Source organism: Diplotaxodon limnothrissa, linkage group LG7 (assembly GCF_057381915.1).
Source record: "Diplotaxodon limnothrissa isolate DT_005_m linkage group LG7, D_limnothrissa_male_GT1.1, whole genome shotgun sequence".
In the NCBI taxonomy this organism is placed as follows: domain Eukaryota; kingdom Metazoa; phylum Chordata; class Actinopteri; order Cichliformes; family Cichlidae; genus Diplotaxodon; species Diplotaxodon limnothrissa.
Window position 1 is genome coordinate 6,304,557 of NC_140602.1, and position 144,179 is coordinate 6,448,735.

Consider the following 144,179-nt stretch of genomic DNA (forward strand, 5'->3'; position numbering starts at 1 on the left):
AGCAAATCCGCACGTGGATACTTTGTAATTACGACTTTTAATTAATTTAATTGAGAAAATGCATTCCTATTTCTTCTGAATATTCATAGAAGAAAGTTATTAAGACTGTCGGTCACACACTTTTAGAAAGACTGACAAATAACTCAATGTGTCATTGTATGAATGGGTCAATCTTCAGGTATCTCCAAGCATATCCCAAGAATCTGTGATAAGCCTAGAGCTACAATGTGTGTGCTATCTATTGATAAGCTGGTACAGGATTGTTAAGCCTCTGGCAGACCTCCCCATAACCTTTCTTTCTTTTTTTTTTTTCATGACTGTCCATGCAGTTGATACCGGCGGCTCTGTCGTCTTCATTTGCTGAGGCTTATTGCTGTTATTGTGTCGCCATTCATGTTGTAGGGAGGTAATTGAGCCCCTTATTTCTTGCTAGATGCCTTTGGAGAATGAGACCTACCAGCCACAGCTGAAGCAGGGTAATTTAGTGTCACTGAAGCAATGTATTAAAAGGCAGATGATTGTGTTCAAGTGTTCACTATATTGCAGAGAGAGTGATGGATGTGTGATATCATCAGGGTAATAAACCATCTGCCTATCACTTGTAGACCATATTTGTCTCACTGCTTTGTAGGGGATTTACAATTAGCTGGAAAGCCTCACTACAATTTACTTGACTATTCAGGGAGTGCATAGTGAAAAAAAAAAAAAACACAAACTAATTTTGAAGTTTAGGTTTATTAAAATGGTCTAAAGTGGAAACATAAATAAGTCATGACAACAATAAAATAAACAAATGTAAAAGTAGCTTTGAAAAGATTTTAGCTTAAAACAGCTGAATCCGTTTAGACTGAAGAATCGTTGGCCATTCATGCTCCGAGATAACACTAACCTGTGGGGGAGTGATCGTATCCAGCCCAAGGGGCAGGATAGGATCAGTAATAAGTTCTCCTGTGCACATGGATTTCAGATCACGCTTCAGTCATCTGTTGATATTGGATCAAATAAATCAACCTGAAAACGGATTTCTGCATCGCCACTTCCTACAGATGATGCAGCTTTGCTGGCTTCATTTGGCTCAGACATCTGCTGTGCTCTGGGGCTGTTTGTAAGTCGGGCGTATTGAAGTGTTTGAGATGATGCAGTTACCGATTTCCAAGTCTTCAAGCCTTTCGGTAAACACTGGATCGACTCCTTTGGGTTTTAAGAGAAGTACCTCCATGAGTGCTGTTAAGATGGAATCTTGTTTCTCCCAAGTTCCTAGTATTAATACTCAATATTTTTTCAATGCAGTTACAAATTGTGTGTGTGTGTGTGTGTGTGTGTGTGTGTGTGTGTGTTTTTTTTTGTTTTTTTTTTTAATGGTCTATTAGTGTTTTCTTCTGATAATTGATTCATTTTTTTGCTATCACACAGTTACAAGCTATACACACTGTTAATGGCAATATTGTGTGTGTGGTGTTAAGTGGGGGTTCCTCAGATTGTTTCAAGTAATTCTAAATGCACTACTGAGCTGTTGGTAATGAAACCGGCACGAGTCCCTGCTGCTAGCACCACAACCACTGTTCAGTCATATTCTCAGCCTTTTTTTTTTTTTTTTTTAATCCTTTTCTTCTGCAAGAGAGCAGCTGAAGCCAGTATCTTATTAAATTGGGGGGGGGCATAGTAAACTGAGATGACTGAGAAAGCCCAAATTTTCCCTTTTCATGATTATAGTGGTCTAATGATGGCCCAACAGAATATAAAATGTTAATCTAACATTTACACATACAGCTGTTTTGTTTTTATTAAAGCTGGTATATGTGTGACGGGTGGTTTTGGTTAATGTTTCATGATGACAACAAGTGTCATTTGGTCATGATGGTGTCCTGTCAGAAAGTGTATGCTAATGCACTACATGTAATAAAACATTACTAAAGTGGAAAGGAAGTTATAGAGTGTGTCAACTGTTCTTTTAATATCCTATTGTTAACAGGAAAAAAAAATAGTTTCCAATTTATTTCATGTTGAGTTTAGACTGTGGAAAAAGTTTTTTCACTCAAGCGTCAGGTCAGCTATACTTTGAGTTTCTTTCCCTTTCTATCCTTGTCTCTTTATCTTAGGTCCTCTATCACCCCTCCACCCAAAAACGCCATCCTTCTTTTTTATTCTCTTCTCCTCTCTCTCAGTGTATAGGGAGTGGTGTTTGGGCAGTCATGTGACTTTTTGTCTGAACACAATTGCCGGTGTTTGCCATTGGCCATTTTTCTTTGAAAGAGCGTTGGTTTCCCGGGTAACGGGGAATGGCGGCACCACTTCGCTTTTCTCTCCAGCTGCCCCCTCCCGTCTGCGTTGTTCTGACCTGGTCTCTCTCTCTCTTTCTCTCTGTCGCCGTCTCTTCGTCAGGCTGTGGATCAGGTAGCCTGTGAGCACGACACACACATACAGTGAGAGGGTTGTCTCGCTCTTCCTCCTCTCCTTCTTCTCCTTTTTCATCAGGCTGGCAGTTGCAGAGTCGATTAGACTGCAGGAGGTGAGTGAAACAAATGACCTTATTTGTTTAGATTTAGGTGCTTTTTTTTTTTTTTTGTTGCGTTGCACTGTTTCTTTTCTAGCTGAGCACATGGTTGAACTTGTTTAAAATACTAAGTACTAAACTATCCACCTACTAAGTAAATAGAGCATCCAGTACAAATTAGTCAGTGATTAAACAATCATTACTAATTGGAACAGTAATCTTAAAGTTAAAAAATAAATTGGCCTTATTTTAGAGATACTCTAACTCTAATGTCCATGTTAGAAATAGAGTGGGAGCACTATTTGATGCTTGTTAAAAAATATTTTTTTAACTCTAACCGTTTGATCTACTGGGATTCCTGCTAACTTGTATGTGTCTAGCACAAAGTTTTATCCATGTTTTATTTTGAAATTTAAAGATATGGCATCACGCACTCATTTTACACATTCCAAAAAGGAAGGAAATCAAAGTCCATCAAGAGGCAAGTTCACTTCTTAAGCATCTTGCTGATGTCTCTGGGTAGTAGAGCTGGGCGATATAAGATTTTTTCATATCACGATATGTTTTTTTCATTTCAGGCGATAACGATATCTATCACGATATAAGCCAAATAACTATATTTGTAAGATTTAAATGTGCCGTTGCTCACAAGTAAAATGTGAAATAATCAGCAGCTTGTTTTTATTTAAATATTTATTTCCCATAATAAGTTCAACAGGGTAGATGTACTTAAGGAACATGAGACTTTTTCAGATAAATAAAGGCAAATATTGCAAACTACACAAAAGGCAGCTGCTAAAGCGTTTAAGTTTCAAAATAGAACAAACAAAACAGACTAAATTGTCAATTCCACTTAGAAACAAAATATTAATTCTAAAAATAAATCTTAGTTTGTTTTACAGAAGAACAGACAAAACTGACTAACTTTTGTCAATATCAAATAAACTGAGAACTAAAAGGAAATTCTCAATCTCTCCTTGTTGTATAGCTGAGCTTTTCAAACAGTTTTAACAGTTACTTTAGTCTGACAAAAGCCGAATGACGAATTGGCGCTTCCAGTCAGAGACTGAGGCTACGTCCACACGTACACGGGTATTTTTGAAAACGGAGATTTTCCGTTTTCGTTTTAAAAAATAATCCCGTCCACACATAAAGGCAGAAATGAAGGAAAACGCTGCTATGAACATGCCAAAGCAGCAGATGGAGCTAGATTCCTAACCGTGCAGAAATGTTGGCCAATCAGAAGTCTAGAGTCCTCGGTGGGAAAAAGTAAACAAAGCTGGGGCATAGAAGCAGAACCGAGTCGTATGTGTGGAGGGACAGTAACTGTGTGTATATGTAAGCATTTAAACACTGCAGAGAGTAGAATTAACAGTATTGTAGAAATTCATTTCACCGAAACAATAACGTGGCGCACAGTGTGACGTCAAAAAATGCGCACACCTTTGACGCTGCGTTTTCTCCGTTTTTCTAGTCCACACGTAAATGCAAAATCTGAGTTTTTACAAATCTCCGTTTTCAGTGACCAAAAACGGCGTTTACGTGTGGACGAAAGGTGCAAACGCATAGAAAATCTGTGTTTTCAAAAATACCCGGGTACGTGTGGACATAGCGCATGCACCAGTTTATTGTATTTCCAGACTTGCTTTCGGCACAATTTACAGTGCACGCTACTCTGTTTTTTGTCAGACTTGAAATAGCCGAAATACCTTCACACTACGGAACTTCTATGGCTCTTCCATCCGGCATTGGAACCATCATCTGTTTTCCCTTCGGTCACGCTCGGTTGATTTTTCTAGTCGGCACACTCATTTCCTCCATTACCTGGGCGGTACGTGGCTGGCTGCTTCCCAAACAAACACACGTGCAGCTTGGCACTTGTGCTGTAAGTAACAAGTCACGTGACGTGACGCTGCGGCTGTGATTGGTTCGGCTCTGCGCTGCTTAATTTGGATTGGCTTTCTTTTTTTTGTTTTTTTGTTTTAAGAGGACAAGAGCGGCGAGGTCTATCGCGATAGTTTAATTTTTCTATCGAGAAAAAGTTATATCGCGATACATATCGTTATCGTTCTATCGCCCAGCTCTACTGGGTAGTTATGTGAGGAGTAACTTTTTAAATCCCCGTCCAACTGAATGAAAGAAGTGATGCTTGTTTTTGGAACAGAATGATAATTCATTAATGGTCTAATTCAGAGCGCTGATACGATTACATTTCTGCCCATCCAGTGAGAGTACTGAAGAAATACTCTATTGATTCATGTTATTCATGGAAGTCAAACACACAAAAATAGAGAAGTGTGCTTGCTACAGTGAAGTTGAAACTGTTCTTCCTCTCTGCTACTTGCATCCATCACTGCAAAAACATGATTGGCTAACATAGTTCCTGTTTGGACTGTTGATTTGATCTTTCGAGATATGGATGGGGAAAAACACGGTCTTTGACAGAGGTCTATAACTTTGTGCTTAGGATTTTGTAATCAAGCCGGCTGTCTATTAAGTTGTCTCTGAGGGAAAACTGGCTGGTTCACATATGGGCTGATAGTAACTAGTGCAAACAGGTAATTTAATTAAGTATCAGTATTAACCATAAGAGCCCAAAGCTATTTTGTGGGTAATTTCTAATAAATACCTTTTAAATAAATCTCTTGGGGAAAAGCTAGCTAGTCATACATGCTGTACTTTAATTATTTTTTGGAGCCTTCTGACTTTAGTAGATGGTGCAGTAGTGGAGAGTAGAAAAGGCCTTGCAGCGTATGGTTGCCTGCTCACCCTGTGAGCTAAACTGGCGCCCACGTTTTCATAAATCTTTAAGGTGTCTGGGTTATTCATTATATTGTTTTTATTTTTCATACAACGTGTCTGCTTCATGTTTGGGACATCGCAGAGGTTTTCTATATATTTAGAATTTGATTACTAAAAACTATTTTGCACAGAGAAAAAAAAAATTGTATAATCTGCTCTTAGAAATAAATACACGGGTAAAGCTGTTATTTGGAAAAACGTTTAATCTTTAATCTTCAAAATATGATTTCTGTGCCAGGTTAGATGAACATCATCATAGAGAGCAGCTCTGTCTTGTTATATATATTTCCCCACTCATCCGTGCTGGCAGTCTTTATCCTTCAAGCTTGGGTCCTCTACAAGAGGTCTGGGAGCTAGAGGTTCCAACGACTGCACTCTGCTGGAGTAGGATCTCGGATGTCGTTCCTGGGATCTGCTGGAGCCGCTCACACAGTTTGGGGTTACTGCCTTGAATTCTTCATGTAAACCCTTCCGCTGGAATTACCTGTATAGTAGCGTCCCAACAGCTCCTTTGTCTACTTCTGCCTTCTTGTTCTCCAGCCTTACACAGCTGTAGGTTTTTGTGTGTGTGTGTGTGTGTGTGTGTGTTTGTGTATTTTGTATGTATTTAACTTGTATTTTACTACTTTGCATTTTCACTGTAAACCTGCATAGGTTTTTATCTTTTCATCTTCTGTCTTATGCACATTTAAGGCTACGTCCGCACGTACATGGGTATTTTTGAAAATGGAGATTTTCCGTTTTTGTTTAAAAAAAATAATCCCGTCCTCACGTAAGCGCAAAAATAAAGGAAAATGCTGCTAGGAATATGCCAAAGCAACAGGTGGCGATATATTCCTAACCGTGTAGAAATGTTGGCCAATCAGAAGTCTAGAAGCCTCGGTGGGAAATAGTAAACAAAGATAGGACATAGAAGCAGAACCGAGTCCTACGTGTGGAGGGACAGTAACTGTGTGTGTATGTGTAAGCATTTAAACACTGCAGAGAGTACAATTAACAGTATTGTAGAAATTCATTTCACCGAAACAATAACGTGGCGCACAGTGTGACGTCAAAAATGGCACACACCTTTGACGCTGCGTTTTCTCAGTTTTCCTCGTCCACATGTACATGCAAAAACTGAGTTTTCAAAAATATCCACCCTGGCAGGCGTTTTTAAAAATCTCCGTTTTCAGTAACGCCGTTTATGTGTGGATGAAAGGTGCAAATGCATAGAAAAAGCTCAGTTTTCAAAAATACCCGGGTACGTGTGGACGTAGCCTAAGTACAATGAATTTTGCTATATAAGTAAGTACAACTGCCATAGTGCTTTCAGGCTCAAAGCATGGTAGTAGGTCCTTGGTTATGATGAAGCAGAGAACTAAAACAGTCATGGCTGGCATGGGTTTTTAAATGTCTCACAGGATATACTGTGCCCTAAACTGTGTGGAGATTATATGAACATTATTGGCCTAACTTATTTCTATGTTGTAATGAGAGCTGAACAATAACCTCGGTTATTCTTGAATTTCCATGAAAGATTCAACAGCTGTCTGTGATCTGTGCTCCACTCATCGTGGCACGGACACAATAAGGCCTGTGTTTGGGAATGAGGCCAATTTGAGAGGATTTTAAACATTGGTTGCTGTCCTGAAGTGGTTCCCCTTGAGCTTCATTTCTTAGGCTCTACCAACCAGGTGGTTGCTTCTGTGTTTGGTTACTGTGGTAACACTGCAAAGTGGCTCCCTGCCCCTGCCTCAGGTGTACTTTATCTTATGACCCGAAGGACACTTTGCACATACAAATACACATACACTTGCACTCCCATATACAAACACACACTAGGACCTTGATTGCTGACACGGGGAAATATGAAAGACGACTTTGTCCATTCTAGAAGTGACGGTGTAGTGGGAACAATGTTGTTATATATGTTGGTTTCTTAGGTTTATCAGTGTTAATTCTAAGAAAAGGAGCCTTTGCAGATATATTTTCTTCACTCCTGACTTTAAAATCTCTTAAAACTAATGAAGATTTGAGTCTCATCTGCGTTCATGTTTTGTATAAAGCCATTTATCTGTGCTTTTTTTTTTCTTTTTTTCTTTCTTTTTTTGCCAGCTTACATTGGGGCCAAATTTAGGGCTTAAAGCATTTCAAGCCTGTTGTTACTGACTGAGGTTTAACTCTGCACAGTCAGTTCATGAAGATTTTAATTTAATGTTTTTTTTTTTTTTTTTTAAGTATATCCGTTTCTTGTCTGCATTAATCGTTTGTAGACTCAGTAAGCGGGAAACAGGGCTGGAGTGGGTGTCATTGATCCGCAGTCTGGTATTGCATTGCTGATGCAACCAAGAGGAAACTGGTGCCGAGGCCTTGTTGTTGCCTCTGACTGGCTGCCATGATGTCACCACTGCTGACCCGACAATCCTGACATTCCTGCTGATAGAGGTTTTATGCAGACGTGGAGGGCAATATGTGAGAGAGATGCACAGACTTGCACACATACGGCCTTTGTCTAAGCACTGATTAGTAATCTGGCATATACACCAACACACACGTCATTAATTCAGTCTCACGCATATGCCCACTCCAGCACACTCAAATGCTCTACAAGCCGAATAAAGACGGTGATGGCGAGTCTCATCAGCTTCGTTAAAATTCAACAGATCTTTAAGTGTCTCTGCTTGAATTTTCGGTGAATGCTTATTTTATTTTTATTTTACTACAAAAGACTTTCTATAGTACAGCTACAGCTTTCCTTTGATTCAGCCAAGCCACAGAAGGAAAGAGATGACAGGCCTGCTGCGGTGAAAGCTTTTAAACGCTGCTGTTCCCGCAGGTGCTTGGATAGTCCTTTCACAGCAAAGGCCAGTATTGTAAACAATGTTAAGAATAAGTGGTTAGAAAATGGAGTGTGACATCTGAGACCATATGGAGGACAAATGGAAAAGGATTTGGACTCAACAAACAGTTGTAAGAAATAATGTAAATCAACAAACTGAAGACTGGAGACAAAGGTGTAGACGAACAGGCTGGGTGTCTGTGAGTGTTCAGTGTGGCTTCTGCCTCACACTGTGTGAGGTTTACAAAGCTTTTGTTCACATTTGACCCGACCCCTAACCTGCACCCATCTGATAACTCCCCTCTCTGTAACCTGGATTTCCTGTCCATCCACTTCTTCACTTTGTTGGGCTTGCTCGACACACTTGGCGTGATAAAGCTACCTCTGGCTCTACCTCTTTGTTATTGAGTGAAACATACTAACAAAGGACATAATTTGCATGCATGATAAATCACAACATATGTTAATGCTTTACTCAGCATATTGAAAAATGTTGAAAAAAAAAATCACAGTAACTTTGTATTATGAGTGAAGTTTTGTGATAATTTTGTATCACAATCTAGTGATTACTACCTGTAGAAGACAACACCTTAATCTTGCACTAATTTCTCTTTCTTTGTATTCTCGCTCTGTAATCGCACATTAGCTAGGATTGTAATTCATGGGTTTGGTCCTCCCTTTTTCTAAAGAAGTCTTTGGGTTAGTCAGGCCCTGAGGCTGAGACAAACAGGCCCTCACAGGATTGTCTTGATCATTACAAGTATTTTTCAACCTCCTAGGACCTGGCGTCCACATATGTGGACATCACATTTTGGGTTATTTAGACTAAAATACTCAATTTTGCTCTACAAGGGCCTGATATCCACTTACGAGGACATTATACTGCTACTGTTCTATCAAAATTTTAAACGAATATCCTCATATGTGGCTCTTATTTTTCTTAAAAACAAAAATAAGGTTAAAAAAAAAAATCTGGTAATTCTTTGTTTTTACATTCATTGGGCCCCAATATGCCCAAATATCAAAGAGAAATTAAAAATGCATGTCTTGGAAGCGTTTGGGTCTTAGGAGGTTAATAATGCCTTTATTGAACTTTTAAAGGGCGTAACAAATAAACAGCAAAAAGAACAATAAAATGTTTCTATATTATTCATATCCTTGCAGCTAAATAAAAAGAAATAATAATTCACTGTCACAAAACCAAGTAGCTCGGAATGTTAAAATATGACACAAAAATGAGCTCCCTTAAACCGAAAAAAGAAAAATGTGAAACAATAGTAACAAATAGCAACAAGAATATGTCTGGTGTGTTTTTATTATAGTGATTTAATGTGGCAAGAGTCACATGTTCTCATGAGGCAACTAAAGTGTGTTAATCTGAGGTGTTTATTCACAATTCCCTTTCAGCACAAGCTGATATCAAGTCACCTGCTGAGGTTGCAGTTTCCATATCTTCACCCCATGCTTTTGCATATAATATGATGCATTCGTATTCATAAACGGACTATAAAATTCAGATGAAGCCCTTTATAATCACTTTATAATGACTTGTTGATTTTTGTCTTTTTTCCCCTCCTATCACTTCCTTTTCTTGTATGGGAGAGAGAAAGGAAAAATTGGAAACAGCTGCTACATCTGGTACAAACAGTCTATCCAACTTTGTGTGTCACAGCTCTCTCTCCCTGTAGCATTGAGGCTGGTTGTAGTATCCATTTACTGATAGGAACAGCATGGGGCAACACAGTGTGACACTAATGGCACAGCTTTTTCTCCAGAGACAGTGTCTTACCAGAAAGCGTGATTTTTAAGCAGTCGAGATATTTTGAAGTACTAGTTTGCTGCTTCCAACACGAAGACACTGAAGATAAACACACTGCAGCGTGTGATCGCTGTCCAAAAATGTATTTCATCTCTCAAAATAGCTTTTCATTCAGCTGCTCAAAATGCAACGTGATGCAATGTGTGACGCAGCAATGTTTTTGAATGGTGGTAACTTTGTCCTGAGCCAGTCTAGACTGGTTCTGAATAAAGAAGCAGAAAAAGAGATGATGGAGAAAGTGCCAGAGTGTAGCCAAAGTCCTGACAACTTGGAAGCTGTGAAAGCCAACTGAGAATCTCTTTTGCTTCATTGAAGCGGTCTTAAAAAGAGTGATCAGAGAGCGAGGTGGCTTTCTGTATATTTTTCTGTCTTTTCTATCCTGTTTAGAAGAATTCAAAGTTTGTTTACCTGGAGTGTATCAGCTGATCCAGTTGACCGTGTCTTGCTGTCATTTTCCTTTTGTGCTCACTTGTCATCCCTTTGTGTTCAGATTCACCTTGGCGGCAGATTGTCGAATCACCCGTTGTTATTTGTCAGGCGATAATGCAGTGACATGTATTTGCTTTCAAACCACAAATCATCTTGTGATCCAAGTTTCTAGGAAGAAAACAAAAGTCTTTGTCTGTTCTTGATGTGGGATGTGCTATATTTACATCTCAACAGGGCAATTACCTTCACTGGCAAAACCATGTTGTCTGTCATAATGATACACAAGACATAGCTGCAATATGGGAGCACCAACATTGGCCTGACCATAATGAGACAGCAACCCTATACTTAGCCATGTTTGGGAAAAACAGAGCATTACTACCTTGTGTTGCTTGAGAATGAAAACTGATGTCAACAAAAGTTCAGGATTTATTTTTATTTTTTTTAAAGCTTGTTTGGCGTTCTGAAAATAGAAGTGTATCATTCCATTCGTTGTCCAGGTTTTAGTCTTAGCCAACCCGTTGACTACTTGTTGGAGAGTGCTTTTAGTGAAGGGTTGAATTAACTGAGGGAAGAAAATGGTGGTGGTTTCAACAGGGGAGATGGAAATGGATGAGCCTTAGGAGCAACTTCATGCTATTCATTGTTGTTGAATAATAGCCAACAAAGACAGTGTCAGCATGCATTCCCCTCTCTTTGCTCCCAAGTTGAACTGCTGCCAGACACAGCCAGTCTATTTTTCACTCTCAGAGCCATCTTCTTGCCTCTCCTGAGTCGAGTTATGGATGGGTCATCTTTAGACAGACTTACAACCACTTGGTCGTTGAAGTATTGCCTTAGTTTATAGCTGGTGTTTCGAAACCGCTGTGTGACATTTTTACTTTTTTTTTTTTTTTTGAATGCAGATAAATGATAAAGAACTACTTGAAAGACTTGCCTCGAAAAGTGCAGGTTTTAAAGCTGTTTTGGCCTCATCTTTGTTTTCTTTAGCGTCTTTGCTGAATGCAGAGGCGGAGCTGGAAATTGAGAAGGGGAGGGGGTTGCAGGAATGTTTGAGTCACAGGAAAAAAGGGATGATATGTAGAGCTTGACAAGGGGGTGTGGGGTGGGGCACAGCAGTGGGAGGTACCCTGAGGAATGCCTGGAAGGTGTCAGCAAAGTCTGGGAGGCTTTGGACTGATTATCCTTTACATCACAATGCCCTCTGTCTTAAATTAAGTGGATGTGGGTCTGTGGACGGACGAGCAGATGATCCATTTACAAGTAATAGCCCATCAGGACCCAACAAGTGTGGTTACTTTTTTAACTGTGGCCTTTTGGACCTAAGCACCACCTCAGGAGGTTGTTCCCCTATTTTATTCAAGAGGGGTTTAAATTTTGTCAGACATCATAGCTCTTAGATGTGTCAAAAGCTTTGCTGTATAGACAGAACAGTGAAACACTTTACACTGATGGGAACTGACCCTCCGTGAGCCTCTGAGTCAGCCTGGCTAAAAGCTACAGAATTCTTCGCAGGGATCTTTTGTTTTTTGCATGATTTAATTCATCAAATTAATGCAATTAATCCCCAACATCTATTTTTGGAACATCTGCTTTATACAATGTGCACGCTGGTTATTAGGCACCGTGACTGCGTGTCCTCATTAGTTTGGTTGGAATACAGTTTGTTGTCAGATGGAGGCAAAGTAAAGAAAAGGATGACAAAGGTTTTGTTGATCGTCTGCTGCTGCATCTTTGCATCAGAGTTCCAAAACTACAAAGGATTAAAGTAGAGGGGAAGTAAAAAAATTGCTCTGATATTTTGTGACACTAAAGGAAAATTGTGAAATTGGCCTTTTTATTCCCTTGGACTTGGTTAGTTTTTACTTAATTAATGCCACAAAACACATTGATTATAAATTAACTAAAAAGAGGTGTAACTAAATAAGAACTGATGTATTAATTGAGAATGCTAAATGTCACTTATATGTCAGTATTGGTGTATATATATTTGCACCACTTTATAGTTTAAAGAACTTCTGGTAACAGCAGGTGTTCCTGTAAGATATGCTGCTGAGTATTTGGTCTCAGTCTTATTAATACAAGCAAATTTTTGGGATTCTCATCAGAAATATTTGCGTATGTTTTCTGTTCATGTAAAAGAGTGTATCAACTGCTACATTAAAAAAAAAAAAAATTATCTGGTTAACATGCAAATCTGTAATCTTGAGATTACATGTTGCCTCTAGGTGAAAAGTTGGAGGAAAATATATGACATGCCACCTGGAGCTGTAAAATGTCCATGGGTACAAATTGGTGGCGCGATCGATTGGTATCAGAAAAGCCTCAGGGCGATATGTAGATTCATTGAAATTCTTCTTTTTATGCATTTTGAAAATGTATTATTATGAAAAGTCAAAGGAAAAGATATAACATGTGCTTTTGAGCTCAACCTGTGTCTCAAATTTATAATGAGGTTGTCAGTAGTTCACATAAGAAAACTACCACTGTGGTTAAATGGTATGCAGGTGTATGTGTTAGACATGAACTTATTACTTCCGCGGCTGCACTTTGTTTTTCATGTGCGAGGCACAGTGGAGGGGTGCCAGACAGAGAGCGGGGATTGCTTCATACTGAAAAGAGCCATAAAAGTTTTATTTTATTTTTTTCAAAACCCATGAACGTGTTCATTTTAAGCCGTGACAGTCTGAAGGGTGTTGTTTTATGTTGCTATAAAAACTGGTAACAATCAGTTTTTAATGTGTGCTTTATTTAGCATCATATAGGCTGTTATAGTCTCGGTGCTAATATATTAGCTGTTTTGCTTCATTATCTGGGCCTCAGTTAGTCCTCCTTTTAAACTCGAGATGTTTGCTTGCTTTTACATAACGTCTAAGTGGCCATTTTCTAGTTTCTTCTGTAGGGAAGATAGTGAGGGAGAAATAAGACACTAAAAAAATAGTTTACGGTTAAGATTGAGGGAGACGTACGGATAAAGATGAGGATAATGTCAAGAGAGTGGGGTATGGCTCATGCTGGGGGCTCCCACACATTCTGCCTAGCCCATTGGTCATGCATGTCTCAGCTCTGTGTGTGTTTGTGAGAGAAGGTTATGGAGGTAGGAGCACAACTCAAGATTGTTACATTATTTTAAAATGTTAAATAGTTTCTATCCTACTTTTGTAAAGTAATGAGTTTCTCTTATAATGTGACTGTGTTGCTTTCTGGACAGTAGTCATTAGATTTAAGTTGCTTCTTTCTCTCATTTTCCCACAGGGCGTTGCCTGACTCAAACACATGCACGCACACACACAAACACACACACACACACGTTGTCCAGTTCCACCTGGTCTGTCGGACTATGACCTCATTCCAGGAAAAGGAAGAGAAAATCACCTGACAGACTCATTTGTGTAATCAGCTGTAACCAGAGGCCACTGCGTGTATGTCTAATGCCTCGAGCTACTGATTGTGCTAACAGCAGGGAGTTTATACTGCTCTTAATTTTTAAATTTTCCTCTAAGTAGTCCTTTGTGTCATTCAGAAATACAGATTGCGAACAGAAGAACTGCAAAAATTGATGCTGATAGAGTACGGCAACACACAAAACACTCTTTCAACTACCTGAAAAAGGGGGGAGGTGATCTGATCTGTCAGCACAGCAAGAAAGGGTGGGGAGAAAAAGAGTGAGAGAGAGAATGGACTGGCGGGGAGGGTGTGTTTCTGTGTGGGTGAGAGAGACGGCGAGGAGGAGGAGTGTAGAATGACAGAGGGAGAGAGAACTCTGGCACCTCTCAGATCTCGGCTGTGGCGAGGGCTCCTGGTTGAAGCACATTCCTCAAGCAGCCAGCGACGAAAAGGCAGCGGGACAGTGCGGAGGAGAAGTCGCGACATCCTTTAAATCTCTTCGTGACCACATAGGACTGCCTCTCACCTCCTCTCGGCTCACGCACTGCTCACACAGACACTTGCTAAGCTGCGTAACGCACCAGCCGCTCAACCAGCTCTGCTGCCCTGTCAGAAGTAAAGGATTTCCCCGATTGAGGCACAGGGACAGAAAGAATAAAAAAAAACTGATTGAGGAAAAGAAATTTAAATCACTGAAGAGGCGGAAAGGCTTCTCTTTTACTCGGTAAGTGTACGGGCTTCTTTTGGTGATTGTTTGAACGTGTCCTTGACTGCTTGAATCACGGTGTCAGGAAGTTTCTCTGAATACAGCCGGCTTTGCCGTATGTTCCAGCATGCACGTAAAAACCTGTTATTATTACTACTATAAATACTGTTAGTTTTTATTATAAATGGCGAGTTTCTGTTTGTATTGTTGTTTGAATGGCATAATAATGAAGAGACTCTTGTGTTATGTCTGTAGAGTGATGAACTGTGTCTTTACATGTACCTGTTGACACTAGACCCGTCACCCAAGTATTCTTGCCTGAGACAAAAGGACCCAAACCTGTTTGGAGGAAACCTCATTGACTGTGCACTTGTGCAATTATGCCCCTTCCCCCCCTTTTTTCTTTAAAAAAAAAAAAATAAATAACTTTTTGTGTCAGTCACAAAGCCAGCCTGCCTGTGCAAATAGAGGCTGTCCACAAGTGTAATGTATCACAGGCTGCTCTTTTTACTACCCCAGGATTAAAGATTAATTTATGAAAGTCACGGGCAGAGTTCAGCTCACTTACTGCACGTTCCGTGCTATACATCTCAAACACTGTGCAAATCTAATGCACCAAATCCAGTGGAAGTGAGCCTATATAAACGTTGACTCATCATTATGCATGGCTAGCATCTTAGTTACAGATTCTCAGCATGGTTTGTGTTAGACAGTGAAGCTCATTAGCAGGCTGTATTTGTTGTCCAATCAGGGCTGCTGGTTTTAAATCCCTCTCTCCAGGAGGGAATTTTTTTTTTTCCAGGTTGTGGGAGTCAAACAGTTACACCTCGTGTGTTATCTCTGTTAGTATGTTTCACAAAGTTGACTTGTTTCCAGAAAGATAGTGTCAGAATAATAGATGGTTAAGGGAAGGGAGCCATATGGACTTTGACCCAAGCGCTTGGTTCTAATTATTTAGTTTTAGGTTATGTAATCGTTAGCAGTTGTTATACTACAGTGTGTAACCCTTATTCAAATGATCAGTCCCACCTGATGTTTGCTCAGAGTTATCAAGGACAGTAAATTTATTATCCTAAGTAAATGTAGTGGACCATATTTGCTTGAGATCTTTGAAGGGAACAGAAGTATGACGATTTAATGTACTAGAAAACAGAGTGGCTATTATAGTCATAAGAAAAAGCCACATGTGAAACGTGAAAGGCACTTTTAATTAAACATATTGTGGTTAAAATAAGATCCCTTTATGTTGCTCAAGTGTTTCCAGCTGTCAGTAGAAAGTGACTAAAGCCTGCTTGAATAATGCCATGTGCCACTTAGCATATCCATGATGTAATCGCATCATATTTGCCTCGGCCTAGTGTCTGCCCTTTCACAGCTGCTATAAAAACATTTTCTTTTTTTCCACCTAAATTTCCAGGAAAAGTTCGTCTCACATACATGATTTTATTTTATTTTCCTGTTAAGTAATAGTGACTGAAATGCAGCCCATTAAGACTGCGTTATTATGTTATTATATTAAATCAGATTAGATTACTGCAGTCACTTCAAAGCCATTTCCAAGCAGCTGCTCTTCATGGCTAAAATTGTGCTTCTATATATGCGATATCACTTAAAAATAACGCATACAAATAGTTTGAAAGTAGAGCTGCATTATGACTTTGGTTGTGTGTACAGGAAAATGTAAGATGTCCCATTAAAAAAGAGGAAGTTGGTGGACATGCACAGCTCATTTGTCTGGTGCAAAAAAATCAAGCGATTATAAAGGAAACGATCAATGTTGGTTCAAAACATCATTCGAATTGTTGCCAGGTGCATTTATTTATGTCATTTTTTAATGTCACTACAGGAGGTACAAAGTCGCTAAGTTCCCAACAATAAAAAGAAGTTGTGAGCAAGTGGAGCAGGGCTTTGGTTGCAGATACAAAAGAAAGTTTTGGCACCAAACTGTGGCTTCTGTTTACGTAAAACTATGAATAAATAACTCTATTGTACTATGAACATATGTGAAGGCATATCTGCTGAAGGTTTGAAACTATATTAAGTCGTAGCACTTGCCTCGATGTTTTCAACTTCAACGGCTATATTTCTGCAGCAATTTTTTATTAATATGCAACAATAGCCAAAGGGAAGAGTATCCAGTTTATCATCACCAAGGTAAAGCCGGCTGAGCGGCAGGTTTAAGAAAATATTAATGCTAATGTTTAAAACTTTCACTGCTGCATGGCCCGGTGGTAGGAACTCTGTTATGAACTATATAAATGGTATTATCTCATCCTTTGAAATATTTTCAAATGAGATAATGTGATTTAAAAGGCGGTATACTCCCTATTCCTAGGAATGCATCATAAAACGTTCAACTTTTATTCTCAGCCTTATTTTCTCTCTGCTACCCTTCAAGTCTCCATCAAGTGCTTAGATATTTCTTATTTTCTGTCACATGAATGAGCCTTTTTAGCATTGAGACAGTAGAGTGTCCTGTGAGAGTGGTTGTGCCTTGTTCTCTGCAGTGTTATTTTTAATGCTCTTTTCCTGCTTGAATACACAGATGGACTCCTCTTCTAGAATAGTCCGTCTGTCTCTCTCCGTCTCTGTCAGTGTGTCTGTCTGTCACTCAGCTCACATGGCAAGGAAGGCAAGCCTGCCCATGCACAGCAAGATATCTCTTGGGATTCTTGATGGGAACTTTCGAAGTCATCCTTCATGCTGTGAAGCGTCTGAATTTCTCACAGTCCTTATCAGTAGCATTTCCGTACTCCTGCCGATGCACTCAGGTGCAGATGTAATTGGAAACTCTACGGCCACATGTTGGTGAAATAATATTTTTGCATGTATGAGGCTGTGATTATTTTCAGGCGGGTGGTTTGAGCCACTTTTTCGTCTTTTCCGATAAAACTGTCTTTCTTTCTCGTGTGTTGCTGTGCTTACCTCACTTGCTCTCTCCTGTACTTTTCCGTGCGTCCTTCCCCCTGCCTGTGCAATGTGACGGAAGGTAATGCTGTGCCTTGCTCATGTCGGATCCATTAGGGATGAAAGCACACTGCAGTGATAAAAGATTGATCCAGTACTACTTGCATCACATCCCTCACATCTTGCTCCCTTATCCTCCCTCACACCCCTCTTTCCAATCCAAAGTCAACCCAGTTTTCAATTTATCAAATCATTTGTACTCCTCTAAATAAATCATCCTCACCGAGTTTACTATGGCAGACGTTTTCCCACAGGATTTCATAAAGGAGAACACAGTCTTGTAGGATGCTGTAGAGTCTTACAAGTTCTCACTTATGAAATTTTCTCGATGGTGTGTTTATTTAAAAAAAGAAAAAATTGGGACGGCTCTGTTTCAGTGTCTCCTTTCTTTAGTGTTCTTGCTGTATCGGGTAGGATAGTATGTACTTTGCTAGAAGAACCAGTGAGAGACTGGCATCCAGCCCAACACACACACACACACACACACACACACACACACACACACACACACAGGCCTTTTCTTCGCCTGTTTTATCTGAAGAGGCAAAGACAAACACAGCAGACCTGTAGTTTCAGCAGAGAGGTTATAATTACTGAGAGGAAGGGAGGATTTAAAAAAGGAATTTCACTGTGGCTCTGTTTTGAGATTTTTTAGAAACCTCTCTTTTCAAGAGCACCTGGCTTTTTACTTTTTATGTGTGAGTTGTAAAGCTGTACAGAAATTTGTGGACTGATTATAAACAAGTGTTGAAGTCTTTTGATCCTTGAAGTTGGAGAGGCATTTCCCTGAGGCAGTGAGGCTTTTTTGTTTTTTATGCCAACTTTTCTGAATTGTGCTTACTTTTGTCCTCAGTTATCCCTTTCAGGGGAAGCTGTTGAAATAATTCGAGGTCACCGAGTGACACAAATAGCCACAATCTCCCTTCATTCATCTAACATGTTCAGGTCAGAGGTTACCTAAAGCCATCTACTCTCAGAACCATGCAGACTTGGTCCACCTTAGGATATGTTCCCAAGTAAGCCCAGCTGGCTATAAAGTTCATCTGAGTCACTGTTTTCATGTCTTATCAGGATAAACTTCTTGTGACATTGTCAAACCAATAGCGTCTTATTTCCTGTCGCTATTTGACACCAGTGGCAGGTTACTGTTGCTGAGGTAATGAACAATCTGTGTCTGTTTGTAGGCTTGAGACGCATGGACAGACACTCAATGTGTAGTCATTATACTGCGGTAAACATCTTATTCCCGCTAGGATGGTCATGTGACCGTTTGTGTTTGTGTGAATCTGTGAATATGTGTGAGAGTGAGCGAGCAAGCAGCAAGTTGCTCCCTTGCTGAACCAGCCATGCTATACCGATTCTCTGCACACAGAGCTCTCTGGGCAGTAAATAACACGGTGCCTCAGCCGGGGGACCTGGAAAGGTCCACGAGGGGGGTCAAGACTCCAACAAGAAAGCGAAAAAAATATCTGCCTCTGGGAGCAGAGATAGTAAATCATCATATAGGACAGGAGAGAGGCAGGTGGATCTGACAGATTTGCCCATCATGCTGAGAGGCTTGACGGTAGACCTGTCATTGAATGTTGATATGGTAGATCAAGCATAAAACATGCAAAACAAACCACCATTGCTCATGGGTAGATGTAGGTAAAACAAAAATTCTCTGGAAACTTTTGGTCTGAGAGATTCGCTTATACATCCTCTTATAAATACACCAAACATGACAACATTACAGCCTATACATAATATTGCTACTTCATTTTGATTGAAGTACAAAAACAGGTTCTAAGTAAACAAAGTTACAAGAGTCTAATGATCCTGTAAGCCAGAGGTAGGCAACTCTAGGCCTCGAGGGCCGGTGTCCTGCAGGTTTTAGATATCTCCCTGTGTCAACACACCTGAATCAAGTGGTTAGTTCATTCCCAGGCCTCTGGAGAACTTCAAGAAATGTTGGGGAGGTAATTTAGCCATTTTAATCAGCTGTGTTGGATCAAGAACACATCTAAAACCTGCAGGACACCAACACTTGAGCCCTGGAGTTGCCTACTCTTGCTGTAAGCAGTATCAGTACGTTTCATGCAACCCTATGGAGTTGAGTCTTCATCACCTGTACAGTTTACTTTACTGCGCTTCCTTTAACCCTGTGACAGAGACACCAAAACTGGTCCTTTATTTCATCCAGAGCGATAAGCAGATATAGGAAAGATACAGACATATTTTCAGCATCAGATTACCGTCATACCTGGGCCCTGCTCCAAGACTTAACTTTACTGAGTTTCCTGGATATCTTATCTGGGTAAAACCCTCAAAAGTGGAGCATGTCATAAGTGTTATTTATAAGATATATATTTTTTGTAAGTTTTATTTTGATATATCTCACATTTGGTATTTCCATCTTTATGCTTGCTACTTTTAATATTCCTTCATTAAGAAACACCTCGTCATTGTTCCATCTTGTCCTTGTTATTCCAAAAGGGTAGCTAACATATCTCTCACAAGTATACTCAGCCACAGGATCCTTGTCAGTTTGTGTATATACTTGTGTATCCATACCAAAGATCACCGTGGTGATCATGTGGAAGATCTTAGTCCCAAAGGTGCTCCAAGGATGCTGGAAATCGGCACCCTGCTCTCCTACTTTTTTCTGATGCACACATCCGTCTGCTGCACTGCTCGGGCATCGTCGTTACTCCTCTCAAAGTAATGATGGGGAGAGAAAGTCATGCGTGACACCACCTTCCCATCAAACTATAAATCATCTGAACCTTATGATCTGCTTGCAACACAGGTATTTCATCATTCACTTTCTGTGCAGTTGAGTATAAAACTCAAAATTATACTATTAAGAGCACTGCGTATAAGAAACAGGTCTGAAAGCTCGTATCAATTTCAATTGTATTGTTTGATCTTCTCTGTACTTACTCAGAGTTTGACTTATCCTGTAAAAATAAGCATATATTTTTAAAGTAAGGTATCTAAAAATGTAGCGTGTTTTTTATTTATTTATTTTATTTAAATAGTTAAATATATATATCTTGAATGTACTCCCTAAGTTACTCTGGATCTTTTTTTATCTTTTAATGTTTATTTGCTCCACTCTCTGACTGATGTTTTGTTTGACTCATGTAACATTTAGACCACACACATGTGACATCGCAGTTCTGTGACGCATTGTAAATACCAAAGTGTTTACCTGTTTAACCCCTTAGGAGCCTTTATCTTAGCGTACACAAATAGCGTCTTTGTGGAATGAATCTCCTTTCCTGCAGATCTTATCTTTGTAGCAAGACTTAACAAGGTCCTGCTGCAATATTCTACCTTTAGTTTTACTTACACACAGCCACACACACGCACACGCACACTCTTGGTTGCTCTCACTCTATGGCTGTGCTGTATTCCTAGCTAAAGGCCAGGCATGTTGAAACTCCCTAGGTAAATACTGTAAAGGTGTGAGGATGAATGTTTTGCATAGCTGAAGGTCCTTAGCGATGGAATAACATGTTAATTTGTACAGCTGGTGGCTGCTTCTCAAACTTTCTGGCTGTCTTTCAATGATTGTCACGGTCGGGACCCAGCTTTCAGTTTCAAAGTCGAGTCTAATCAAAACCAGCAGTGAATGGACTGCATTAGCTATAGTAGTCACATGTGAACTGCCCATGTAATGTTCACGGCCTGTAAAAAGAGACAAGTGGAATTCCTCACTTTGATCTGTGAAAACATGCTTCACACAGAGAGATGTATGTGCTGGAGTTGTGTGTTTTTTGTTGTAATAGTTCATCCCTGTGCAAGAATGAGCACCTGCTGTATCCTTAAGTAATAACTGCCTCACCTAACAGGCAAACAGACCTGTGATGGACGGGTGTGTTGATAATGATGATCTGATGCTTTGAGATTTCTTTTGTGCTATTTTTGTTGCTGCAACACAGATATAGATATATAGATATAGATATATAGAGATATAGATATATAGATAGTAGAGGTGGGAATCACCATACATCCCACGATACGATATTATCACAATACTTAACGCACGATATGATATTATTGCGTTTTTTTGTTTTTGTTTTTTTTGTTTTTTTTTAAATATCTGCGATATTCAGATTCTGTAAATAAAGGTAAACTTTATCAATATTCATTTTATCTAATATTAAAGTCTCGCACTCAGTCTTTCTCTCATTTCAGTCAGTTTTATTGTTGACAAACGGAACGGTTTGTATTACATACTAGTCCAACTTAACTGAATGCAACCATCTGGTACAATTATAGCTATTCTGAACTATGCAATTTATGAAAACTATGCAGCCCCTTCAGCAACTGAAGAATTTGAAAGTAAATTAAAACAAAATATAATTTTACATTAAATAAAAAAGTTTTAAACTTAATTAAAATAAAACATGTCTTAAATTAAAATAAGTAAACTGTCATGTTTATTGCTGCCAAAAAAAGTTAAACACATTTGGACAGTGAAGGAATGTCAAGATTCTTGCTCAGAAAAAGGAGCTGATCAACATGCTCTGAAGTCAGAGCACAAAAACTTTTTTTGTAACAAAATATCGTTTTCTGCTGTCCCTGTATCGATACATTATTAGCAAACAAAATATCACGATACTACACGGTATCGATTTTTCCCCCACCCCTAATAGATAGATAGATATATAATTTTTTTTTTTTCTTCAAACTTGAGCAACTAATGGTAACTCCCTTCAGCTTATATAAGGACTGACGAGTGTATGTTGCATCATGGATTGCATGGACTTAGTAGAGTGTGATGAACAAAACACCACCTCTCTCAGTTCGGAGGCTCTAAAGTCAAAGGAGTTACTAATTCCATGTACTTTAAATACAGTTAATCATATCAAATGATAAAAAGTAATTAGACAGGGCTCAATACTTAATTATAAAGATTGCATGTTGTCAACCCTAATCATTGTTTTGCTCTTTTGCATTCGAGGCCTTATTCTGATTTTGCTTTAAGATCTAGGAAAAAAAAAAAAACGAGAAAACAAAAAAACAAGAGTAAATAATTGATATGAGCAGACATGGAAGCGACCTTTAAATTACTAATGAGTTTAGCGTCAAACTTGTGACACTGGAGGATAGCTTTCCTCCTCAATGGCACATGCATGGGCACATGGGCACATAAATAACATGTGCTGGAAAATTCAAGACTACAAATTTTCCACTTATGTACTGTGTAAATTGCATTTGTTAAATTAGTGGGTTCAAGCATAATCATTTTTGAGTCAGGCTCCCTGGTGTCTATACTTATTCTCATGTAACGTATTATTTAGTCTATCTGCTAACTGAATATCTTCTTCTGCGTGTCTGTTCGTAGGCTATATATGACCATGTACTTATTGCGCATCCTATATAAGTGGGTCTGCCACTACTATGTGTTTTATATGAGTTTGGCTGGGAACAGAGTGATATCCTCCTTCCCTGGCAAGCACTGCTGAGTCAGGTTGGGAGTATATAATTACATATGGGTACCCATCAGCAGTCAGAAAGTCTTCTTCTATGGCTCACCCAACAATATAAACTCCTGTGCTTGCAGGGCTCAGCTTGCAGGCAACCAAACCAGTCATCCTGAGCTGAGCTCTCAGTGGAGGCCAGCTTTGCTTGACCTCTCATTGGCTATGTGAAAAGGACTTTATTATCATTCTCACCATTAGCTGCTGGCTCTATGGGCAGATCCATGAGTCAGCGCAAACAAATATGTCCCCTGTAATGTATTCACCTCCGCTCGGCTTCCAGGCTTGAAGCAAATAAGTGAATGGCGACTGCCAAATCAGGTATGAGTAAGTATTCATCACAGTGCGGTGAATAATGCAGTATTGTTGTATTGCGGCCAGGCCTGTGTAAACTATTGTGGCCACGTGCTTATAGGTGTCTAGTTTATTGGCTTACAGTGAAATCCAAAATTGTGCCACGAGTTCTTTAAATTTCCAGAGTAGAATAATAAAAGCAAAACCTACTTTCTTGGGCCATCGGTCCATTTTGTTTTCATCGCTTTTCAAATTCATAATCGCGTTAGGATTGGAGCCTCTCCAGGCTGGTGTTGGGCGAGAATTTGTAATTTCAAGAACTGAATTTGAACAAATGTTCTTTGTATGACATCTACATATGCTCTTCCTCCCTTGTGGTTAAGGGCAGGTTACGATTTGTCACTGTGAGTGCTGCTGGTGATTCACGGTGAGTGCTGTTTTTACACAGTGTGACTGCAGGGGTATTGACTGCCAAGGGTGATGGCAAGACTCTGAACGGCCATTTCAAGGTGTCCTTCAAGTGGAAGTAATTGAGTTTAAGCTGTAAACTCTCACTGATCATCAGTTGCATGCTTAACGCAAGGACAGCTTGTATTTTATTTTAGATATATGTATGATGCAGTGAGTTGCACCATCTGATTTAGAGTTAACATTTAAAAAAGAGCAAAGCAAATGACATAACTAATCTATATCAAGATCAACTTTTTAAATGTGTATAATCACCCTCATGAAGCTCATTTTTAGCAGCTTTTTATAACTACTCTGATTCTATTAATACTATATTGTTTCCTATATTTGCCCTTGCAAAGGTTCTGCCTGTGTTAATGAACCACTGATCCACTTTCACTGAGATTTCACACTTGGATTAGGTAATCATTATAATGGAGAAGGCTAAAAGGCTGGAGTGACAGATCCCTGTATGGAAGTATGACAACCAAAGCTTATTAATGCTGTTTCTGATTCTTTTGCGCTCAGTCATTAGCATGTCAATGGAGTAGAAACACAGGCAGACAGGGGGCATTTTCAAAAGGGCTTGTCAGTAACAAGCACTTGGACTTTTTTCTGAGAAATATTTACCAAAATAATGTACTGTGAAAAACTGCATTATTCATCACGTGTGTTGAAGCTTCACTGAAGCTTTGCTAGTAGAAACCCAGGCAATTGTTCAGTCTCTAATCAGCAAACATCGTGTCTGGAGCCTGGCCCTGGACTGTGAGGAAGAAGTGTCACCATCAGTGTCACACATAATTTTACACATAAGGCTACCCTAATGCTCGCATTAAATTAAATGTGACTTTGCAAGAGGAAACCAATGTTTATTCTCAAAAGTAGAAGAAATGTTTCCATGTGTCACTTACTGACCCTTTTTAGAGTTGCTTTCCTAGCACCTAAACAAACTTATTGACCACTAGTGAGGTGTGTATACATGGAAACTTTAGTGTTAATTTGTGCAGTAGAAGCCCTCACCCCTTGTAAATGTACAGCACTTTCCTCACAATACTCAGTGTGCCTCTGTCTGCTGCTGGCACTTGGTCCCTGCTGATAATAACTTATGCAAAGGAGTTGCTGGTGTCCGTTGGAGAATTTAGAAAGCGTTTCTTACATGTTTTCATCATGTAAGGTTTGGAAGGAGCTCTGTTAAAGATACAATCGCTGCTGATAAATACATGAGGCTAGGCTAGGCTTGTTAGCGTTATTAATTTAAAGCAACTCCCTGAATACCTTCTAATTGTGCCTGAAGGCTGAGTTGATCTGGGATTGCACAGATGTTTTATCCAGTACAGTACAGTTCAATCCCAGAGGCAACTTTTAGTTAAAAATGTGCAGGTGGAAGAAGAGAGATTTAAATGTATGGGTACTGGGACTACTAATGATTTTTTTTTGTCTTTAAATTCAGTTGCTTTTTCCGTCATAGTTCTCCTGTTCAGATATGACCTATCATTGGCCTTATCAGTGAATACATGAACAGTTTAATGTGTAAATTAAGAACATTTCCATTTTTTAGTTTGTGTCCGTTGCAACTCTTTTGCAGCCAGTGTGCAAGACAATTGAGATTTCAACATGTAAAACCAGTTCTATTTGCTGAGGCTAAAGAACACTTTTCTGCCACTGTGAACAATTTTTAGTGCTGTTCTCAACTGATTGTGTCATAGAACTTTTTGTTCTCATCTTTCTGTGGAACATAACCTGTGCTGACGTAGTAGATACTGAAAAATGAAATAGGAGGAGGTGTGACAAAGAATGCGAAACAAGGAAGCCAGGCAGAATGAAATAAAATATCTGTATTCCATTTTATTGGTGGTAACAGTGCTTATCTGTGGTAACACTCCAGAATGGCAGTAAAAGCTGGTGTGTCAGACGACTCAGCGATGCCAGAGGCCACAAAAGAGACAGCATTGTCTGCTGAGTGTAGAACCAGAGCAACAATAGTCTCTCTGCAGTTTAGATGAGACCAGGCTGTTCTGTGCCAGCGTGTTGCTGTCTCTTTGAGTGTTTGTCTTTGCCAACCTGGAACAGAGTGGCACTGAGGGCCTAGCTTCTCCCAGTACTCTTAATTGTCCTTTAACAACAATATTTATCCTATTATATACATGTAAAAAAGCGTGGGACAGGGTCTTATTTCCCCTGCGTATACTGATAGGGATAAATGTTTGCATGCATTTGTTGCTACGATCCATTGACAAATGCGATGTAAACTCTGCCCTTTACTCCTGCCATTGTTCCTCAGACTCGTGTTGCTGCCCTTACTCAGAGCTGGAGCAGATTCTTATAAAGATAAGCCTACACGGTCTGTCTTCTTTTTGTGAACTCCCAAACATATACAGGCATGCATTCCCAACCTTTGACCACTGCATGTGCATGACACAGGGTTGTGTACTGCCCCTGCACACACACTCACATTCATATTACACACCCACACGTAGCCTTGAGCATTTAGGAGCTCTAGTACATTATTAACCCTGCTTGGAATTTTTCTGCAAAGCTTTTGTTTCCGCAGGTTTCCTAATATTGTGTATGACTAACAGAAATGACTTGTTCAGACCTTTAGAAAGGAAATTGAAGGTTAAGGTGTGTCTGCCCTGCTGCATCAAACCAAGTGCATTGTGCTTGAGTGTCAGCTTTTATGTCTTTACATGTCTTGTGTGTTTATATGTATGTAGGAAAAAAGGGGATTTGGAGATTGGGTGTCTTTCAAAACACTTGATTCCTGTCTGAGCAGCCTCAAATGTTTGAACTTTAGGGGGGGGGGTTTGGGTCCTTGTGACGTAAATGTCGTCATCGGACCACGACCAAGGTGGTCGATTGACAGCGTGGACTCGTTTGTGGAGAATTTACATTACAATGCACCAACTACGCATGCGTCCAGGCAGCAAATTTCAAGCGGACTTCAAAGAAGTATAACAGGAGTGGCTAACTCGGTCTTCTGGTCTCCCGCTGTCCGTATATGCAACCAAGTATAATCTAGGCTTTAAGTTCCCATCAGTTCACAGCTTGAGACAGATCAAGCCTTGTGTATTTGCAGTGCTGTGATAAAAGCCACTTTTTCTTTTAGTCAAATTTACAAAGCAGATGGGAGACCTGTATTGAAGAGACACAAACAGAGGCATAGACAGGGTGATGAAAGACACAAAGCAGGTTTGCTAGATGGATGAGTGATAATAAGGGTGGCACATTTTCTCTACCACTCTCTTTTTTTTTTAAACTGTCAGCATTTTTTCTTACATATTCGTTGGCTTTCTCATTTATGCACTGTCACTGTCTTTTTTTATCTTTCATTATATAAAAATGACTTATGTGTATTCCTTGTGAAATTCACCAGATGAGCTCCTCAAGTGGCTCTTTTGTGAGTGTGTTCTTATCTGAGCTTGGAGTCAGAGATTATTGATTACTGTTTATTTCTCTTCAGGGGATTTGTGACTGGTCAGAGTTTCAGTGAAAATTGCAACCTGTTTTTTGTCATGGGTAAAGTTGGGTATGTGGTGGTGTATTATTATTATTTTTTCCATTAGAATTGGGTAGGGTGGGTCAATGTGAGTTTAAGGTGTACGGTTGGAATTTAATTCCCATGTGGGGACAAAACTGATTCGTAACACTAAAAACATTTACTTTTCTGTTGCTGCAGCAACTACACAACAGGAGAGTCACTTCCTACATTTAGAATGAGTCACTCACGCGGATTCATTAACCTTGATAGTTTGCCAAGTGAAGCGTTGGAGAATGTTGAGTACATTTAAGCTTAATTATTTATGTTTTCGTTGTCTTTTATTCCTGCTGATTTACAAGCTTTTGTTGTCCTTTCTGCCTTATTAGGTGTAATAGTGAAGTAATAAAGCTCACAAAGTAAAATAAATGAAGGATGACTCTGAGTGATTGCCTTCACACCACCATCTGCTCAGCTGTGAATGCTACTCTGCTGCATGTGCTGCCAGACAGTCCTGAGATTATTGGAAACAGTGGATTTGCTGCCTGAATAACTATTGCCAACTGGACTCTGTTCTACAAGACACACATAAGATGTGTGTCAGGCAATATATAAGGCAGCTGATATCTGTAATAGGCTAAAATCAGGCTCTAGCATGTTTAGAGGCTCATAACATGTGCACAGCAAACTGCAGCTGGTGTTTGTCCATAGCATTTGCATATTTATGTGTTATATTGTCAGTGTATTCCCACTCTTTATCTTTGGTGATTTTAGTCCATGTTTTTAATGGTACCTTTGGTTCTCCTCCTCCTGTTTTTCCACGAGAACTGACACAGGACTCCAGAGCTGTTCTGAGAAAATGAGCTGGGTCAGGCGGATGTCTGGTTGTCAGTGTTGCTCTGCCTTTGACAAAAAGAATAGACAGCAACCTGAGACTAACAGGCCCGTTTGTTTCCTGTTAGTTTATCACATTTCACTAGCCAGGAGGTACAAGAGCTAAATATCACGGGAGAGTGACATTCTGTGCTGGGAGATGTTTCTGTGTTTGTATTCTCATTTAATCTGATTGTTATGGTGCATAAAAATCTTGGATGTCTAATGTAGGAAGTTTTAGATGAGGTGCTGCGAAGAAGTTGCAGAATAAGCCTTAATGTCAAGAGCTCAACCTCTCCTTTAGCTCCGTTTCTGTTTCTCTCAGGGTTGTTTCCGATCCATGATGGTGCCTTCCTATAAATTAAAGTTTGGTTTCCAGCCTTTAGTTTTCATTCCCATGCTTGAAAATGAATGTTTCTTCAAGTTCATATGTATGTGTTCATAAAAAGCCTCAGAGCTAAAATAAACGATTGTCTACACATTCTGTCAACCTGTTAAGCTTGATTGTGCATTACAACATAGCACACCGTGTGCCCACTCAAAGAAGAGCGTTGACATCTTTGCTTGCGTTGACATTTCTGGCGTTGGAGTTTGATAAGCACTCCCTTTTTCATATCAGGTTTCATTCCAGATGAAATCATCATACACGTTTCATCCAAATAATTTTTACCTCGTGTGATCATCCATCACTATCTCCCGCTTTATTTCCTATGATCTCATTGTATGTGATCAATCTCTAAGCTATGTGTTTTGGTGCCACATTCTGGGATGCTGTTGCCACATCCATCGGGTCTGTGATGCTGTTTAGATGCCAAACAAATGGTAAATGGTCTGTATTTGTATTTGCCGGGGAGCAGAGTTCTTGTTTGGTATCTAAACAGCGCAGAAGTAATGGTAGTGTGGACCAGGCAGGTCAGAGGAAGGGTGGGGCGAGGCCTTTGTTACGAAAAACAGGAATTCTTCCGGCTGGAAGATGAAGTCAGTGCATTCCTCCAGAGCAGCTCCCAATAGTCAGTGGAGCATTGAAGGAAGGCCATGGTGAATGCTGGGGCTCAGTTTTAAACACCTCCCATTGAAAACCAGAGAGACAGACAGAAAGAGAACACCATCTGTCACACTGTTTGGTAAAGAGTTGCCTTTTACCCACCTAGGCTACACTTGCTGTGCCAAGTCCTTACAGATAACTCTGCCTGAGGCCTTTTTATGTGTACGACAGTGTTTTATTACCTTGTTTTGAAGTGTAGCTGTAAAAGTACAGACTGACAGCAGGACTGCACATAATGAAATTTCTTTAGGTTAAACCTGCTGCCTGGACGTGTTTTAGACTACCCGCTGATCAACTGTGGAAGTCTGATGAAACCTACTTGTGGTCCTGCTGAGGCCCGTCAAACTGAACACACGTACACACATTTGTTCCATCTCTCCTGCTATGTTTCGTACACTCCCAAACACCCTCTTCAAAACATAGACACACTTGAGTTGCTCCACTTTCCCTGTCTGTTCCCCTTGGCACTAAGCTATCATAACGGCTTTGAAGGAGGGCAGCAGAGCGTTTAATTGGGTTACAGATTGGCATTTATGCTCCCAGGTCCACACGATACTGCCGGGCTTTTAACTAACCACTGGGAACTTAATAAAACGCCACAACGCTGTACCCATCAGCTGCCAGTCTTTTCTAATTCCATGATCCATGTCTCAGCACAGCAGATTTTGGATGTCAGTGCTGTTTGTTGTATAAACTGGTATTTCTACAAAACGTACAGTAAGTGAGGGCAATATGTACTGTACATCAACGCTTTCAATGCATCATGTTTAGGTTATCAACAAGTTGTGTCCCATGTGTTGGTGTTGGATTACATAAGCACATTGAGCTCACGTTTTTGTTTGCTGGGTATTCTTGTTACTTTGAGGAAACTTTGTTACAGTAGCACACCTCTTACTTTCTTCTCTGCTGTTTAATTTTTTTTTCACAGAGTTAGTGCCATGCAGTGGTAAGCTGAGGAAAGCCAAGCTGAACTGATCTGCTCTGAAGACTTTCTTACCCTTCACCGTACCCTATCAGTCCCAGATGGAGCTCAAAGTGTGGGTGGATGGAGTAGTGCGGGTTGTCTGCGGTCTGTCCGAGGAGACTTCCTGTCAGGATGTGGTCATTGCTCTAGCACAGGCCATTGGTAAGTACCTCAAACGTTGTCATCATTTCATGACACCAGCTTATCTTTAAGCCTGCTTAGATAAAAGCTTGGCATTTAGATTTTTATGCATACACAAACAAGTGTACTGAAGCATCGCAGAATTGCCCTCATCCTGTTCTTTATTAACCTTTTTGCTCTCCGCTGACCCAAATCAAGTACGCTGCTGGATTGTCAGCAGGTCAGTTTGAATTTGAGCCGGCACTCTGTCCCTATATCCTCCGGCTTTATTTGAGCTATACGCTGCGGTAGGATTGAACAGAACTCCAGTTTTAGCGCTCTCCTCCTTCTATGAGCAAGCTGCTTGCCAAGTCATTAGGGAGGGTTTGTCCTAATTTCAAGGTCCTTGTGGAAACTTCAGTTTATTTGAACATTTTTCACATGTTGTGTGGCTCTTACGCAGCTGCCTTTTATTCCAGTCCACAGAGGCAGAGATTTAGACGTATCAGCATCGTCATAATGCATCTGATGTCATTTGTTCATTATTTAGAATTGGTACGAGGACATAACCCCACAGTTTTATTAAAAATAAAAGAGCGAAGCAACTAAGAATACAAAAAATTTGACTGATGTATATCATTTTTTAGGAATAAAAATATTGGTGTGCTACTTCTTTGTATGGAAATATTTAGGGTAGGAGGTTTTTTATAGTCACTCTTTATTTTTTCTGTCTTTGTCACAGGTCAGACAGGCCGTTATGTTCTTATTCAGCGTCTAAGGGACACAGAAAGGCAGCTGCTGGCCACAGAGAGGCCTCTGGAGTCTCTCGCAAAGTTGGGCCAACATGGCAATGAAGTTCAGTTCTTTCTACGTCGCACTGGCCCCAGCAGCAGTGATGGACCCGGCTCAAAACAAGAGAGACCTAATCCCCTTCCATTGCCTAAGCATCCTGAACCAGAGCCTTTGAAACGTAGCCAGCCTAAAAAAGCCCTGACCTTTAACTTGGGGCCTTCCACCTCTCCTAAGACCAAGGCCAAACAACTTAAGAGGTCTCCACGGGACTCTCCAGAACAAAGAGCCTCCCCCTCTCCTTCATCCAGCCCTCTGTCCCCTCATATGTCATCCCCTTCTCCCTCACTACCTATAGGCCCTTCAAAAGATGAAGTATTCAGGAAAGTTCTTCAGCAACAGGAGAGACTAAGAGCCATTGAGGCCCAGTTAGAAGCCCTAGAGAGGGAGTCACACACCTGGGAGCGTCCCTACCCATCTCCATGTCCCTCACCTCTTTCTGATGCTCGTTTGCAAGACGAGATGGACGCTTTGGAGCAAGCAATGCGAAGGAACCAGGCAGAGCTTGCACATGAGCAGTACTGGGAGGAGGAGCTAAAAGCCGAGGTAGAAAGCGAGCGAGGAATGCGAAGGAAGCTTGGAGAGCTCCATACAAAGCTAGATGACTGTGGACGGCGGCTCCATGAATTCTCAGTTCGCTCTGCTCAGCTGGAGGAAGAGATCCAGCGGGAAACCCAGACACAAGGGAAAGCCACAGGACCTGAGGAGTCGTTTGACGCTGTAAGGGAAGAGTTACAAAGTCGAGAGAGACATGGGACAGAGCTAGAGGAACAGCTATCTGAGACTGACAAGGCTCTGGAGAAAGCAGAGTCTCTGTTGCAGGTAAGGAGAGAGGTCTGTGCTTTAGAAAAAGGGCTGTAACTCCACACAAGCCCTTCTGTTGTCATTTCAGGGGTGCAGTCCATACCCTTTTTTGTATTACTCAAAACAGTATTCATGTTATACACTCCAATAAACAGTACGTCACGAAGCCTCGTGCATATTGATGAAACTGCAGTAATATGATTGCTGAATGCTCATATTCTACCATGTCTGAAAGTGCTTCATTGTCATGAGCTATTTACAACCTAGCTTAACTGGTTTAGCAGGTATCATCTTTTATGTATCGCACTTTCTAAATACGTGGTTACTGACTGTGTTTATATTATGTCGGCTTATATATGCATATTGTATTGTTTATAGATTTAAAAAAAATATTAAAAAGATTTGATTTGTAGAACAAAAGCCTCTTTTATTGGATCTATTTCTCAGCCTCAGCGTGTTGTAGTTTAGAAAGTCAGTTTGCTTTTGGTTGTCTTAGATGTGGCTTCATCAGTTTGAAGTGAAACGTGTGTTTCCTCTATGATAGTGATAGTTCAGTTTTTCAAATCCTCATGCACTGAAAGCCCAGAGTGTCCCATTCTTTGTCCTGTAGGCCACAATAAATATCAAAATATATCGTCACTCATGCTAATGGGGATGCATTTGTCATGAAACATTTTGCTGCGGAACAGAGATTTTTTTTTTTTGGGGGGGGGGGGAATTGTACATGCCTGTATAAAAACACCAGGTCATAACAGGTAACCAACAGCACTGTGAGTGCTTATAATCCAAAAGTAGCGCCAAAGGCATTTTGCCACCCAGACAGTAATTGTATGGAGGGAATGAGAAACCAGTATTTCCTGTAAATGAAATATTAACCTGACAGGGTATAATAAACCTCCGTTCGTAGTAATGGAAAGGGTCTATGTCAGCTGATCGGTTGAGGCAGCCAGCCGAGTCTTTAAAGTGTTGGTGGTGATGAGCACAGTGTTCCTGCCATCAGACTAATGGAGGAAGACCTGCAGGTATGAACTGCCTCACCAGAATGTTGTGGTCCAACATCAATTACTCAGAGACACACACTTATTGGCTTGTTTGTGTGCACCTGAGTTCAGTCTGCGAGCCTAAAGGTGATGCCACTGCTTCACAATGTTCTTGAACACCAGCTTTTCAGTAATCTGAAGGCATCTGAAGACAGATTTAAAGGGAAAAAGCAAATGAGCTTTGGCCAGTATCTATTTATAAGTTTGCATCAGGCTGCTTAAATCTGACTGAATCAGAAAAAGTCTCATGGCACTTGTGGTGATTTGATTATTCATTGCAACTGAAACTGTCTAGTGACGTGATGGGCAGTAATCTTAATCAGTGACTGGAAGGGAGACTTTTAGAGTCTAGTGCCCCCTTGTGGTGAAAGCAAAAAACGTTCATTTATAAATGCAGTGATAAATTGTCCCTGCAATTGTGCAGATGGGACATATACCCACTACTAAACATCCTTAAATATGCATCCATACTTGAAAATGTGTAATAGTTTTATATGCTGCACCCACTTTCCTTTACAGGTAAAATACTTGTCTTAGATTTCTCTCACTGATCCACATTCTTCCCATTTCAGGACAAACAGGATGAGCTGGAGGAACTGAATAAGGAGCTGAGGCAGTGTAACCTGCAGCAGTTTATTCAACAGGCGGGTGTCCTGCCTGTTCAAACCAACTCACGCACAGAGCTTCAGGAGCAACTGGAGCAATTTCTACAGGATGGATACAGGGATGGAAGTAAGGAAACAAAACAATCCCTCAAATATTAATATTATGTTATGGTATACTTGATTTGTGTCATCTAAAGATATTTCTTCTTTTAACTCAGATCAGGGTGTAATTCAATTTGAATCTCCACCTCGTCCTACTGCAAAGCAGTTCCTGGGACATCCACGCAACCTTCAAAACCCTCTAGTGTCCAGCCTCAACCCTGAGGGTGTGTATGTGTGAGACCCCGCTGCTTCTCAAGTCCACAACCCTGCTCCTCTCCTGCCCTGCTCTGTCCATCCCTTGGTCCCAGAGCCCCTCACCCCTGCCATATTTTCTACCCCAGCTTGATTGGGTTTCGGGCTACAGCTGTCGTTTATGGTGTTGGGTAGTCGAAGCATCCCTATGGTGGCTGTCCCTGCTGCTTCCCAGCAGCTTTCCTCTGCTCTACATTTAAAGACATAAAGACCTCTATGGCTAATTTTCAGTCTTCTGCAGATTCTTGTCCTCAGCTTTTTACAGTATTCTTAGAAGTCCATCCAATTTGTCACATATTCCTGTATGCTTTAACTTTTGTGGGTCTGTTTACTCTGTCAATTTCCCTTACACCTTGTTCTCCGCATCTTACTATATGCTTCTGTACTAACAGTAGCTGCTTTTGTTATCCTTTAATGCATTTAGGGATTTGCTGCTAACCCTTTTCCCCTCCTCTGTAATAACAGAGTGGCCTTTCCACCCTCGAGTCAATAATCGACTATCAACAGCTGCTTTTCAAAGTATTTCCATGTAACACAGCAATCGCACTGGGAATTACTGTGGCAGGCATTCTGATTGTGTTTGTTGTTTTTGTTTTTTGTTTTTTTACTCTTGACATGAAAATACATGCCACCAATGTAATTTCAGTTTGCCTTTTATGTATGGATACTATTTATAAGAGGGATGTATCTATACAATGCCTTGTACTTTGGTGATGCTTGACCAAAGAGCAAGAGCCTTTTACGAGGGCTCTGCAAAATATATTGCACTGTCCCATTCTCTTCCCATGTGAAGCCTTGGTCCCTGTGTGCCTGCAAAGAAATGGTATCTTCCTGCTCTCTTTCTGGAGACAGTGAATCGTATTTGGTGAGCTTGTATCTCTCGCAAGTCCATTTTTGCCAAACTTCATGCTAAAAGAAGAGATTCATTTCAAAAGTAGTGCCACAGGACCAGGGTTTGTTAAGATGCTTTTCTTTTCCTCCACTGGAATGAATCCGCCTGGTTCCTTTGCTTTCGTCACACTTAACATTTGACCTGTCACAATTCGCACTGTACCTCAGTGTGCTGTAGATTTAGGATCGGCTTAGTTCACATACGTAGATTCCAATAACAATCATCAATCAAACAAACAATGGGAGCTATCATCCATAAGTGATCCTGCAAACCACCTTAAATCAATATTTATTGTGTCTTAGCACGTAATATCTCATTATATTATCTTTGTATGTGTCTGTTTGCTGACAGGTCAAAGTGACGTGTGTTGAAGTGTGCACTCTCTTTACCTTCTGCTGTGTGATGCGGTTTTCTTTTTGGGGTTATATCAATTCTCTCTCCTTTGGAAACAGACTGCATCCCAGTGCTTGTTATAGACACAGCTTGAAACTGCGTGTGTTCAATAATACTCATCTGACTGCAAAACTACAGTCATGGTGCTCAAGCCTTGTGGGAGCAGGAATGAACCCAGTGACTGGGTTTGGGTCTATCTGTGTTTCTCATAGGGTTATGTGAATATCTTGATTGACCCAAATCTCTCGTGTTGTGTCTTAGCTGAAAAGTGTTATTTTTTTCTTTCCCTCAATACAAAGGGATCATCATCCCCATATATTTTTGTGTCTTGCAGTCCTGACATCCCGAGACTCGTCATGGAGATAAAACATGGACCGCAGGGCCAAGGAAAAGTTGTTCACTGTTCTGTCACCATCACCTCTTATTTAACCCTTTCCTTTGTAACGCTCATTTATTTTTTCAATATACCATGATATATATATATATATGTATATAAATAAGACAAATATATTTACAGAGTTTTCCTACTGTAAACACTGCAGAGTATCTGTATGAAATGTAAAATAATTAGGAACCTTTGACCTAGAGAAATTATTGCAATAACTATGTATTTAAATATAATAAAATGTCCACAGTGTTTTAGATAAACTTTTATTGTCTGACTGGTTTTTGCTACACTCCTGTTCAAATTTTATTACAGACATATTTCTTTAAATGGTGCAGTCCATTAGAATCCACTTTCTAAAAAGGACAGTGGCACACAGCATGCAAAATGCATTATGAATATATTATATGTACTGAAATATGCATGTTTTCCTCATAGCGGGTGGTACAGTACATGATGTGAGAGTGCACAATAATTTCCAAAGTTCACAAAGCGCATCCTTGCTTGTCTATGCATCACAGCTGTTCCTGTTATGGATGCAGTCACACAGTGCATCTATATGAAACTAAAAACAGGAACAGGAGCATTGCTCTATGATCTGTTTAGCTGTAAATAATGTTGGCGTTCCTTTGACACTGATGATGTCAGTTTAATCAGTGGCTTTTCTTTTCTTTCCACTAGAGGAGATGCCATTGCTTCACTACAACAAGGTCAGGTGCATCGAGTGTCTTGTGTCGTTAAATTGCAGACGTGCTAAATTATTATGCAATTTGTAGTTTGATTGTTATGTAATTTGTAATAAGAATCACCCTGTACAAAAAGGCACGACACATTTGTGCTCCACCCCTTTCCTGTTTTGTTTACTCTGGAGGGTAAATATTCTGGCTGTCACACACTGAGTGACGCGAGCCTTCCTCTCTCTCCGGCTAACCCCCACCTGAAACCCTGTGGACGTCTATAAATACTCTCATGTACTGATACTCAGCAGGTATAATTACAGGGAGAGTAAATATTTTTCTTCTGTCTGTCCATTTAGGTGTGTCTATTAGAAACTGTGTCCATCCATCAAAAACATTGATTTATTTTTTTTTCATCTGCCTTTTCTGCTTTGTGCCAATTTTAATGACTTGTGAATTATGGAAAATTAGATGAGACTGCCAGTTTTGATATTATGATCAATTATGTGGAACTGGATTATCCTGGGAAGATTTAGAGCTGTCTGGCTTTGTAAGGGTTAGATAAGCTTCAAATCCTTGTTTAGGTCCCGGTGTCTGGACAAGCACAAGCCTCATGTGACACTGATGCCAACCTGTGGACATAGGAGGAATTACAAAATGTGCCCTTTTCCTAAAGGAACCTTTATAGTTTCCTTTCACTATATTAACAGTAATATTCTGATCTCTTCAAATTATGTAAAAAAGAAAAGTTGTTACTTGAGGACCCTTCACTTTTTTCTTTCTTTTAAAAAAAAGATTATCACAGGATAATGTTACGCATGTTCCCACACCCCAGACATCCCACGTGCAAAATGAGGCATCCACCCATTTCATATCTAAACCCTGAGGGCTCCAATCTCATAAGGGCACATTAACAGATTACGACTATGTTTTAGGACGACGTGCTGACAAAATCTTTTCTCATCAAACAAATGCGCATAAAAGGTGCTGCAAAGCTTAAAATTTGATTGCTTTCAGATATAAAAACTCACCAGCTCACCATGTGCATCGGGCACTGGTTGCCTGGGAAAGAACCTCCTTGGAATGGGAGTGAGCATCTGCACGTCCACACGTTATGATGATGAATGAGGCAATGAGTTAATGAGTCTGACATACTGCACTTATCTATTCCTTTGTGTCACTGTGAGTCATTATGCACTGATGGGGATAAAACATCCTCACACCAAGAAATGCACTACAGGGCACAACACACAGACAGTTGATTTGAGCAGAAACTTTACTTTGGTTACTTACAAGCATACATTGTACATACTGTATTGCTGCAATCCGTATGTATTTTCTTACACGGTAAGGTTGTGTCACTATATAGAATATAGTTAGTCTATATATGGTTATAGTCTGATTACTATGCATAATATTATCATAATATTGCATAATATTAGTCATTCTGTCCTGAAACCGAGTTTCTTTATAGCACTGTTCATCTTTTCCTTATGGGCCCAAAGGAACCTCTTGGAAGAACCCTCTGGAGGCCCCCTGACCTCAAATTGGTAACCAGTGAACGTGAACATGATCCAAACCCAACAGATGAAACAGAAACGAAACACTCACCAGGAGTCTCAAATGATGGCATTAAAGAGGAGGGAGTGCAAACGCCACACGGTCCTAAATAAGGTACTGTGTGAACATAGTAGGAAGTAGGTTACGGTACACATGGAGACCACTGGGAGAGCATTTATGTCCAGGCGGTGCTCACGGGGCCACGATCAAGGGCTGCTTGTAAACAGGTGTCTGTCTAATCCGGCTCTGGCTGGGTCTCAGACGAGTCAAAAATATGAGAGGTGTTCCCAAAACCAGGTTAGCCGCTGTCACACGCACAGTGGAACTGGAAACTGGCACAATGTGCGTTAGTCAGTGGCTTACCTGCTTTTAGACTGCAGATTTTGGCCTCAAAGCGCGCACAATCTGTGGAGTAATACAGACAAACGCTGTGTCATAAACAGCTGAATTATTTAAAGTTATTACACACACAAAACGACACGATAATGAAATTATCATCATGGAATCTTCTATGGTTTCCTGGAAACTAGTCTCTTCCAGAATAAGACATTACACTTAGCTTCCTGCCCACGATTTATGGATTACGGAAATATATAATAATGCTTTCATTTTCAATTGGCATTAAAAAAAGTTCCTAATTAACATATAATCACACGTGAACACTTGGCGACCCTAAACACAATATTACGCTGTTGTAACCAAATAGAACATCTAATGACATGCAGGATATATGTGGCCTGTTCCCCACACCATATAGAGAGAATAAAGAATAGTGGCAGATAAAGCAGAGCTACTTACCAGTCCCAAGTTTTCTTTTTGGAATATGTTTTTAGGAAAAATCTTGAAGTTTTCCGCCTACGTCCCAGTCTGCTCATAATCCGAACATCCAGCTAGTTTTTTCCTCTATTATAAATCTCAGAGCATGATTAAAGTTGGGTGCATTTAAGAATATAGTGTAGCCTACACCGACGCAGAAGTTCAATTCACTTGCACTACCCCTACCCTGCCCACTCCTCTGCATCTGCAACCCGACCTGGTTATTCAAATTAGGAAGAAGTTGACATCACGCTCAGCCAACGGGCTCCCGCGCTGGGGTTGAATGGCCCACCTTTTACGGATAATTGACCAATCACAGCCTGGGAGAGGCGGGGTTTTAGAAGAGCACCGTTCGGATGAGTTCTCCTGTTATAGTTGGGGTGCGGCGCGTTCAGTTTTGCACGTCGTACATTAGGAATGAACCATTATGTTGTTAACAGTTTCCTGCCCTGCTCGATTATTTATTGCGAGCATCAACGCCGAACAGGTTTCTTTGCCCTTAAATAGACATCATGTGATGCGACAGCTGCCATTGGAGGTGGCATATCTGTACTTTAGACTAGATAAAAGACGCCCCTACCCCTACGATGTGAAGTGGTTGAACTCGACTCGCTTGTGTACAGTGTTGCCATTAGCCGAGTGTGGCTGAGCACGTACCAAGGATGCTGCATGACAGCCTGATCTGACGGTGACGACGAGGAGGTGGAGGAGGACGACGACGGGGATAAACTCTCAATTATTTACGACGGGAGAGTTGAGGACTCCCTAACAAATGACATAATATCATAGCGAGTTAAAGCAATGTGATTGTGAACGACCCCCGATTAGATGACATTACCCCCCCGCCCACCCATATTTATTCATCGATTAATTAGTTGTAGTTATCTGTTAAAGTGAAACAATGTTACTTTGATGAATTAACCCATTTTTAAACTGTAACATGTTCTCTCTTTCCAAGATGTTATCAGACTTTTCGGTTTTGGAGTTTTCTTGTAATCAGTCTTAGACTGTCAGAGCGTTGTGGGATTATTCACAGCCAGGATACACATAACCCGTGACATGGAGTAGAAAATCAGGATTACGCACATTGCATTATGTAACAGTTGATTTTGTGTAAATTGGAGTTATCACTAGGGGGCGACAGAGTTTGGCGTTTCAATACAATCCGGCACAGACCCTCTTGGTGTTATTGCAGGTGTACCCCTCTATACTGTTATGAATTTGTGCAAGTGAACTTAAAATATCACCTTTACTGTGGAGCGCATAGGCACGAACCAATAAAAATAAAGAAATCGGTTTTAAAAAGGGACGCAAAGCACTTGACCTCTCGTTGACCTCATGCCACTTAAGATGATGTGAACTCTAAACTACTGAAATTAAGTACTGTTAAATCTAAAACAGCGTTTTTCTTGAAATGTCTTGTGGTTTATTACTGCCAGACTACACTGTGTCCATCTAAAATGTCATTCTGTATTTTTCTAATCATAATTTTCTGATTAAAAATGAAGACCTCAAATAGACTACCACTCTAAAGCTGTTACTATAAAAACAGCTGCCTTGGTTTATTTGTTTATTTAGTATCTGGACCTCTGAACTACAAATTACATTTGAACTACAAATTGTGCCAAATAATAGAGGTATCACCTCATTGCCCCTTCTATCATTCCCCTGCTACAGATCTCTCCTCCCTGGATGCTCGTATCCTCTCTCTATAACTTAATTTCTCTCCCTTGCATATTGTAGTGGACTTCAAATTCGGGTTAGGGTTATATTGAAAGAGAGCTGCTTTATGGTATACAGTTCTACCACCTAAAATCAGACCTCATGCAATCCCCACAGATTTTTTTTAACACACTGTTTTCAGAAGAAATCTGTTTAAAATCTACACTGTAAGCATTATGCTTTCCTTCATGCTCCTCTGTGCTAGTTTCTGAGCTCCTACTCTGCACTGCTGTTGAGATGTTATTTAAAAAAAAGCAACATTTTAAAACTAAATATTCCTATTTTGTATGTTTCTGTTGTGTATTTAATAAAAAACATAATTCATTCTTAAATCTTTACTCAAATACAGTATTCATGTAATAACTCAGACTATTACATGAACTGGGGGATTGCTGGAGGATTCCCATGATGCAATGAGTATTTCCTTTTCAGTATGTGTTAATAGGCCTCTCTGCCGAATCACACTTGTTATTAATCTCTGGCTCCACAGCATGGCTTTCATCCTGTCTTCATTCTCTCACCCCAACCGGCTGCTCCTCCCTGAGCCTGGTTCTGCCGGAGGTTTCTTCCTGTTAAAAGGGAGTTTTTCCTTCCCACTGTCGCCAAAGTGCTTGCTCATAGGGGGTCATGTGGTTGTTGTTGTTGTTTTCCCCTGTATTATTGTATGGTCTACCTTACAATATGAAGCGCCTTCAGGCGACTGTTGTTGTGATTTGGCGCTATATAAATAAAATTGAAGTGAATTGAACTATTACAAAGGTAATAGAGTAAACACTTGTGAGCTAGAAAAATCTATGATTATTCTATTTAAAAATTATATGGTAAAACAAGATTACACCCAGTCTAATCAGAAAAGACTGAATGAAATATAAAATATGTCAAAGAAGACTGACCTTTGTCCCACCCATGGTGTTGGCACATGACTGGATCATGCCAATTCCTCTTTGTCGTGCCACTCAATGTTGTGGGTCAAAACTGGCAGTGTTCTTTAAAACAAAATCAAAAAAGAAAAAGTGCATTAAAAATCACGTGTGGAACAGAAAATGTTGTGCAGTCGTAGAATGGCCCATGAATTATCGCACTGTCAGTAGATTACCAAAATAACTTTTTATGGTCACATCTTTGGGAATGCATCATTACGTCAATTTGCCCCAATTTAGTTTTCAGTCACAAAACTGACACTGCGCCTCTTTGGTAAACCCCGATAACAGCTTTATCGATTGCCATTAGGGTTTTGTGCTGGCGCAGACATGACTAAATCTGGTCTTGGATATCAAGCTGACAACTTTGACTACTCGTTTTGTCCTAATTAATCTTGCGTGAAATAGCCTACTGTTCAAACGTGTCTTTAAGAAAAACAACAACAACAACAAAAATGAACCTAGTGATCACTAAATATAAGCTGATTTCAAATAAGAGGACACTATCTCTTTAAGAGCCAATTCTTCTGACTGCACGCGGCCATTTCCGTCTCCAACCAGCCGGTGGTGTCAGTCAACAACCCTGGAGACTTCAAACCACTCTGAACATATACCCTACACCTCTGAATAGGGTAGGTCTTATATTACTGTTAATTGCTTTAATAGAACGCCACAGTTACATGGGTTAAACGGAGAGTTTGAATAAATTACGGACACACTGAGTGCTTTCAGTAAAGACTTCAAGCCAGCTTGTACTTGACGTTTTCTAATTTTAGCGTCCCAATGCTAGCTAACATGCTACACTGGTGCTAACGTTACTAGCTAGCGGCATTTAAGTACGGTTATACAGAAAATGCTATGTTCTTGTCGCAGCGGATAGCTTTAAAGTGGATGTTTTTATATGTGCTGCTTGCTTATTTTATCTGTGAGAAAAGGAAAAACGCAATGTTTGGTCCCTAGTTTCTTCTTTGTTTACAAGTGTAGCTCCTGCAGAGTCCATAGGTTGTCCTTTAGCTACCGGGTGTTAGGAAAGCCTTTTGTATTTGTGTGCAAGCAATTAAAAACCATCAAAAGAGTGAAAATATCGTCTCAGAAATGACTGCATATACAGTGATATGACACTTGTGTCGCTTAAGAAAAGTGATTTGTCACTTCATTCTAGTAATACATCTCTGAGACCATTTTCGATTCCTGATTGGGGCAGAGAGGGGCGGGTGTAAATAACAAAATTCCTTAAGTGCGTAGATTCGCGTATATGTTAACAGCAATACATGATTATCACGATCTATTTCATTAGGGGAACACAGTTATTACCTTCTTTATTTCTGCATTTGTGTTAAATCTTTGAATTGTTATATTGTATTAGAAAAGTTGCTGCTGATGCTGTTCTGATGGTCAACCATGGATGAAGACGACAGCCAAGATGAGCTGATCAATTGCAGCACATCTCACAGCAGAGGAAAAAGAGCTGCACTGTGGGCCATATCAGGTAGTAGTTTCCCTTGATCGGGAGCCCCACATACTTTAAAGTTTTACTGCATTTTCTGTTTGTTTTATTTTATTTTATTTTTTGTTTTTTTTCCACGTTAACCTTTCCCTTTAGATGACTCTGATGACTCAGACGTGGAGTCTGAGGAGGGAGAATCTGAAAGTGGGGATGAAGAAAAGGATGGCCAAGTAAATGGAGATGAGGAGGAGGAAGAAGAAGAAGGGAATGAAGAAGAGGATGGTAGGAGTGACTCAATATGTATTTTTTGTTGGCTGAACATCTTTGTGATCTGAATCTTACCTTAAGTATCATAAGCATATTTGAGAAGCGAAGTTTGCATACTTAGGACATCTTCTTCTTACCTATATTTGCTTACTTTAAAATCAGCAGTCAGGCTAGTTGATTCATGAAGGTGGTTTTCAATTTGCGAAGTTAACGCAGGGTTTCCTACTCTATCACTGTGTTCACATGGTAAATGGACTGGAGCACTCAAAGCACTTTACACAACTAGTACTAGGGCTGAACGATATATCGCATTTGCGATAATATCGCGACATGATCAAGTGCAATTTTCTAACCGCAAAGGCTGCGATTATACTCTGGACATGTCCAAATTCATGGGCTGCATCCTCCTGAGGCCGCATTTGTAGACCGATTACGTCACAGCGACGCGCCGAAGGCTGTCCAAATTACTACCATATCCCAGAATTCAGCCAAACTCCAGTTTCCAACAATGGCGGCCGCTACTAAGTTTTAAAATTACTCATACTAATCTTTCTGGGTCACAAAATAAACTTTTAACATATTTTCAGGCGAGAAAGTAGTTGTGTAAACATCAAATATCTGCTCGGTTTATCAAGATATCCCATATTTGCAAAAGTGCTTCGGCGTTTTCAGAGGCGTCTGCTACCCACCAGCTCGACAACTAGCCGGGAGCTCGAGGGTTACTGATGCGGCCGAGAACGGCACAACTCCCGGCACATCATTTTCAGATCACCGCGGAGTTTCGCTGCTCGGGTTAAACGTAATATATAAGTCACTTAGACAACCTAAAAATGTTATTGTTGGGCTTTTTTCAGTGTTTTGTTTGTTCGTGAGTAAATCGGTTTGGCTGAGATTAAAGTTATTAGATTAGATAAAATAAAACTTTATTAATCCCCCGGGTGGGTTCCTCCTTGGTTTTCACACAGCTGACTAAACGTCAAACAGAAAACTTATTAAACAGAAGTATGAGACAGTCGAGAATTTACGCCAGTGTCTGGTTATATTTTAGATGGCAAGAAGCAGACGGCCGAGTTTATTAATATTATTTTTTAATTGAATGACTGTCTAGTAGTTCACAGATGTTGAAAAACTGAGTGTGGTAAAGCCACTGATTTTTTTATGTATATTTCTGCAATCTGCACATTGTACTGACTTTCATTTTAATGTTTACACCAGGGTTCCTTGTCAGCACTTTATGCTCAGATGTTTGTAAGCTAAAAATAAACTATTGTGTATGTTCAAATATACTGTTGTGATTGAAGAAGTTAAATAAAAATGTCAGTCATCAATTCATGCATCACCTCATGTCATCATAACAGAGGTCTGTCTTCCAGGAAAGAACAGTTTAAAATTAATGTAATATAGTATTGGCCATACTATATGATGTATTGCTTGTCTTTGTTTAATAATACAGAAGACAAAGACCTTAAAAAATAATCGCATATCGCATCGCAATCGCAATATTGGGGCAAAAAAATCGCAATTAGATTATTTTCCATAATCGTTCAGCCCTAACTAGTACTTTCACCCATTCATATGAGCACTTTTTTTCTACTGTTTCTAAGTGATTCCTAACTACCATCCACACACATTCATACTCCGATGGATGCATCGGAGAGCAACATGAGATTAATATCCTTCCAAGGACACTTGGCATGCAGACTGGGATCAAACCATCAACCTTCACATGAAAGAAGCGGTTTAGTATCACATGATCAGTTACAAACATGGACAGCATAATGGCATATTTTACAAAGAGAGACTGTAAAATATGAAAGTATGAGTTTAAATGCGTAGTATCACTGCAGTGTGTATATGATAGGAGAAATGGCATATCTTACGTTAAAGAAAAGATGTTTGAATAAGTATTTGCCTTTACCGTATAAGTGCTTTATTGAAAAAGTCTGCTTAGAGCCAGGAAGGAAAGCTGGCCAAAATGCAGACTGTATAATTTAATAGACTGAATGCTATTATTAAGGCATGAAAATTCCAAATTAAAGCCTATTGTTCTCTACTTGAAAATGGTTGACAGATCCCTCTAGGTTTGGGGGAGAGTTGTTTGCCTGGAGCATACAGGTTTAAATATCTTGGGCTCTTGTTTGTAAGTGATGGAAAGTTGGAGAGTGTGGTTGATGGGAAACAGTAATATGAGCACTGTACTGGACCACTGTGGTGAAGAGAGAGCTGAACCAGAAAATAAAGTTTTTGGTATACTAATTGATCTATGTTCCAACACTCACCTATGTTTATGAGCTTGGGGAAGTGACTGAAAGAACAAGATCCTGGTTACAAGCAGCTGACATGAGTTTCCTGTGTATGTTGGTTGGGCTAAGCCCCCATGACCCAGCTTTGCATAAGTGAAAAGCGTAAAATTTGCTGATAATCAGTAGGAAAAAAGTAAAGAGTTATTTTTTTCCTAAGGATCTGTGCTACTCTGTGCACAACTTTTGTTTTGTTTATGCCAGTTTATGTAGAATATATTTCTGGTAATTTTTATTAGATCTAGAAGAAGAAGAAGAAGATGCTCAGCCGGAAGATGGAGCTTTTGGAGGAACCTCTGCAGACCTTGCAATGATGAGCTCTGATGAGGACGCAGAAAAGTGTCCCATCTGCCTTAACTCTCTCAACAGTCAGCCTGTGGCAACACCAGAGAACTGTGAGCACTACTTCTGTTTCGACTGCATCCTGGAATGGGCCAAGGTGGGTCTGAATTTATGATGTATGAACAAAAGAAAACGTTTACTTATGAAGTGTCTTACATTTTCTAATAATCGCTATTTTCTCTGCAGTTTTATGCTTTTGTGGTAGAATCATAAAGATTTTATTTATCCCCAAGGCGCAATTAGGATACAACAGGGCAGCATGACGTTAAAGATAAGGGCAGGGCATAAACAGGCAATAAGAATGACATAATAAATACACAGTTTTAAAATTGCACAGTTTTAAAATTAAAGTGACTACGTGAATAAATAACCGTAAGTGACTAAAAGTGAATAAAGTGTCAGCAATATAAAAGAGTGTAGAGTAGTTTATGTTTCTGGTGTGGGAAATGGTCTTATCGGCTGGAGTTAAAAAGCAGAGTGGCTTTGGGGACAAAGGTGGCTCTCCTCCTCTTAGTCCTGCAGGAAATGCAGCGGAGGCGCCGCCCAGAGGGGAGCTATTGAAATGTGGGGTGAAGAATGTGAGAGGGGTCATTGATGATTTTGGCTGCCTGTCTAAGTGCCTGTTGGCTGAAAACCTGTGCAAGAGTTCTGACAGGCAGTCCAATGATTTTAGAGCACACTGATGCAGTGTGCTGCAGTCTGTTCCTGTTCTGAAGGCTGAGGGAGTGGAACCAGCAGGTAATGGAGAAGCTCATGATGCTTTCCAGGAAGGCATAGTAAAAAGTCATCATGATGGGTGTGCTGACTTCAAAGGAGTTGAGTTTCCTTAGGAGGTATAGCCGTTGGTGGCACCTCCTCAGAATCTCCTCTGTCTTAGCAGTGAATTTCAGGAGGTTGTCAAAGATGGTTCCCAGGTATTTGTGCTCCTCAACTACCTCCACTGGCTTCCCATGGATGGTGGTGGTGACTGAAGCAGCCAGATCCCTCTGCCTACTGGAGAAGGTCACCACCATCTCTTTGGTTTTGCTCATGTTCAGTTCAAGTTTGGAGCTGTCACACCACTCTACAAACTCCTGAAGAGCGGGCCCGTGGTGTTGTCAGGGGCCTGACAGCAGTGACAGGAGAACTGTGCTGTCAGCATATTTCACCAGGTGACAGTTGGGCTGTGTGGATCTGCAGTCATCGCTGTAGATGAAGAGCAGGGGGGAGAGCACACAGCCCTGGGGGGAGCCAGTGGAGGTGGAACGGAGACCGGAAAGAGAGTTGTTGATCCAAGCTTTCTGAGTCCTGTTGGTCAAAAAGTCCAATATCCACAGGATTAGCTGATCATCCAGGTGAAATTGGGAGGAAAGTTTAGTGGCCAGGATACAAGGCTGCAGAGTGTTGAACGCTGATGAGAAATCAGAGGAAGAGAAAGGTCAGCGGCTCAGTTAGTGTTTGTTTTTTGTTTGTTTCTCCTCCAGAATGCAAACTCGTGTCCTGTCGACCGTATGGCCTTTAACAGTATATACCTCAGGAAATGTTATGGAGGCAAAGTGAAAAAAATGGTGAGTTTGAAACAATTATTAACTCATTTTACTCAAAGTACATTGTGTTATGTTTTCTATTTTCCTACGTGTCTTTATGATTATTGCTTCTTTTTAGATAACTGTGCAAAAGCCTGTGAAGGAAGGGCAAGAGGAAACCGTTAATTTGGACTTGGAGCAGACCAACTGTGAAGTTTGTGGGGGCAGTGACCGAGAGGACCGCCTGCTGCTATGTGACGGCTGTGATGCAGGGTGAAGTTTACATTATCATTTAGGGTTGGGCGTTATGTAGAAATTTTCCAACCGGCAACCGTCAGTCCAACAATCGCCGATGGGTGATATATTCACGCATGCGCAGACGTTTTGATGGGCGGGGCTATGTAAACATCCACGGACTGATTCGCACGTTTACAACACAGAAGTCCAAACATGGACGAACTAGTTTCCAAAAAAACGAAACGCTGTCAGCGTTAAAGCAGCTTAAACGCAGTCATCACGATTAAAATTTTAACATTCTCAACCCATCTGGAGTGCAGAATGAACAAAATTTGGACAAACTGCCGAAATGCGTTGACACAGACATTTCAGGTATTTTGACTCAGTCCGCGCTCCAGATGGGTTAATTGTTAATCGCGTGAGTCATGATGACGGCGCGTTAACGCTGACAGCACTAAAAAAAATATATAATGTCGCCAATTTGGAATTTCTTTGGCTTTAAACCAGATGAAAGAGGTAAATCTAAGGATGTAATTATTATATGTTTATATATAAATATATACAGTGGCCCCTAGAGACAAAGCACGTACAAACTCCAAAACACATTTCTAGCGTTAACTGACCTTCGAAAACAGAGCTACCTAGATCACTTAAATTACACAACTGAAAGCATATGTGTGTTGTTTGTGTATTTATACACAAGCCCTCATATATATATTAAAATAATTTAAAAAAAAGTTCATTTACCTGTTACTACCACACACCAAATCCGGTCGTTGGTACTTCCTGGCTTGTGTAGCCAGTAGGTAACAAAAGCTCAACACTGCGCCTAGCATCCTGGAGCACTTCTGTTGTCTTTTGTACTTGTTTTGGAGTTTTTACGTGCTTTGTCTCTAGGGGCCACTGTAAATATACTTTTATTTATTCACTCCACATAAAATGTAATAAATAAATCATTTAGCTCAGGTGGCAGAGCAGGTCAACCACTAATCAGAAGGTCAGTGTTTTGATCCCAGGCTGCCTCCTGGCTGCATGCCAAATATCCTTGGGCAAGATACTAACCCCATGTTGCCTACTGGTGGTGGTCGGAGGGCCCGGTGGCGCCAGTGTCCGGCAGCCTCGCCTCTGTCAGTGCGCCCCAGGGCAGCTGTGGCTACAATGTAGCTTGCCATCGCCAGTGTGTGAATGTGTGTGTGAATGGGTGAATGGCTGAATGTAGTGTGAAGCGCTTTGGGGTCCTTGGGGACTAGAAAAGCGCTATACAAATGCAGGCCATTTACCATTTAATACAAAAACAACTATTCACAGTTCAACTTGTAACTATTTAAATTTTCAGCTTTTTCCTTTTAAACAAATTTAAAGTGAAACAACACAAAACACTACAAACCACAACACAATTAAATATAAATTAAAATATGAAAACAAAAAGAACATGCATATTCTCTGTCATATGGGCCTGCATGAATAAACTTTCTGAATCCTTTATCATCCGCAACTGAAAATAGTTGTGGATGATTACTATACCTTTCTAATGTGACGTTGTTGTCCCTGGCTCTCTTTCTGTCTTTCCCTCCTGCTCTGTTTCTGTGCTACTGTGAGTGTAACTACCGCCCCTTCCCCCCTCTTCCCAGCGCAAAGCACAAGGCTTGCATGCGGAGTGAAGCGGACAAAACGTGCGAGAAAGAGGGTGAGAGAAAGGGGGGGGGCAAGGAGCCGGCTCGCGTCGTTCACGTCAAAGATCCGGTTCTAAGAGCCGTTTTGTTCGCGACCGACACATCACTAGAGGAGGGTGCATTTCGCTCACAGATGAAAGAGGGTGGTGTTACAACAGCGCTATTATTATTATTTTTTTCTGTTGACTTCTTCTGTTAGCTCCATAACTATTAGCAAACGTACTTACGGGTAAATAAATAAATAAATAAATCGCCCTTGTAAAAACTGTCGTCGATAGTTGATATATTCGTCCAATCGCTCAACCTACTTATCATTGCTAAATAGCCTTCATATTGTGACTCATGCATATGAATGCTTGCATATTTAACAGTAAGGTGTTTTATTCTATAGATATCACATGGAGTGCCTCACGCCGCCCCTTGACTCTGTTCCTGTAGAGGAATGGTTCTGTCCTGAGTGTGAAGCCAACAACCGTAACTCAAGTAAGCCTTCAAGTTAATGAAGTTCTTTGTGCAGCACGTGATCATTCACTGATAGTAATTAAAAACAAAACCTAAATGTTAATTAAATAAATATACAGTTTTGTACATATACTGAAAAGTATCCCTGTTGGCTTAAATTTTGTTTTATCTTGCTTTTAAAAGTTTATTCTTTGTGTAATTGATGTTTATACATTTAATTTTCTAAAAAAAAAAAAAAAGATTTCGGGAAAAAATGCACCCTAATACAGCCTTTCACAAATCAAACTTTAAAATCTCCTTTTATCAGGAGGTTCAGCTGAGGAACTCAGTGATGCTGACAGCCTGCCTTCTACTGCACGTCCTGCCACCAGTCGATCACAAGCCCGTGCTTCAGGCCCCACCAGAGCCATTGCCCGTACCCAGCAGAGTGAGAGGGTCCGAGCCAATGTCAACCGACATCGCATCACACAGGCACGCACGTCGCAGGTTTGGCATGAAGCGTGATGCTTATGTCTTGGCTTATTTTCTAACTCATTACTGTTGCATTCATGCGTTGTTGGATTTTGCAGCTTATTGTGTCAAAGCTTAACAAAGTTATTTGTTCCGCGTAATACATTTATTAATACCATTAAACACTTATTACCTCTACCACGGGGATTATGTGATTGGAGCAGCTTGATTGTTTTTTAGCTGTTAGCAGGATCTATCAAAAAGTCATGGACAGATTTGCTTGAAAATTTTCTGCAAATTTTCAGCCCTGGTGGAGGTATGCAGTCTGGGAATGCTGTTGGTATTGTCATGTATCTGGATAATATACTTTAGTGCTATTGACTGCAAAAAAAAAAAAAGGCATGCATTTTTGACTTTTAAGTGTCTTAAATGCCAACTAATATGTTTTTGCTAAGTAGCATTTAATGTTTGAAAGTCAAGTTTGCAGAACGTTGTGAAAGCAAAGCAGTGGAGTAACGCAAACCTTTTCCCATTAGCTGGCCCCGACATATCTGATACAGTCCACTTGGCTGGATGAAACGATTAATGCTGTGATTGCTGGGCTCAACACAGCTGTATACATACGGGACTTAACACCTCGTTTAGCATCTAGCCGTAAACGCAAAACTGGTAAGTAAGGACATATATGAAGGAATTATTTTAGATAAAAGTACTTGCATGAACAGATGATGAGTGAATAAACTGATGATAAAATGCTTTTTTTCCCTCTCCCCTCTATTTCGTCACCTGTCCAGGAAAGCACAAAAAGGTGAAAAGTAGGAAGACATCTGCTAAAAATGGTAAAGTGTCTAGCACGGGAGTCAAGAGGAGGAAACGAAAAGTAAGGAGGAATAAATCTAGGAGAAGGATGGTAAGTCTATTATCAACATCAAACATTTATATATGTGATTTTAAACATTCTTCATTTTCATTTCAACAATGGAAATTTCTATTGTAGTCCTATGAAAGATTTCAAGAACAACTCTCTTTTCCTGTTAGATGATGAAGAAGGTTGCCACTCCACGAAGCCGTATTGCTAATAGTCTTGGAATTGTAAAGGACAAGAAGAGCTCATCGCTTCCAACAGTTTATAGGCCATCAGAGCACACACTAAGCAATATGCGTGCTGACATAGGAGCTGCATCCCTCTCTATCTATGGAGACCCATTTGATTTGGATCCATTTGTGGATCGGTAAGAGACTCAGCTCTATATACAAAGATTAGAATATCATTAAGTTCATATTTATGTAGTTTCATTTAAAAGTAATCAGCCTTCATATAATTCTATATTTGTTACGTGCAAAGTGAAATATTTCAAGCCTTTCTTTTTATTTATTTTTTCTAAGATCAATCAAAGACAGATTTCTAAGAAAATTATTGTGTCAGTGCAGTGTAGCATGAAAGCTATCAGCTTTTTGTGCTGCTGTGGTGGTTGCTTTAGTAGTAGCCTTTAGCTCATCTGTATTTTTAAAATTGGGTGTTTTCTCATTTTCATAATGGCAGCAAACCATAGATTGTCTCTGGGTTTCAGGAAAGACTGGGTGTCTGGCCCATGACAGCAATGACAGTCAGCAAACCCATTGGTATTTTACCTGTTTGAACAGCAGTTTATTCAAGCTTGAAATTAAATCTTCTAATATTTATCAAACTGTCAATTATAAAAATGAAAAATGAAATGTTTTTGTTTTTTACATATCACAAGTGCAGAATATGTTGAATGTTTAATTTCTTAAATAACTGATGAAAAATACTGATTTTCAAGATTTGAGTAGCACCTGTATGTCTCACTGTTTCACTAAACTTATTCGGTTAGAACTATTAACCCAGATGTATTGATAGCAGTGTTGAATATTCTTACACACAAAAAAAAAAAAATACGTAAAATAATTACACCGTAAAGATGTTTTGTTTTTCTGTTATCTAAAAGAGGGTAGTGGTTTATTTTATTGTAACCTGTAATTTTTTGCAGGTCTTGTAAAACAAAGGGGAGTTTGGGAACCACTGTATTAAGCTAACTTTTTTCCTTTTCTTTTTGAACCTATGGTGCCCATTTGACCAGTGAGGAGGATGAACAGCAGGCTCATGTTTCATCGCTACTGGAGGCCAAGAGACGAGGGATCTCCTGCTCAGCGCTTCGCTCTCATCAGCCCGTGGCTCGACCAATCACTGCAAGTCTTTCCAGGTATCATTTCCTGTTTGCCCTGGGACATGGATTAGGTTAAAAACAACTGAAAAGTTGAATAAAGCTTGCAGTATTTGTTTGCTTTGCTCATGCTCAGACATTCATAGTTAATTCATCTGTATAATTATTGTATTAAACAAACTAATTAAATACAGGTAGCTTTAGTTGGATCTGTGCTATTGTGCTAACTGTTGTTTATTAAAATGTAAGCAACATGATTGATGCATCATACGTCGTTTTACTACTACTGCTACTACTGATAAAGTGAGTCATTTTATCAACAACCCCAATTTTATATGGTAAGGCTCATATTGACACTGTGCACGAGAAAATGCTAACTTCCTGGTTTGAGACCGGATGTGGGGTTGTACATTTCCGGTAGCTTTACTTTGCAGTCAATCGCTACTTCGACGATATACTCCAAAATCATGTCCAAAACTCGAAAACGGAAAGATCGCGTTAAGTTACAAAAAGCAGAAGGTGGGAACACTCACCACTGTTGTGTCATAAAAAATCTAATGATCAATTTTGACGTTTAAAGAGTTTAGATCGATCAGTTGTTTACATCACTCAACACAAGCAGAACTGCATTACTGCATGCAGAAGACACATCGTCCACATTCAGAAGTATCTCTGTATAGTGACTGGTCTTATGATTTAAACAGGCAAATGTTCAGCATTCAAACTACAGGTGAAGAATAGTCAAACCAGATGTTTCCCCCATTATGTCGAGATCAGCTAGTCAAGTACACACCTACACAGCATGTTAACAAACCGTGAAAAAAGCCACACAAAAAATGAATGATTGCTGGTAAGGGTTTCTATACATTAGTATTTACGAAGGGTATGTTGTGACTTACCTTAAAAATTACAGCGGTCCCTCGCTAATAACGCGGTTAACCTTTCACCTCGCTGTTTCGCAGATTTTTTAGTGCAAGTTTGCATGCTTATTTTTTTTTTATGTCACATTGTGTCCTGCGTCCTGATCGCTGCAGACGATCTCCTCCGTGACGTCTCTCCTGTCGCTGCATCAATCGCTAGCAGTGTGACTCTGAAGTGCAGTACTGTATGTCCACGAAACGTTTTGCACCATCAAAAAATAAAATTGGCTACTTGATTTCACCTATCGCTGGTTATTTTTAGAACATAACACCCGCTATAAACGAGGGACAGCTGAGAAATATAACATTTGAATCCATTTTCTCTTTTGTCCTGAGGTGCAGGGAAAAAATATCAACAAGTCGATGAACATCATTTACAGATATATTGGGTTAACTGCCCTAGACATCTATAGAAATGTAAATCGCCGCTTGATTCATTCATTTGCTTAACTTGTTTTGGACCATAAACCAGGCGCAAATAGGACACCGGAAACAAAGCTCCCCACAGGAGTTTCCGCACCGGAAGTAGCATATGCTAATGTGCACACAGTCAATTATCAGCTGTTTACGTATGTTGGTATGCATATCTTTTTTTTTTCTGTTAATTGTAGAAGTTAATCTACCTAAAAACCATGAGCATAAATACCTTAATTACTATTAAATTACTCCTAAATATGATTTTGAGCCGTGTTTAAAACTACACATTCAGTTGGTCACTATGAGAGGAAAAAACATGACTTTCAACATTTTGGTACAGTTCAGGCAGTTAATATCAATGATAGGGGCTTGTAATTGTAAACCTTAGAAATTAAGATGGAAATGGCTGAAAAGGTAAGGAAAAACTTAACCTCAAAAGAATGAATGGCCACACCTGACAGCTACTTTTATGTTGATTGTGGTTTTTGAACATAACATGCAAATGTCTAGAACGATTCACCTCTCTGTCGCATCTGTTGTGACCATTTTTCACCCTTGATTGTAGTTATAGAATATTAAATCTGCTCCAGATAGGAGATGAAAACTTGCCATTTTTTTAAAGCTTGAAATTTCTGGTGAACATTAAAACATATCTATTACCGCGGAAGCACTAGCTGGTAGTCGGGCCGTACGCGTGTCTTAGTGCAGTTGAACATAATCCACAAAGTCCGCTTGTAGTCGAAAAACAAACAGGCAAACATGTATTTCCACAGTTTTGAAATACAGTGATCCATTTGAATGTTCCTGTACACTGCAAACACGGTAAGAAACTGTTTTTCTCCACAGCTAGTTAAAGCCCCTGTAGCTCCATACTGCCCGTCGCGAACGCTCCCCCCGTGCACAGTTACCGTGTGTTAAAGGAACAGTACATAAAAATTAAATAAGGCAAGAAAAAATAAAATTTAACTGTAATCTTACGCTGAACAAATTATAAAGTAAAAACTGAAATTCCCCATTATCTTACACTTATCCTTATCCAAAATGATTCAAATTATTAACAAATATACACTCTGTGCAATCTGAGTAAACTAAGAGATGATTAGAACTTTATCCTATACATTCTGTAATGCACATATGAATCTACAAACGTTACGTTTGATTTATATCCGTAAATACTTCACAAATCTTATTGAAGGTTTGCTATGCTATACCAGGAGGGGTATGGATGTCCACCCATCAGGAGGTGTTGTGGAGGCAGCTCCTGTGCCTGATCTGCTGGGCAGCATCCTATCAGGACAGAGCATGCTCTTGATGGACAGTTCTGATGTTGTCATTAATCGAGATGGTTCGCTTAAAGCTACCAAACCAAGTAGGTGTATGTAATACATTTTTGTGTCACATATCCAGACTATGAAATGCATTTATATTGTGTGTACTTGTATTTTCTAGCTGTGTGCAGTATATCCCACACATTTACATTCGGGGTGCACGCATTTGTTCTTAAATACTACTGTTTATATTTTACTGCAACATTAAGTTATAATTATTTTTTGCCAAGTGAACAGGCAGTTTAGTATCTGCTTCTGCTGTGAGATAGTATACTTTGTTGTTCTTTGCAGCCATGGTGAGCTAGCGGCACATGAACTAGATCTGCCTTAGCTTAATTGCAGTTCTAGTTAGAATAGCCTGATACTAGGGCTGCTCGATTATGGCAAAAATGATAATCACGATTATTTTCACTGAAATTGAGATCACGATTATTTGACGATATTTATTTAACCCTTTAAGACCTACTATAGAACCAAGTCCACCAGAGCTTATATTATTTTTTTTACATGCTGTAGTGCCATTTGTGGGAGCATTTCAAGTTGCTATACATCAATACAACTGTTATAGCCCATATTTTAATAATATGTATGCATTAAGTCCATAGTAACTACATAAATTGCAAAAAAGTGCAATAAACTACAAAAAAAATTGAAAATCGCTTTTGTTTTGTTTACATATATTTCTACTTGGAGAAATTTAAGAGGTTTATCCCTCAAAACTTTAAATACAATAAAGTTGCAAAAAATAGTTTCCCACCACAGGAAATTTATTTTGAGTGTCTTCATAGTTTTATTTTTGGAGATACAGCAATTTTTATATACTGCAGGAAAAACAAAAAACAATCCTATGATGCAAATTTGCAAAGAAAACAGCATGTGCATCATTTCACTGTGGGAAGTGTTACGAACAGCTGATAGGAACGGCAAAGCGTGTTTCTGGAATATTATGTTTTTGTTCCTGCAAGCGCTTTTTATGCAATTTTTGCAAAGCTATATGTGGAACGAAACCGTGACCGAGGACAAGCTGATGGCATAAGATGTAAGTACAACTCCTCTGGTTTCATATGCAAAACAAATTATTGCGCTAGCTTACACGGTTCAGGTTCTACAGGGATTTAAAAATAGTTACGCAAAACGGAGCGTGCTGCTCTGACCGGCTTTAAAGGGTTAACAATGACTTTAAAAAATAATATAAAATAGTGTGCAACACCACTGAAGTTTTTTTTTTTTTAAACTCTCTTTTCAACCAACGGCAGTCACTCTCCAAATAACTTCTGCTTAGCTTTCCGAGCTTCCCTCGGGTCCTCTTAATCAGCGGTCTCCAACCTTTTTTGCGCCACGGACCGGTTTATGCCCGACAATATTTTCACGGACCGGCCTTTAAGGTGTCGCGGATAAATGAGGGAGGGGCTAATAATCGGCTCAGTCATTTTTAATGATCGTTGAATGCCCAGATCGTAATCGTGATTAAAATTCGATTAATTGAGCAGCCCTACCTGATACCTCATAGCAGAGGTCCATATTTTAAAAAAGTACCATGATAAACCTTAAGATGCTTAAATTTAATTTTAGCAAGAAAACTAAAGTTTGTTTGTTTTTGTTTTTTTTCCTTTCTTCTGTTACAGTGATGCCATCTCCATTAATACCTGGCAGTAGAAAAAGCAGTAGCTCTGGAGATGCAAACAGCCCAGGGATGTCAGCAGGTCTAGGAGACACTTCTGTGTCTGTGAACTACAACAGAGATCAACCAGGGCCCTCCTGCTCCTCTGTGAGCACACCATTGTCCCAGAGCTCAACTCGGTTACCTCCTTTAGCAGCTTCTTCAACTAGCCACACACAAACACCTCTCCATTCTGAGCTCAGAGGGCATCCAGGTTTGCATCCACCTCGTCCAAACAGACCCACACCCTCTAATCACCGTGTAAGCAATGGATTTGGAGTCCCTAGGGAAGGCTTGTCATCTGTCTGTCCAACTGCAGAGTCAAGCTCCAAAAGCAAGGGAATGATCCCATCACAAAGCCAATCTAAAAAGGCACCTACAAAACCCATGTGGGTAGATGTGTCAGAACTTCCTAGAATACCAAAAATAAAAAGGGAAAGTAGTGGCATGACAAATGATGGCACTAGTCAAGATGGCAGTCATGAAGTTAGTAGCAGCAGGGGTCAGGGTAGGCGATCCACCCCTAATAATAATGGTTATGGCATGCCTGAAACGGGCATGAATAATATTTCTGGGGACAAAGGAAGGCAGCAAAGTGTAGACCGGCAAAGGGGCCAGGCTGATGGTCAGGCCCCAAGGCACAGGCCTGATGGAGGTAGCTCATCTTCAGCTTTCTCTAATTCATTCTCTTCATCCTCGTCCGCTGGGTGTCCTGCCGGCCAGCCACGATATGCCTCCTCCTCATCGTCATCATCGTCGTCATCATCAGTGAGCTTCCGCATCAACTCTAGTGGGAACCCATGGCAATCAAGGCGGCTAGGCATTGCATCATCCTCTTCTAGTGTAGGCACCTTCCAGGAACACTGGAGGAAAAAGGATGATGAAGCTAAAAAGAGACAATTGGACAGGGATAAACAAATGCTTTTGGCATCACGTAGTCTGGGTAGTAAGGAGCAAGATAATATATATGATCCCTTTAATCCTACTCTGTCAGATTCAAGCAGCTCAGGTGACGAAACGGAGGGCACAAGCCCAGATGGCACTTCTCAGTATGTAACACTTGACAGGAAGCCTCCTAGTCTAAGTAACAATGAGACTATAATGCAAAATGAGCAGGACCTGGTACAGGTGAAGACTGAAACATCAGAGATTGAGGTCACACAGGAAGGACCAGGGATAGCTCAGGAAACCACATCTGGGGCCAGACTCTTGGAGGACATTGTAAAGGTTGAAAATGAATCAAGACTATCAGGCATAAAGACTGAAGAACAAACTGTATCACTTGACAAAGTCAAGAAAGAACCTTGTGAAAATGCAGGTGAATCTGAAATCAGTGGTGACAGATTTTTTAATTCAGAGACCACAGACACCACACCGCCTGCTGATCAAACTCTGGATCTTGTAAAGACTGAGAGAGAGACTCAAGAGGCAAAGAGTGGACAACGTGCTGGAACTCCCAGCAGATCTCTCTCAAAGGATAAGGAAGATTCATCAGTGGATAACTCTACAACTGTCAAGAGGAAACAAAAGGAAGAAACTAAATCACATGTTATGTCATGCTCAAAGTCCCCTTCAAGAGATTTGGACTATACGAAGAAAAGCTCCAAAGCTTTGAAGGAGCAGTCCTCCAGTGGATCTGAGACAGACAGAGGCAGGAGAGGAGATCAGCATGGTTCAGGCCATGTCACAAAGCAAAAAGAAGTAGACCGTGAGGAGAAAGAAAGGAGTTCCAGGCAATCACGGTCTAGAGAGAGGAATAGGGCACACTCAAGCTCAGACAGTTCTCAACCCAATTCCCCTGATAGGACTCACAGAAAGAGACGGCGGTCCAGGTCACGATCAAAAGATGAAAGGAGAAGGTGGCGATCCAGGTAAATATATAACAGTTTTTCAAATATACTTTATACTAATTAGGCAGTGATGCTGTGTTTTATTTTGACCTTCACTGGAATGATTTATAATTGTGGACATTTTAGGTCTGCTTCCAGCTCCAGCAGTAGAGACCATTCAACAAGGAAGAAGCATAAACGAAGGAGCAAGGAGAGAAGTGATGACAAAGAGAGGGACCACGAAAGACGACGAGTTTCAAAAGACAAAAGACGTGGTCGGTCTCGGTCAAAGTCCCAGTCCAATTCACGTTCCAGGTCCAGAACCCGATCTAGATCAAAGGACCGTAAGCACGGTCGGTCAAAATCCCGGTCCAGATCCAGGGAGAGGAGGAGAGAACACAGCAAACATTTGTCTCTCTCTTCAAGAGACAAGGTGGAGTCACGATCTAAAGAGAAGAGGAGAAACAGGTCTAGATCCAGTTCAAGAGAGAAAAGGAAAGAAGAAAGATCATCCAAAAGCTCACACCAAACTTCTCTTTCATCCTCTAAAGATGCAAAGAGGTTGCAAGACAAGAAAAAAGAGAAAGATGTTTCTCAAAGCTACAGTAAAGATGAAAAAGTTGAAGCCAATCTGAATAAAAAGGAGGGTCCATCCTGTTCTTTCACCTCTAAAGTAAAAAAGCCGGACAAAGTCCTCAGTGCAGAGAGCCAGTTCAAAACTACAGAAAGTACAAAAGAAGCAAAGGATAGAAAAGAAATTAAGAAAGAAAAACAGGCATCGGTTGGCATTTTTGAAGATAATCCTATTAGTATATCGATTAAGAAAGAGGAAACAGACACTTGTTCTTTGGCAGTAAGCAAAGAGGATATCGAAGTCCCCATTAAGACCGAGACTTGCGAAATTCCAATTGTTAAATCAGAGCAAGTCTGTGTATCCAGCTTACCCCCCGATACTTCCTTTTCTACGCTGACCCCGCCTGTTGCAGACGAAAGCCACCAGGACACAGTCTCTGAGACTCAGCCGTTGGCCGTGGCCAAACATCAAAACACTGAATTGACTGTCCCTGTAAAACTGGAAGTTCAGCAGCCTTCAGACTCTGATGATGACTTTAATATTGATGTGATGCTAGACACCTTGGATTACGTGAAATCTGAGCACACAGAGAGTAGTGGTGCAGCTGTCGTACAAGAGAAAGAAGTGGTGGCCGGGAAGAATGAGGTACAGCAGATATCAACAAAAGCAGGAGCAAAAACATCCAAAACACAAGTGAAGCGTGTTACCTGGAATATACAGGAGCCTGAGGGTCCGCAACCAGAGAAGTCTGCGAGCAGTAAGTGGTATATTGTTACTTTACTATATCATGCTAACTAATGTGTTTTTATTTAAGTCACTTCATTATTTTTAAATGCCTTTAGAAGTGATTGCTGTTCAATATAGCCTGGATACAACTGTTCCCTATAAACTGAAAACTCAAGCTTCAAACTGCTCTGAACACTGTTTCTAGCAGCTTTTTCTAGTCTTTAAGCAAAGACTTTTAATATGTAAATAAATAATATTATTTTTTTAATTTTTTTTACCATAAGACATGCAGAACTAATGTTTTACAGTACAAGTATAAAGATGTGCCGAGATCCGAGGTGTGTTGTGTATCTTATGTTGCTAATTGTGTGTTTTTGTGCTTTCCTTTTCGCCCCCTTGCACAGAACTTGCTCTATATAAACTGAAGCTAAAGCAGGAAGGGGCTCGCAGACCTTCTTTGACAGTCCAGGCATCCAGTCAGGTAGGTCTGAGCTACTTGCCACTGCAGTATTTACCAGATATTTTTTGCATGTGCTATTTCTTATGTAATGGCAATATTCGTAGGAAGGTGGCAGTGTTTATCCAGAAGAAGCAAGTTTGGTGTTTTTATAGAGACATGTGATAGAAAGTGAAACTGATACCAAAGCAGTTTCAGAGTAACTGAAAGTAGAACTGTGCATGTAAGCAGTACTTATAAACTGTGTCCCCATACAAGTATCTGTAAGAGACACAACAGTATTGTTTTAGACCCATCAGTATTAGTAATTATTTGTATAGACACACAATAAAACACAGGTTGTTAAGTATAGGACAAATGTGTACAAATTGAATTTTAAATAATTGTGCATTTGGAGAGTGACTTGATTTTAAATTCATGACCACAATTTTCTGTGTGTTTATATGATGGAATATTTTGAATTTTTGTAGGTGGTGGTCACTGTATAATCTCCCTTGACTTTTACAGGATATTACTGCAGCTGTTAGTGACCCCTCCAAGAAGTGTGCTGATGGTCTTCTCAGTACTTCCTCTAAATCTGATGGTCTTCATTCTGGGGAGTTATCGGCCACTGCACAAGGAGAGGCAGAAGAAGGAGATTTATCAAGGAAAGACAAGGTGAATAGAAATGCATTTTCAGCTTAAATAAATATTTGATTATAACTTTTACCTTCATGTTATGCCCCTGCAGACTGAATTTGTTGGTTGTTTTTTTTTTGGGGGGGGGGCTGGTCTGGGCCATTCCCATTAACTTTATCCCAGGAAGGCTGTATGGGAATTTTTTCAGATAACTGAGATACATGGATGAACTATCCATCCATCCATTCGCGTCCGCTTATCCTTTTCAGGGTCGCGGGGGGCACTGGAGCCTATCCCAGCTGTCATAGGGCGAGAGGCAGGGTACACCCTGGACAGGTCGCCAGTCTGTCGCAGGGCCAACACACAAAGGCAGACAACCATTCGCACTCACATTCACTCGCACATTCACAACTGTAATTATTAAAAAAGTGCCCAACAAAATGAAAGGAAGACATGGTAGCCTTTTATTTGCAGGAAATGTCAATGTTCAGCTTCACCTTATGTTGTGCAAAATCACTTCTCTGGCCAGCCCCCCAAATTCGAAAGAGAGAGAAAGATTGTGACACCATGCTTCATGTTTGGGCTTGCTTGGATAACACTTTGGAAAATGTGTGAAAATTAATTGCACAAATGTTCCATGCTGCAGGGAACATTTGTGCAATTAATTTTCACACATTTTCCTATACTGAAGAACGAATTTGTCAAAGAATTTGAAGTTCGAATGAAAGCAAAAGCATGCACAAATGTTAGTTTCAAAATGAACGTGTGGAAAAAATTATGTCACTGCATGAATTATGATTCTATTTCTCCTAACAGTATTTGAAAAAACTGCACATGCAAGAGAGAGCGATAGAAGAAGTTAAGCTAGCTATCAAACCTTTCTACCAAAGGAGAGATATCAACAAGGATGAATACAAGGAGATTCTTCGCAAAGCTGTCCAGAAGGTGGGTTAGAAAAATATGATGATGATGAAATTCTTTTTAATTCTTTATTTGCTTAAACAGTTTTTTTTAAGGTGTGACTCAGGAGTTTCTCAGTGTCTCTTTTAACAATTTGAAATGATCTTTTTCTCAGGTGTGCCACAGCAAGAGTGGAGAAATCAACCCAGTGAAAGTTGGAAATCTGGTTAAGGCATATGTGGACAAATATAAACATGCTAGGAAACATAAAAAGGGAGACGATTTAGGAAAAGCCCCAGACACCCAGGCTGAAGCAGCCAAAACCTCTGACAGTCCACGATGAGGCAGGAACTATAGGCAGGGACAACTACACCCACAATATTCACTTCATATTCATATATTATGCTATATTATTCTATGTCCTAGAATTGGGCGTGATCACACTCTAAACATACCAAGTGCAAAAGGTCAACCAACCTTTGCTCACAGTTTCAAAATGGAACATTTTCTATAATGTTGAGATTTCTATCCTTATGGTATTTTGAACACAACCTTTATTCATTGATGACTTGAACAGTACCTATTGGTGTCTCTTGCCAAGAACTATTCTCCGTTTGTAACACAGCTGAGAAACTTAATGGGAGACTTTGAGAGTGTGCCTTAAAGAGGCAAAACTCAAAGACCATCCCATAGAGGTAAAAACCGGGTAGCTTTCTCCACCGGCATATCATTGGTAGGATACAATGTGGCGTGGCGTTTGAATTTTCTATGTATTTCTTTTGTTTGTTTGTTTGAGAGGGAAGGGGTATTTATCATAGGCAAAACTCAATTTGTCAGACGAGAAGCGGGAAAATATGAAGAATATGCATATTTAAGAAAATTACATGTTAAGAGAGCACATGGTTATGCAATTTTTGTAGAAAATTTATCAGTAGACTTAAAAATAATTTTAGGTTTGGTTGTAAATATAATATATAGATTTGATACATTCACCTGTATGTTCCTTTCATCCGTGTTGCCTGTTGCGAATGATTGACATAAATTTGTTTTAGTTCAAGTTGACTGTGTTTAATGTTTTAAATTTAGCGCTTCTTTTCATATTCATATTTATAATATCCATGTCTAATGAACTCAGTTCAGCATAATGCAGGTGAATTTGGAGTGAATAGTCATATTCACTGTTCTCCTTTGCTGTAGCTTCAGCTCCTTTTAAACCCATAATTTTTTTAAAAGAACCAGAGAATATTAGTTTTTTGTGCCAAAGGAGTAAAATGAATACAAGATCCATAGGTGAGATTTCATTTGTTTCAGTATTATGTTTTTAGACAAGGGATACAATTCCATAGTAAATAATATAGCTTTTACTCAGGAGTGAGGGCAACACATTTCTCAGTGGCAAAGGTGGAAAACCCCAGTTATTTTTGCAAAGAATGTGGTGCAAATTGCCACTCTGTTATCTCTACTAGTTTGTCGACTGTAAACACTAATTAGGTTGCTGGACCTGCCTTGTACAACTTCCTTGTCATTATCTTTAATTGTGCTGTATAAAGCCAGGAACTTGGAATGGAAGAATTTAACAAATAGGTGCTCATGTTATCTGAATGTATGTGGGGTTTTTTTTCCTCTATTTACTTGATCAGTCCAGGTGTTTCTACAGGGAAACATCAAATAATAAATCACTGATGACAAAGAGATGTTTGTCTTAGTTTATTTCAAGTACTCACTTACAGTCTGTCCTGTTTTTTACAGTTGTGTTTTAGGGATTTTTCAACATTAGCAGTTTTATTTTATTTTAAAATTTTATTAACACAGTCTTAGCTTTACACGAAACTATACCAAGTTTAAAATAATCTATTTTAGATTTTACATAACCCTTTGTGCATAACTCATATACAGCAAAGGGTATGGAAATGGCAGTTTATTCAGTATAAAAAGTGCAAGATGAAAAGAAGAATAGCTGGTCAGTTTCTCATATATAGCCAGTGGCAGTATGACACAAAAATATCACTATACACATACATCATTATCTTCAAACATACACACAGTAGTTCTATAAATATGTAATCAGTAATATAAACTTAGCTTGTCAGAATGGATTTACCATTATAATAAGCATTCATTTCATTTAATATAGAATGATATCAGTTTAACAATACATTAGATGAAAGACAATTGGACAGTTCTAAAGCGATTTTTAAACTGAGGTTAGTAATGTAACAGTACAGCAGTAGATGGGGCATTTCCCCTCATGTAGTGAAAAGCAGGCACATGGCAGTATTGGCAGCTATAACACAATCACATTCAGCTGCTGAGCGGCCAACTTTTTAGCTGATTCAGAACCTAGTGTAGAATGTGTCCCATTACCCCATAGGAAATTAAAGTGGTTTCAAATAAAAGTCAGTGAAAGATCAAATTTCAAATCTGGTTCGGGAAAAGTGCAGCATCCCGCATCGGGTCTTCAGCTGTTAGCAAGGGAAAGCAGGAGCTGATGAGATCATAGAGGCTGTTATGTGAGATCTGTAGGCTGACGTTGGAGCTGTAAAGAGACGACGCTCCCTCCATCTGGGCAATCTCATGAAGATGTCGACAGATTAAAGGTACCACCTGCAGAAATGGAGAGAAAGATTTACGGTAAAGTTGCATAACTGCTGATGACAAAGTAACCATTGAAAGTGACGGCTGATGATAAGCAACAATAGTTATAGGAAAAACATGTCCTACTTGGCAAGTCGACATTCAACATTCTTTGTCCAGTATATCCACTATCCCTCCTCGGCACGTCTAAACTATTGCCTCTAACGTTCTGTCACCAAACCTCTTCTAACTATAACTATACTATGCACCCTTCTGCTTTTATGCAATTAAGCTTACATTTGATTTAAACTTGTATATACACTTTATTTCTATATATAATTTTTTTTCATATCAATGATTGGTTCTTTTGCTACTGAAAGTGCTGGATACATTTTTCTATGCAGATGAAACCCACTGAAACAACTGGGGTAGTTAAACTACAAGCATACCATGAAGCGAGAAAGGTCTGGATGACCAGGATAACTTATGCTAATAAACAACCTAATTACTATAAGGTCTGACTGGTCATATTCCATTATGCACAGAGCACCTTTAGTCTTCTTCACTGTTACCTGTCATTTGGCCCCTGCATGGTCTTATCTGCAATTACTGGATTCCCCAACACGCCAGTTGTTTTATTATTATATTGTGTGTAGTCTGTTTTAAATCCTCTTCCCTCTAACTTTAACTGGTTGAGGCAGTTGGCAGCCCACACCAGGTGGCAGCCAAAAGCCAAGTGTTGCCAGGTGTTTCCTCAAAGGGAATTTTGGGGTTATTTTTGTTCAGTCTCTGTCTTACAGTGCAAGTACCCAGCTGTGCTTTTTTCATGAATTATTGCTAAGAAAATAAAACAAAATTGAATTAAATCGAATAACTGAGGTGAAGCAGGGCTCGGGGGATGGTGTTACCTTCACTACAATAAGCTTCTTCTCCAGCGGTTTTCCATCTGGAAACTTCTCTCCAAAGCACATGGTGATGGTGTATTCAGGAGATCTACCATTGTTCTCCTTAAACTGTTTCAATTCTGAAACAAATTCAGGGGGAGTCATTTATTTCAGGATGAAATCCATTTTTACTTCAGTAGTCTAAGGAGCTTGAAAAGAAAAGTGTCTTCTTTAAGTTGCTTTAAGACGTTTCACCTGTCATCCGAGAAGCTTCTTCAGTTCTAAGGTCAAATGGTGGAGAGTCCCAGATTTAAGCCCTACGGGAGTGTCCCCCCAGGAGGAACAATGGACCCCCTAATGATCCTCTACCTAATCACATGAGCCAAGGCGTGAAAATGGGTGTAGGTCACAATCAGCCAAGTTTTCGGTTGAACTCATTATGAAACCAAGCGCCACCCTATCATGTGATTTCCAGAGGTCAGAAGGCCCAGGATGTGAGTGGGCATTAAGGCGCCTGGGAAGGGATCTCAAAACTGGATTATGGATGGCAGTTGGTGCCGTGAGCCACCACCTCTGTTTGAAAAGAGGTGTTGGCTTACGAGGTGAAACGTCTTCAAGCAACTCAAAGAAGCCCAGACGCTTTTCTTTCCAAGCTCCTTAGACTATGATGACCTAGATGACTAAGAACCTTCACAGACAGTATATGGTGTATATACAAATATATAAATGAGCAAAGATCTACACCTACCATTCACAAACTTTTCAAAATTAAGGAGCTCCACCATGGTGTTTTGGGGAAGCTTTGCTGGCTCTGCATTAGCCAAACTAGGGTCACTGGTGCTGGCAAACACATGGCATCTATCCTGCCTCCAGGCATAAATACCAGTTTCTCGCACTTCCAAGAATAGACCTCTCTGGATGCTATTAAGTATGCGGTTGGTGTATTCAATCTGGTAATAAGAAGGTTGTGGTGAGTAAAACATGAAAATGCTTCATCACACAGCAGTATACTGTACCTAAAATTAGGGGTAAAATCCATCTGTCCTATTCTAAAGTCAAATTTTATTTATCACATCAGAATCTGTCAGCTTCATGCCTGAAGTAACATAAAAAATAATTTCTAGTGTCTGCTTGGATGGTACAACTGTGTAAAACATGCATCTAGCTAATGCAATGATTATACCTGTTTGTGGTCCAGCAGACCATCAGTGGAGGGGAAGCAGAGTTTGAATGTGTCATACTCAAGGGCCTCGGAGTTGTAGTGAAGCTGCAGTTTGGGAGTGTTCAAAGTCATCTTTACCATTTCTTTTTTCCTGTAGCGGATGGATACCTCTAGGTCAAATAGCCCCAGCTGAGGTACTGGTGCAGGAGTTACTGTACAAAACAAAACAGTTAATAGACAACAGATCCCTCCTTCTTGGGTAACTATGTACACATATTTTTAGTAAACCTTTCATCTAGGAAGATAAATTTGTATAAACATACCTCCATAACAGGTTTGCTGAACTGGTAAAAGCTGTTGGTTGTTTCCGGCTGCTACAGGATAGCTTTCAGTTGCGGGTGGATTTTGCTGGCCATAGTTCTCTGTCCACAGTTGCTCCTCTGTTTTGACAGTAAAATCATTTTAAACTACAATTAACCTCCATTATAAACCACAGAAAACCAAATGCAATCGACAAACTTTACCTGTTGGCTGGCTGCCAAGACCCAAGGCCATCAAATCGTTAACCAGATCATGCTGTTTATTGGGGAGAGGCAGTGAAACTGTTAATTTTTAGACAGAAGCACAAAGACAAGTGAGATTACACCAACAAAGAGAAGTGAAAGTGTGCTTTATGTGATGCTGAACCTCATTTGCTGAAAGGAGGTACTCTGTGGAAGAGCTGTATATATCTGGTATAATGTCATTGCCCTCCCAAGGGTCGCGTGTTGCCAGACCGTCTTGGTTTTCTTCAGGGAAAGATGAAAGATCAGCGTTATTTATACATTCAAACTCGGAACGGTTTTACCCCAGAATCTTGGCCTAAGTGACAATTAGCTTACGTGCAGTGTTGATAATCTCATAGACTTTATGTGGGTCATCAGAATTCTTGGAGTTATCTTTTACCATCTTGAAGCGCACAGAGAGGTTGTTCAGAGCACAGCGGAAGTTGGTTTTCCACCTGGCTTTGTCATTAGGGAACTCATTAATTTTCCCACTTGCTACTGCCCAGGCCTATGGAGGAACGCCGAGAGGAGTAAACATAATGACAGCCGGGTAGAAAATTCAGACTTACTATACATTTTATGAGATAATTACACACATTAGACTTCACATGCACCTCCTAATTGTTTTACACACTATTTGCATTTCACATCTAAGAAGAAGTGGCTGTTTATGAAAGATTTAGACACTTGGCTGAAATCTGTAGAATTCCTTTAATAATACTGGCACCAGCGAATAATTGTGCTCTAAGTATGAAAACAAGCTGTGGTTTTGCACATCAAATGTATCAAAAACATTAGTACAGGATTTCTTTGACTCAAGATCAAGTGTCACTACTAGAGATGGTATGCCATAACTGCCTCTGGGAACAGCTGCAACAAGCCAAACAACTCCAGCCTGATAGTAACAATAACACGACAAAACTATTTTTGGAACTATTTAAAGCACACGCTTAGTTTGTAAGTCGCTTACTCATGAATGTAGTAGCTTATTATTTCAGTAAAAATGTCAACATAGTCATTTTAAGCCTTTTATCTGATCGCACGGATAACAAAGGTTAATCTGGCAATAAACTCACCCGGAAGATTTTACTGTCCTCGTCACTGCAGTCTTTTCTGGAGTTGTGCTTCCAGGGGACTCTGAACTTGTTTGTTGCAACATAGCACAGGCCAGCATACTGGCCCGTTTCCACCTGCTCTAATAGCCAGTTGGAGAACTGAGGTTTTGGGAAGCTGAAGGGAAACGCGACAGGTCAGTGCTGTTCTACAGCGACAACAACCGTGAATAAAGAGACGGCTTATGAGCGCACAAGGGGAAATCTAAAGACATTCAAAAAGAAACTCCTAAATCTGGAAGCTGCAGATTTATTCTACACCAATAAACCGCAGTAATATTAACTATTAAATGTGCAAGGGAGAAAAACAAGACGGGTTTCTTCTTACCTTTGCATTTCACCGATTCTCTGTAAAGCCGTCGGTCTGATTTTTCCGAACACGTCTTCTAACATTTATACTCCGATTATAAGTCCCTCCTTCAGAGGGTGGAAGCATCACCGGCGTGGGATTTTCGAGGCACGGGTGGCTGAGAGTGTTTGCTTCTTACAGAGAAATTGCAAGACAGCCTCGGCGACCGGATGTAATGGGCGTGTTAGTGGGTTTGTATAATGGAATTTCTCGCTGGAGATTACTGGGAGAGATCTGAAAGTCGCTGGCTGCGTGCCAAGCGAAATTTGTTTCTCTTGCGTCGGGAGCGCGCACTTTGCAGTGAGAAGGGGTGGGGGTTTTTTTGTTTTGTTTTTTAATAGAAGAGAATATAACATAAACAGGTTTCGTGTCTACTGTGAAAATAGGCTACACAAACATAGAGCTCCAAATGCTTCATCGCCCTGCCGTATGGAGGCTTAAAGTTGTCTTCTGACTGGAAGTAATCTAAACATTTTGGAGCGGCCCAGCCAGACCGTCATATTCAATCTGATACAGAATCTGTGCAGTGAGCTGGAGATTATGGTGATGGCAAGGAGGCCTTGCAGCCTGGATGAATGAAAAATGTCAAAATACAGACTTCTTTTTTTAAGAAACCCCAAAACACTTTAAATGTATATCCATTCGACCAGTATTCAGTCACGTGGTCTATCTGGGGGAAGGGGGATTTCTGTGTTTTAGCTACAGAAATCTGTTTTATAAAAATAAATAGACAGTTGACAATTGTTTTTAGTCATGTGCTCAGCAGACATAACCTTTGGCGATGTGCAAAAATCCGAGCAAATAGTATTTTTATAGGACGTCTGAAAACGACTAGAGCCGTTTACTTGTTGAGAAATTGGTATATTGAGCGTTAAAGATTCTCCTCCTATTCTCTTATCTCTTAATAATCCGTAATGATATATCAGTGTCTGTTGTAACCAAAAACTGAACGGTAATGTAAAGAAACCCATCTTTCACTTTTAAACAAAAGTCACACGTCACTACTTCCGCGTCTGGTTGTTTGGAATATGAGCCAGGCTCAACCGGATACGCTCTCCCTGCTCAGTGCGCGCTCCCGACGCGGGGAAACACGGGACAGGAGTAACTATTTCGTCACTCCGTCAGAATCATTACATCATCCCATAGGCTTACTGTCCCATAGTTAAATGCTTACTCGAAGAGTTTTTTGCCCGCTGAAACTTTGGGTCACGCTCAGTTATAGTGATCAGCTGGGAGTTTCACCAGTGTCACGAAAATTCACGAGCATCTGATTAAAAATATGCATCATTTAGCGTATTATTAACGGCCTGCATCCAAGGCTCAGATATGTTAACCGGTGGATCATTCCAAACGTGACCTATTTTGCGATCATGTGGTCTACAAACCTAGGCTCTACAATATATATATCAGTGACATTTTGGAGAATTTTGAAGACTCTGTCCACATCACCACAAATTCTAGCTGAAATTTCACATTCATCTAATGAAAAAAATATGAATTAGACAGTAACAGCCATATAACCAGTGCTGGCATATCCTCCATACATTACACCACCAACAGCATCACCGCTAGCCTGAACTCTTGATACAAGGCAGGATGGAGCCATACTTTCATGTAGTTTAAGTCTAAAATTTTGGCATTCATCTGAATTTCACTGCAGAAACTGAGACCCAACAGCAACATTTCCCCATCTTCTATCGTTCAATTTTGGTGAGCCCGTGCATATTGTAGCCTTGGTTTCCTGTTCTCAGCTGATAGCAGAAGACCTGTATCTGCTTCAAGGTATGAAGTGCTCTGCATAGAAGCTCTTCTGCACACCTTGGTTGTAACAAGTGAGTTAATATTGCCTTCTTGTCAGCTTAAAGCAGTTTGGCCATTCTCCTCTTACCTCTGACAAGGGTGAAACAAGCCATTTTCACCCAGAGAACTGACACTCGCTAACTTTCTTATATTCTGGGCATATTCTGTAAGCCCTAGAGATGATTGTGCATGAAAATTACAATAGAACAGCATTTTTGAAATACTTAGATCAGGCTGTTTTGCACCGATACACATGACATGTTCAAAGTCACTGTAATCACCTTCTCCATTCTGATGCATGGTTTGGACTTCATCAGGCTGTCTTGATGTTTGCTGTTTGGACTGGATACTTGTGTTAGCAAATAGTTGAACAGTGGCTGGTAATGTACATAGTATCAACAGTAGTAGAGTCATATTTGAAAACCTTATCAATAAGATTTAGCAACTGCTAAACATCACTTAAGCAGTTTCGACTCAGATACCTGACATGTTTCTGATTTTCTGAATAGTCTACATTATTGAATGGTTTCACCTTGTCTGTACTTTTTTTAAACTCTTGCTAAATGAGTCCCCCTTGAAACCACCAAGTTCCAGTGAGTTCAGAAAAATAAATCCACCAGTGAATACCCCACAGTGTGTATTAAAAGCTGTGTGTCTCTGTGTTTGAGACTTTCTGAGGCAAAGTTCTGCAGGTGTTGTACAGACTTGTGTCATGCGGTAGAATCAGAAAGAATATTAATAACCTGACAGTGATACTGCTTTGGGGGCGTCTCAGCTGCATGCATTATAGTTTGCGTTATTGAAGAATAAACCTTTGTTGAGCTACTTGATCCAACACAGGCATCATTTCCTCTTTCCGCTGTTGTGTTTTCAGAATTTCTCTGTGCACAAAAGACTAACTGAAAGGTAATTTCTTCACCTTATCCTCCTAGGAACCCTTTCTACCTTTCACCCACAATCCCAGCACAAAATGTCAGTTTCTTTGTGTGCTTTAGATACTTTACATATTCAGATTGCACAACCATGTTCTGACCACAGATTGGGTTGCTGACATTCTCACTTTTTAGGGAATATAGCTCTCAGGGCCGAGCATCTGTGTCAGGAATAAGGAAGTGATTCATGCTGTAGATGGAGCACTTCTCTTTTCTTGCTCACTGAAAACTGTGTGTTTGTAGTCTTTGTAGTTGGACCTTGTAGAACCCCCCCCCCCAGGCTCAAAGAAGCTAATCAGGAAGGATCTGGCTTTAATATTGACACAGAACACAGATTGTCACATCCTATTTTGCCAGTTTATGCATAATTCAAGGGTAATATTTTGACTTGTCTGCAGAACACAACAGAAGATCATTCCAGCGTTTGAGAGATAACATACAAACAACATAAGAAGCACTCAGCTAGTCCTTGAAAGACAAACTTGTGTTAAGCAGGTGCATTTCAAGTCAGACTTGTTATGCTTTTAAAGGGGATTTCTACTGGGAATTTTAAATATAGATTCTGCCCCCCCCTCCCTCCACACACACACACACACACACACACACACACACACACACACACACACACACACACACACACACACACACATTCATCTCTCTGTTTTGCATTCTTTCTCTCTGTGTGCTATATCATGCCACATACACGCACATACTTTAACAGGGAGCAGTGCTGGCTTAACGTATTGTAAGTAAGAAAAATAAACAGACTTGCGGGGGTGTTGATACACTGGAGTAAAGAGGTTTGATTGGAAAAAAGAGAACCACCGCTTTTTCGTAAATAGACACGCCCTTACAGGTGAATGAGATTTCACCTGAAGCTGTATGAACATGGGTTGATATTCCAAGAAGATAGCGTTTGTTGATTCAAGATTTATTGATTTACTGGCAACGATGTTTGCCTTTATTGAGTTGCATTGTATTATACACACACAGAGTTCTGGCAATTGTTGTCCATCCTTTTGTATATTGCTTGTTTTAGGATCATTTATAGGATACCTCTTTTCCAGCCCTGTGTCATTGTTGGTTAATTGATAATACTCTAATAATATCCTGTGATCAGGTGCATCTTTTGGGCAGTTGTCCAGCCCAGTGACTGTCCTTTGAAACAGATTTCATATTCTACAATTTTGCTCTAAGATGGTTTCTAATATAATTTTTAATAATGTTTGATATGCCTAATCAGCACTATGTCAGGAAGTCAGACATCTGCTGAGCCAAGACTAACTTGCACTGTAGGTTCCAATGAAGAGTCTCAAAACAAAAGCAGTTTGTTCAAAACAGAAACTAAAATCCTGGAGGTATGATGCAGTATGTTTTTTTTTTTTTAACGATGTCTCAAAGCGAGAAAGCAGCATAAAGTGTGGATTATATGACTTCCCCTAAGATGAGGTTATCAAGGTCCACAGATCAGTCGTGGCAGTGACCGTGCTGAATGAACTTGTTCTTACAGAGCGTTCACTCGGCGCCCCCTGCTGTTTTTACGGAGAGAAGCGAAACCTTGGCACCACACCGGGGTTTGCCATAGGCTACAAGACGCTATCCTTCAAGCTGGAAAAGGCAGGTTATTATGTTTATCACCGTGTAATTATATTATATTACATGGAAAATACGCATATAAAATTAACAACATCAAAACACAGCTGATTATTATATGGCACTCAAGCATATGAATGCAGGAGTGTATGGATTCTTAAGGCAGGTTTAGAAAGTCCCCAAAGTGAACCCACTTAAGCTTTTATTTATATTTAGTGGTGTAAAATAAACTTTACCCCATCGTGATTTCCTGTTTTTTCTATGTGTGTCATCCTTAAATATTTCAGATAATCAAATAAATTCAAATATTAGAAAATAATAACGCAAGTAAACACAAAATGCAAAAAACCCCAAACATACACATACACAATGACATAAAATGTCATTAAAAAATGACAATAAAATGATTGTGAATTCTCTCATGGAAGTTCCAGCTGAATGTGAGCCAATAAACAGGCTTAGGGTAACCGGGTGTGACTCTACCCTCCGGTATTGGATGACGCAATGCTGATAGTGGAGCGATAATAACAGCCGGCCCGAGTACGAATTTCAGATTCTGTCCCAGAATTCTCGAACAAGAAGTCACTTTGCCTTAACTAACATGTAATGTAAGTGTAAACTAAACGTAGCCACATAGTACAGTAGAAAAGCGCAATCTAGGCACAGAGGGGCAAAAACTATCAGGGAATTTCGTTTTCTTCAAAAGTGTAAAGTGGCTTTGGATGATGTAATTGCTGTTTTTCACCGCCAGATGCTGCAAATGTCCTTTAGAAAAACACGATGCAAAACTCTCCGTTTCCACGCTGACCTGTTGGTGTTTTTGCTGTTAAGGAAAGTTTTACACATACAAAATATATTTCTAAGATTCGAGTCGATGCTGAATGAAACTAAATTCAAATAAAACAAACAAACAAAAAAGGCTTCAGTTTAGAAGAAAATGGTTGCATGAAGCTGTCCAGTCACGCTGTGGTGCTGAAATGTTGCATCCGTGCACCAGCACATTTGGGTTTGGGTTCATCTAGCCTGTATCATCCTACAGACGTAAATGGGATTATTATAACAGAAGGGAATCTTTTTTAAAACACAGATGGGAAATGAAGAGATGCCGTGCATCTGAAAAAGATTTTTCCGGGATAACCTGTCGATTACGCGCAAACAAAGTGGACCTGCAGGGCACAGACTCGAGAGGTAGCCGTAATATTATATTTCCTTTCACAATCATCTCATGAATCGCGTCTCTGCGAGTTTTATAACTGTGTTCAGAGACACGCTTGCAGTTTGCAAAGCTGTAGCCTGGATACAGCAGAGAGCGTCCTTGGCATTTGCGATTGTAAAGAGCTGGAGGGGGGGGGGGGGGGGGGGGGGGGGGGTAAGACTGATAATTTGAAGACTTGCCAGAGGTACATTGTCAAATTCAAAAGGCATTTCAAAGAACCACACCATTCACTTTTTCATTCTATCTTCTTTTTTCTTCTTTCTCTGTCTTTTTTTCCTCCCTTTCTTTCTTTTCGCACGGTTGCAGACCGTTTGAATCGACCAATGGGCCTTCAAGTTAGAGACATTGGAATGTAAATGAGCCCAGCGCGTGCTCCCGGCACAGTGAAAGCCCGGGATTGTTTATTGAGCTCCCGGAGCCACGCGCCTGGCCCGGGGGAGTCGGTGTGCAGAAGAATCACACAGCGGGGGCGGGGCCTCGCCACGAAGCGTGCGTCTCAAAAAAGGGGTGGGTGGGGTGTGTGTTGGAGGCGCGTGTTGAAAAAGAGGAGTGCTGCCAAAGTTTGGGTCAGATCGGCTCGTGGAGTAAGCAGTCAAGAGAGACTTGGACTAGAGTTAGCCACACGGTCCCCACGCGAAGGACACGAGAGCTGTACACTGCCAACTCTTCTCCTCCTGCCACAAGTTTCAGGCTGTCCCTCTTTGCGAGATGGAAACCGCGACCATCACCACCACGCAGACTGCATTCACCTTTGGACTTAGCGAAAGACGCGCCAGCATCAGCCTGCACGCCCCGGCCCAGGACTGCTCGGTGAGCGCTGTGCACCAGAACACCAACGTTGCCGGCTACCAAAGCAAAGCCAAGGTGCTGAAGAGACAGCGCTCCAGCTCTCCGGAGCTCCTGCGCTGCAAGCGTCGCCTGAGCTTCAACGGCCTCGGCTACTCCATCCCCCAGCAGCAGCCTGTGGCCGTGGCCAGGCGGAACGAAAGAGAGAGGAACCGGGTCAAACAGGTTAACATGGGCTTCCAGACTCTGCGTCAGCATGTGCCAAACGGCGCCGCCAACAAGAAGATGAGCAAAGTGGAGACGCTGAGGTCCGCGGTGGAGTACATCAGAGCTTTACAGCAACTTCTAGACGAACACGACGCGGTGTCGGCTGCTTTCCAGTGTGGACTGCCATCCCCGACACTGTCCAACAGCTACTCTGCCGACCCGGAGTCGCCTCACTCCACCTACTCATCAGATGAAGGTGGCTATGAGCCTCTGAGCTCAGAGGAACAGGAGTTATTGGACTTCACAACTTGGTTTGACAGGTACTGAGGCTGTCATGTCATAAATGAACCGCATAGCAGCGTGTGCGCGCAAAAAAGAAGAAAAGCGTCTGACTTCTTCCAGAAATGCTTCGAAAGACTCGATAAAGGCATCAGATCTGTCTTGCTCTCTGTGCTTCCAAGTGATCTGTTGCCTCCCTCACTCGGGCTGCTTCTGCAGGAGCAAAGCAATAGTGACAAACAGGGAGAATGAGTATGAATGCGTGAGAGAGGGAGCATCTTGTTGCATAGAGCGTAGTCCTCACAGGAAGGAGGGAATTGGACACGTTGACGCGTGGAAGTAAAAAACTGTTTGAATAAGTGCAATTAAAATGTGACACAGCAGACTCTGCAGGGACGGCGCTGTCTACAAGATCTGTTCGTCAGTAGTTCATCAGACCCGGACTGCCTTCCTCAGCTGCCACATCTGTTGAAGATGTACAACATAAAAGATGCGTCAACAGACTTTTGTTTTTCTTTTTTCGTGATGTACGTGTCCTCTCCTTTCGTAACAAAGCTGTACCATACAACAAACTGTTTTAACACGAAGACATATTTTTGTACATACAGTCAAACAGTGTTGTAGCAGAACGTTCACTGCCACTTTTTTTCCTGACAGTGTTTTGACAACCAGCTGTCAGCGGGGCGGCGAGCTGGCATGTATGAGTTGTGTGACTGGGCAGCAACATCAAGGCTACTGCCTGTAGTTTATTTGTGTGTGTATGTCTTTTTAAAAAAAATAGTTGTCAAGGAGACATTTATTAATGTATGCACTCTCAGCTTCCCGTAGCCTAAAATGTAAATATTTGATTTTAACAGATATATTTTGTGTAAAACAAGTTTTATAAATAAAGATTAATCTATTTATATTATATGTTTTTGCAGTGGCTTGGTTCTTTAGCTGATATTGCGTGTGCGTGTGAGTCTGTGTGTGTCAGCAGCGGCGCTAATTGAGCAAACGAGGGAGCTTCTCTTTTATTCAAAGCCCCTGCATGACCTTTTGCCGACTTGGTTGGGCACACGGGAGAAAATTGCGCAGCTGGGCGAACACTCACCAACCATTATAAACGCGCACCTTCCACGGCGCTTTGTCTGCATTCAGGGCAGGGAGATTAATATTACGTTTCATCCATGCATTGTTTCTTTTGCGTACTCTGCTTTTACCCAATGTCCCAGAGTGCCTGGAGCTGAGGGAAAGGAGGGGGTGGGGGTGGCAATTCACTCAAAGGGTATAGACACTTTGAAATACAGCCTGGGGAAAGTCAGCAAGACAATGAGACGGGGTCAAAATTCTTATTGCCCGATTGAGATCAATCTAAATGAAACCTGGGGTTGTAGACTAGTTGTATCCCCAACTGTGTTTTTCATGGCGCACACAGGCCAATCAAAAAGCCCATCTCCTGCGAAATGGGGAGCACAACGCCCCATTGTGAGCACTATTGTGTGCGCCTTTGCGCCTCATTATACGAATTATTGAAGATCTTCTATTGTAAATAAACACTGATGCCGTGTTCAACTAAGCAGAACGAAGTATAACGAGTTTATTCTCACCTGGCGCGCCTTTGGGGTGTGGAAAACGGGAGCAAGAGAAGCTGCTCTTGTTTGTGAATTGTGAATGTACTTTTCCACAAAATTTAAAGAAGAGACGTTTTTTTAAATCACTTTTGATCACATCATATATTACTTAAAAACAAAAAGTATGTAAACACAATAGCCCGATATCAAAACAAATTGTATATCCGGACAAAAACGTTAAAAAGTAGCAAAGTCAAGATGAGTAAGATGTCTCTCTCTCTCTCTCTCTCTCTCTCTCTCTCTCTCTCTCTCTCTCTCTCTCACACTCACACACACACACACACACACACACACACACACACACACACACACACACACACACACACACACACACAATGGAGCCTGCAGGTGTAAGCCACGTGCCTGTACTTGGTCACAAAGGGCTCCGGCTCTCCCATTGGTTAATGGCTCGCGAATGTGAGCCCTGTCGGTGGAGGCAGTGACAAAATCAAACAAGTGATAAATGGCATTAATTACGCTCGGCATTATAACCTCCTACGTCACCGCGCCTCAAAGAGACAACTCAATGTTAGGCGCAAAATACCCCGCTGGTCCATTATTATTCGGCTGAAATGGCGTTTGCTATGTCCTTCAGTGTCAGGCAGAGGCCACGGCACAAAGTAAAAATAAGCGCTTGTCTCATGTCCTCCTAAGATTGATATGCAATTTTCTCCGCGGCCATGTAGGGAGGAGAAGGGGCGAAAGTAGATTTATTCATGTCATTTTGTCCATGGCTCATTTTCACTTTGACAATACATAAGGGCGATGTTAATTTAGCCATAGTCCACTGGTGAATATCAATCACATGGAGCCCATTTATGCATGCGTTTTCGTGCGCAAAGCCATGATTTACGCTTAAACCATGGAAACGCCAAATGGGAACGTATAATATAGGGATAAACTGGCCAAGAGCGGAGTGATGAGAGGTCATCTGTTGCTTTGAATGCAGTATTGAGTTTGCCTGGTGAATTTTGGCTTATTTTTCATGACGCATTTGCATGCGTATTTTGCACATTAATGAGCTACTTCGGATATGTTGGGTACGAATGTTTTGACCCCTTCGGCAAAAACGTTTATCTTTGTTATCCCACAACATGAATCATTTTCGAAGGCAGACAACACGCAATTACAGTCTAACTGACACTATTTACCAAACAGTTTTTCTTTTCATTATCTTTCCCTTGAATCAAAACGTGAGCAACTCGGGATGATTCCCATAGAAACAAAAAGTATAATCATCACTTTTTAGCAAAAAAAAGACAAAAAAGTGGGTTATAGAAATATTATTTCAGCATATCAAAATAAAAGTCATGGCTGCATTAAAATGTGAGACAACTGTTACTTTGTCCTGTTTTTAAATCAGGATCCGAAAAAGCCCAGGATGAAATTTCTGCTTTTCATTTAACATAAATTCTTTGTAAAGGGGTTTGAGTTTACTGTTGTGATGTTGTCTGTGAGGACAAGGATTCTTATTATGGTCATTAGTGAAGACAAGTTCAGGGATGTTGGTTGCAGAGATGTTGGATGGATGTTTTGAAGTAATACTACCCCAAGCATAGTCAGAATCTGTAAGATGTGAGTGAATGGCTCATCCAGTCATGGCTCAGAGTCACATCCTCCTGCTGAAAGTATTGCTTTAGATTAATACCACCTTGTCAGTGTGTCACAGTTTTTGATTTTTCATAATGACCTTAACAAACATCATCACCTCCTTTCAAACTTAACATTAATGTAACACGATCAAAATAAATGTACACAATCCACAACAGATTCATTTTGGCTGATAGAAGCACTTAAAACATTTTTAAGTGCGTGAAGAGAGTCTGAGTGCTTAACGTGTGTGCACTGAAACTATTTCCTTTTTTGCTTTTGTATTTTAAATGAAGACAAATATGATAAACAAGGTAGAAAACTTCAAGAGGTACCAAATATAAGGATTTTAGCAGCATGTTAGACAAGAGAAGATGTTTAGAGATAAGTGCAAGAAGAAGACAGATGAGTAGGTGGTGTGCAACCTTGAGCGATGCTTACAGAGGTGTTAATGTTTAAGCAGAGGCACAGATGTGTTTCTGTTTAACATAGAAACACCACACACACACACACACACACACACACACACACACACACACACACACACACACACACACACACACTTGGAAAGAGTTATTGTAGCTGGACCCTGCGGCTATTACCTGAGCTAGGTAGTAGAAAGACTGTTTATTGTTGTAGGTTTTTTTTGCCTTAAAAAAACCAAAGAGTTCATTTTCCCCCCCAAAGCTGTGCACTAACAAGCAACTCAGCAAAGTCCTTAATCTCCCACCCTTTGGGCACCAGTACAACCAAAAGACACACATCACAGGATCGACTCTTGTACCAGTGCGCTCACAACACTGCCTGTCAACAGTAACAATCTGACAGTAGCTCATTACTAATACAACAAAATAACCCATAAACACTAACAGGTAACATTACAATAAGTATGGCAATGACTCAAGCTTTCATTACAATAAAAAAAACTGTTTATCATGAAGGTGTGACCTTTCTCTCTATGTTGGAAATAATTCAGAGCTGCCGTATGCTTCATTAAGCATTACTGGGGTCTAAGCAGTGAAGCTGTAGAGATACAGAAATGTCTATACATTGTATTTATTTTTTCTTTCATTGGCGCCACAAAGAACTGAAATCTGGGTCAAAACTAACCAAAGTCATTTCACCAAGTAAGTAAAAGTCTAGTCTAGGTATTTATTTTTGGATGCAACTTTCAAACCCATTTTTTAAAAAAAGAAACCCATTTAAAAGCTTCCAAATGATATTAAACAAATTTGGTGTAAATGATCTTCGGACCAAAGTGTGAAAATGAACCACCAGGGGGTGCTCCAAAAAGCGAAAATTCTTTATAGCATTAGATTTGCTCCTATTCTTCATACACTTTCTTCATAGATGTGAAGCTTTAGAGTTTTCAGATACCAAAATGTTTCTTTAATCTAATCTAATGCTGAAGTGGCTAAACATGAGCTGAGGTCATATCTCAGCAAATGTGTCATTTACTAACACCAAGCGTGGTGTGTGGACTCCGCACCCATTCAGTTAACTGCTAGGGACGCTGGAGTAAGCAACATGTTTTTTTCCTACGAGCTTTTAAGATGATCAAATCAAACTTTCATAGAGAAACCTGCTTGTTCTTTACAGTTTTTATGATTTGTACTAAACTGTTATTTTTTTTTAACTCCTTCATTGTAGCCTAATTTCTGAATATCTCTTGAAGGTGTCCTAAAGTTAGAACTGAAAGCCCACTTGAATATAAGTGTCAACACAAGATCTTTATCTTTGCCAAATTGGGCCTGTCACATTGTATTTTTCAGCAAATATTACAGGGCCACACAAGAATGCTGCAAAAGCCTTAAAGTCTAGTTACTAGTTACTAGTAGGAATCTTGCCCAAGTCACTTTTGCTTTCTGACAAAAAAAAGTCAGCAATTTGACTCATGTTGTTCTTCTGTCTTCCCAAACTAAAAGAAAGCAAAGTCTTCTTTCTTAGCTTAACGGAGAAAAGACGTTTGAATGCATGCATGCATTCACCTCAGCACTTTTAACTGACACCTCTGTATGTGTGTGAATAGGCCCTAAACTTCGGTCGACCCAGTAGAGGAAGAACCCAGCTCAGGCCTGAAGGTTGGAGGGATGGAGGAGGTAGGGATGTGTGATTGGGTGGAGGCGGTGGGGCTGTGATTTGCATGGGCCATTGTGCTGCACAAGTTTGGGTGCTTTTTTTCTGGCTTGGGCCCTTTTGGCCATTTACTTCCACTCTGGCTGGCTGTGGCGAGCTGTGAATAGTCTCTGCTTGGAGGAGACACAAAGACGCTTTTGTGCTACGGCCGCACCATATTCATCATGTAATGCCTGTAAGACAAATCTGATTGGACGTCTCTGTCACTTTGATGTGGGTCCAGAGTGCGAGTGGCCCTGAGATTGCTAACTTCACTCTCTATTGCCTATTCTGCAGCATTGATATGGGGGAGGAGGCAAAGGGGACTGAGAAGAGGTAGCTTAGAGGGAGAAGGAGGAGGGAAAGGGAGAACAGGCAGGGGGTAGTCCTCATTATTTGCAGGAGCAAATTCATAATAAATTTCCCCATTCTACAAAACCGGGTCGAGATGATTGACACTACTTTACGCCAGGCCGAACAAAAGCCCTGATTTGAGCAGAATACCAAATGAATGGGGCGAGCGTGGACTCAATTCAAACAATTTTAATCTCACCCTGTCCTCTCTTATTTCTCTTCTTCTTCTCTCTCCCCCTTTCCCTCACACTTACCCTCCTTTTTCAGCTCCAACTCTCCTGCCTCTTTTGTCCAGAGCATTCTCATTTTACAGGGTAATTCTACTCCAACGGATGTGCTAATTGTGCTGGGTTAAACTGGATGCTGGTGGACTCCTGTGATACAGAGCTTATCCTTGCCTAATGACTGTAATGATGGCTCAGAGAGACTGCAGCCTGCAGCCTGGAGTGGACTGCTTGTATAGAGCTTGAGATGGAGATGTTTTTTCTTTTAGATTTGTATGGGCTGATAGGAAATGAAGAGCAGAGCTCAGCCTGATGTTAGGGTTAGCTGAAGGAAAGAGGCTTAAAAATGAAGGGACTTCAAACCGATGCGTCCAGCAGCAGTGCGTGGTTTCTTACAAGTGCAGGATGAATTTAATATAACCACAGGCAACAAGGAAGCTTGTTTTGAAGCCACAAGAATAAAGTTAGTGATGACTAGAAGAATGTAAGATCAGTGAACTTTTAGTGCTGATGTGGGAGCACCACACAGAAGTACAGAGCGTGTCAAAGTGAGGCTTATTATAGAGGCAGTGCAGTAACAGTGATACACAGGACAGACAAATAAACAAGTTTTCTTTGAAGGAGCATCTAGTGGCTAACAGTGGAACTGCACTGTAGGCACTTGAAATGTACTGGTTTCAGAAGTTGCAGTGATAATTCTCTGATTAACAAAAAACAAAACACTCCAAAAGTCATATTCATTAAATACTTCCATGCTGTCAGTTTAATTTCAGCCTAACTAAAAATGCATTTCCTCCCCTGGAGAGCTGCTGGGAGCTCCTTAGTACCGCACCCACACTTGTTCCGTGCTCACTTTTGTGATGATAACATGGTAAGTCATCAACAAAAAAAGAAAGGTTTGCTTGTGTGTGTGTTTACCGAGTTCAGGTGCATTCCATCACTCAACAATATGTAATGTTTTAACATTTGTGTATGTGTTAGGTCGGTGTGCAAATATTTATGATTGTGTGTCTTTCAAAGGTCGCACATCTAACTCTAAAAAAACACCTTTCCACGCTCTACTTAAACAAGCTCTAGCCCCTCCCCGCTCTCTCTCTCTCTCACACACACACACACACACACACACACACACACACACACACACACACACACACACACACACGCACAAACTGGATACATGCATGCAGACATGTCCCAGGGTCTTCAGCAGGTTCAAGCCTGCCCCTGGAGAACTTGTTCACAGTGACACACCATGGCTTCATCGGTTTCTGACATGTTTCGCCATCAGCTTTTTAGATCACACGCTTCATTCTTCTATTGTTTGATTCAGACAGACAGTAGGACACTTAGATATTTTCCTTTATATGGCTTGTGAATAACTCTGCATGACACAATAAATGTGCCTTCTTTATGGCGTCAAAGCAAAGTGTACCCTCGCTTGTAGTTATGAAAGGTATATTGATCTTGTTTTGGAACCTTTGTAGGTATTCAAAATTACAGCAAGATACAGGGCACCATGCTTAATTGGAGTTAATTTACATTTTTAAATTACTGTATATTATGGCAGCATCAAATACTGCACCCTATTCAACTACATTTTTTGACAGCTATGCTTCCTGGTCACTTCAGCTTTTTATAAAGATTATAAAAAGCTGTATTAGAGCTAAAGAAAGGTCAGAATGTGACAAATGCATTTGAAATGTGAATATATGGTGAGATATATAGATATTTGCAGCACTTGGTCACTCTCTCCTTCTCTTGTTCACTCACACACACACACACACATACAAATCCATAGTCTCAGGTCGCCCTGCACCCCGTGCATTATTATCAGCAGAGATGCCCAGGCTTAGAGTCCTGCACCCTCCTCCCTAAGACAAGGTAGAGGGAGGATTAGTGTGCACCATTTAGGGCTTCCTTTCAGCCTTCCATTTCATTTCATTAGCTTGTGACCTCTCCAGTTAATTATTTTGATCTGGCCAAAGGCTTGGCCTGCTTTTGATGATCCTGACTGACTCACCCCCCCTCCCCAGAAAGCACAATACTTAACACACCCATTGAGGGTAAGAAATGGGAGACGTGAATAGGAGAGAGGCACGAAATGGGAAAAACTGAAAGTGGCATTTACCAGTCACAGGCAGAGGCTGTATTGAAGGGAACCTGGTGATGGCAGGGTGGTGTTAAGACCTCAGAATACACTTTTGTTTTTCACTCGTGAAGTCGACAAGAGAATAAAAACTGTAATGCTTGAAAAAATTCAAGCGATTTCAGGTGAATCGCTCAAATGTCAAGTCTGTTGCTGTGGCCACTTTCTGACAGTTTCACATTCTGATCATGCATATGTAGCTGGAATTATGAAACAAATTGCTCCTTTCTTTAAAGTCCACCTGTCCATCTGTTGCTCTGATGCACCAGTTGCCTGTATTTGTCCATCCTGTGGGTGTTTGCAAAAGGATAGTTTCCATTTGACCGTGGCCACACAGCTCCATACTAAATGCAAACACAATAATCTTTGCAACTTGTGCTATTTAATGCCTAACAAGCATGCCAACCAATGCATTTTTATTTTTTTTATCCCAACATGAAGGATGAAAAGTTTTGAGGGTGGTGCAGTGCGATGGTTGCCTGATATCCCTGTTTTTTTCCTTCCTTCTTTCCTGCCTTGTATGCCTTGCCTTGCTGGCACTGCTGCTGGCCAGTTTACTCTGTCTGGCTATGCATGTAAAGAGTGTCCCCTCTTTGTTCCAGTCTTGGGCCCACAGCCAAGCTCCCCCCTTCAAAACTTAAGCCACACACACATGCACACACACGCACACACAGTACCCCACTCACCCCTTTTTTTACTCCCTCAAACAACTCTGTCCCTCTCCCCCGTGCTGCCCTCAAATTGCAGATAACAAAAAACGGAGCATAGCACAGCAGAGACAAGCATCACTTTAAAAAGCAGGTGTCTACAACTTTTCAGTGCTCGTCGATTTCAAATGGAGACCCTTTAACCTTCGTGCTTTTCTAGCTGGTGGATGAGGTATCCAGTCAGAAGCCTAATCAGTTTCCTGTGACAATACTGGGAGGTTGAGGGCTGTCAGTCCTTCTTTCAGACAGGGGCTCCAATGAAGCTGTGGAAGGGGAACCCCCTGATTGATTAGTGCCTCTTTATTGAAGTGTGTGTGTGTGTGTGTGTGTGTGTGTGTGTGTGTGTGTGTGTGTGTGTGTGTGTGTGTGTGTATGAGCAACAGAGACTGTGTGTCTCTATAGGGCCCCAGCCAGAAAGCTTTATTTAAATCCAGCCAGAGAGAGTACTATAATTATGACTTTTTCTTTTTGCTGGCCGGTTAAAGCTGACAGAGAGGGTTCTTATGGCTCACTTCACCCTCTCAGCCTCCTAAAGAGAGATTATTACTGCCCCCTAAGAGGCCACGGCCAGTCAGTCTCATCAATGTGGCTTTATAGACCTGAGACATGGAGCCAGGTCCAGACCAGAACTCTAAAAAAACAAAGGTGGAGGACAAGTCAGTGTGTAATCCCATTCGGCTGTATTCACCAATGCCAGTTTGGATGCCCAGTGTTTGAGACAGAGAGTGGGGTCAGTTCACAGCTATCACCACCCCCAAACAAACAAACAAACATAAGCTAACTGAGGGTCAGGTAAATTAGCAACATGAGGCTGATCCTGTGTGGCCTTGTTTGTAGGCAGTCTTCTGCTTTCTCTTTTTAACAGGTCATTGACTATCAGTATGTGTCTGCTGTTCCATCTGTGAATCCCGGCAGTGGAGCAATGGCCCTGCTTCCATTGTTCAGCCTCTATCTGCTGACCATTTTTAGATATGTGTGTTTGTGTGTTCATGTGTATGCTCACCTGCTCAGTGGGTGGTTTGCCTCATAATTCATACATTTAACTCTACTTGTTTGATTTGTAGTTCCCCTTTATTGGGTTGCTTTCAGATAAGCCAGTAAAGACTTTGTGGAACAGTCAACATGGCAGGGGTTGTCACATGTAGGCAGGAAGAGTAATTAGGCTTCATTGGCTCAGATAAAAAAAATCCTTTACGGACGCTAAAGATAAATGTCATTTAAACACTGTAAAGCCATAAGTCAAACTATAAGCGAGAGTGATTTATTTTCGACAGGCCTGTAATAAAATTAATGAAGGGCGGGCTAATAGATATCGTTAGCATACAGATAAGGAACTACGAGACTTATGACACCAGAGCACAGCAGGCTCATAGTTTGGCTTTACTAACTCGGGCAATAAAAACAACACAAAACTGCTTTGTTACCAAATTTAATGCAAAATTAAATAAAATCCTTTTTCTGTGTTGTGCTTATATTTGTGCCTCTGTACAGAAGTACAGACTTACTGTCATGGTGGATTCAAAATTTCTTTGCTTTCACTGCATATTTAAAGAAAATTACTTTAAATATGTTCCCACAGGAAACCAAGTATGCACAGTTAACTATACAATTTTACTGAATTAACTGTGTCTTATTTTTAATTTAGGCTTTTTTGGTTTTTATCTGAAAGCCATCACAGGAAATGCAAAGTATATTTCACCGAGCCTAGCCCTGACCACAATTATTCACCAGCACAGAAATTAAAAACCTGGCAATGGGAGCTTTTTCATCAGGAGCCACCACTGCACAGCTAGATAGGATGACCAGATGTGTCTTTTTTACTGCACTGCATTTTTCCTCGTCCCCCTGTCCCACATGTTGAGAAAATGTCCCACATTTTGACTGGTTTTGCAGGACATGCCCTTTTCTAAAGTCTGGCTTTTACTCAGTGTATATGAATGTATAGTCAGAAGAAGGTTAGCCTGTGTAATGCTGTACTCATCAGAGAAAATTAGAGTAATGCAGTAACACACACAATTTATTGTATTTTTGAGTAAGATATAACAATTTCAGACTACTTCTCTGCATTGATCTGGTCACCCTACAGCTAGATGTCATATAAACATTTAAAAAAAAGTTCAAGAGCACATTTATTTTCCCCCAAAATATCGCTGGGTAAGGTACCATAAAAATAGACTCAAAATTTAAAGTAGTAGCATTAATGTGTTACATTCCACCACTGGACTTAAACATTGGACTTGGAAATTTACCCCATCGGACAATGTAGGTCACTGTGTATGCACCCACATGTGTGTTCACATTCTATTTGAACCATTATAGCACACTACGGACAGTGTCATTGTTCACACATCTATGACACAGACACAATAACACAACCCTTCCAGGTTATCTTCAGGACCTTGAGCTGCACTGTACTGCCAATGACAAACTGCTATCGGACCTCAGACCTGTCCAGTTTATTGCCCTTACCGCCACCATTGTCTATGGAGAGCTTTTGGGTGATGTTTCTTCTTATGATACTGTATCGATTATTAATGCATGAGTATGGGCTGAAACAGCGCTCATTGATTTGGCCTTTTTCATGTTTGTGCATGTATGGTCTCAAGGTTAAGCGTTTTCACCCTAATTTAGTTTCTTGTTATCGTGTCAACAGAAGTGACGCAAAAACATGTATGCAACGATAGACATCAGAGTCAATATTTGAACTTAGATCCTTGTTACTTTCTCCCTTCTGTATTTTCTTTAGCAGTTTTTCTTTGGCTCTTGTCATCACTGTGAGCAAACAGGACTGGTCATGTCATTTGAGTCCAGGGATTAACAGAAGCAAAGAGCGTAATCCTAACGCTTTGAAGTGCATAAGACGGTGCAATCTCACATCACACGGAGCACCTGAAAAGCCCTATCATTGATATTGATTTAAAGAAACCACCAGGCTGCTTTCAGCTTTGAACTTTAGTATTTAGTATTTAGTATTTATTTATTTATTGTCATTGTCAAGAACAATGAAATTGCGTTTGGGGCTTCCATACAACCCAAAAAAAAGAAGAAAATAATAAATACCCCTTAAAACCCAAGTGTACATATTTAACCCAGTGTGACTCCAATGCAATAAGACAATCCTTAGCAATAATGTTCGTAGAAATTCAGACAAAGACCTGAGAAACATGACAAAATACAACAATGCAACCCATTCAATATTATTGTACTGTGAGATATGATATCAGATATGATAGTTATCTATTTAAGAAAGAGGGGGGGGGGGGGGGGGGGCAGGAGGGGGAAGAGAATAAAGATATGATGCACCAATGCAGACCAGTTCATTGCTATTAAGAAGTTGGATATGGTTATTGTCCGTGAGAGGGGGGCAGAGAGTTCAGGAGCCTCACAGCCTGTGGATACAGGCTGTTGGCCAGTCTGGATGTTCTGGCCTGTATAGACCTGTACCTTCTCCCTGAGGGCAGCAGATGGAAAAGGTGGCGCGCAGGGTGATGTTGGTCCCGCAGGATACTGTGCACCCTCCTCAGACAGCGAGTGGGGAAGATATTACTGATCTCTGGCAGACTTGTTCCAATAATTCTGCCAGCTTCTTTCACCACCCGCTGGAGTGCTTGCTGATCGGCCTTGGTGCAGCTGGGGAACCACACTAGAAATCCATACGTCAGAACGCTGCTGATGGCACAGTTGTAGAAGTTCAACATCAGAGATCTGGGAATGTGTGCGCTCCGCAGTCTCCTCAGGTAGTAGAGGCGCTGTTGGGCCTTCCGTACAACTGAGGTGATATGGTTGCCCCAGGACAGGTCCTCGGTCACAGTTACCCCCAAGAATTTAAAACTGCTCACCCTCTCCACCGCCTCACTGCCAATGAAGAGAGGCAGATGGTTGTTATGACCCCTCTTCCGGAAATCTACAATGATCTCCTTGGTCTTTTTGGTGTTTAAGACCAAGTTATTGTCGTGGCACCATGACTCTAGTTGTTGCACCTCACTTGATTATTCTTTTTATTTTTTGCTCTCAAAGGAGGAATGTCAGAGTCATTTCTTGAAGAGTTACAAAAAAGAAAAACAGTAGAAACAAATGACTCAATACAGCCTTTCAGCTTATTTATCCACCATATAATAGGAATAAACAGCCTATTAGTTTCATGCATGTACTTTAATCTTTAATCTTTAAGGCGAGTAGCAACAAGTCTGACCTTTTCACCATTAATCACAGCCTGTTAGATAACAACTTCAGTCTCACTCTTTACTGTTTCTGTTCTTTTGGTTGTTCATGGCCTCCATGGGTGTAGAGGATTCGTAGCCAAACACGAAGGCAGCATTCACCCCCGTTTAAGCATTAACCATGTCCTCCATAAGTGAATGAATGCACAGGTCCTCACATACCCTTTCCATCTGACCCATACTCAGACACACCTGTGTTCAGCATGTCTTTTAGCTGGAGAGCGAAAATTCCAACATGAGCCCATTTATCAGGGGGAGAAGCTCAGCGATTAGTTATTGGTGATAAAGATTTGAAGTCAACATCCCAGCAGGTGTTTTTTTTAAACTACACACCAGTGACTCCAGTCCTCTCTGGCAAGAAAGGACGAAACCCACCGCTAGCCCTCCTCTAAGCTGCATACATTATCAACCTACATTGCCAGTATTGCATAATTAACATTTACTTTATAATGAAAAATTCAGCTAAATAAAACTAATTTTAAGCTTTATGGACATTATATGTCAGCTAGTCCAAATTCATGAATCCTCCCAGTGTCAGAGCTATCATCTTTAGGAGAAAACTAGCTTGTTAACTTCCTGCTAGCTCTGCTAAACCTTGTAAACGCTCTTTTTCATGGATGACGGGATGTTAAACTTAATTATAACAGCTGCAGGAACAGCCACACTGATTTTATTGGAGATGCAAGACTTTGGACTCTCAGTGGTGCCTCAGAGTTTGTTTGATTTTGGGAACTAGAAGAGCATTGGGACCTGAAAACGGTTAATGATGTCAGCCTTAACAAGCAAATAGTCACGAGATACATCACTGGCCCCGATTCCTAAAGTAGATCTTTTTGGATTTATATATCTATATATGTGTATATAATCCCTGAATCAGGTCCTTTAATTAGAGAGGTGTCCTACAACAGGACTAAAACACACAGGTCTATTTGACCCTTAGGCATCCAGTATCAGTGCCGAGATAAGTAATCTCCTTGTAGACACAAGAATGTGTGATATGCTTTCGCCTCTACTGGGGGGTCCACATTCACTTATCTCATGAACAGCAGCAACTTGCACCAGCAGCAGTAGCATGTTTGCACCCCCCATGCAAACAATTACGATAGCCACCTACCGAGGCAAGCAACTCCATCAGAGTTTGACAGGAACGAAGCCACAGGCTGTGAAAATTAACTAAGTTAGCCTTTCAGTTGCTAGTCTGTGCAGAGGAAGCCAGGCAGAGAGAATCTGGTTCATTTGTTCCCTGATCAATCAAAGTCCTTTATGGGTTGACATCAGAGAGTTAAGTTGGATTGTCTTCCTAGTAATCCATTCCTGTGATAGTTTCATCACAATAGACAACAAAAGAATGGCAGTTGGTTTTCCTGCAGGGATTCTTTACTGTATTCGACAAATACAGATGGATGGACAGCATGTATTTGGTGCTATTGTTACACGGTGGGCAGGTTGTCCTGCATCTGCTGCCCACTGGGACCAGTTACTCCATTAACAGTCCCTCCAAAATTCCATTCATTCAGGTATTGTTGGTGCTCAGTAAACCGATGTGTTCAAGATGTATGGAATAAAGAGGTAGATATGAATTTCATTTTAAACAGGGCGCCATGAATTAGTTTAAAATATCCTGTCTTTTAAAGATGGGTTAAAATAAAATTTAAGTTACCCAGGTTTCATCCACCTCTTCTGTTATTGCCAACCTTCATTTAAGTAAACACATTTAAACACACAGAAAGTTGCGCGCAAACTGTCGTTGTTCACTTAGGAAAGACTCGTCTTTAACTGGTCCCTTAAAGATAGCAGAAGACAGGCGGGTAAACAGAAATATGATAAAGCAAAGAGGAACTAATAGTTGGTTTTCTAGTGTGCTGCCAGAGTTTGCTTAATGTTAAACTAATAAGATAATACAGGGACCACGTAGACAGAGAATTGTGTGGCGTGTGGTCCCTGTATCAGTGGCTCTGATTTTCAGTTAGATAGTAGAGCCAAATTGTGTCTGTGCGTGTGTGTGTGTTAAAAGATTTTACAGCACCCATTCACCGGCAGGTGTGACTTTAAAGTGCAGTGAGTAAACCTGTGAACTCTGCTCCTCAAGTTGTGTGTGCTTGGTCCCATTTTGTTGGGACAGAAGAAAAGTGATGATAATATAGAAGATGATGACTAATACAGGAGGAATAGACTGCTATGTATACTGTGCCAAAACACCTCACCAGGGGCAATCTTGCCACCCATCATCACCCTGTTTTCTCACTTCTCTACCACACAGCTCATCCGGGGCTTGTGCCCCATTTCCTGACCACATTTTCACGCTCCAAGGATGCTCCCAGTTTGTGACCCATGCAGAAGAGAAGGGGATAGCCTATGTTGGGGGAAATTTGGTTGGAGGGAGCAGAAAGTCAGTGGTCCTTTACAAATATGACACATAGCCACAGGTTTAGGATGCTGGAGTGAAAAAGAAAAAAAGGAAAGTGGGGAAAAAAGATGGACAGATTTCTATTCTCAGCTCATCGACGTGCAGCTGATTTATTTTTGTGTAAAAACAAGTGCAATATTAAATGTTATTCTTGGCATATATTTCAGTTTGATTTAGTAAATGTGTTTGCCTGCATAATAAAGAAAAGCACTTGCGCAAACTTTCAACTCGGTCTAAGTGTGTTTGCCACACACTTGAGATACACAGCAAAAAGAAGAGTGTGTAAGCTGCCGTGTCTCCGAGGCATTAGTGCACAAACACACACATATGCATGCAAACACATTGTTGTTTTCCCTCAAACATCTTGGGATTTGAAGTTGCTGTGCTGGCAAATTAAGACTCCCAAGCATCCAAAAACAATTTTCCATTCAGAAGATGGAACACAGGTCTTTGTTTATTCCCTGCTTCATTCAATTACCCCCTCTTCAGTTTGTTTAACATTTCATACTCATGGTCTAATTTTTTTTTTGGTTGCTCTTCAGATCTGTAAATTAATGCCTCAGCTGAGTGCAGAAGCTGCATGTGGTGTAGAATTCATTAAGCCTGCTTGTCCCCCTGCTCGTTTGTGTGTGCGCACATCCCATAACGACGGCATCCCCAGTTAAAGTGAGCGTGTGTGTGTGTGTGTGCATGTACGTATGTGTGATACTACGGTGAAAGGCACCATCTGTTCCATGTGACAGTAATGAAGTGAGGGGCATTGTGGCACAAAGCCTCAGACCCATTCATCACAGCTGTAGGCGGGCCAAGCATATTCCCTCTGTCTTATAGGGATACCTCCACACACACACACACACACACACACACACACACACACACACTGAACGATTCCAGTTTGTTATGGTCTGAGTGGTGTGTGTATGCAAACACTTGTAGAACAGTTATTCATACAGTAAACGTGAGTCATGATAGCTCTCGATGAAATACTGCACGTTATCAGTGGCATCTTAGAAGTGGATTTATTTGCATGTTATCTGTGTATCTGCAGTACCAGCTAGCCTCATTTACATGGCATACCGTAGCAGCAACTGTACTGTGCTGTGGAACTGTTTTCAGCTCACGGTTGCAAAATTGGGATTCCCACACAATAAAGACCTTCAGTTATTTAGATGAACTGTTGAAACATGACTCTGAATCCCCCTCAAATAACAAGGCAGCCTTTTTTTTTCAGTATTTATTTCAGTTTCTTTTTTTTGCGCCTTTGAGTGAGCTTTTTCCCCTGCACTTGCACAACCCGTACAGGAAAAAGAAAAATGGGTTTTGAAGAGAGGCGAAATGGACATTAGCTTTATTTTTTTTATTTTTTGCATGAAAGGCTAGAAATAACTGCAAATGCCCGTGCACCCTCACAAGACTGAAAGAATCCAACTGTTTCAGCCCGTTAACCACAGGTGTATAAAATCAAGCTAATGGCTATGCAATCTGTCGTTGCAAACTTCTGGGAAAGAAGGGATTTCTCACTGAATTAAAGCGTGCTACACTAATGGGATGCCATCATTTCAACATGTCGGTTTAAAAAATGTCTTCCCTCCTACATGTTCCACAATGAAATGTTCATAAAACACAGCAACTCAGATTCTAGGTACAGTTTTGCTAAATTACTCAAATTAATGACAAGGAGCTAAAATGGTTGTGGCTAAAGAGATGTGAAAGAGAAAGAAAGTATGACACACATTAGGCTCAAGCTGGAGTAAAGTGATGGAACTGAGATGTCTGAACTCTACAGTATGAATGATAAATATACAATCTTAACACTTAATACTGTGCAACAATGAAAGTGAATTAACCAGAAACTAAAGAAAACACCATGTAAACTGTCACAGCAAAGTCTGTGCACAACCACTATGTCCGGTTAAAAGATTAGCCAGATAAAGGTAGTCGTGTGAGTGGATGACACGTCTGACAATGTTTTGTTATATTCTCATCTGTTCGATTGATCAGAATAAAAGAAAATAAATAAAAACTACAGCAGATTTTTCATAAATAAGATATGAAAAGAAGTAACAAAGTCACCATTCTGGGTGCTGTTTTTGTCATGAATGTAACTGTTTTATTTCTGTTATTGATGCAACTTTTTTTTAAAAAATGATCAGATTTAAGCCTACTTTTGTTTGTTGTCGGTCAGTGTTTGAAAAAACTAGAAGTACACAATGTGATAATCGTGCTGATCTTATCCAACAATCGGAAAAAGACAAGGGGGAGACTTTTGCCTCTAGGGCAGAGTTTTTTGGCACAGAGCCCCCTCTTCCTTTACATCAGTTTCAGTTATCAGACACTTTTTTTTTGGTTAGGTTTAGGTGGATAGAAGTGTTGGGTAGGACTATGAAAGAATCATGAATTGGGCTCAAATACACCTTTAAAAAAATGTTAACCGCGTCTTAGAGAGGCTGTCAAGCAGAAAGCATTCAAAGCAACTTTCCCATGTGGGTGTTAGGTGGATGCAGGTAGGACAAAACTATCACAACATGTTTTCCTTCAAGTATTTCCATTTGTAGTGGGTATAAACACTTTTTCTCTTAGATATGGATCAAATGATACCATACACTTTTTAAATCTATGCTTTTCATCTCGTCTAAACTGACAAAACAAGCTATTGCCCAATGTTGTGGATGCTGATGAGGAGATTCTAGTTAATATGTGCTTTGCTAAATCAAAAACAAACAAAAATATAACATACAATTATAATGTATTGCATATATAATATACACCAATCATTTGCAACTTTAAAACCATCTGCCTATCACTGCATAGGTCTCCTCCTCCTAAAGGGTAAGGCAATAATGATTCAGTAGGTGTTATATGTAAAAAAAAACATCAACAGGATTTCCAAGACCCCAATTTGACCAAAACAACACTGAATGCATCAGTGTTCTTTACATTACCATGATAATAACCTTATTTGTAATGAGTGTTTGGGAAAATCAAGAGTTCTTTAGTAGAGCTGAAGCCAAACACCGGTGCCTAATCTGTTGGATAAACCACAATCTCGTAACCTGTTTGCTAGTGTATGATCATTCAGTAGGACAGAGCAGTGACCAATATTTCAGAGCTGTTATCTGGATAACAGATTGTTCCACTTGCCTGTTATTGATTGTAGTAAGACTATACGTGTAGCTTTGCTGGCATCAGACACTAGCTGAAGATTCTGAGACAGCGTTTTGGGCTGTTCACCTTGCATGCAGCCAAAGTTTGCTAAGATTTGTCAATAAAACTCAGACTAAAATAAAAAAGAGAGTGCTTCTTATACCAAAAAAATCCTGTTTGTTGCCAACACATTCTGCATAATGCACAGATATCAGTGTGTAGAGATGAGATAAACCAAGACAGGCCTCATCTCTGTGCAAATGATTAGAATCATTGTTCAAACACTGACATCAGCTGGAAGCGCTTTATTCCCAGCTCTGTTTAACCAGGCAGGGCTTTTCCTAATACTACCAACACTAATATTGACTTTTATGGTCTAATCCCTCAATGTCTTGCCTTGTCTCCAAACTCTGAATGCTGTGATTAAACAGCCCATTTATCATATTTTCAGAGGCTCACTGGAGGTGTCTCCTCTCTATAACCTACACTCCCTCCTAACTCTGCCTTGTGATTGTTTAGCCGCTGCACAGTTCAGTGCCATTGCACACTTTCTGTTTCAGTTGTTTGGTTTTTCAACACCCCATTCTTGCCACCACCACTGCCAGACCACCATGCACAGCATCTCTCTAGCTGACATACAATGAGGTTCATTCTCCGCACTTTTTGCCCTCTCTCTGCATGGGTAGCTTGTGTGCGCGTTCCATCTTTAAACTACATCAACACAAGCTTTGTACATAACTGCCCTCTGTGACCCCAGGCTGAGGAAACTCCCTTCATCTGGCACTGACACACCCCCATTCACATTTCCATGTTTGCATAATTACACAGTTTTGAGCTTGTGTGTGTGTGCTGCTTACGCTGTGTGTTTGTTTACGTGTGTGTTTAGAATAGCAATATCTGATTGGTGGTTTCCCATGTGGACATTTTCACTTCAGACTTGGACCATGAAGTATTGGTAAAGTATTCTTGCGCAAGTTAACCCCTTCATCTTTTTGCTGGTGTTTTTCTTTTTTCGTTAAGCATTTTTTTTTGCTATCTATTCCTTTTATTTTCTCATGTGCATGAAATAATATGAAACTTAGACCCAGGTGACCTTCTAAAACTGTAGGACTTAGTGCTACAGTGTAGTTTTAGTGCATCTGTTACAGGATTTACACTGAGTTGTGTAATGTTCAACTATTAAGGCGTTTTCAGCTTTAAGAAAGTGATTAAAAAAAACCCTAGAAACTCATTCTTGCAGAGCATTGTTGTTCTTTTGCAGGTTTACAAATTGCTCCTTGCATCTTTTAATGGCTCTTCTTGGTCTGTTATGAGCAAGTTTAAATCTTCTCTCTCTTCATCACCCTCCTTCACTCCCCGACCCGCCCTCTCTCCTCCCTGCCTCCTCCTCCTCCTTATTTACTATGGTGCTGGTGCGCCTCATGCTCTGCATAGGGCCCCACTTTGCATTTGGTTGTGCTTGTGTGTATGTGTGTGTCAAAACCCCCCTTCCCTCACTCTCACTAGCTGAAAGCATAGAGACAGCGTCCCTCCCCTTCAGCCCTGAGGATAAGTCTACTGTCATGCTAATGCCCATGTCCTGAGACTAATAGGTCCTTTTACACTGGAGTTTTTCATTCCCCTTGCCTCACTAAAGGGTTTAGTGCCAAGGCCCTTTCTCTCCTTCCTAAACTATTAAACAGGATAAATATTTCTGTGATTCCTCCGCCTGGATGATAAGTATGGAGACCGTTCTTTGTATAATTGGCTCCAATCACCTTGTTACGCTTTCTGTAAATACACCAGCCAAGATGCAGGAATGCATAAATTGAAAAAAGAAAAGAAAGGAAAAAAAACCCTCAATAACAAAAGATACAGGATTATGTTGTGCATTTGCGTGAGTGTGTGCTGATGTGTGTTGGTTATGTTGGATGATTTACATGAGATCCTTGGCGTTACCGCTGTTGCTCGGCAATGAAATCACGAATCAGTGATTGAGACTGCAGATTAAACGGAACCACCAGAGAATCAGTGTTTCAAAGGCGCAAACCAAAGCTAACGCTTCCATCATAAATATCTTTATTCAAGTTTTGACAGTGGTGAGTGTGGTTTATCAATGTGTGAGAAGGATGATAAAAAATAAGTGCCACTGCCTCTTTATTAGGTACACCTGTTCAGCTACATGTTTGTCCAAACATCAGCCAATTACATTGCAGCAAGTCAGTGTGTTTAATCATGTAGACGTAGTCAATATGACCTGCTGAAGTTCAAACTGTGCAGCAGAGTGGGGAAGAGAAGCAATTTAAGTGACATTGCAATGTGACATGGTTGCTAAAAATACAAGGCGAGGTCAGTAAAAAATACAAGTCAGCACTGATTTGGCCTACATCATGTTTTTTTTTTACTGTAGAAATAGCTCTGTTTTCTTTAGATGAATTGCCTGTGACTAAGGCTATGAGTTGTTCATACTGTTAGAAATATTTTTTACTGAGTGTGAGATATTGCACACTTCAGGAATTTTTGACGTCTTTAACTCTGACTGTCCACTCTGACCTTGAAGCAAAAAAACTGTCAGGTTTGTGGCAGCAGGGATAGGCTCCAGCTAATTGTTTCTCTGATTCATTGCTGATGCTTTCCCTCATTGGTGGACCAGCAAATTGCTAAAACATCTGCTCTTATAGAGATGGTCACACTGTAAGGGTGGAGACTGATTTTTTCACACAGTGCTTTTGGGTTTTGGCTTAGTTTTTGTGAAATGAGTAATGTTACAGTGTTATATGTCGTGTTATTTGTGTGAAGTTAAGATCGTTTTGTATTACGTCTTGATATGTGAAAATCTTAGAATTCAAAGAAGATGTACTTGACTGAGTGTGGGGTAGTTAAGCATAGTTGTGCCGGAGGGAGGCAGGTTAAATAAAAGTACATGTTGCACCTTTTATGTTCTCATTACAGATATTTTATGGTTCTCTGGCTTTCACCCAGCCACCTAACATGCATGGCCATGACACAATTTGCATGTCAAAGTTCCCAAGAGTCTACTTTGACTGATAATTTCCTTCTGAAATTGTCATTGTCTACCTTTCCATTCCCAAAAATGTAATTACACATTAAAATGTTTTGAATGATCTTTTTCTCTGTTCCCCCCCGCCCCCCCCCTCCCTTTTGGCAACAGTGACTTAGTTTCTAGCCTTGTTTGCATATGTGTAAATATGAGACACACCCACCCACTCCAGTAAAACCTGACTACCTTCGGGGAAGCTCAGTGTCATTCCAGTGAAAAGGATCGTTGAAGCACGTTGAGCATTTGCTATGTTTTGGGTTTAGCTGATCTCATGGTTCGGTAAACAAAAGGGCAACGTGTTTACATCAACCACCAGGACAGATACTGGTGGTTTGTTTTTGTGACATGTGGATTCAGGCCTGGTGACTAAACAAGAGTTCAGCAACGACTTTTTCATTTACAGTTTTTTTCTTTCTGCCTGAAAAATCCTGACAAATAAGGACAGAGAGATTTTATCAGTTTTCTTTATTTTAATTTTTTTTATTACCAGTGCTCCTTCAAAATTCCGTATTCAATTAAATGTAGCGAGAGTCATCCAACTGAGTTATGAGTTTTATATGTCATAGTTATGGAAAATGAAATCCAAGGAATGTAATATGGTAGTTGTAAAGCATGATTAATGAATATAACCCTTTGGCAATAGGTTCACTCGCAGCTCGGGGGTTTCTGTACTTGATCAAAGACTGAATGTCGTTGAAATTTTATTTGCATCTATAAAAACAACTTTTCTTGACTGTGTGCATTTACCATAACACATACACTGTTCTGTACGTTCACAAACACATAATCGGAGTCACTTGGCAGTTAAGAGCATTCTCTAAGTATAATTGGCTTGGGATATGACAGGCAGGTCTGCTCTTGTCTCAGAACACAGAGCATGAAAGTAGCCTGGAGCAAGAATGGATGTGACTCTCTAAGCATTCGTGTCAGTTTCAGCAAGTTGAACCTCAAACTGAACCTCAAAGACAAGTTATAAACACTAGTTTTTGCTGTCATTGTTTGCAAAAGCTTCCAACCACACGTTTGAACTTTAGTCTGAACACAGTTTTTCTCCAAAGTAAAATGTCACATTTTTGTACACCAGGTTTTGTCCCTGTGTCCAATACTGAACGGCACTGGCGTGACCAGCAGAAGGGATGGCTCACAGGGCCTCACCCTGTCATATTCTGTATGTTTGCAAGTCTACCCTACCTTTCTTTGTGAAAGAAATGTCTCTCCTTATAGATGAAGACACCTTCCAGGTCTCATCTTTCCATTTTCTGATGGAAGAGTACATGCCCTCTCTCCCAAAAGAGAGAGGACAAGCCAATGCATTCTGACAGCTCCATCAAGCACAAGAAATGGCTGCTGGCTGTCCCTGTCGCTGCTGGGTACCCCCACCCTATTCACACATTCAACCATGTGGGCATACATGCATGCATTCGTGCACATATAAGTTCACATGTAAGTTCAAAATCATATAACATAAATTACATTAAAATATGGACAAATATGTTTTTTTTCTCTCAAAATTATCATAAATTATTTTGTATAATTTTCATCATTACATATTTTTTCCTCTGACTTCCAATCCATTTTCCCATTTCTCCTTTTACTCAACTGCATCAACACAAGTCTGTGGGCAGGTTGAGACTGAGTAACAGATAGTTTCATACCAAGCTGATAGAAAGAGATAGCCGAAAGCATGCATTACTTCATTTTGATTCCGGCAGCAAATCTAAGCAGATATAGATACTATACACATAAAAAGCACAGGAAACATGTTGGTTAAAATGTTTCTTTTATATCTAATAATCTAAAGATGCACTGGGTGTTTATTCTTTATCATCTCATTTCACTCTCAGTGTGTTTATACACCACATTTAATCATTAGTTATTTTTAATCTCTGGCTCTCTTCCAGAGTGTGTCTTTTGTCCCTTCTTCCTCCCGTCACCCCCAACCTGCCCCTACCTGACACTGGTTCATATTGGAGGTTTGTTCCTGTTAAAAGAGAGTTTGTCCTTTCCACTGTCACCAAGCACTTGCTCGTGTTATTGCAGGAGTTTTATCTGTATTAATGTGGGGTCTTTACCTGACAATATAAAGTGCCTGAGTGAGTATATAAAGTTAGTTCACCGATGTTGTGGTTTGATGCCATATAAATAAAACCGAACGGAATTAAGTGGATATAGAATAACAAAGTGTACCTAATGAAGTGACTGTTGAGGGTAAATGAGGCATTATTCATACAGATTATATTATAGAGAACTGGGCACAGATTTCATAAAATTGTTCAGAGATCAGCTGGTTTTTATTCCACCCAATCAGAGATTGTGTTACAGTTGGATTATCACATCACTTAATAGAAAAGACATGTTTTTTGCGCCAGATATGTAAATGTGGTTGCTGCCAGGGTATCTAACTTTGGTTTCCTGAACTCACTACTATTGACTGTTTTGAACAGGATGAAGAAAGTATGATCTTAAAAAAATGGACTGAGAATGAAGTAAGAAAAACAAGAAGGGAGTTACATGAAAATTAGACCCTCTGGGCTGTTGTTCTTTTTTCCCACCAAACCCTCTTTGAGGTGAAGTATCCATCACTTTGTCAATCATGACAGATAACAGTGTCATCTTCTTATTTCTCTCAGCATTTCAGCTTTTGATATTTGGAAAGCTCCGGGCCATTTGAACTGTAATGCAAACTCAAGGGCGTAAACAGCCTGTTTCTATTCAAAGCCAGTAACGTTTATCCTGGTTGATGTAATGTCACAACTGCTTACAAAACCTGCTTTCTCAAGATCAGTGGCGACTTTTCACATATCTTCTGTTTTTATAAACTAATGCGTTGATGCCAATATATGAATATATCTAGGCCTTTCAGTGCATATTTATATATATACACACACATTTATATTATCACCCTAAATAAGTTTAGTTGTGGACAGTTACTAAACAATTGGATAAAAAGACTGTACACATCAGCAAATGCCATCATATAAAAAAGAGGGTCACATCTCCTTCGCAGGTCTCACTACCACCTTGCAAACCTTCCCTTTCTGTAGTTAGACCTGTTTTGATAGAAGAAAGAAGCTTTACTGGTCACATACACAATCACACAGAGTACAACATGCAGGGAACTCTGTCATGTCCGAGCTGCGGACAGGCTACAGACGTAGCCGTGCCATTCCAGGGCTTGGTGTTTACCTTTCTGGATACTGGGAGGGAATCGAACTTGCTACTTCTGCTTCAAAGGTGTGTGGTCTTACCACTACACTATGCAGCTGATGTGTGGATTGGAGACAGTGGCACTAACAAAAAGACAGGAGGTGCAGATTGAGGTGGCAGAATCGAAAGTGACTAGATTTTTATTGGGAATGATCACAGTGAACAGGATTAGAAATGAGCACATCAGAAGGAGGTGAAGGAGGACATGCAGAGGGTTGGCATGACGGTAGAGGATGCTCGGGATAAGGTGAAATGGAGGCAGATGATCTGCTGTGGCAACCCCTAAAGGGACCAGTCAGAAGAAGAAGAACAACAATGAAGATGAGAGTCAGTTCATCAAAACTTTCCACTTTATAAGGGAACTAGGATGATGCACACTCTCACCATCCTGATTTGCCATTTTTACAAATTTTTACAACAAATGTGAAGGAATTCAGATTTTCTGAAAACATAGTCTGTTACTAGCCTCTTGCCCCAAGAGGCTAGTAAAAAAGATGCTGTTAATCAGTTCCCTTAGTGTAATCTAAACTGTTTATAACAACATTTTGAATTTGAATTTATTTATTGAAATGGGACAGTGTATGTTAATGAACATATATCAATGTAAATATGTCAGATTCAGGCAAAAGGCTACTTTTCATCTGTAGTCCCTGGCAGGTCAGACAAAAACGAGAAAATAAGGAATTTAGCACACCATCAGACAATGTAAAGCAATCTAGTCCAGACAACAAATACATAAAATTACAACAGAAATGTAAAAAACATATAAGATTACACACAGTAATATGAAACTATTGATCACAGCTCTGAACAAAAAGGTTTTGATACATGTCTCTCAGTTCCTCACACTTTTTCATCTGTAAATCTGGTGAAAGAGTTACTAGAATGACTCACGGCTACAAATGAACCCAAATCTATGTAAAACAGTGCCAACTGCAGACCTTACTATGCTGAGGAGGCAATGTGGGTCTCCCACCAAACCATCTGACAAATGGGCTCCAACATTAATTGGAAGGTTGGTGGTTCAATCCCCAGGCTTTGCTGGTCTGCCTGTCAAAGTGTCATTAAGTGGGTTACTGAACCACAATTGCACTCCCAGTGTGTGTGTGTGTACATGTGTGATAGATGAATGCAAAGCTAAAATGCTTAGAATAAGAGCTCTGTATGGGTGAAATAGGTGACAGTATCTAACTAAATCATCACAAGCATCATGCAGTTACACTCTAATATCTGCAAAAAGACTTACAGTTACAGCGAAAATCTGTAAAATAATTATTTTAGCCAAATGATTTTTTTAGTTGACAACTGTCTGAAGCTACATGGTTAACATTTCTAATGTTGTGTGAGCACTAATCATCTGTCTAGTTCACAGTGTTAAGGGCAGCTTCTGTGAGCCGTGACCTGCTGATTGACAGGTAACCTGCAGGGAAGGAGGCCAGGTATGCACGTAGCTTTTCCCTCCATCCTGACACGTGTGAACATCTGATAGGCAGTGACAGGAAATCACAAAGCCCTGATTTTGTTTTCAGAGTAGGAATTTGAATAAAAGTTAGAACAGCAGAAAAAAACAAATACATCTTTATTTAGTTTCTACAGCACAGATGAAGCTGAAAAAAGCAAGATAAAAAGAACTTCTCACTTGCCAGACTACAGACAGCATGTTTGCCTCCCCGTGTCTGCAGGTTATTTATGTTAACAGATAAGTCTGTTTATATTTAACACTTGTATAGGATTTTTACACAAATACACTCCCACCACCGCGACCGTTAACTGTTTCAAGCGTGTCATCACACGTACTGACGTGGAAAGAGGGGAAGAAGCAAAGCCATGAAAATGCAAAGTTTTTCTCTTTGTGTGAATAAAATACACATAATCTCATCTAATGCAAATATCCAAGTCCAGAATGACCTGCTTGAAAAACACACCCAGTGAGGAACTTTACATACTGTATATTGCCTCTTTATTTTTCCAGATTTTCTTTCCTGTTTGTACACTCGTGTATTTCTCTTTGGTGCAGACGTTGACATGTCATTAAAACCCAGAATCCAGACAAAAGGTTGCACTGCTCATTGCGGATTTTCAGCCATTTATTTAAAAAGTGGTTTATATGTTTGTTTTAAATTTATGCTTGCATAGTTTGTCCCGAGAGGCTACACAAGAACTCGGTTATTCTGCAAAGGTGAACTGTGTGAATGAGTGTTGAATGGCTGAATTTGTTAGGGAAGAACAGCGTCTCTCGGCTCTTCCCTGAGGGTTGAATCTGCTGCATAGCGATCTATTTTAGAGTGTTTTTAAACCTCAGAGAAGAGGAGGTTTTATTAGTTTTTTGCCCGCCTTGCACTTTTCAAGGTTGGCAAGAAAAACAAAGTCAAATAAAAGGTTTTGGAAACATGGGTATATTCTTACAACTTTATACTGTGTCATAATGAGCCATGATGAAGACATGGCAGTGGAAAGGGATACTGAGTGATCATGAATTGAGTGATACCAAAGTTATGAATGCAGAGGTTTAGTTAAGTGACTTTGAGAGTTACCAGGTTACAATGCAATTATTAACATAATTAAAGCATGATGGTAATATAACATGGGCAGATCAAAATACAGAAACCTATAGTACATATACAGTGATAAAGGCATTCGTATAAAATGTATATACTCTATAAATTGGAGCTGTATTTTTAGAGGTGATGGTAAATGCACTGAAGTTTCTATAGCTTTCTACTCAGTTAAGCACTCAAGGTGCATTCTTACTTTCAGCACTGATACGTACACATCTAATGGCTACGATGCATCTGGGGCAACTCACGTTCAGTACCTTGCTCAAGGACACTTCAACACGTAGACTGCAGGAGTCAGGGATTAACTCACTGACCTTCTGATTGGCAGACAACTCACTCTCCCACCTGAGCCACAGTTTGTGTGAGTTATGGAAGCAGTTTGTAATAATAGCCGACCAAACACTGACCTATTAGAGCAGCCTTGTGCACTTTCTATCATACAAACGTTCTCCAACCAAATTTGACCATAAACACTCAACGAGTACCCAGTAATTTAAGCTATATTTATATTTAATTTAAACTATGTCAGCTGAAAACATTATTTAAAAACAACATAAAATGTATTCAAATATTAGAAGACGGTGGGTTAAACTAAGAAGAACTCAGGTTGTATTATTCTAGCTGTGCATTCACTGCATATACCATATGCAATTCGGCACTCTGTCATGAATGATTTCTTGAATGAATTGCTCTTTCGAATGCCTACATCCACTCTGCTTTTTTCTCACTGATGGCTGTCGGCTTGAAATTGCTTGAAAATGTGGAGAAAATGTGAACTCTAGAAGATTTGTGCATTTAAAGTGGATTTGTGTATTTTTATTGTGTAAAGTGTGCAAATAAAGAAACCGTGTCGCCTTACAATAAATGAGACAGTTTTTATAGTGATATGTATTATAAAAGAATTGCCTACAGCAATAAAGATAACGGTCAAATTTTGTAGTTCTTGATGTAAATATAAGGCAAAGTGCTTGGATTAAACCGACACCTGTAGCTTGACTAATAAAAAAAGGCGTTGCTTGGTACAGGGGAAAATGCTCTCAGAAAACTAACACGATCCTCAATCCTCAAAATATTCATTTACATGATAAGGAATCACATTTTTGTTGTCCTCTACTTTTTGTTCTGTATCAACCTTTCTCACCTATTTTTACCTCTACTGTCTGTAATGTCTGCAAACATGCGGTTGTATGACCTCAGGAAAACCCTTTTTTTTACTGCAGTCACACACCACAATGGCCACACACTTGTTTACTTTTTAGATTTTGTGGACCATTATTCAGGTTGGTTTTCCCCTGAGTACAGAATTTGATATTGGTCCAACTTCAGTTGGTCTGAAGCAGAAAGAAAAAAACTGAAAACAGCCACTCCTTGCTTGCTCACACACACACACACACACACACAAAGACGTTTTTAAAAGGTAGGCAAATGAGATGGGGAAGAACCCACACCTTTTCATTACCGTAAGTGGTCCTTGGTGGTTTGGTTGGTGAAAAGATGAGGCTGCTTTGATCCATTCATTAATGTGTTTGCGAAACAGTCTATGACAGATCATCATTTATTAAACAGCATTTCCAGTTTATTTCAAACGTGCATATTTCCTATTAATTACTGTTGGAAATAGTAATTGTGTTTCTGTGGTTTTTGCTAACTTTAAATTTGTGCACCTTTGTTGTAGAGATTTAAGGAAAATGGAGTCACACAAAACAACACAAACTTATGAGCACATGTACCCTGTGGCATTCTAGAAAAAAAGTGCACATTTTTATGTTAATTATTTAAAGTGTTTGTTTCCTGTCTGATCAAAGGTGAACGCAGAAATTAGCTGGAACTGCTATTTCGCTGTTAAGGATATTCATCCATGCATGGCGATTTGTTTACATATTTGAGGCTGGCTGTGAAAATCTATTTGTTTCCACATATAAGCTCCCAAATGAACGACTTAGCAAAAAAATTAAAATAAATAAATGCTGTTCTGGAGCTGGCAATTCATCCCTCATAAGCTAAAAGCTATTACAGATAGCAAAACGATCTAAATGAACAACAAAAATAGTGTAAAAATGGAAAATCCATTTTCTTAACTGCTTATTCTGTTCAGTGTTGTAACTCAAACAGACTCTAGCTTTCTCTGTTAATATATGCGTTGAATGCTTTTAAACTTAAATGTGCCAACATGCCTTGCAAAGTTAACATAATTGTGGGGCAGGTTATGTAACTGTTTTTTTCAGGGTTTTTTTTTTATTTATAAATAAACCTATCACTTGTGTCTCTTTTTTATGCAATGGCATGCTATTAAGATGACACATCGGGCAATGTCAACATGTGGCACATTAACATATGCAGTTCCTCTCTCCCCATCTCTCTCGCGCTCTGTGGTTGACGAAGGTGATGTGAAAGTAGACAGATGGGGTTGGCAGCCAGACAACAGGCTGTCATCCTCTGTGTCTGTTACTGGGCTCTTTTTCCATCACTACCCTGTGTACCATGTGCCCCATCTCCTCTAGCTCTTCACCAAGCCATGTTCCCTCTGTCTTACAAACCATTTCCTCTCTCACACTTCTCACCCTATCTGCATTTTTTTTCACTCTTTAGCCAAAAATTAATTGCTCACCCCCCTCATTTCATTCCTCTCCACTCTCTTGCCATTCTTTTACCCAGTACCATTATGGCCAAGCACTAACAGAGGCCTTCATTAAATGTCAATTATACACCAGAGACCACACAGTGGAAGGAGAAGACACAATGATTTCTGACCCCGAAAGGTCAACATGCTTATGGGCATTCAACTTTTTTTTTTTTTTTTGGAGAACAGTCTGTCAACTCTGAGCCCCTAGAAACCCTTAGTAGAACACCTTAGTAGTAAATAAATAAACGCATAAATAAAAAAGACATAATAGAACAAAATTAAGGTGTGTTTGCTGCTTTTGAAAAACAGAAAGAAGCAGGCTTGATTTGTTAGTACCATTGCAGAAAAAAAAAAATCGTGTGAGCATGGAGCATGGGAATATTGTGATCACACATCTGTGCACCCTGCGTACTCCCTGGAGTGTTCCAGTGTATGAGTCTCATACCTCAGAGAAGACCAGGCCAGATGGTGTGTGTTGGTTGGGAGGGGGACGCCTCATAAGTCTCCATTCAGACAAGCTGTGCAGTGTGGACATGCCCCCAGCTCTAAATAAACCTGTGGCAGCACCCAGGGTGGAGTCTATAGCTTCAACAGTATTAGACAGGAGGAGGATAAAGTGTATGAAGAAATGCATCACAAGAGCCTTTTTGATGTTTTTGTTGCATAGTGTGTCCTGGCACATATTTTGTCCTGAACTACATGTTGGTATACCGTTCACCTCATTGTACGCAGCGGTACAGCTTCATTTTTTTCTGCAACTGTGCATCTCCACTGTTGCAGAAAAACAATATCCCTCTGGAGTGTTATGTATCCAAATTAAAGGATATTACAGATTTTCTGCATTTGCGTGCAGAGACAGAGTGGGCAATAAATGTGAAGAGGCAACAGAAAGATAGCGAGCTGTCTGCATGTAACAAGGTGGGAAAAGACTAAATGAGTGCACATCCCCCAAAGAGTGCAGTATATTTCTGAAGAAGCATGAACTGCAGAACAACTGTAATTCACCTCATTTCTGTCTGAGCTGGGTGAATAAGAACACCTCTACCACTTGAGAGATGTACCATTGGGAGGTTTGTGGAGAAAGTTCCCGGGACACATGCAAACCCACCGGCACAGCAGTTTTATCTTTTCCTCTTTTTATCCAGGGAAGCGTTCCCAGATTACTAATGCATCTCCCTGTCAGCAAAGGCTGAAAATAGGTGAGTGCTGACCCACTTAATCAGACTTGTACTGACCCCTAACTAAGGTGAGAGCTTGCGTTGGTCTAGAGCTACAGGAATTGCTCACATCATGTGTGTCCTGCTCTCTTTCATCTGAAATTGCTGCGAGGTGGCACTATAGGTAACTTTAGAACAGAGCTAGTGGATTTGAGGATAATCTAGTGTATCAACACAAAGGTCATGGTATCCCTGTTGCAACACTTTCCCACCCTCTGTGCTCGTTTAAAGGTAGGGTTCCCTACGCACAGATTGTTTGTCCAGCTAACAAGTTTAAAGGTTTCTGAAAAGTGGACAGACGTGACAGAGGGGAGATTCTCGTGGGAGACTGATGGTTAAGTTCAGCTGGCTTGTTGACCCGTGTCTACCCTTTCTGTCATTCTCTATGTCCTTGTAGGTGCCCTTCTGTGCCCCTTGGTCACCACCTCTGGCCTTCTGGCCCCTGATGTCCACCCCCAGTGTACTCCTGTCCACCCACTGTGCCCTCTCAAAGAGCTTGAGGGTCAAGGCAGCAGCCCTTAAGGTGAAAATGCATCTCGTCTCTGGCCTGTTTGTTCAAGGCTGCCATTATGCTGGGTGTGATCAAGCAACCAAGTTCAGCTCCAAGATAAACCAACTACCCCCTCACCCCCTCTGCTCTGTGTATCCCCAGGGAGATGCACCCCCATGCAGTGTCTCCTCTCTTTCACTGCACCCCATCTCTGGCAGAGGACCTGCTCCCTGTTTATTCTCTTTTCACTACCCTCTCATTTGTATTCTCCTTCTTTTTTTTACCCATGTGCGCTACTCTTTCTCATAACCCTTACCCATTTCAAGGTTCTTCATCCTCCACGTTCCCTCCTCTTTCTTGACACTCCTATTTTGCATGGATTTTTATTCCTCTCTCATCTTTTCCCCTCCCTTTAATCTTTAATCTTCTGTCTCTCTATCTCCTCTCTGATCTTCTTTCCTCCCTCCATCTCTTTTTCAACGTATCCTAGACACCCCATAGTCTGGAAACCGGCCCATCCCGGCCCTGCCCCTGAGGCCCTCTGCACAGCCCCGTGGGTAATGGGCATTGTGTATTCCCACTGATCCCTGACGGGACCATATTGTGCCTCGGCGGGATGTCAGAAGCATAAAAGCCAACCGGCCTGCCACATTGTCTCACACTCCAAATGAAGAAGTTCCTCCTCTGGCTCCCAACACAGCCTTGAAATGTCAAAAGAGAGGGAGGTGGTATAGCATCGTGGTGGTGGCGATGATGTGTGTGAGGATTGTTTTTCTTTCTTTCTTCGGTGGGCATGTGAGGGTCTTGTCGTTGCAGATGAAGACTGTGTTTTACTTATTAATGCATCAACAATACACTTATTTAGATCCAAATCATAGAGGCATCTATGAGAGAGTGTGTACTCAAACATGTACACACATGTCAGTCATAGAAGCACTAAGACTTTACTGACAAACTATTTGCCCAACCATGTTGATCGTCTGTGCTGTGACATCCTTCACACCACGGCCATCAAAGGTATGATTCAGATACTGATTATGTGCAGCTATATAAATAAAGATAAGAAGCGTCACAGGAAGGTCTTTACCTATCACACAGCAGGAGTAATTGCAAAGAGACGTGCTATTCAGACCTCTTTGCCAGCCTGTGCCTATCTAATAAAAGTCAATATTAACTTTCCAAAGATAACCTTTTGCTTTGACCCCCGCTTCAAATTTTCTGTGGTATTCTTAGTGGTTTGACCTTGAGCTAATTTTCTTGATTTACTTCTATCACTTACTGTTGGACAAAGATGATTTATGGGAAACAGATTTCACAATGAGCTAAATTTGGCTTTATCTCCAAAATGTTGATGATCATTTTTAAATGATCTCATAGCTTTAAACACATTTCATGGTTGTATCAACAAGATTTAACATAGATCTAGTAAACTGAAATATTACCATCTCATGATCTTCTAAATCAGAAAAAGAAGGATAGCCTATTGGATCTTCATCTAAATAAGAAAAGGAAAATAAAATAAAAATCCCAACTATTGCACGGAGTGGTCTGAAATCTCAAACATACGCACAAACAGAGGTTCTTTATTTTAGTCAGGTGCTACTCTGGGATTAAAAAAACAACAACAGATATTTTAAATGATAAAGTACATAAAAAGCAGTTAGATGTTAGATAAAAGTTAGTAAAGTTAATAAACTTGTCAGTTCCGCTAATGATTGTTTGATCATTAAAGCAAATCCCTACAAATTTTCATTTTAAAATGCCAAAATTCCACTTGATACAGTTTTTTGGGCCATATAGCTAATTTCCCGGACTCGACACCTGTATGGGAGGCAATTATTTTTGTAATTCACCTGTTTTGATTTTGTTTAGAGTTTTTATAAATGATTTATAAGCAGGAATCTTATGGTAATTTGGGGCTTTTAACAATTTCTTTGATCTGTGATTTTTCCAGTTTGGAATGATTGTAGAACATACATTGTGTGCAAGTTTGCTTTATTTGGAATTTTCTTTGACAGGTTCAAAAGTACACAGAGAAAGCAAGAAACCAACAAACTCAACAGTTTGGGGTTTTAAGGCAACTCATTTTAATATACACTACAGACTGTAGATATTTTTTCTGATTAGCTTTCATTGTCAGGAGTGGGTGTCTGGTGGATGAAATTCCAGCGGGCTAGAGGTCTTTATCGTACGGGAAAATATTAAACCTGACTTTCTCATTCACAAATGCAAAATCATTATCTGAATATAAATCAGTGTTTAATTTCGTTTGTCCATAGAAAAACCCAGCATTGTTATACAGTGGGGCAAAAAAGTATTTAGTCAGCCACCGATTGTGCAAGTTCCCCCACCTAAAATGATGACAGAGGTCAGTAATTTGCACCAGAGGTACACTTCAACTGTGAGAGACAGAATGTGAAAAAAAAATCCATGAATCCACATGGTAGGATTTGTAAAGAATTTATTCGTAAATTAGGGTGGAAAATAAGTATTTGGTCACCTCAAACAAGGAAAATCTCTGGCTCTCACAGACCTGTAACGTCTTCTGTAAGAAGCTTTTCTGTCCCCCACTCGTTACCTGTATGAATGGCACCTGTTTGAACTCATCATCTGTATAAAAGACACCTGTCCACAGCCTCAAACAGTCAGACTCCAAACTCCGCCATGGCCAAGACCAAAGAGCTTTCGAAGGACACCAGGAAAAGTATTGTAGACCTGCACCAGACTGGGAAGAGTGAATCTACAATAGGCAAGCAGCTTGGTGTGAAAAAATCAACTGTGGGAGCAATCATCAGAAAATGGAAGACATACAAGACCACTGATAATCTCCCTCGATCTGGGGCTCCACGCAAGATCTCATCCCGTGGGGTCAAAATGATGATGAGAACGGTGAGCAAAGATCCCAGAACCACACGGGGGGACCTGGTGAATGACCTGCAGAGAGCTGGGACCAAAGTAACAAAGGTCACCATCAGTAACACACTACAACGGCAGGGAATCAAATCCCGCAGTGCCAGACGTGTTCCGCTGCTGAAGCCAGTGCATGTCCAGGCCCGTCTGAAGTTTGCCAGAGAGCACATGGATGATACAGCAGAGGATTGGGAGAATGTCATGTGGTCAGATGAAACCAAAGTAGAACTTTTTGGTATAAACTCAACTCGTCGTGTTTGGAGGAAGAAGAATACTGAGTTGCATCCCAAGAACACCATACCTACTGTGAAGCATGGGGGTGGAAACATCATGCTATGGGGCTGTTTTTCTGCCAAGGGGACAGGACGACTGATCCGTGTTAAGGACAGAATGAATGGGGCCATGTATCGTGAGATTTTGAGCCAAAACCTCCTTCCATCAGTGAGAACTTTGAAGATGAAACGAGGCTGGGTCTTCCAACATGACAATGATCCAAAACACACCGCCCGGGCAACAAAGGAGTGGCTCCGTAAGAAGCATTTGAAAGTCCTGGAGTGGCCTAGCCAGTCTCCAGACCTCAACCCCATAGAAAATCTGTGGCGGGAGTTGAAAGTCCGTGTTGCTCGGTGACAGCCCCAAAACATCACTGCTCTCGAGAAGATCTGCATGGAGGAATGGGCCAAAATACCAGCTACTGTGTGTGCAAACCTGGTAAAGACCTATAGTAAACGTTTGACCTCTGTTATTGCCAACAAAGGTTATGTTACAAAGTATTGAGTTGTATTTTTGTTATTGACCAAATACTTATTTTCCACCCTGATTTACGAATAAATTCTTTACAAATCCTACCATGTGGATTCATGGTTTTTTTTTTCACATTCTGTCTCTCACAGTTGAAGTGTACCTCTGGTGCAAATTACTGACCTCTGTCATCATTTTAAGTGGGGGAACTTGCACAATCGGTGGCTGACTAAATACTTTTTTGCCCCACTGTATATCTACTTCAGATTACTTTGATATAAGAACATTAATTTTAATTTAAGTTTTAGAAACAATTTAAGAGTATACAAACAGCTGCTTCAGCATAGTTTGCACCATATCCCTTTAAAAGAAGCTAGTGACAAAGTTTTATTGTAGTGCTGTTTGAGTAAAATATTTGTTATAGGTCTGCACAATTATGGCTAATTATGGCCAACACAATTACAGTATCAATACTGAGGATCATGATTATGCGTCACAATTGTTTATACATTTTAGTGACAAAAATCCATCCATCCATCCATCCATCCATCCATCCATCCATCCATCCATCCATCCATCCATCCATCCATCCATTTGTATTAAAGCAGTAATTGTTTTTTCTCAATACTAATTAAAATATTCCTCTCAGTTTTCACATCTTATCATCTCTGTTGTTTACTTTTTTTTAGCTGCTGCTGGTTGTAGGATTTGTTTTAACTAATTATTAAAATAGGGAGTTTGTGTGCTACATGGTCCTCACACACTCATTTAGGTCATCATTTCTATTGGTTTTGATAACTCCACGCTCACAAAGAAAGTCACACGCATGCACAATGCATTTTGGTGAGAATGGAAACATAACCTGGGCTCACTTTAAGAGATAGGGTGAGAAATTGTTCCATTTAAGAAGCTCTCAAACTGCAGCCAGTACTCCTCTGCAGCAAAAGGAGCCATTTCAGGTGGGCAAACCTGGAACACCCTGGAGAGATAATGTCTCTCAGATGGCTAAGGAATGCCTCGTTATCCTCCAGGAAGAGCCGGAGGCAGTGGTTGGGGAGCAAGAGGTTTGAGCATCTCTGCTTGGAATGCTGTTATTGCAAGCTGGACCCAAATAAGTGGAAAGAAATAGACTGAGTCATATATTTTTAGAATACTAAAAGATTGTAATGAGCTCGTAAGAGATTTTGCATGCTCTTTATTTGTTTGTTTATTTGTTTGTAATCAGGCAATGGGACTACAGATGTTTTATTACCAGTTTCGTTATAGTCATGATTTCAATTTGTGCTGAATACAGTGCAGAGCTGAAATAATAGACATTATACAGATATGTATAATATAAATATGCCTTTTAAAGTTACAGTGCTTAAAGAGGAGATTCCAAGGTTGCTTATCTGTCTCTGCTCTTTATGCATTGTTTGATTTTTTTCATGTGTTCCCAGATCTCAGAAATATCCAAGAAGAAATACAGCTAAACTTAAAACGCAGTATTTTGATAAAATAAGGTGAATTTAATTTTGTGAAAAATGTATATGTGTGAGATGAGAATTGTAAAACTGATATGAGTGGTGGAATATGAGAATTTCTGGCCCCTTTCTGCTCCAGGGGTATTATTCATTATCCACACTCTTCACTCTCTTTAACAGTCCGTATGAACCTCTTCTGTCAAATTCACACTTGGTTTTACATTTCATCTGCCCCACCATTACTTCTACTGTCTCCCTTGCTTTTTGTCTCATTTTCCTTCCCCTTCTGCTTTTTCTGAGTTATCGTTCCATTCTGCAGTAATGAGCGCGCTGTTGCTGCAGGCCTGTCCGTGCTCTGTATTAATCCTTCCTTTCAGCTGGAGGGCCATTTAGAGCACAAGCACCCAGAGCCTATTTCAAAATTTAATTAAACATTCTTGGTGTTGCTGTTTGACTCTGCACTTTCTTTCTTTTTCTTTCAGACATGCATATGCTTGCATACTCACACATACATTTTTCTTTACTGTCTAGGCCCCGCCTGCTGGCCTTTACGTACAAGCCTGTAAAGAGTTGGGATAATAAAAACACAATGAAAAGATTTGCGAAGCTCCCGAACCCATATTCTAAACAGACACCTTTTACTATTTCATGAAAAATACTGTCTCATTTTGAATTTCATGAATTTGATGCTGGCAACACGTCCCAAAAATTTAGGATAGGGCTGAATTACTGCTGTGTTTCGACACCTTTTCTTTGAACAAAAGTTACAAATGTCTAGGAACTGAAGTTTTCAGTCACTATGTTTTCCAAAAAGAATTTCAAAATTTGATTTGTCTGACCACAGAACAGTTTTCTGTTTTGCCTCAGTCCATTTTAAGCTTTGGCCCAGATAGGGGAGTAGAACTTCTGGATCATATTGACTTATCCTTTCTTCTTTACACGACTGAGCTTAAATGTGCATTTGTGGACAGTGAACCGTCTTTATGGACAGTGATTTCTGGAAGTGTCCCTGAGACCTCGCAGTGATTTCCATATTTTTAATGTAGTGCTGCCTGATAGTCCAAAGATTGCAAGCATTCAATACTGATTTTCAGCCTTGTCGTTTGCGCACAGAGATTTCTCCAGAATCTTATGATAATATTATGTACTGATGATATATTAAAAATCAACTGAGGAACATTACTCTGAAATTATCTTACAGTTTGTAGATGCAGATTTGTTGCAGATTGGTGAAATTCTCCCACTCTTAACTTCTGAGAAATTCTCCTTCTTTAAGATGTCAGCCTAGCCCACATCCTGGATTATCATCAGTCTGTCGCAGGGCTAATGAAGTGTTCACACTCAAATTCACATTAATAGTGAATTTAGAATCCACAGTTAATCTAACCCTTCTAACTGGATGTCTTTGGCCCTTCTGTGGTAGCAGGAGTACCTGCAGAAAAACTTCGCAAACACACGGAGATCATGCAAACTATGCACAGAAAGACCCTTCATGAAGTTTAATTCAGTTTTTATTTATATAGTGCCAAATCATAATGTTGCCTCAAAACAGAAAACCCCAACAATCGTATGACACCGCCTAAGAGCAAAAGCTGTGGCAACAGTGGGAAGGAAAAACTCCCTTTTAACAAGAAGAAACCTCTGGCAGAACAAGGCTCAGGGAGCGATTCTATCTGGCAGATGGATGCTGTTTCATCAAACTGCTATTTGATTTACCAATTAACTTAATTACTTGTTCCAAAAAATGTTCCAAAAATGCAAATTTTTCCAGTATTTTTTGCCCTTGTATCAACTTTTTAAAAATGTCTCACCACCACCAGATTCAAAATAAACATTTTTGTTTTCTATGTTCTATTGTGAATAGAACCTTACACAGTCTTCCAACTTTCAGGGAACTGGGGTTGTATAAGAAAATCTTCCATGACTGTGTGTCAGCTTTTGCTCGCTGTTCTAGAATGTCACGGGAGCTGCCTCATACACGCACGGTTGATACATTTGATCACCTATCATACTTACTTCAGTTCATTTTTTAACACTGGCATCAGTGATTCAGCATGTCATTAAAATGTGTCAGTCATTCGTCAGTCACTCAAATGTTTATTATACCCAGTGATTCCTCACAGGTGCATTGGAGAGGCTTTTATGAATCTTTACAAGGTAAAGAGTTGCAAAATAACCATATTATTCCTCTACTTAGTGATTAGAGGAGGGCAATTTTAGCATTTGACAGGGTGGAATTTGCTCCTGGCATATCCTCAACCTCATGTGGTTCATAGAGTTGAAACTCTATAAATCAAACCATTATTTCATCACTATTTTACCCCACATTAACCCAACAGTTCATGTAATTCACTGCAGAGTAGCCACGAAAGTACAAAGTCTTGTGCAAATAGATATCTGAGACAATCATGCAAACAAATTTCTTGCCTGCAACTTTGATGATTTATTTTGTGTGTGTTGTTTGTGTGGTTAGCTTGGCTTGGCACATGTGTGGCAGGTTGTCATGGCATTACGATAAAACTCTAAGCTCTAAACCTTATTAGGCGATTGGATTTTGTCTTTCATAAACATGAATGTACAAGGAGCTGGTCTTACATGCATGTAGACAAGCTCTTACATACATAAACAAACACCATAAAAGCAAACAGATGGACAGGTGTACGGCATTGCCCTGGTCAGTTATGCTCATCAACCAATCAGGACGGTGAGTTGGTCAATATAAGTTCTTTCTTGCCAATGAAATGATGAGGAGGACCAGAATACACAGCGCTTGTTCCACCTCCCTGTGAATGTGTGTTATCTTTCCTAGACTAACACAGGCCCTCATTCATACTCAGGTCTTTATAACTGGCCAAAGAAAGACTAATTTGGGTGGAGGTTTTTTTTTTGGTGGAGGGGCGCAGCATGGGGGAGCTGTATTGTTTGCCTAATCCGTAGTGACTGGGAAGTTGTACACTGTGCAAATAGTGCATATTTGAGCAGCTCCGCTCCAAAGTAAAGCTCCTTCTGCCTTAAACGTTGAGATAAGCACTAGGCTTGGTTTTATTCAGAAAGCACTGTCTTAACGGTCATATTTTTTGCGTTGGGGGGGTTTTCTCGTGGCATTTTGTCTTTTGTCTTATAACAGATCAGATAGTGTCACAGGGAATATTTTGTGTTGTTGTTGGGACAATTTTTATTTTACAACAATTTAGCTTAGCTCTTTGAGAGAAACTTTCAGGTGAAGGTTTTAAAAAAAGCTAAAAAACTGTGATTGATTTAGTTACACCAAAATGTCCTATGTGATTGGATGTTAGGGCTTTAATCCATTTCTAAAATGACAAACTGATAGCCATCTTTAAACAGTAGTCTGCCCGTGAGGAACCCACCTACCTTCACAAACACACTTCCATCACATGGATCAATAAGCAATCATGTCATTGGCAACCTTGACCAATTACTTTACAGTCAGCAAAGCTTTGTCAGTCATTCTGTAAGTTAGATGAAGTCCAGATTCATGAGTCTCATCTGGGGCAGCGTGATCCCCTTTTACTTTTTATACTGCTGCAATATTTTGTGCAATGGTGAAGTGCTCTATTCTAAAGAGAGGAAATGGAACATGTCTGCGAAAGTGGGTTGTACAGAGCAGGGTAAGCAGGGCACAGTCAGAGTGTTTGTGGGTTTGATAGTAACCTGGCACTGTCAGGCCTCGTTGAAATGTTTACCCTAGTGTATGTGGAACAGATAGGCTCATATTGTAGCCCCGGGCTGCATGCCGAGTGCTCTGACAACGTGTCAGTGTAATTATAAAAGTTCTGACACAATGCCTTCTCAATGTTTCTTGCCGCATGGCCCAAGGCTGACTTTTACCAGTGCTACATTACATTAGCATAACACTGGTTTCAAACACTACAGACTTTCTGGGTTGGAGTGCACCAAAAGGTTTGATAAGGAGTATGAGTACCAACAGCTAAATCTGGTGTTTATTCATTCATGTTTAAGGCTCAGTAAATTCAGACAGCTGCAGCATTTAGAGGCATTGTATTACCATTTGAATTATTGCGATAGATCTCTGCATCAGAACTTTAAAGGCCTTGTGTAGTTCAGGCCTTTCCTAATCGTCCTGTCATCTGCATAGAACTGCATAAAACTGCTGCTCACAATGGAAGCGCAGATCAACACCAACAAGGCTAACTTGTCTAACAAAGTGCTGCTTTATTTCTGCCACCCTTTAAAACACACAAGCTATAATCTATGGGGGGAGTGTTTGGATTTGTGGTCTGAATCTTTCAAAAGCAGTGCTCCCCTTTCTTCCCTTTTTGCTGTATTGAGGAATTCCCTTATCTTGCCTCACCAGTGGTGTAGCACAGAAAAGAGCAGGCCGCTTCATTGTCAATCCCTTAGAGTTCCAGTCTTGTTTGATAATGTTTTCTGTGGGTCACTTGACAGCCCCCCCTTCCTTCTCTTTTTTCCACCCCTCCATGCCCTCTCATTGTTTGCCTCTTCTATTATTCTCCTAACCAGATTCAGGGTGTTTTTGAGGTGTTTGGCAGGGGGATGGAGGGGGATATTGAGAAGTGGGATGAAGGGAGGATAGAGAAGTTTGTCATTGGTTTGAGAAAGAGAAAGGCCTCAGTCTGCTAGCTGCCAGCCAGGGTGAACCTAAAAGGCACCGAACCATATGGAGCCTCCCGACAATCAAATTACTATTTTCTCACCTCTTCTTCTCCCACACTTTGTCCTTCTTTCTTTTTATTTTCTTAAAGAAATTAGTGCAGAGTTCTGCATTTTTCACCCCAAGGCAAGGGGCACAAGTGAAAGATGTGACCAAATTCCACCAAATGAGATCACCTCTTGTCCATCAAACCCTAATGAATCCTCGGGGGGCAATAATGCTTGCTCTAAAGGTGAAAGCCCAGAGTTAGCCAACATTCTCAAGATTAAAAACAAAACAATATATAGCATTGCCTAGCATAAAATAACACAGGAAATATATCCATGCTTAAAGTCTAAACAAATTGTTTTTGCAACATATGACTTAGCAAAAGCAAGCAAAAGGTTTTACTCTATAAGAATGTTTTCAGTTGAAACAATATTAGCTGAACTTAAAGACTTTTTTGCACCTGCAGCAAAATGTTTTCACGATCTTGTGTGCGAGCTGCTTCTGTTTGCCATGGTTACAAGCTTCCCTCTCATCATTTAAATGGCCAAGGTGAGTGGAGAATAACCGGGGGGTGTTCCATGGGACAAGAAACATGCACGTGTTTTGGGCTAGAACTCACGCCAGAGTCAATGCCTGGGTGGCCAATTAGCAAAAAGAAAAGAAAAGACCCTGTGCCATCAACCAATGACGGCTGTTCAGGCAAAGAAGGGTGATGGTTTTTTTTTTAAATGTTTTCCTCTCCCTTTCCTCCCTCCCTCCCCGCGTTCCTCTTTTTCTCTCTAACTCTGTCAACTTGGTGTCCACGGCAAAACTCTGTCGGAATACCCAATGAGGATTACAAGAGTGGGAGCAATGGCTTTCTAGAGTTGTGTGTGCGTGTGTGTCTGTGTGTGTTTATGCATGTATGTGTGGCTATGTGTGTGTGTGTGTGTGTCTCACTTGTTTGTGGAACAAAAATGTCCTAGTGTGTCCCAAGACAGACATTTGGCTGTGTCCCATTGGCTATAGAGGATTACAAACCCTCTCTTTGCCTCTTCACACTGGTCCACAGTGCTTCACTCCCCCTGGCTAATGACCCAGTGAGACACATTCATTCCTTCAAATAGACCCCAGATCTGGGCTCATCTCTGAAATTTCCTCTACATTAGGCATTTAAACTCCAGGGAGTGATCACCAAGAAACTGGGAAAGACATCCTTGGATTCTTGTAGCCCCCCCCCCCCTTATTGCTTATTGGGTTCACAAAAGACAACAGGTAGCAGCGAGCAATTGATTTTACTGAGCAATCACAAATTCTCATTTATTCCAAACTATTCCGTAATCTCTAAAGCAGAACCTAAATGCAGCATTTATCTCACTTGTTCATGGCTTGAAGGCAAACACCAGAGGTGGGACCAAGTCATTGTTTTGCAAGTCTCAAGTAAGTCTCAAGTCTTTATCCTCAAGTCTCAAGTCTCAAGTCTCAAGTAATGTCAGGCAAGTCAGAGTCGAGTCTCAAGTCACTGGTGTAAAAGTCCGAGTCAAGTCACAAGTCTGAAACTTTGAATTTCAAGTCCTTTCGAGTCTTTAAAAAAAACAAACGAAAAAATAATGTTGCAGTTATGCTAAATGTAAATATTAGACCATGTAATTTTAAAATCTGTGTTTTTCTCAACACATACAAAATAGTGAACTTAGAAAATATACACAAATTGTGAAATTGCACCTCTTTAAAATGCAGCTCAATTAAACCTAGCTCCAAGAATAATTTTCACCGACAGTTCTGAGATAAGCTGCATGTTATTCTTGGATGCGGTTGTAGGACCAGCTTTAAAATCGCATGACAAAAATATCATACACATTAAAAAAAACTGTATCACCAACGTAGCCTGGACAACATTTGCTAGTTAGATGAAGTCAGCTATCTCATCTTAGCATATTTATATGCATATTTATAATTATACGGTTCTTGGAGTGAGCGCATACACTCATGAAGTTTAGTAACTTCCGGTCACTGCAACAAGCCCAGGTACAGTTTACCGACGGATGGGTGCAGGACCTTGAAATGCACCGTGTAGAACGAAAGACCATCGTACGTATCATAAGTTTACCAGTCTCACAAATCGTCTTCATAAATACACATTCGTTAACCGTTTATTAATAGGACCTTTGAGCTCAACGGTAATTAATTAGTAGTGGAAATAATTTCTGGTAGCATCACAGAAATGTAGCAGTGACAATAATATTGTATGCTGTAATCGTACTGGGCAATTAGTGATACAAAACAACAGTTTTATCCTGTGAATAAAAGTATATGTTTTTGTTAATGTACCATAATAACAGAAGCGAAACGCAATATTGTGTCAGGACAATTCACTATTTATGCACAATAAATAAAGGAGCATAGCGCCACAATTTCTGTTCAGCGGCAGACTTGCTTGTAACCTATATCACCAATTATGTTAAGAAAAATGACGTATTAACTACTAAAAAACTCTGACCTTTGTGGGAATGCTTGGAGCAGACTAACCTGTGAGCTGGAGTGTTCTGGGACGTTATATTTGATCTTTGAATGGCTGCAATCCAGGACACCCGTCGCCTCTTTGTTACTTCGGAAACATGGCTCGAACAATTTCTCTTCAACGACGTAATCCGATAACAACCGATCTCTTTACCCGTCGGCTTCCCGTGGCTGTCATGCGACCGGCTATTGGAGTTAATAATACAACGGCTTCTTGACATTTTTGTGTTTCTTTTTATCGCTGTATAACTGATTTTAATTGAAAGCCTGCGTGTGCTAGTACCGCTTGCCACGAGTTCCCAGAATCCTTTGCGGTTCTACCCGTGAATGACGTCACATTTTCAATCTCCATATAATATGCATATTAAATTTTATATTTGGGGTAAAATATCAAGTCTTTTCAAGTAAACCGGTTCAAGTCCAATTCAAGTCCCAAGTCATTGGTGTAAAAGTCCAAGTCAAGTCACAAGTCTTAGAACATTTTTTCAAGTCAAGTCTAAAGTCATAAAATTAATGACTCGAGTCTGACTCGAGTCCAAGTCATGTGACTCGAGTCCACACCTCTGGCAAACACTGGTGCTTAAAGTGGCAGTGGGAAACCTGACTGTAGACTAGCAAACTTCAGTAACTGCTCAGTATCACATACAAGTGTTGCTTCCAGAGATCAACAAGGTGGCGGTTTAAGCACTGTTAGCTGCATTTCTCCTTCTAGGCCTTCACATTAATGATTCGGGAGTAGACGGGGTGTAAGAGAGACCTGTGGGAGCCTGTCTTCTACTGAACTTTGCTTCATCTTCTCTCTCTGGCCCTCCAGATATTCAACTGAGCTGATCTTCCCTGATGCTACAGCAAGCCCTGAACATGTTACTTCCAGCAATACAACTTATTTCTATAAATCAGGATAGAGAGGAATGCAACCAATGATAGGAAAATCAAAGAGGAATAAAAATTAGTTTTGATCAGAGGGTTTATTTAAATGCAGAATACGACTATTCTATACTTTTAATATATCCATTTGTTGTAAAGTAAACACCTAGAGGCTTTCTGTGCATGCATGACTCATATATCACTGTTAATACTGCTCTGAATGACCTCTTATGGTTTTTTTTCAGTCCTGCATTGCTTGCTTTCACTCTGCCGCAGGGGAGAGTTGCATCAAAATCGAAGTTAATGTTAGCAGGCTTGCAGTGTCCCAATTAAACTTCCCAACAAACACATTTTAAATATACCAAATACACTCCTTGCATTTGTTTAGAAGTATAACATATGCAATTGTGTATTTGAATGACTGTATTGGTGGAGAAGCAGCTTGTTTAAATGACTCCAGCCCTTGCTGCTGAAATTGAGAATAACTAATGAGTGTGTGCCAATTGCTATGCACTCAGATGTGTGCAAGCATGCCATTTTTGTGTGTGTGTGTGTGTCTTGAGTGTACGGGATACGTGTTGAGGAGCGCAGGCCTGGAGAGGGGTGCTGCTACTGCATTCGGGTCTTTGTGGCTCTCTGTGAAGCAGGGTCGACCTTGTGGGGCTCTCCTCTGGGGCTCAGACAAAGCCAGTGCAGGATTATCCACCCCGGGACAAAGTGTGTGATTACCATGAGAAAACCGCCAGCTCCAGCCCCATACCCGAGGACTGCCAGGCCTGCTGGAGAGGTGGGCCGCCACTCATTAGCTGCAGGGAGAAGCTGAATGCAGGCGCACACTCAGTCACACGCACACAAGAAAACACAATGGCGCACACGCACACAGTGAACCACATGCTCATACTGTTACACATGTGTATGCATGCAAGAGTGCAGTCTGAAGCAGATGCACAGCAAAGTTTACAAAACTACCTCTTTATTCATGTTCCATTCATCCTGCACTGTGTGTGCACTATAACATACAGTATGAGACGATTCTCAGAAAAGCTGCTGGATGATTACACTGAATGTTGTACTGTATAAGAAATAAAGAGGATGCTTTTGTATAATAATTAAGTACACATCCAGAAAAAGAACATAAATAGTTTGCAGATGTTGAAAAACTGTGTTTTGGTACAAACTCTAACTGACCAAAACTAATTTTATCTGTGCAGAAATTCAGTGTTATGGTTTCCTTTATATATGTGGCGATGATGCTGTTTTATTTATTTTTTTCAAACTGTGATTTATTATAATTTCAGGAAAAAACTATTCAAAATATTATTGGGATTTCAGCCATGACTTAGCTCAAATGCCAACCTGTATCTCCATTTACGTCTGCATGTACTGGTACTTATCACAGCCATGCTGTGTATTTTCAGCGTGTGCTCCACGCACTGCCAGTGGTGACCCGCCCTGCTGTGATGACCCCAACGAGAACCACAGATCTCTTGTAGAGTTTGTATCTTAAGCCCCAGATCAGTGGATTTCCCACATCTTCACTGAAGAGTCTCTCTGTCTACCCTGGATTATAGGGATGAGCTGATGCTCTTCTATCTCCTCATCCGTCCCTCCGTCTCCTCGGAGGAGGATGAGAAAGAGACGTCTTTTGTTGGAACGAGGCAACCCACTTGAGTTCAGCAGGAGAGGCTCTGTGGCAAGGGAGTTTGGGGGAGGAAAGGAACATAAGGAGGGTGGATGAGAGATGTGATTATTGATGAAGACCCCTACCAGGAGGTGTACCTCCATGCATAGGCATTAGAAGACACAGGGACACATGACCGCTTAGAAAAGGAAAGATTATGAGTGTATTGTTTTAATTAGGTAGCAGCTCCCGGTCACCGGTGAGGTCAAGAGTTCGGTCCCCTGCCACTTTGACCTCTCACTGTTATGGCAGTTGTTTTTGACTAAAGCCACTCTTTTATATTTCTTTGTCTTTTGCAGCTTTGTGCTATTTTATGACCTCTTTGTTCTTCAGCACTGGGTGGTTTTGATGTAGCAGCGAGGATGACAGATTGAGCTGGTGTGGAGACACGTTTTGCTAAAACGTTCTTGTCATACTTTTATCTAATCCAATCCCCCTTTTCTTGTCTTTTTGTTAAAAATAAACTTTCATTAATGAAAGTGAAATGCACACCTGTTTTCACTCTGATAGCAATGATTTCGATTAACTTTGTACTTGGGATGGTATTTTAATTTGTCTGGAGTTTACATCTGCTAATGCATATAATCGGAACAGTGTTACATGGGCAAAAGTGATGAATATGTCATGCATTCATCTCGCTCAATGGCTGTCTTATCTCTTTTAGCGGCTCGCTGAAGATGGATGTCCATCGTCTGTTGAGTACCGCGGTTCCCATTATTGTGTTGGACTTCATTCTTTAAGACTTTGAATTTAAAACAAATTCTCTGAAGAGGACCAGTTCAGCTAGAATCCAAGCTGTGTGTGTGTGTGGCGGGTGGGGGGGGCATTTATGTCAACATACAGTGCATGTGCAGAAAGAATGCAGAAAACCAGCTTTTGGGGAGCCGATTGAAATGTCAGCCAGTTTGCGCCTATTTATACTGATAGAGGTGTTTACACAAAGCAAGTTATTCTGCTAGGTTGGGTTTTTGAAGAGATTATAATCAGAGTATTTGGGACCATGCAAACAAATCTGTTTATACTTACATAACCGACTGACTATGGCTTGCAGCTTTCTTGAAAAGTGCTCATCCTGCAACAGATAGGAGATCTGTTGTAATGGCAGAGTGGAGCCAATTGAGGGGGAAAACACTGAAAGTGTATTATCTGGCAGAAGACGAAGGTTCACTAACATCCTTGTGATTGTGAAAGTGTAACACAACCGAAAACAGCTCGTAGCCAAATATGAATATCAATATAATATTCAACGGTGCACTTTGCTGGGTCCCCATTAATAAATAAACCCAGAAAGTGCAAAGCAGATTGGATGGATGAATGGTTGCAGATAAAGGCAAATACCAGCAGAAAGTCATATGCTCCCACATACACACACAAGCAAACACCTTCCTTTATATTCACTACAGGGTTCACTACATCCACGCTTCTTTCCTTCTTTCAATCCTTCTCTTTTCCCTTCCTGTTCCTCTTCCCTCTCCAGGGTGGCAGACAGGTCACAGCTGTAGGGGGACGGCAAGCCTGTCACATGTTGCTTTGTCTCGGCCTTCACCAGAACATACCGCCACATGCTGCCCTGGCAACTGCCTTTCCTTTTAACCACCATACTGTAGTGTGGAGGAAATGGCAGCATTCCTCTTAGGCTGGTATTCTCTAGTGCCTCAACAAAAGGTCACAATTTCCCTCTTCTGGGTATGATTCATGGTTTGCTCTCTTATACGGGCTTGTTGATGTTTATATTTGACTTCTACTGGAGCTAAAATGAATTTAGATCTGATTGGGCACTCAGCTATTTCTCAACCTGGAGATGGCTGCCAAAGCACAATTTGCTGAAGAAGGAATTAGAGAATGTCACGAGAGAGAAATGGATCGTGGTGCGTAGCTCTATAAATATTTGAATCTCCTTCTTCGAGCCCTAACGGCAAGAGGAGGCTCTGCCTACTCCTGCTCTCCTTACCAGAGGGAACAGGGTGGCAAGGAGTCTGATTAATTGACTTAAAAAGAACATAGATCATGTTTTTTGGGAGACCTAGAAAAAGTTTGGGCCTATCCTTAATATCAGAACGTCTTATTCAGCAGTAAATTTGAACCTGTTATCAGTGAAACATTACACTGGTAATGCATGCCCTGCTTCTTCCCACATTCTTTTGCAGTTGCTTCTTTGAAGTGAACCATGTGTGGATAGAGATCTATTTTCTCGCAATGCCTAAAATCTTCTATGTGTCTCTGTCTGATTTCTAGGTCTTAGTAAAATAGATTTTTTAAAATGTATTTTTTTAAGCCCATGTGTCATTTGTACAGGCAGGTCACTTAAGCATGGTAGAAAACATGAAACTGGCAATTTTTTCCTGAAATTGATAGCTATGCAAGTTAAAAAACAAAGTTTGGTAAGGCTTTTTAAAATAAATCTCTGTTTCCTTTGTCAGACTAAAGCCACAAAAGTAGCTACAAATAACGCAATGACCAAATCCTTGGAAGAGAGGACATTGAATGGAACTTTGCATAACCCACAATCACAACCGGTGAGAACAGGACTCAGGTTTAAAAGCTAATTGAAATGTAATTTAAGACATTTAACCCTGGGGTGGGAATCTGAGAAAAAATGAGAAATTGCAGAGGTTTTGGTTCCTCTCACACAGTTTGTGTTTCAGTGTGTGTAGTGCATCACACTATGAGATCAGCTGTGAGTATCACAGATGGCTTGGGGTCCTTTTGCTGACATGACTCTCATTTATAACCATCAGGGGTGAATGCTGCAACACTTGCCTCTCTCGTCTCTCCAAACATACACACACATGTTACAATCTGTTTGAAACTTAAAGGCATCACAGAGGTTTCTGGTCCAATTCCACTTCACTGGAATCAATAGAGGCCTGACACTTGATTGTTCATACTGCTGCCCACAAGGGGGGGTGTTTTGTCTTTGCCGATCAGTTATGACAGCACAACACTGCTATCTTAACAGATATGTTAGGAATAAAATGATAATTATTACACAGATAGTGAACTTACTGCTCCCTCCGTCATTTAAATGATTACAAGGATGCAAATTTAAATGTTTTAATAACTCATCGTTCCCTCTATTCAACAGTTACTATAAATTTTTGAATTCCATGAGTAAGGGAACTCAACAAGCTGTTACCCCCACTTCCCCGACCCCGCCACTCATCCTATCCATCAACACAACAACCAGCGATCACCGAAGAAAAGGGATCAGCTCCTTCTGGTGTGTTCCCTCGGCTCATTTAGCATAGGTCCCCACCCTGAGGCCTTTGGGCATGGCTCTGTGCCCTGACACAGGAGTCTGGGGGAATGCACACCCTGCTGAATGCTTTCTAATAGGTCAGAATGGTCTTTAATGAGCTTGAAGATGCAATGCTCCGTATGGCGTTGTTCACCTGGGAAAATCGCAATCTGTGCGCGCGAAGACCGGACACAGGCCTACATGAATAAACATACCCGCGCGTGCACGTACACGAACGCCAGAAACACACACGCAACTGGCTTTTTGCAGCTTCAGCACACCATTGTGCTTCTTGTGAAAAGAAGTGGAACGTGGTCAGTCACGCTTCCATTAGGGTCCTGTGTGTCTGAGGACTGATTGAGTGTGTGTGTGTGTTACAAGTTCCAATTTTGTCCTCATTGTCTCCATTCCTGCCTTCCCTACATCCCCAAAGATTGAATGAATATACACACACACACATATATAAAAAATAACTATGACAAAAATGGTAACATTTTTTAAATAGTCATTAAAAATGTCAGTCAGTGTCTGCACCTTTCTTAGTGCTAGAAACTGTTCTCCAATTATCAGTAGTAGTTTCCTCTCTCCAGCCTTCCAGCTCCTCTTATTCTGCAAGTCTGATATCTGCCTCACAGGTCTCCAGGGTCTAATAAAGTAGCACACTGAATTTGGATAATCCAACATGTACTTTGTTTCCCCTGACCTAGGGTTTCTCCTCATTAATAATTCCTGTCTGCTAACCTTTTCTGCATAATCCTTATCCTCTACAATTCTCCAGGTTAGCCTTAATATATTTTTATGTCACTCCTGTTTAAAAAAAAATCAACTTCTACATACTTACCAGTTTAAAAAGTTTGGTGCATTTTTTTCCCTTTGCTTCATTTGTCATCCTAGTTTTTATTTTGATTTCTTAAACATCATTTTGTTTTCGTGTCTGCTCCCGACCATCTATCTTCTCCACCCTTCCACCTCCAATTGTGTCTAAGCAGCTGCAGGACTTCGTAACATCCATGACCAGCAGAGAGAGGTGCTCTATCTGAAGAGGGTGTGAACGTGACCAAGCAGGGACTTCCCTCTCTTCCTTGGGCCACAAAAGCAGGATGGCCTGCAGCAGAACATCAGCACCAACAGAAAGACACCAGCTTTTGTTTGCATTTAACGGATGCTGCCCATTCACTTATGCACTCCCCTCCTCAATCTTTTTATTTTTGGCTTCTGCCTTATTTGAATCAGCACAAACTGCTATGAAAGGCGTTTCTCTTTCTTTCTTCTCTTTCTGTGCTATCAGAAATTAAATGTGTTCCACCAGCTTTACAGTTGAGTGCACATACCACACAAAAGTCAAAGGTGCCTTTGATGTCAACCTATGTAAATCCTTTACTTTCCCCCTTCCATTTCGTTAAGAGTTCCCTGCAGATGTACACCAAGTCCCCCTCCTCACCTGAGCTTTATGGTTCCACTTGACAGAGCCTCAGTGGTCAGGTCAGCAGAGCACGGTGAGCCCCGTCTTTTGGGGCCCCCGAGTCAGGAGTTTGGGGCTCTTACTGCCCCCCAGAGGGTGTGCCTGTGGATGCAAGGGGAGTGCCCAGGGCCGCCCCGTTTGACAGCTCAACACGAAGGGTTTGCTGGTGACCAAGGGGCCATCAAGGGGACCTTAACTATATACTGCTTTAGTCAGAACCACACCCATCCCCCAAGCCTTAGGGGCTGTTGTTCCCTCAGAGAAGAGGGTTGGGTTTGTAGGAGAGACCAGGCGAGGAGATGCATGGCCCGGGACAAAAGGCAGTCCTCTAGCCAGCACTGTTCTGCATGGTAGCAGTTGTATTCTTCTCCCCCTTTTTTTTGGCTTTTCTTTTGGTTAGCTGCCTTTGTGGGGACACGATGGAAGCTGAAAGGGGCAGATATGATGGATGGAACAAGCCGGGGGGGAGGCCCAGGGAAGATAAGGATGGAGGGGCCCTGTGTCGTGCTCCCTGTTTGAAGGGAACGTGCGAGGCATGGGGTGGCCTTGGGTGGTAGGGAGACTTGGGCCAGGGATAGACGTATAGTTTCTATGCTGCGTGTGTTTCATTTTAAAAGTGTGAGGGTGGAGCTTGGGGGAAGGGTGGAAATATTGGTGAGGAGTATGATGAAAAGACATGAAAGTTCATGTATGGATGAGGATGCACGCATGAAGATAGATGTTGCGGGTGGGGAATTGTTAGGGAACATGGCACGTACTGAGGAAAAAAAACAAAAGACTTTTTGCATCGTGGGAGGTAGCTCGCAAGATGAGACCACCACATGCAGATCTGTTTTCAAGCTGAGGAATATTAAATATGGGGGAAGTATACATATAAGTGATTTTAAGATACCTAGCTCAATTTTAAATGTATGTGAAAGTTTAAAATAGTATCAATATATGGTATTTTTAAGGGGTAGACACTGGCTTACTGCCAGTGTATGTGGGATTGTAGTGAGTGTATATGTGTGTGCATGCACTGGGTGCTGCTTTATGTGGAGCTCGGTTCTCTGGGGGTGAAAAGACAGATGAGGGTGCAGAGCTGGGATGAGGCCACAATATTTCATCATAGACAGTATAGAACTAGGCCTGGATAAATTGTTTAAAATAATCATCATCATATGACTATCCTTTGGCCGACAGCATATAATACCACACGCACGCTACATGATGTTGTCATTAATTCTGAAGCTTCACACTGGTCTCCCTCTGCTCATGTATTTCATGTAATCTACAAAACACATCACATCACAAGGATTAGGAATTGAAGTATTCCCAAAGGATTAACCTCCTCCTCTGGCCTCCTTACTGCACCTTGCACTGTGGAATGTCCTCTCAGCAAATCAATGGCAGCCTTTTCCGAGACTCGCAGTGTCCACCTTGCAGTGTGGAATGTCCTAATCCACAGAGAGGGATGCTTGAGTGCTTATAACCACAGGAACACCTTTCAACACTGCATTAAAATAAAAAACCCACCCCCCTCCCCCTTTACACTTCTCCCAAAACCATTAATTTTTTCTCCATTGTTCAACAGAAATACAAAGGTCAACCAACTATTTGTTTTCAAATCTTTGGAGGTCACTCAACATGGCTTTGAGGCAACCAGTAAAAGTCTATCAGATCCACTGGATCTCTTTGTTGACGCATACAGACCACCTGCTGCATGACAAAATGCCTTACACTACATTTTCACTTCCCTCTCACCAAGAAAGATAGCAAGCCTCCTCCTGGTGCATCACAGATAGAGGAGAAACAAAAAGAAAATCGGGACAGACGCCTATCTTCCGCCCATCAGACACCAATCAGAGCCTCGCAACCTGCTGGCATCCCTCTGGAGGACTGAGATCAGTATCTGGCAGCATGCTGGTTGTCCAGGAGCAGGCAGCCTGGTGGCTGTCACCCAGTGCCCAGAGAGAGACATCCTCTTAGGGCTGGGACAAAGGTGGCCGGTCCTCAGGGATTACCCATTAGCATGCTAGTTTGTGTGTTTAACACTGGCCTGAATGGAAAGGACAAGGGCCAACACCCCGGCCTATTCTTAAGCAGGGAAGTGTTACTGTTTCAGCTGCTAATGCTGGTCTGACTTCTGCATATATGTGCATAAATGCATATATATTAGGAATTTTTGTTTCTGTCGGTATGCTGTCTGACTTAATGATACCTCTGCTTTATTTTTAAGGGGGAACTGGATAGTTTTAAAGTTACGTACAAAAAATTATAAATGCATGTTTTAATATTTATGAACTAATCCAATAGAATTTAAAAGACTACATGTAAAGAGGCCTTTACATTTGTATATGATGAACATGTCCTTGACTTTTCTTTTGAATGGCCTATGAACTTGTACTTTTTTTGTTTTGACTATCAGACTGTGACATACACTGATTCAGGAGCAGAAATGCATGTTGTCTGCTGCAAGAAGTGCATATTTTTCACTTTTTCACATTTACGAGAATCTGTCCTATTCTGAAATTTATTGTAGCGTGTGAATAGGAGCAAGACAAGCCAGGTGGCAGTTCAAAGTATTGCTGATTTTTTCACTCAGAGAAAAAAGCTCATTTCTGAAAGGTCATTCAGCTATCTGTGCATTTAGCATCATCATAGTCTTTCTTTTCCTGCTTGTGTGTTAGACTAATGATGTGGAAAGACGCCTGTATGGAAATGTGTATTTGCGATTGTGTTTTGGTGTGTATGTGTGCCGACGATTGTGTGAAATGGTCCTCTTTTCCGACTGCAGTGTGTGCGATTATGTGCTCAGCCTTGCTGGCTAGTGGTTGATAATCACACTAGACGCCGTGTGTTTGTGAATCTCTTAGCTGAGGAGATTCCCACCATGCTCAGTGTGTCTGGCCTCTGTGTGTTTTTGGGGTTGCACGCGTGACTCCGCCAGCTGTTCTATTCTCCTGTTGGCCCCCTCAACCCCACACAGCCCTTGTCCTTCGCCGACCCCTCCTTCCCTCAGAGGCCTGCTCTTCATCTGATAAGGGCTCCACTGGCCAAACCCTCAGCAGAGCTCCTCAGAGCTGCTCCTGCTAACAATACGCCCTCCTTCCCCTCTGTGCGCACACCATTTACATGTGAAAACACTGGGTCTTATCTTCAGTTCACTGGAGCAGTGGCACAACAGCCAAGTAAGTGTGCGTGCTCGTGTATGTGCGAGCAAAGTGGCCCTGGGAGAATTGCATGAATCCAAGCAAAATGAACAGTAAACACTTACGTGACTAAATCCATATTTATATCCCTCCTTCATTTTCTGATATAATGTTATTAGAAATTAAATAAAACATAAAATATAGAGTAACCTCATCAGTCTCATCTAGTGCTAGCTGAAATGAACGTCTTTATTACAAGTGGGATATAAGCCAGATTTTATCACACTTGCACTGTTTCCAATAGCTGAGAGCTATGGTAATGCTAAATGAAAGACCCTCAAGAGAGTAAAACTACTTTCTGGCTCATCTCCTTGGAATGCTGCCATGGTATCTGTTAACAATGCTTCTCATCTACATGAACATTAACATCGCCTTTCTCCTTACTACCATCATAACAGCCAACCCAGTTTCTAAACATAGTCCTCTTCCTGTCATTCTTTGCATCGTCTTCACTGTTCTTACTCCACTGACCTAATATATTTACAGGGATGGCCTCCACTGATCCAGCCACACACTATTCAGCAGCCTATGCAGAAAGTCCAGATTTCCTCTTATTCACCGGACAGAAAAAGAGAAGTGTGCAGGGTTTTAATTAAAGGTCTGCGTAGTTAAGGGCTTGGGCTAAGCAAACATGGGCCTCCAGCATCACAGTTTAAGATGAGGTAAAGGAGTGCGGGGTGATCAGAGTATAAGCGGCTTGCAATGAAAGGGGGAGGAGGAGGCAGAGGAGAGAAAATGAGAAAGGGCAGAAAGATAAAAACTGAGAAGAGTGGAACAAAGAACAATTAGGAATCAGGGAGCAGGTAGAACGATGGAAAGGACAGGAGAGGGCCGAGTGCTGTCAAAGATGGTATCACGCTATCTGTAAAGCGGATATTAGGGTGGGAGGGGCCAGATGAAACGGGGGGCTTTGAGGGATGTTGCAATAAAAATTGAGGTGGCTAGGGAGATAATATTTGTTTTGTACCCATTAAATTATGTGTAACACATTTGGATACTTGCCATGAACACAAATCATCTGACGGTATAAGTTTGAATTTTGTTTTTATCAAGCAATACATAAATAGCTGTACGCACACACGAACACAGCCACACAAAACAATATTTGATACGTATGCTAATTTGGCAGAACAGAAATCAGCTTCTGCACAGGCTTGAGGTTTTTTCATGATGGTGAAATGCTTCCATCTGTTGGTAGAACTGCGACATTGCATGACTCCGCGCAGCTGCCACTGAGGCATTCGAGAAAGTAGTAAAGGAAATCAATACTTGTGGGCAGAAGAGCACTGACTCATGCTAACTACTCACCAACCATCTCTGACAGACAGAGGTTGTTTGAAAAGGTTAAAGAGATACAGCAGCAGAAACAACCTTCGGGTGGGCCATTTACTGTTACGGTTTGCAAATTATTTTAAACTGTTGCAGGCTTTGTTGCCTCAGTGCTTGGTATTTATCATGTGATTTTGTTGTTCACTGGTTGCTAAGGGGAACGGCCTTACTTTGAGACTGCCCCCCAAAATACACGGTGAGTGGCCTGAATATATCAAACCTAAGAGAATCCATAAGTAGATAAATCAGCAATAAAAGAATTAACATTGTATCATTGTTGAAATTGACTGTCAGTAAAATTCCGACATTTTAAATAATAAAAGCATTTTAGTTACCAATCCTCTTCACCTGACTATTTGTAAAAACACGTCATCAAAAACGCTGATTTGATTAAAAAAAAGATAATGGTTCTTGTTATTAAAAAATATATCATTAATATATTTCATTATTGCATCCCTTTGCTATGTTAGTTGCCCATTTTAATAGAAAAAATAAGAGAAAGCTGAAGTTTCGAAAGCTGTTTGCGTCTGTGAGCAGTTATATTTTATTAGATCAATTAAAAAAAAATTAAAACAAAATACTGGCAGCTGTCACCGCTACCCCTCAGCCTCCTAGTCAACACACCTGTGGTGCAAATTTCAAAATCCCACGTTATTCACAAACCCGCCCAGTGGGGTGACCACAATACCCCATCAGCCTTGTACATTTGAGAGTTAGCAATCCTTATTAATCATAATAAGTTAACAGTTGAATGTAATTACTGTCCCAACTGATTTACAAAAAAGTGGTCCAGATTACCTGAGGTCACCTCACTGAAGTGCTGCACAATTTCATGTACTTTATTCTGGACAGAGAACGTGGAACATGGAGCTTCCAGGGAAAGTTTATGATTTCAGGATGAGATGATATTTTTTTAATTTTTATGTGTGTGCGACACAGAAATTGAAAAAAAAAAAAGTTTGAATCCTGGATGAGGAAGTTGAATCTTGGACGAGGGTGTCTAGTGATAATGGCCAAAACATCCGATGAATCCAAGGTCCACTACTGACGATGTGTCCCAAATCTTAATATGATAACCTAGATCAGATCTCTAATCCCCCCAAAAATGGCAGATTAGCTTGGGTAAAAGACTGAAAGTTGAGGCACACAACGATGTGTGCTGCTGGTAAAGTTTGTGGGCTGCCTTTCCTCATAACAGCCATCCCTCAAGATTCTCACCATTTAACGCAATGCATTATCAGGGACTACAACATCTAGTCCTTTTACTGAATTACTACATCTAGCTCATTATTGTGCTATTGTACTGTTACACTGTGGTATGTTGCTTTTACACTCTATCATCCAGATGATAATAACATTATTATCAACACCTGTATTTAAACAAAATATTTAATGTCATAATGACTATTGTGACTCATGACAAATAAATATATAAGAATTGCATACAAAAAAGCCATACACGTAATATCTGAGTCAGAAATATTTATATTATTTCCAATGTACAGAATACAAAGGGTAAAAAGATCATCATGGACCACTTCACAAATATGTATGAGAACAAATGAGAAATAAAAAGAGAAACTGAGATATAAACTGAATCGTCTAACTGGTACAATCTGTCCTGAGAACCATTTTCCAGTTTTACAGCAATAACATGAATTCTGCTTTACCCAATAAACCTTTGCATGTTCTGATATAATAAAGTTACAGGCATAATAAATGTTCCTTTGGAGGGAAATAGGTTTATATAATGACTATCTTTGGTTTGATTGTTTTTTATTTTTGTACCTGCATCATCACCGCTGCCTCTAGGCGAGAACTAAAAACTTAATTTCACTGTTACACATTCATCTCCCACTTTTAAACTCCAAGTAGCCTTCTACTTAAAATAGATAACTTTCTCTATTTTTTACACATACATATGTATGCATGTGTGTGTGTGTGTGTGTGTGTGTGTGTGTGTGTGTGTGTGTACAGTGTTGAACAAACCATTTGAAATGAATAAAAGAGCATTCGGATATGAATTTTGTGATTCTAATACTACTGAGGATGAATTTTCTGAATCACAAAGTTATATAAATACATTACATTTTGGAAGACAGCGTGTTCTTAAAAGGTTGTCTGACAGCTTATTGTTGAATACCACAAACAAAGAAGGCACTAGCATAAAATAAGGCCTCAACACAATTCTTTGTATTTTCTATTTCTTTGTCTTTACATAAAATACTTACAGGCCTTCAGATAGAAATGCATTACCAGCAGGGTGGTTCTTTTGCTTAGAGGAATTATTTATGAAACTTAATACTTACATAACTTCTGCTCTTCTAACTATATAACTTATATAATCTATATAATTTCTAACTCTGGTCCTCTTCACATTTTCAGCTGGAATTTAACCAAATGACAAGAAACAGTGAACAAACAAATACTGAAAGGAAAGAAACAACCTCCACTCATCTTTAACAAATATCAATAAAATCCTATTAAAGAATCTGCAACTGTTAATATTTATCACTAGCCATATTATTAGTTCATGTTTCACATCAGCACTTCAATCAGATAAAAACTCTCTCTCACTGAGACGCTCCCGTTTGCCACAGCTACATGGGATTCTGTTAAGTCTGAAATCTTCTCAGCAGGATAGATTTGATCTATTATTAGAGTATTTTGCAGTTGAATCGAAAATAAAAGTCAGACATTGTAGACACGAAATCTAAAATTGAGAGGGGAGTGTCGCAAAGTGCTGCACGACTGACTTCGCTCTCCAAGTGCTGCAGAAAAGTAACGCACAAAGACAAATATCACCACTGACACACAACATTACATGTTAATGAATATGTTGATGAAATAGCTCCTACTTCTTTAGAGATACAGTTTGTGGTCACTGGTAGGTAATATACACAGTAATTCTTCAGGGGGAGAATTCAACCAAACTAGTACAGCTGTGATCCCAGCAGGGGGCGCCAACACACAAGCTCAGTCCACCAGGGAGAGATGTTCTTCAGTGATATGTCAGCAACAAGCTGAGGTCACTGTTCAGCCTGTCAGTCCTTGTTGAATCACCTCAAGCGGGTCTTTGCTGTGGACTGTCCTGGCATCATGCTGCCCTGCAGCCTGGTCCTTGAGTCCTGCAGTCTTTAAGGTCTATCAGTCTCCACTAAAGCAGCTACAGCTGGGCCGACTCCTCTCCGGAGCAATCGCTCGGCCGCTCGCCTGTGGCCACAGTTCTGGGTGTTGAGGGGGTGCAGGGATGAGCCGCGGGGTGGCTCACGGGGTCCTGTGGGGCCTCATATTGAGGAAGCTCGCCTTCTGAAGCAAGCTCTCCATCTTGGAGGTAAGGGGGCGGAGGGAGGTCAAACCAAGGAGGTCGACTAAAGACAGAAGAAACATTACACTGGGTTGTACAATCGTTTCTGTGCCAGCGATCAAGAGCAAGGAAAAAGAACAAAACAGGATGTATTCTCCCATCTGAGAATATAATGGAGTTAAGTAAGAACTATTTTGAACTGAAGTTTCACCTTTTCTCATTTAGTTTCCATTAATATGAATAATTATGCAACTGTTTAGTTTTTTCCCACTGTTTGAAACAAGAACACTGAGTGTCTGTTAAAAGAAAGCAAACTTCCTTCTTTTTATCAGGATCTCATTACTATTATTTTGCCATTTTAGCAAATGTTCTCTTTTTTGGAGCTAATATCTGAACAGGAACATTTGTGTTTAATAATAAATGAGTATACAACAGTTACACGATTGTTCATTGCAAATAACATAAAAGCACCCGTGGGAAGCATGCTGACAGATTTCTGATTGGAAGTAGATCATAGTTTGATAGAACAGCACATTTGAGCACTGTTATTTCTTTTCATTTTTCTTTTTGGATCAGTCTTAGGTTACAGTGTGAAAATGTAGAAATATGTATACAGACACTAGAACTATTTGTTCATCTCACCTGACATCTAGAACAGCTTGTGAGTATGATGGAGGGGAATCCATGGAAGGTGCTGAGGGATACAGGGTCCCAGACAGTAGCTGCAGAGCTCGAGGTGTTGAGCTGTATTGACCGGTTGTGGTGGGTGAGCCAGGGGAGAGTGCCGGACCTCCAGTGTGTAAGTGTCCTCGGTCCAAGATGACCAGACGGGACAGCAGCAGGGGCTGGTGATGGTGGTGGGTATGTGAACTTCCTCGTACGCCTCTGGGCAGCAGGACGCTGCGTTTTCTCTGGTGATGGAGAACCAAAGCCAGCAAGGCTACCACAAGGACAAAGATGACGGTGCTGCCGATGACGGCGTAGGTGATGCTAGGGTAGTAACGCAGGCGATAGTCCAGTGTCACAAAGTCCTGGCCAGGAGCTTCTGTGCAAGAGAGGAAGGAAATGAAGAGCAAACTAAGGATGCATAATGTAGGTGGATGAGAAAAAAAAAGGATTAGTGGTGCTGAGGGACTCAGAGGGGAATGGAGGAAGGGAGGATGTAGAGGAGGAGGAAGAGGGGAATTTAATTTAAGGAAGATGAGTTGTGGTGTTGGAGAGCCAAGGGAATGGAGAAGGGAGTAAAGGAGGCAGGCATGAATATCAAGCAGTAAATTGTTTTTAGGTTCATTTGGAAATGTATTCTATGTGATTCAACAGCGGCAGCCTCTCCTGGAGATGAGAGTGCTAAGCAATACGCATAAAGCAGTCAAACTCACCCGAAGAGCTCCAAGAGACAAAGAGAACAAATCAACCATGGTGCACCAGTGCAGAGGCTACTTCTAAAGCCTGGTTCATAAACAGGGACTCTTTAGTATGACAGAAAAAGAAAGGAGAGGGAAGCTAAATAATTCATAGTGAGGGCAAAACAGCTTATAGCATTTTTAGAAAAATGCAACTTGAAGATGAAAGCGGGCAGCGAAACACCAGGGGCCGTCACACTTTGCCATGTTTGTCCCAGGGAGATGCAGAGTTTGCAAACTACTCAAGAGTCCAGTGAACCTAATGTTCACAATGAGAGCTGGAGCCAAACACACAAGCGCAGAGCAGCCTACCTGCTGCATGAAATGAGGAAAAGGATGACAGTAATGCTACAGGGCACTGCAGCTTATTATTTTAGATAGGATGAGGAAGGGCCGCTTAAATATTTCCGCTGACTGATATTACAGTGTGAGAATTTCAATCAGGCGTCGGGATGGGGCTCATGTAAATGGTGTTTCAGCTTACCAGCTGACTGTACTGTTCTATTAAGGAGAGGCAGCAAGAGAGTGGAAAGAAATCTATTTATTACAGAGCTGCAGAAAGGATGTGCTGAGGAAAAATGACTATATCTAAGTATTTTACAGTTGCTATTTCACTTCAAATTACACTAATGCTAACTAAGGCTGTGAATATCAAACCTCAAAGTTCAAAATACTTTCCTCGTTCTCTGCTCAAGGTTTCCATTTGCTACTTAAAAGGCCATGTGCATTAAAGCCTAGGAAACTAACTTCTTCGTCCACAAGCCATCATGCAGACAGTTGAGGCTATTGCCCAGATAGCTTGCCAGGAAATGACCATTACAAGACATCTTAAGGTCAAATCAATAGTCTGAAAGTGCTTCTAACTGTAAGGATTAGATCCCCAGAAAGTGCAAGGTAAGGCAAGCCTTTTTGGAGCTTTTTGAAGTATTCTATGCTTATACAGACTTACAGGCTCTTGAGGGATATTGTGTTTAGTACAGAGTAGAGATCTTCTCCGCATTTATGAGGTAGAGGTACAGAGACCCAGAGAACAGAACCACAAAAAGCTCAAAGTCAACTAACGTGAGTCTTTCATAGTGATTATTATACCAGCTAAGATGCTTATGAAATGGAAGTCCACTTTCTGATTTCATCTGCATCAATTTACACACTACTAATATGCAAGGAAACAGGAACATATGTAAACCATCGGACTAACAAATGAAAGCTTTCCAGTTCAGTCCCAGGAGGATCTGCCACATCAAATATGTGGCGCTCCCTGCTGTGGTAACCTCTGGTGAATAAGTGAGCAGCTGAAAGTAAGGATGGAAATTCAAATCATGCTATGATTCCAATGTGTACACAAAGGGAAAGTTCTACATTTTTGGAGAGGGGACAGCTTGAAGCAGCAAAAAATTAGAGCCTGACAGATATTTAAGGAACCTGAAGGACATTTTTCAGGATTTTTAAGGCTGATATTGATACTGCACAGTTTAAAACCTTCACATTCAGGAACACTGGATGATATTTGTTAACTGATAAAATATAATATACATTTGGAGTTTGTATTTGTTTATTTAATCATTTACACGCATATTGGCCGATATTAACTATCTGTATCTGCTTTTATAATGCTGAAAAATGAAATTTAATTTAATTTAAAAAGTAAGGAAAAAATGTGAAAGTTCTGATGTTCCAGTCTCTGCAAACAATTTTACAACAATTTTCTTGTATGTTTTAATATAGGATCCAAAACAGGAGACATTTTTTAACTTCTATACTAGATTTGAATGTAAACTAAGCCTACTATTGAATTGTGTTTTTATATTTACTCTTTACTCTTAGACTGCTGAACACAGCCAAAGCTGCAGCTGTAAGAATAAAAACTAAAAATGCCTTTTAAGCATTAATTTAATAAAATACTAAATTATGATCCATCACAGTCCTTATCTTAAAGACAGAGCTGTCACACTGATAAATCTGTTAACTTATACAGTTTTCTTCCCCAAAAAAAGCTTTGACTAGGCTGGACTTTATCAAAGTAGCAGCTCTGTTCCAGTTCCAGTAATTGTGATTGGTCAAATGGTGCCAGCACCACCCCTTTCATGTGAACACTCAGAAGAAACCCTTATGAAATTAGGCTTCATAATAACTTAATAATAATACAGTTTTGTGTAGCTGCTTATCCTGATTCCTAATGTTAAGGTCAGTAAACCCAGATAATGGAAGGAAACCCAGAGTGTAATGAAATCACCTCATAGCACAAAGCGCTAGCTGCCTCAGCACATGGACACAATAAGTTTTGACTGATTGAAAGCAAGTACAAATCATCACTGTGCAACACACAATAAAGCATAACACTATGAGAAACATTTTTTACAACCAAATTTTATTCTGATTTAACTGCTACGTAACATTAAGATATATTTATGCCTCTAATCAGAAGAATTGTTTTGACAAACCAGCAACCTTCTGTCGAGACAGAAGATGGTTTTCAGCTTCCATTCTCTCTCTTCCAGACACCAAGCTGCAGGTTTCCTCTGCCTACCTGACCTTGAAGGCCCAGGGGAACCTCTGCAGTGTGTGCGTGTTTGTAAGTGTGCTCACACATACTGCTGAATTCCCATCAACCAGCCTGGCATACAGCCTATTTGTGAACCAGCGTGTATAGTCAGGGGCCCCATGCCTTAATTAAATCTAATCTAATTCAGATGCTCCACCTGCCTGCTACCCAACCAGACACCAGCAACTAAAACAAGCCCCCTCGACCCCTCCCTTGTGATTTTTAAATTGGCCAGTCCTTCACGCTACCAATTAATTATGAACTGGACTCAGTAGAGAAAGGCAAAAACAAAGAAGAATCATTTCCATAATTACCTATTTAAATTAAAAAAAAAAAAGGCGCAAATAAAGAGATCCCACCACTGCCAAACTATGCTGCCTATCGGGTTTCAGTGCAGCCTTCTGGGAGCAGAAAGAAACATACACAAAAGAAACTCATATTGCTGTAACATTAACAATGGGAGCCTATTTGGTGCATTAGCGGCAGAGGTCTGAAAGGCTGTTCAAATCACACAGGAGATAAAAAGACAGGGAGAAAAGAGGGTGAAGCAGAGACCCTCTCTGTCAGGGGGAGAGAGAGGGGGATGGATCCTGTGTGGCAGCCCCCCCACCTCCCACCCCATACTGTGTGCGTGATTGAGCCCTGCTGCCTATTCTGTATGGTTTAGTTGAAGTTATGGTACAAAGAATGGTGTCATCATCACATGCAGAGATAGGTGAGCAGGTCTCATCATCAAAATGGAATTTTTGATAAGCTCTGTAATGATGCTGGAGCAACACGATACAGCACTTCAATAAATATCTATAGTCAGTGCAACACGGTGGATCTGAAACCAAATTATTTGTAAAAATATTCTAATAAATGATATAAAATGAGACACAAGGTTATTATTTACGTGAATAAAAACATCTTGTCTGGGCTGGGCCTGTGGACTCTGCTGTGTGTTAACTTGCTGCCAGACTGAAGAGAGAGCGAGAAGGCACAGCTGGTATCTGTGCATCAATACTCCATTTACTCCATTTATTTTTGATGACAGTGACTCTGAGTCCCAGTCAAACTCCCATTCTTTACAGACACACAGTCACAGCACACGGGATATAATTATTTGCTTTGATCTGTAAAGCTTGCTATTATCTGCCCGTAAACCTAATTTCTGTGAGGAACAAGTTCACACATCTAGTGCAAAATCTAGTGCAGTCGTTTATTATATAGGATACTGCAAAGACTTTCGGCACCATAGACATTCAGATTTGTAAACATCCAGTGGCACAAGGTAGAAAACTACCTTATTTGTCTGTGTCTATATGTCATGTTGGGTCTTACACTCCACCTTTCTGGGAACTCCCAGGCCCTCCAAAGGCCTATCTCCCCTCACCACACTCCCTGCCGGTAACTGATGCCCTCAGGGGTTGGTGCGTTGGTGGTTCTTGGTGTCCGGGCTGGGCGCTCAGGTATGTACCAGCTCACTCCCGGTGACTACTTGGCGGTGCCTGGTGCCTGTTGCTCAGGCCTCATCCGGGGCAAAGGGGGCCCTCGGCCCTCCAGCCTCTGGGCCTGCGGCTCGGTTCACTCTGGCAGAGCTGGCTGCTGGCAGAGCCGGCTCCATGCCTGCTTCATGCCCTGGGGGACAAGGCTCTCTACATCCTCTAGCAGACCATTACATGGGGAAACCTTTTGAATACAAGCGTGCTGATCCACACAGGTGTGCACACGGGTGTTAATTTTTCATAGACATAAACTACACCTCTATTGGCTGCTATTTCCAAGCACATTGTGCGCTGTCGGTCCTGCTTGCTACACAACAACATTCAATATTTAGTATTTACTGCTGTTTACACTTAGCTAGATTAACGTGATGGTGTTGTGTTTAGTATGTTGCTCTGTTTTTTTTTTTGCTTGTTGTCTCTTCTTTTTCTCTCAACAGGTGACCCAGGAGATTTTATTTTCTCTTCTTTCTCTTTTTAAGTGCCCTTTCTCACGGTCCCTCTTCCCTTCTGTTTTTCTTTTCCTTCATTTTTCTTTCTCCCTTTCCTATCCCCCAGTCATGTCTGTCCCGTCTGTAACAACTGAAAATAAAATAAAATAAATAATAACAACAAAGGTCGATCAAATGGACCAATACGGCAAGGCCGTGATGATCCATTTGGCAAAGTAAATCCATTGGGTATCCTTGTTGGTCTTCAGACAACAATTCTGACGGCTAAAGAACCAAATGGGACAGGCAAAAAAAAAAAAAAGGTAGAAAACTACCAGGAACTCCTGGGAACTGATGTAAAGTTCACATTTCTGGCAGTTTGAGGTAGCTTAACCGTGCCGAATGAATTCTTCAACATGACTAAAACTACAGTCGTATAGCCCTGCAATCCCATCACTGCATCACTCTTTGATTACTAAAAGACACACAATCAACAGAGATAGTAAACCTGCATAACTACAAGACCACTGAAAACCCTGTGAAAGTGAACCAGGAGGACTGCTACCGTTTTAAAGACACGGGTTGGTTTCACCAAACACTGATACTACAATTTCTGCAACTTGTTAATTGATGAATAAAACATGTCATCATAGTAGCAATCGCAACACATTTCTTTCTTTACTCGTCGTGAATGTCCTATTAACCTTCTCCAATAGCTTTGTCAAGGAACTCTAGCAGGACATTCCATTTGACCTAAATGTCATGATCAAAGCTCAACATCAAAGATCACTACAAGCTTTCCTGTCTTGTCAAACTAGACATGAAAGGCTTGAATACTTTCGTGCTGTTGAGCAACAGCAAAGCCGCTTGGCCACGTTTGACTTCATGATTCCAAAGTGAAAGGATTTCTCATCTTATTTAATTGACAACCATTACAAAAACTACACTTTTAAAATCCTGCTTTTTCACAATTTACAAAGTTGGAGCTTATGAGTGATTCCCAACCAGGAGTACTAACCCACAAAGTAATTCTATAGCTGTCAATGGTTTTAACAAAATAATTGGCTACAATGAAATAATATTACAAAAAAACAACAACACCATACTGAGTGGATAATTGGTTAGGATAAAAATGGTAAAAGTAATAAGTGCATTGTAGTATATTTACTCAGAATAATCCCCTTCATATGGCAGCATGTTGAAAGGGGCTGCACTTTTGTTCTGCATTAATACCCTCTCTCTGCAGTGCTCCCAGCGCCACTGGCACCTCTTACACTGCATCGACACTGCGTTTATAAACTCGTAAAGCTTCCATATGTGGAGGCTTGGGGAGAGGGGCGAGGTGTAGCCTTTCAAAGCCCCTCTAATCACATCAGAGTGCCTTCTCCCCACATCTCTCCACCTCACACTCCCCTCTCGCCTACACTCAACTACCTCTAGTGCCTTTTGTTTTCCCATCTTTTTCTTCTTGTCTATTGTCTGCCTCCCCCTGCATGGTGCTCCCTCCTCTCCTCTCCTCTCCTCTCCTCGTCTCTTTACTTGGTGTTTTCTTGCTGGTCATGCTGGTAATTTACTGTCATGGATATTTAATGTACTTTGCCATTCTGATACACCAAGCTTGAGAATAAATTAAGCAAAATTGTTATAAATAGCTAAAGGGATCATTTAAAAAAAAAGAAAAACAAACAAACAAACCCCCTCATACACCTCCCATCCTTATCTCACTTTTTCTCTCCAAATTTTTACTACTTACTTTTCAGCAGTTCATTATATCCCACCTCTATTGATCTTATTACCTCTGCATGAGAGAGAAGATTTAAAGGAGCGCACAGAGGTCACAGGCGGTTGTTAAAAGAGGACACAGAAAGAAACATGTCCAAAAGGGAGAGGGAAGAGAGAGTATCTTTTGAAGCTTTATGCACACAGCTTTGCCAAACTGAACTCCACCTAAAATCTATTAAATGAGATACGAGTCATACAGACCCCCTGCTGTATGCCTTCAGTACCAGGAACACACTCCTTTTGTCTGCATCTCTTTGTGTCATCCTTTCTAAACCTTGCTAACAGTTTTTATTTTTTGACATCTTCCCTTTTTCCTATTTTTGTGTGAATTAGAAAGGACTAAAACAAGAATGGGAGCTGTCAGGAATTCAGCCTTGATCAAGCGAGGTCCTACTAGGTAAAAATAGCTAAATGATAGGCTTGCACTCAAACTGTGCAATTCTTAACTGGTACCTTTTATTTAAAACAACAATTTGGCCGATAGCTCATACTATTTTTTTTCCCTGATTTCATTTTTGTTCTTGACATTTTCCTACTCTGTATCATAAAAAAAAGACATCTTGAGTCTGAAAATTACAGTTTGACAGAATTTCAGGTCGTCGAACCTTATTCCATAATTTACTGAAACGTGCAAAAGTAAATGGAAATATAGTATACAAGACAAAAACTAAGTTGTACAAATCTATAAAGCTTAAGAACCTTAATTTGTCAGCACAACCTAAACTTTCTAATGTAAGCTTTCTTGTAATTTCTTTAAGCAGGCTTCAGGAATAGTTCTCCAGGCTTCTCAAAGGACATTCAAAGCTCTTCTTTGGATGTCTGCTGCTTTTTGTTCTGCTGTCTGTTGAGCCACACTGCTTCAGTAATGTTGAGGTCCAGACTCTGGGGAGGCCAATCCATGACTGATAGTGTTTTTCTATCCAGGTATGCTTTGACTGCACTGGCAGTGTGTTTGGGATCGTTGTCATTAAGAAAGATTAAGACATTGCCAATCAGACAATTTACAAATGGTATTACATCAAATTATTGGATTAAAATCTGATGGTGCTTTTCTGTGTTGATAATTCAACAAGATCCCCAAATCATGACAGAGCCTCTACCGTGTTTTACAGATGGCTGAAGACACACACTGTTGTACCTCACTCCTGATTTTCATCGTACATACTGACAGTCGCTCTTTAAAAAAGAAGGATGACCTGGACAAGAACTATCCAAAGAACAACTCAAGTTCAAAACCACAAAAATGAAAAAACATCTGGTTCCTTGAAAGGAGAATACAAAGAAATTAGGTGTAGCTGAAGACTGTAGCTGATGAAACGCTGAAGATAAAGCAGTTTAGAAATAAAAAAAATATAGCAACAACATGATGAATTTAGCAGAATACATTAAGCACTCAGAAAGTTGATGTTTTCTGATAATATATCAGTACTATACAGTAAGATTTTGTTACCTACCAATCAGACAGAACCAAACGATGTGTGTACACTCATATTTTGGTCAATAGTCATTGGAAAGCACTTTCTACTAAGATTCACATGATAATGTAGGACAGCCTGTAGGCAATCAGAGATTAAGCTTCGACATCAACATATGCCTTAACTGAAATTAAAAACAAAAATTCACTGAGGAACTGCCTCAAAGCACATGAGACAGAATACTGGTTAAAATATAGTACATGTCCACAAACACAGAAAACTGTATGCAGCTACTGAAGCAAAGTGAGGGCCGATGTTAGTGCACAATAGGCTATTGAGAGTGCAGTGATTAAAACAAGCTCCAAAGCACTCTTTTGATCAACGGCTGACATGCCGCTGGGTTGCTGAGATACAAGCATTTTTTTTTTTTTTTTAAATGGAGCCCATTCCTTTGGCTACTTGCCAATGAATATGCTAACTAGCCACTGTCAGAATACACTTATCCGAAGATGAACGAGCAAAAGAAAAATAAAAAAAAATTAAAAAAAATCGGCCTAATAAAAGACTCCACATATCTTAATTGCCACACTTAAAACGCCTCTGAATAAAGGGAATGAAGATATTTCCTCCCTCTGGCTCATTCCTGAGGGATAAGATAGGGGCTGCACAGATGTTCTGTACTTTCCCCATGCACAGAAGACTCATTTCGCATTCACAAAGTCTCAAATTTAAAAAGCGCTCAAAGTAGGGTGGGGTGGAGGCTGTGTGTGCGTGGGGGGATGGGTAATCATCCTCCACTTTCTGCATTCCAGGTTTGCTTCAACCCCCGGAGTGCGCCTGCCTTCAAATGCTAGAGCTGATATAGGAAAGTCGCCGCTGTAGCCTATATTAGATATAGTAACTTTGTCTGATGCTGATTATGGGTACGAGGTTTCTGGCTGATTTGGAATTTCTCCTGCCACCGTTGCAAAAGCGGAGTGATAAAATAAGGTGTGCAATGGATGAAATGCCTACCATCATGTATTAGCACACTGGCGAGCAAAGGGAACAAGAGTGCACAACAACGGAGAAGAGAACCACTAGGTGTCAGGCTGTTCACATGTTTACACATGCACGGTGCAACGTTTAGTATTAGGCGGGCATCCAGGGTAAGGAGAGGGCGTGCATTGGGTTTGCAGAGTGTGACGAGGAAGCCATGCCATCTGGCTTCAAACACACCCACAAACAGATACACACGCGTGGCATTAAGACCCGGTCCATTGAATACAGCGT

At 40.6% G+C, this 144,179-nt stretch overlaps 5 protein-coding genes across 7 annotated transcripts in view; 3 read left to right on the plus strand and 2 right to left on the minus strand.

The window, feature by feature from the left end:
- The first annotated feature begins 14,141 nt into the window (after window positions 1-14,141).
- Window positions 14,142-35,678, plus strand: rassf7a (Ras association domain family member 7a). Its single transcript, XM_085357269.1, has 6 exons — window positions 14,142-14,476; window positions 29,959-30,156; window positions 30,857-31,785; window positions 33,380-33,539; window positions 33,631-33,738; window positions 35,386-35,678. Exons 2-6 carry the CDS (start codon window positions 30,054-30,056, stop codon window positions 35,415-35,417), a joined length of 1,332 nt encoding a protein of 443 aa, XP_085213395.1. The 5' UTR covers window positions 14,142-14,476; window positions 29,959-30,053; the 3' UTR covers window positions 35,418-35,678.
- Window positions 35,679-41,698: 6,020 nt separating this feature from the next.
- On the plus strand, window positions 41,699-63,109 carry phrf1 (PHD and ring finger domains 1). 2 transcript variants are annotated; one of them, XM_085359071.1, is made up of 19 exons: window positions 41,699-41,763; window positions 42,498-42,620; window positions 42,735-42,860; window positions 45,385-45,584; window positions 46,951-47,034; window positions 47,132-47,265; window positions 49,294-49,385; window positions 49,672-49,850; window positions 50,351-50,483; window positions 50,609-50,724; window positions 50,853-51,046; window positions 51,914-52,036; window positions 54,549-54,703; window positions 56,288-58,193; window positions 58,299-59,482; window positions 59,856-59,932; window positions 60,416-60,565; window positions 61,343-61,471; window positions 61,602-63,109. In XM_085359071.1, the coding sequence occupies exons 2-19, from the start codon at window positions 42,533-42,535 to the stop codon at window positions 61,767-61,769; spliced, it is 5,238 nt and encodes a 1,745-aa protein (XP_085215197.1). In that variant the 5' UTR covers window positions 41,699-41,763; window positions 42,498-42,532; the 3' UTR covers window positions 61,770-63,109. The 2 variants fall into 2 exon arrangements, with proteins under 2 accessions (XP_085215197.1, XP_085215198.1); XM_085359072.1 differs by having other exon boundaries at window positions 49,672-49,835.
- Window positions 63,110-63,613: 504 nt separating this feature from the next.
- Window positions 63,614-68,197, minus strand: irf7 (interferon regulatory factor 7). Its single transcript, XM_085357270.1, has 10 exons — window positions 68,032-68,197; window positions 67,668-67,821; window positions 66,928-67,099; window positions 66,734-66,834; window positions 66,571-66,622; window positions 66,370-66,486; window positions 66,068-66,258; window positions 65,633-65,834; window positions 64,909-65,024; window positions 63,614-64,030 (listed from the first exon to the last, which is right to left on the minus strand). Exons 1-10 carry the CDS (start codon window positions 68,094-68,096, stop codon window positions 63,842-63,844), a joined length of 1,359 nt encoding a protein of 452 aa, XP_085213396.1. The 5' UTR covers window positions 68,097-68,197; the 3' UTR covers window positions 63,614-63,841.
- Window positions 68,198-74,301: 6,104 nt separating this feature from the next.
- Window positions 74,302-74,913, plus strand: ascl1b (achaete-scute family bHLH transcription factor 1b). The gene has a single exon (XM_085357271.1). It carries the CDS (start codon window positions 74,302-74,304, stop codon window positions 74,911-74,913), a length of 612 nt encoding a protein of 203 aa, XP_085213397.1.
- Window positions 74,914-133,043: 58,130 nt separating this feature from the next.
- ldlrad3 (low density lipoprotein receptor class A domain containing 3) overlaps window positions 133,044-144,179 on the minus strand; it is a 90,848-nt gene continuing 79,712 nt past the window's right edge. For both annotated transcript variants that reach the window (XM_085357272.1, XM_085357273.1), the window contains 2 exons: window positions 134,493-134,895; window positions 133,044-133,914 (listed from right to left, as the gene is read on the minus strand). In XM_085357272.1, coding sequence (XP_085213398.1) covers window positions 133,710-133,914; window positions 134,493-134,895 — 608 coding nt within the window. In that variant the 3' untranslated portion in view covers window positions 133,044-133,709. The remainder of the gene's footprint in view (window positions 133,915-134,492; window positions 134,896-144,179) is intronic.

Excerpts from the sequence above, each read along its gene's own strand:
- rassf7a (XM_085357269.1), top strand. The coding sequence starts at position 30,054 with ATGGAGCTCAAAGTGTGGGTGGATGGAGTAGTGCGGGTTGTCTGCGGT. Across the intron at positions 30,157-30,856 it reads TGCTCTAGCACAGGCCATTG|GTCAGACAGGCCGTTATGTT; the intron begins GTAAGTACCTCA and ends TCTTTGTCACAG. Across the intron at positions 33,739-35,385 it reads GTCCAGCCTCAACCCTGAGG|TCCTGACATCCCGAGACTCG; the intron begins GTGTGTATGTGT and ends TGTGTCTTGCAG.
- irf7 (XM_085357270.1), bottom strand. The coding sequence starts at position 68,096 with ATGTTAGAAGACGTGTTCGGAAAAATCAGACCGACGGCTTTACAGAGA. Across the intron at positions 66,623-66,733 it reads ACCTCCTTTCAGCAAATGAG|CATGATCTGGTTAACGATTT; the intron begins GTTCAGCATCAC and ends CCCAATAAACAG. Across the intron at positions 64,031-64,908 it reads AGAAGCTTATTGTAGTGAAG|GTGGTACCTTTAATCTGTCG; the intron begins GTAACACCATCC and ends CCATTTCTGCAG.
- ascl1b (XM_085357271.1), top strand. The coding sequence starts at position 74,302 with ATGGAAACCGCGACCATCACCACCACGCAGACTGCATTCACCTTTGGA.
- phrf1 (XM_085359071.1), top strand. The coding sequence starts at position 42,533 with ATGGATGAAGACGACAGCCAAGATGAGCTGATCAATTGCAGCACATCT. Across the intron at positions 42,861-45,384 it reads AGGGAATGAAGAAGAGGATG|ATCTAGAAGAAGAAGAAGAA; the intron begins GTAGGAGTGACT and ends AATTTTTATTAG. Across the intron at positions 59,933-60,415 it reads CAGTCCAGGCATCCAGTCAG|GATATTACTGCAGCTGTTAG; the intron begins GTAGGTCTGAGC and ends TGACTTTTACAG.